At 45.5% G+C, this 121,896-nt stretch overlaps 3 protein-coding genes across 4 annotated transcripts; 2 read left to right on the plus strand and 1 right to left on the minus strand.

Annotated features, from left to right (window-relative positions):
• Positions 1-147: 147 nt before the first annotated feature.
• Positions 148-18,571, minus strand: Gpr161 (G protein-coupled receptor 161). The gene is made up of 5 exons (XM_059280555.1): positions 18,141-18,571; positions 12,616-13,340; positions 5,832-5,936; positions 4,090-4,209; positions 148-2,497 (listed from the first exon to the last, which is right to left on the minus strand). Exons 1-5 carry the CDS (start codon positions 18,533-18,535, stop codon positions 2,232-2,234), a joined length of 1,611 nt encoding a protein of 536 aa, XP_059136538.1. The 5' UTR covers positions 18,536-18,571; the 3' UTR covers positions 148-2,231.
• Positions 18,572-68,797: 50,226 nt separating this feature from the next.
• Positions 68,798-89,769, plus strand: Tiprl (TOR signaling pathway regulator). Its single transcript, XM_059280731.1, has 7 exons — positions 68,798-69,116; positions 77,410-77,589; positions 78,262-78,361; positions 83,722-83,853; positions 84,934-85,029; positions 87,599-87,661; positions 88,779-89,769. Exons 1-7 carry the CDS (start codon positions 69,013-69,015, stop codon positions 88,917-88,919), a joined length of 816 nt encoding a protein of 271 aa, XP_059136714.1. The 5' UTR covers positions 68,798-69,012; the 3' UTR covers positions 88,920-89,769.
• A 13,102-nt stretch (positions 89,770-102,871) lies between these two features.
• Sft2d2 (SFT2 domain containing 2) lies at positions 102,872-117,268 on the plus strand. 2 transcript variants are annotated; one of them, XR_009383197.1, is made up of 9 exons: positions 102,872-102,980; positions 107,409-107,495; positions 107,690-107,775; positions 110,640-110,721; positions 111,971-112,006; positions 112,108-112,166; positions 113,944-113,973; positions 116,692-116,783; positions 117,002-117,268. XR_009383197.1 is itself a non-coding variant. In XM_059280542.1 (8 exons), exons 1-8 carry the CDS (start codon positions 102,918-102,920, stop codon positions 116,729-116,731), a joined length of 483 nt encoding a protein of 160 aa, XP_059136525.1. In that variant the 5' UTR covers positions 102,872-102,917; the 3' UTR covers positions 116,732-117,268. The 2 variants fall into 2 exon arrangements, 1 of the variants encoding a protein (XP_059136525.1); XM_059280542.1 differs by having other exon boundaries at positions 116,692-117,268.
• The last annotated feature ends 4,628 nt before the right edge of the window (positions 117,269-121,896 follow it).

Raw genomic sequence — 121,896 nt, forward strand, 5'->3', positions numbered from 1 at the left:
CTGGCCCAGCCCTAGGACTCTAGCTGGAACACTCAGACCCTCTGGAGCCACAGTCCTGCCATCACTATCTGATGCTCTGAAGCCACAACAGTATTCTCTCTCCCTCCCTCCCTCTCCCTCCGTGTCTCTCTCTCTCTCTCTCTCTCTCTCTCTCTCTCTCTCTCTCTCTCTCTCTCTCTCTCTCTCGGTAAACACTGGTGTTACTGCCCCAGTGCTCAATGAGGTGCTGTATAGGCCTGCATGCTGGGTAGATGAGTAAGCCTCACTCCATTAAAAGGCATGGGTTTCCATTGAAAACACTGAAAATTCAGTTTTCTAGGTCAGTTTAGATGTCTCTCCCTGTATGCCAGTGAATCGGGGATCGGCCAGTAGTACTCGGAGGCCTCAGCGTCCTTTCCATAAAGCCTAGACCAGGGTAATGGAGAAAGACCTCCCTGACCCTTGGTTCTTAAGCCAATCTACTGCACTAACTGGCTGGCAACCCATCCCTAGAGGGCAAGGCCTGTGCCATGTTCCACTTGTGTGCATACTGGTTAATCAGGAATACAGTCCCTCCAGACACCGGACAAGTACTAGAAAAAGATAACAGAAAGAGAACAGAAATGCTGCCAGGAGCGTGAGCAGTACCTGTCCTCGGCCCCCTGCCATTCCATCCAAAACCCTGCCAATCCCCTGCACAGCTCTCTTGGAGTAGACAAGAAGACAAATGTCTTCAGTGAGCTGCAGCCCAGGAGCCACAGGAAAAAGATACTGCCACACCAGGAGCCAGGCAGCCCACAGAACACACTGGAAAAGTAATTCACTCTGGATGTGACATGCAGACATGGCAAAGGCTTTGGAGTCTTCCTTTGCTCTGTGAAGTGAAGAGCCCTGAGCCTAGCTTATCGAAGCACCCAGACTTAAGAGCAGCAGGGAAGGCTGTCTTCCTGACCACCACAGCAAGCACCCAAAGTTATCCCACCTGCTCCCCCACCTTTGCTTCAGCTGTGGCACCCTCTTCATACCCAGGTCTCAGTAGTGGGCATTTAGGACTGCCCTAAACAGCCAAGTGGTACAAAGACACACAGCCAGAGTGTGCAGAGAGCTCTCTGTGTGTTCACTGGGTAAACACTCAAAAGTATACAAATGCTGGTTCATCCACTGGTCATGTTCAGTTTGTTCCCATCTCTTAAATTACAAATTCCGAAGACATCAAAGATCAGAGCTGGAAATTATCTTGGAGATTACTCGTTCCAACTCCTCCCTCCTCGCTCCCATTTCTCCAAATGGCCTAGTGACAGGACAGGATGTTCCGGATGATACGCAAAGACCAAGCTGGGCCAAGAACCCAGGCTGTGAACTCAGCTCCAGTGCCCTTTCTACCTTGTGCCCACCCCAAAGCTGCAGTGACGGTCACAATTGCTCCTGGGAATTGAGGCCAACTACGTTTGTCAGTCACTCAAGCACCTCTCACATCTGTGTGAGGGACTGCCCCCCAGATTCTTCCCTGCTGTACGTGACATCACAGCCCCAGTCTTAGTGATGCGCCCTCATCTCCTGGTTTTTTTAATTTGGGAAATGAAATGCCTGGTACTCACCCTTGTCTTTTATAGTGGTTTCCTCCTCCTTTTCAAATACTAAAACATCTGTCAACAAAGAGGTGGGTGGGCTGGCCCCATCTTGGATGGCCTGTGGCCTGCTCTTACAAGCCAGCAGCAGGTGCCACCAAAGGCCAAATCCTAATTAGGACAGTAGATATGGGGTGTCTGTGTATGGTGCTCTACTCCTGAGTGCTCCCTGGACTGTCTCGTGTTTAGTCTAGTACATGTGGGCCCATGCTGCCTGGACCAACCACACAGAACCCCAGATGGTCTCGCATCCCACGAGGTGCACAGAGTAGGGACTGCTTCTGAGACCACGGGCACTTAGACCAGCAGGGTGCTGGTGAACACATGATCCACATGGTGGCTTCCCTTTCAACCCCTGGTCTCTAGTCCCCCCGAAACAGCAGCCACATCTCCATCTGCTTTTTCAGTGTGCTTTGGAAGCCTCGTTCCATCCCAAGGACCCTGAAGGTGCCCACTTGTGCTTTCACAGCAGACACTGAAGTCAGAACTTTCGGTCCTTCTGGCTGCACACCCCATGTTTCCTTCCCAGCGTCTGGCCCTCCGTGAGGGGTGACGTCTTCCAGGGCCTCGGCACAGACACCGGTACCGGTAGCCCCACGGCGGCCCCAGTTCCCTCGGAGGCCTTCATCTCTGTTCTGCAGCTAAGATGCCCCCTTCCTCAATGCTCTGCAGGGGCAGCCTCTGATTCAAAAGAGTCCTGCTGCCTCGGCGCCCCCCGAAGCTAGCCCCTGGGACGGTCCGAGCTGTGAACAAGACCCCTGGCAAAGCCTCCTCCCCAAATAAGTTGATTTTGGCTTCAGCCTCGATGGCTTTAGCCAAGCTGGCTGCGTAACTGTCCAAGGATTTGTGTACTTCAGCCTTCACATGAAGAACAGAGTTCTTGGCAGCCTCTGTGGGAGAAGGGCAGAAGGGAGGTTAGAACAAGAGCCAGGACCCATGACGATCCCGGGAATACGGCCTCTGTTGGTTCGATGCCCCAGGGATAGGAGACAAGAGATAACATGTATATGGATTTTGATGTCAGATTCCCCAGGCTAAAATTCTGGACTTCCCAATTTACTACCTGAGAAATGCCAGGCATGATTTTCCCCATCTATAAAGAGAAGAAATCTCTTACTTCACATGGTTACTGTGACAAGTCAGTAAGTGAATTCTTCCTAAAATGTTTTAACTTTGATGTCTTCGAAAGAATTCTCTTCCCGCACCTCCCCGGAACAGCCTAACTCGCGGCTGTGAACTTAGAAACCTCAGGTCTCCTCCTGTGCACTCCACTCAGAGCTTCCGTAAGTGTGGGAAGCCTCAGGTTTGGGAGTGATGTCAACAGTTCCACCATCCTATGAGGCATTAGGACCCTGCCCACCCCACCCCACCCCCACTGCCCACCCCCACAGCTGCATTGAAGAGACGAGAGAATGAAGGTGGCTTTTAATTTCCAAACCACAGCAGAGCTATCACGGACACCACTGTCTAGGCTTTCAGGATATTTGGGGGAACTTCTCCTCCTCTTATGTTTTCTGGAGAACATGCAGTTTGTGCCCCACTTTCTACAGGAAAGAAGGCAGTAGGAGAGGACCTTAGCATCCCTATCTTGCTCTCTGTCGTTCCCTGCTAGCACCTTGCTCTCAGACCAGCAGAGGGAGCTTCGAGACCTACCCCACCCCCTGACAGAGGGCAGGCTTGGCTCTGTGTGGGAGGTCTGGGGAGCAGCTGGACTGACTCATTATCCTGCAGGAAGGTAATACAAGCTCTGGAAAGGCTGCTGGCTAGCTCTGTGACTGAATCTCCTTGGCCAGAGAAGTAGACACTTCAGTATCTTCTCCTCTGAGCTCCTCCACCACCTCTCCCCTCCATTTGGATGGAAATGGGGCGGGGTGCAAGGAGGTCAGTAATGGGCCCGTGTTTATTTTCACACTCAGCATTTACACCTTAAAACCCGGGGCTCCAGCAGACTCTTGGCTCCATTATGCCAATGGATATTCACAATCGGTGAGATGCCCACACCCTAGGGCAGCCTGAGCGGCTCGTCTGTCTACTTGTCTACTTGGCGTGTCTGGATGGGAAACTAACCCCAAGTCCCGGAGCCGCACGGATGCTGAGTGTTACAGCAGGAAAGCCCAGTCAACGGGCTCTCGTCCTCGAAGGCTTCAGGTCCACTCATCGGGATGGCAGCTTGGCCTCCACTCACTAGGCCATATTTCTACTGTCCATTGGAGCTCTCACTCTCTCCGCGTATGTGTGTGTGTGTGTGTGTGTGTGTGTGTGTGTGTGTGTGTGTGTGTGTCTACAGCTGCATTTGTCCCACCTTAGATGCTGCGTGCTCTGAGTCAGATGCCTCGGAAGTCAAGTTTCCGGTGACACCAATAGAGCTGCAGTAATCAGAAGGAGGCAGAGGGGACAAAGCCTTGGCGTGTTCTGTGGGAAGGCCGTGGCTAAGATCCCTTCCTGGCCCACATGTTTTACTGAAGCAGTCCCACAAACCAACCTTTGATCTGTTCTACTTCGTCCTCAAATGTCACGGAGCTCCTTCTCTTAGGTGGGCACGTGCAGTGGGGGGCAGGGTTGTCGTCAGAAGCACAGTCTTCCAGCAGCATCACGTCTGTCCCTAAAGCAAAGGACAGACCGCGCATATGTAGCTCCAGACACCAAGGCCTCTTCCTCCCCCCGCCCCCCCCCATCCCTCATGACCCTGACTGCCAGCCCTTCTGTCCCACGAGCGGTTCCACTAACTGTCCTGAAGCAGCTGTCTGAGAGAGAAACAGCCTGTGTGTCACTCATCCCAGGGGTTCAGACAGTAGTGGGGCCGCCACACCATCAGCTGACCAGATAATCTAACCTACTGTCAAAAAAGAAAAAAAAAAAAACAGAATGAAAGAAAGGAAGGAAGAAAGGAAGAAAGGAAGGAAGGAAGGAAGGAAGGAAGGAAGGAAGGAAGGAAGGGAGAAAAAAGTGGGCTGCACCTGAGGAACAACACCCGGGTAACCTGAGGTAGTCCCCTCCACCCATCGCCTTAGGACACTATGTCCTGGAACCCTTGGTGGGAGAGGGTTGGCACCTAGATGAGACCATCCGTCGAGAAAATTCTGTCTTCTCTGAGGCTGTCCCCTTTCTGGCAGCCTGCCCATCACATGGTGTCTCGGAACTGACCTGAATCCCTCTTCTGCGGTTGGAGGGAAAGGCTGGTCTCTGTTACTTCCCCGGCTGTCCCCCCACACTCAGGCAGAAGAGCTCTGGCCCCCGCCATTCACTCACTGAGCCCTACTTGGTCCTGACTTCACTAACTGCTCTTTCTCCACAGCCCAAGGTGACTTTTCCGAAGCTCCCACCAGTGGGGGCTGGAGAGAGGGCTCAGCTCTTAAAGGTTCACAACCAAAAAGACAAAAGCTCCCGGGGTGCAGAGATAGAAGAGCTGGGGTTGAAGGCAGCGCTTGCTGCCTGTTTGGGGACTGGGTACCACTCGCTCCGTGGCCCACAGCATCAACAGGCACCAGCCGCAGATGTGGCCAGGTGTCTCAATTCTCCAACTGAAATCTGTGAACTAAGTGGATGAAGAGACACTTCCAGCCTCTGACCATGTTTGCTCCCACCCAGGGCCACTCAACAAACATGGGATCCAGCTGCCATGGCTCCCACAAGTCCAAGGAGCTGGCCCTAACATCAGGAAGCCAAGGAAGGAGGCCAAGAACCAGGCAGATGGACGCCAGGGCCTGGCCAGTCAGTTATAGGATAAGTACTATAAAAGCATAAGTTCTTCAAATTTTTACTTTCTTTCTTTCTTTCTTTTTTTTTTTTTTTGGTGATGGTGGTTTTTTGAGACAGGATTTCTCTGTGTAGTCCTGGCTGTCCTGGAACTCACTCTGTAGACCAGGCTGGCCTCGAACTCACAGAGATCCGCCTGCCTCTGCCTCCCAAACGCTGGGAATGAAGGCGTGGGCCACCATGCCTGGCTTAAATTTGAACTTTTCAAAGGCTTTCCTGTGCTTCGAACCTCACCAGGACACCACATGGTAGGGAGAGAAGGCACCCAGAGGCCCATTTAGCAGAGGGGAGAACAGAGGCACAGGAAAACTTAAAGACTCAGAGCCGTGTGAGAAACCCAGCTCCCACACCTTACCCCTCCGCCACGCTCTTTCCAGCAATCCTTGGGCAATAATGAGCCTCCCTCCCAGCAGCAAGTAACACAGCCAAGTTACACGGAGTGAGAGGATTTCAGAGCGGAAACGGTACCTGAGTCCTGGGAGTAGCTGAAGCCCGTGTCTCCAGTGCTGCTGCTGTGTCCCAGGGACTGTCCGCCTGCCATGAGAGCCGTGAGGTGTGGGGACAGGCCCAAGTCTGAAAGGCAAAGTGGGCATTGATGAGATAAGCCGTCTGCTCCGGTGCGCCTCGGCTTTGTGCTGGGCAACCGGCTCTCCAGTTTCTGTGCCCCACCGGACCTGGCCTACCTGCTCCGTTCTGGACACCGTCCCTTACAAAACCTCACTCCTGACCCACTGGAAGACAGCCAAGCCCCAGCTGCCTTCCCCTGACTTTGACCCTTGGTCCTTTCCCACTCCAGAGGGACTCACTGGGCTCACCACGGGGAACCTTCCTGACCATGTCAGCCAGCAAGACAGACGGAAGGGAAAGCTAAGGTGAACAGTCACGTGAGGAAGCCTTCCAGGCACACACAGAAAACTTAACTTCCAGGAATTCTACTTGAATAGATTTAAAAACTCTTCCCAAAGGTGGAGTCTGGAGAGGCTGCAAAGCACAAGGATGGAGGAAGACAGAAGAGTGACCTGGGAAAGAGAACTGAGTGACTCCAGACAAAAGAACCAAGGTCGGCTGAGGCCTGGAAAGAGTCTCATTCTCGTGTAGGGCCGCTAAGGCTTGGGAACCACAGGCCCAGGAGACTGTGGGCTCCACAGACAATCTCTGTTGGAGGCAGCTGGACCCCGCCAGGGCTTTTCCCAGCCTCGGAACCCCCTCCCCAGTGTCAGAAGAAGAGAGGGAACGAACCAGGGGCTGTGGCATGGAGACACCAGAGGGAGAGGGTCCCAGTAAGACTGGGGAAGCAAAGAGAAGCCACAAAAGAACTCTTCCCAGCAACACCAGCCAGAAAAGACGTGTGGGCGCTGAGAGCAGGGAGGCCGTGGAATGGCCCGGTTGGACCACCCTACAACGAGGAAATCTGCTGGCCCCATCTCACCAGAGGCTTCCTCGTGTCTTCCTACCAAAGTCGAGGGGATGACGGGGACCGCCACACAGTTAAAGAAAGACCCCAGCATGAGAGAGAGACAGAGACAGAGACAGAGACAGAGAGACAAAGAGAGACAGAGACAGAGAGAGAGACAGAGAGACAAAGAGAGACAGAGACAGAGAGAGAGAGAGAGAGACAGAGAATGAGAGAGAAAGAAAGGAGTAGATCTAATGGGAGACAACAAAGAGATCTTAAAAATCAATAACTGGGTACCTAGTAAAGTTCAAAAAATAAATCCATTGAGAAGAGTTTGGGACTATTGAAAAAATATGAAGATAAAAATCTCTCAGAAATTACAAACAGGCCTAATAGATTTAATGGCCACTATGGTGGAACTTAATCTCTAAGCCAGCAGTGTTGAAAGGTAAGCCTGTTATCACAGAAGGGGGTCAGTTACCTCAAGAGTGGCCATGAGGCTGCAGAGGAAGCCTAGCGGTTAAGAGCACTTGCTACTCTTGCCGAAAATCTAGGTTTGGTTCCCAGCACACATTTCATGGCTCCGAATCTTCTGTAAGCCCAGTGCCAAGGGATCTGACACCCTCATCTAACCTCTGGCAGCATCAGGCAGGAATGTGATACACACACAGGCACGCAGGCAAAACACTCATACTCACAAAATGAAAATCAATAAATGCAAAAGAGGAGGGGAAGGAGAATGGTCTTGGCTTAATAGGGACTTTGGCCCCTCCCGCTCTCTGGTCTTGCCTTAGTCTTCCTAGGGGAAGCGCTCTCCTATCCTGGCGGTTTTGAGAATGCAGGGCGCTAGGACATACTATGCTCTTCCCTTTCTTCCTGAGAGCCACGGAGGGATGGTGAGGGTGCAGTGGTGCACAGGGCCTTTTCACACAAGCAGCTGTCACTTTACTTAGCGGTAGTTACAGGGCTGAAACTGGAGAAGACTCCCCCCGAATCTCCCCTGCACCTGCTTATCCCCTCTGGTACATGGGCTTCTGAGCATGGCTATTATGTTCAATAAAGGCCTGATTCGAGGAGTGGAGCCCCTCGGGGCCGTCTGCCAACCAGGATGGTGGCAGCCACAGTGTATTTGGACACCATCTCTGAGGCTGCGGCAAAAACCAGGAACATGTGTCTTGGTCTCCTTCTAGTGAGAGGGATCGTTTGAGCCAGACCACTGTGGCTCAGCTGAGAAGCAGTCTCCTCCAAAGAGTAGACACAACTACCCCGAGATTCCATGGAACACCACCATATCCCACGGGAACGGGCCACCTCTAACCATCCCAGTGAAAATGCACAGAAGGCCAGGTCCAGGGACCAGGTTTGCTCCACAAGAACATGCACCAGATAAAAGGCGCCTGTGCATTTAAGAAGCTGAAGAGTAGGGTGGGATTCTGAGGTGGAGCAGGGATTGAACTAACCGGGAGACTTCATAATGCCCCACCACCAGGAGAGATGTTTAGAAAAGGAAAGGAGGAAACCTCAATGGCCTCAGTGTTACTTACCTCCAACCCCCAGACCTCCCAAGAAGGCTGACACGTGCCTTCTTCTGAGTGAATGACAGATGGAACCTTCCTTCCCAGGAGATAACTACAGAGCTCTGCCCTCAGTCACCAGGCATCTGCACATCTGGGCAGTGAAGCTTGTCCTTGGGCCCCAGGGCTGGGCTGAGCAAAAGGGCTATTTAGTGCTTGCCCTTTTTCCTATGGTCCTTTTTTTCCTCCCTCTTCCAGGAGCCCCCATCCATTTGTATCACGGTTTAGCGTCTGACTGTAGTGCTCAGCTCACCTTTGGGACTAGGTAGTAACCTCCACTCCATGGCTGCCCTACCCACCATGAGGTAGCACTCCTAACAGCCTCTGGGTGCCCTTGAGGTCTCTATTCCTAGAGGACCACCCCCCTCCCCACCATGGGAATCTGCTAATGAGACCTCACAAGCAAAAGGGCTTGGTGGCTCAGTGACAGCTAGCATCCCAGTGATTATGGGTGAACTGAGCTCTGCACAAAATCACCTTCTGTCACGTGCTTGGGACATTCCAGGCATGTGTGGAATTCTGCTTCTGCCGATGCATGAATTATCAGGACCCCTGATAGTTCCACTTACTGACTTCTTGGGTGACAACTTTTCACGTGCTGCACAAACGTACCATAAAACCATGGCAGGGCCTCCATCTTGCCGGCCATCTTTTGTTCCCCTTGTGAATACCTGGGCACTTGCCTTCCCCACGGGCAGAGAGCAAGCTTGAAAGCAGGTTAATGGCAAGGGAGGTAATCCGGGTTCAGGAATCAGTTGCATTTCAAAGTCCTGGGTGCCGAGGGCAACGACAGGGTCTGGTAAGCCTGGAGGCTCAGGGTTGCCCCTCCTGGTCAGGAAGACAGTGGGTACTGCTGGCATGGACAGCCATAGAGTGTGTCCCTGGGATAGACCCATATTCTGTCTTGCTCCCCAGCCCCTAAGGTATTAATATGGCTGACTGACCTCCTACAGCCAGGCTCTCAGGGAGAAAAGTCATTGCCCACTCCCAGGCCTGGAGAAGCCAAGGACTCAGAACCCACCGGCCACAAGGCTGCTTTTCCCTCAATGAGACTCAGACCACCGATGGCTTGGGGTTTGCCAACCCAACCACAGTCTGGTGTTTTCCGATGGCTCCCACAGCCTGGTAGTCCTTTCCAGGACAGTCAAAAAACAATCCACACAGTAAATCTTGGCCAAGAATCAGATGTTCCTTTTTGTTCCAGCTACCCTTTCCTCTGTCATTCTCTGCCCTCATTCCTTTTCTTCTTCATTCTTAGCTTCAATGGACTAGAAAATATCTACTAATTTTTGCCAAGAAGACAAGTTATTACAAAATCTGAGCCAATAAATTCACCAACAAAATGAAGTCAAGCACTAAATGTACCTTCTGGCTCCCGAGTCACATTTGGGAACATGAGCTTGTAAATGACAAGGGGTAGGCACTTCAGGCTAAAAAATAAAGAACCTTGGAGATCATTTTCCTTCCTATGGTCAAAAGAAAAATCACCAGATTTCCCCTGTCCAGAAATAGCTCTCCACTAGTCCACAAGGTAAATCAGTCCGCATATGTATGTCACTGCCACAAGGACAGGGCATCTTGTCATCTCTGGCCCTGAGTGTTCATAGGTAATAGGAGTCATCTTTTGCCCTGTTGAGGGTGAAGGTAGAGGAGGATCTCTGTTTCCTGAAGAGAAGAGACTAAGTAGGTGTTAGTCATCCAGGAAGAAGTGAGCACTACGGGCTGAGAGAGGAGTGTTGGGATAATCTTTTTGTACACTGTATGAAGATGTATCTCTGTCTCTTCCTCATCTGCCTAAGGCACCTTCTGATTGGCTTAATAAAGAGCTGAATGGCCAATAGCTAGGCAGGAAAGGATAGGCGGGACTTCCAGGGAGAGACAGGAACTCTGGGAAAGAATCTGAGGTGGGAGATTTGCCAGCAAGACTCGGAGGAAGTCAGGCATACAGTATGGAGGAGAGGTATTGAGCTATGTGGATTGAGAACGTAGATTAATATAAATGGGTTAATTTAAATTTTAAGAGTTAGTCAGGAACAAGCTTTAGCTAAGGCCAAGCTTTCATAATTAATAAGAAGTCTCAGTGTCATTGTTCGGGAGCTGATGGTCCAAAGAAAGCTCAGCTATAGAGGCGCTCTTGAAATCTCTTTCCAATAGCTTAGCTGGGTGATGGTCTTCCTCCACGTGGCTCTAAAACCCCAGCTACCTTCACTTCAGAACAACATAACCACACCACAGTGAGCAAGATACACCAGGGCCAGCTAGCATCGGTGGGTGGGAGCAAGAGGAAAACTAGGATTTTCCCAGTCTCAAAGCATCTCTGCCAGCATATGTGCTAATTACAATGGAAACAGTGGAAAAGGCTGACAGAGCACACCTGAAGCAAGAGGGTAACTCAACTAATAATGAGATATACTGGCACACGTGCCCCTAATCTGATGCATGAACAGGATCCCACCACTCCTGCGGCATTCTTGCCCAAAATATACAACATCATTCTGAGCGCCAGGGTGCTTACTCAGGAGCCCTCTACAAAAGACCTGACCAACCCTCTACAGAAGTGCACAGGCAGGGCTGAGATAGAACATGTGTGGGGCTCTAGGGCTGATCTTGTACTGTAGTTATGTAAGTTGATAACACTATGGGAAGTTCTCTGTACTATTTTTCCAACTCTTCTAACCTAAAATTTTATATATATGCTGAAAAACAACATCTACCCTCTGATTAGAGCAATTCCTCAGAGGCTTGTCAAGGGCATTACGACAAATGCTAGTGGTCGTCTACTGGTCGTTGTCGTGGGGTGTATAGGGGGAGGGGTGTCCTCCAGATAGGTTAGCTCCGAGCACTAGACAACGACGCTTTGATGGAAGGTTATGGTTTGGATCTGATTATCACGGCTTCCCCCTTCCCCCATACACACAGACAACAGACTACCCCTCCCCCATACACACAGACAACAGACTACCCCCTCCCCCATACACACAGACGACAACAGACTACCCCCTCCCCCATACACACAGACAACAGAATACCCCCTCCCCCATACACACAGACAACAGAATACCCCCTCCCCCATACACACAGATAACAGAATACCCCCTCCTCCATACACACAGATAACAGACTACCCCCTCCCCCATACACACAGATAACAGAATACCCCCTCCCCCATACACACAGACAACAGACTACCCCTCCCCCATACACACAGACAACAGACTACCCCCTCCCCCATACACACAGATAACAGACTACCCCTCCCCCATACACACAGACAACAGAATACCCCCTCCCCCATACACACAGACAACAGAATACCCCCTCCCCCATACACACAGACAACAGAATACCCCCTCCCCCATACACACAGACAACAGAATACCCCCTCCCCCATACACACAGATAACAGAATACCCCCTCCTCCATACACACAGATAACAGACTACCCCCTCCCCCATACACACAGATAACAGAATACCCCCTCCCCCATACACACAGACAACAGACTACCCCTCCCCCATACACACAGACAACAGACTACCCCCTCCCCCATACACACAGATAACAGACTACCCCTCCCCCATACACACAGACAACAGAATACCCCCTCCCCCATACACACAGACAACAGAATACCCCCTCCCCCATACACACAGACAACAGAATACCCCCTCCCCCATACACACAGACAACAGAATACCCCCTCCCCCATACACACAGACAACAGACTACCCCCTCCCCCATACACACAGACAACAGACTACCAGGGACCATCAGAAGAAACCACTGACCTGGGAGGGAGAGCTCAAGGTGACGTGTCTGAGAGGAGGGACAGGCTAAGTGAGCCACCGAGGCACAGAAAGAGCAGCCAAGGGAGGTGACACAGAAGGAGCAGCATGCTTGCCAGAGGAGAAGGCAGCCTGGCCCAAGGCTCAGATTCTCCCTTCTGCAGTAAAGAAGTGCCTATCCCCTCCAGCCCGTGAGGCCCCGACTAGGGTTCCAGAAAATGGATTTGCAAATCACAATGTCCCCTGTCCCGTTCTCAGGGGAATGTGTACCTCCTCCTCAGCATGCTCCTTCAGCAGCTAAGTGGTGCAAAGCTGCTTGGGAGTCACTGTGGCTACTCTGGGGTGGCCCTTCACAACAGGAAGTCTGTGCCTTGAGCCTTGAGGCCAGGGTCATCCTGAGAACTGCTATACTGCAGACCCTTAGTAACTGAGAAGGAGCCCGGGTGACATCAGCCTGGGGGTGTAGGGATGTTTTTCCTAACAGGTTCCCGAATTACCTGTGATCCTGTTGGAAATGCTGAAGAGCCTGGAGGTCCTCTGTCGCTGCACAAATGGTTCCCGGTAATAACGGTCCCCAAAGCACATGCCCAGGAGCTCCTTACGGACAGTCTTGTTCCAGAGTCCATAGATGAGAGGGTGGCAGATGGCACTGGTAAAGGACAGCCATGTGGCCCAAGTCTCCAGGGTTGGGGAGACATAGTTCTTCCCCCAGAGTGCCTCTGAGGTAATGACAACCATGTAGGGGCCCCAGGTGACCATGAAGGCACCAATGACCACCAGAATGGTGATGAGCGCTTTGCACTGGTTGGCTGAATAGACCACACCTTGAAAGGCATTCCTCCTGCTGCCTGAGGAGGAAGTGGAGGTACTGGAATTCTTCCTCCCACCCCTCTGGGCATCCTCCTCCACAATGACCACCGAGCCACAGTGCACTTTCCGGGCCTTGACCCTGGCCACACGGAAGATGAAACCATAGCATACTAGCATGATGAGAAAGGGGAACAGGGCACACCAGATCTGCCAGAAGACAGTGTAGCCGGGCTCCCGGTGCCACGCAGCCACACACATCCACTTGAACTCATCAAACTCCACGGACGACCAACCAAATAGGGGCGGCAGGCAGCCAATGAGGGAGTGGAGCCAGATGTAGACAAGGGCCATCACAGCCCGGTTCCCTGTGATCTTCATGGGGTACACCATTGGATACAGGACAGCGTAATAGCTAGAAAAAAAAGATGAGGGAGGTGAGAGATGACGAACAGGGAGACAGGATGCCCTACTTTCTTGGGTGGGGACTTTTGTACTTCTGGCAACTAACCGACCCCTTCACCCAACCCTCGCAGACAAGCAACAGGCTACACCATGTCGCCCAGTTGTACGCTAGTAAGGACGTGGTCCTGTGTGCGCGTCAGCACATCAAATCCTTCTTGTGTTTAAGATTTCAGCTATCTTGAGGGACATCCTATTCTGTCTTCAGCTCTCCTCTTCAGGGACTATCCTGGTTGGTTTCTGTTGCTGTGATAAGCACCGTGACCAACTAAAACAACTTGAGGAGGACAGGGCTTATTTGGCTTACACTTCCGCATCACTGTGTACATCTGGAAAACAGAGATTAATAGGGCTGTCTCAAAGGCAAACTCAGCTAAATGTTGACAGCATAATAAATACGTCCGGTTCGTGACAGTCACGTGACATGTGACAGTAAAAATCACGACCCATGCTGTTGTTTTCTATACTGCTTAAAAAAAAAAACAAAAACATTTTAGGCAGGGTCTCTTTATTATGGAGCCCTGGCTGTCGCGGAACGCTGGCCTCGGACTCACAGAGATCCACCTGCCTCTGCATCCAGTGTGCTGAGAGTAAAGGAACGCACTTCCACGTCCAGGTCCATGCATCTTTGATTACTGTATCCTTTTCCCATTCTCTCTCCTCCCTTGTCTCCCCTGTCGCACACTAGCATAAAGATGCAACCTGTTCCGTCAATTCACTTTTTTTTTTTTTTTTTTTTTTTTTTTTTGGTTTTTCGAGACAGGGTTTCTCTGTGTAGCTTTGCGCCTGTCCTGGGACTCACTTGGTAGCCCAGGCTGGCCTCGAACTCACAGAGATCCGCCTGCCTCTGCCTCCCGAGTGCTGGGATTAAAGGCGTGTGCCACCACCGCCCGGCCTCAATTCACATTTTAATCTACACAAGTGTTTCCTAGTAAAGAAAAAAAAAAAAAGGCTCCGCCATTCACGCATCTAAAGAGACTAAATTTTCCTTTCACTCTTGGTTTTAGATTCTTTTATGTACATGAGCGCTTTGTCTGAATATGTGTATGAGCCTGAGGAGGTCAGAGGAGGGAGTCAGAGCCCCTGGAACTGGAGTTACAGACAGTTGTGAGCTGCCATGTGGGTGCTGGGAATCAAACCTGGGTCCTCTGCAAGAGCATCAAGTACTCTTAACCATTGAGTTAATCTCTTCAGCCCCAATTTGTTTTTTTAATGACACAGCTTAGTTATAAAAATCTGGACAAGCCACTGTGAATCTATCATGTGTGGACGGGGGAGATGAGTTATTTCTTTAAGACAACCAGGTCATGGTGACTCACTGTCATCGGAAGGAAGTCCCTTCTCCACTCACAGCTACTCCAGTGAATGACCTTGGGGTCAGGCAGTGAGGACTGAGGCTCTACTGAGGTGAATCTGTGTCCAACCCCGTCACCTGGTCTCTGACTCTCAGATGCTACATCCTTGGCATGCACCCTGGGCACTTCTTCCTTTCATCTTTTCTCTTCCCTGCAAAAAATTCTCACAGCACCTGTAGCTTCTCCATGGTGGAACACTCCACAGTTAATCGACCCCAACTCTATCTCCCATTCAATACTAATTTCACAGCATATTTACCTGCCTTATTCGGCTACGTATCCCCAGTACAAGTGCTCAATAATTGTTTACCAAATGAATAAACACAGCCCATTCCCTTTAAGGGACCACCGCGCTCCTATATACAGATGCAATCCTATTTACTGTTTAGGATGTCACTCAAACACCGCCCCCTCCTTAAGCACTCACTGCCCCGGACCCACCAGCAGCACTGAATTCTGTAGTTGTCTATGGCAGCTGTTGTTTGTTTTTGTTTTCTACAAGAATATCAATACGCATAGCTGAACCTGAGCTGCCAACTGGCAGACAGTTTGACGTTCAGATCATGCCTGTAGCTTACTACCCCAAGACCGTGCCCTGCCTGGGCCTTTAGAAAAGTCCAACACATACCCCCAGCACCAGCACCGGCATAAGGTGAACTGTTGGTGATGTATTTTGACGGTCTGAGGATATGTCATTCTCGCCTTCACTTAACTTGATCCCAGATTTAAGGAAGCAGTTTGCATCTTCCTGGAGCTACTCCTGCAGACCGGTGATGCTATGACCAAGGGCAGACAGTACTGCGATGGGGAGGGGGGAGGGGGGCACAGGGGACCACTTCCATCTACACCTGGGCTGCTTAGCCTCCACCTGCATTCCACAGGACCCAAGAACGGGTATTTAAAAACTGTTATTTTTTAAAACGGAGAGTAAAATGCCAATAAGATCTGATTCTACTGCCAACCAACTTCCAAACTCTTTTTTTTTTCCTGTGTCACGCAATCATCTGTCTAACTGTTGGAAGAGGCCCTTGTCGTTCTCCACCAAGTATCTTGAAACTGTGTTTTACTTTTACTGAAGACATAGCAATCCCACAAATGGACAGGGTCACCTGAGCGCTGGAGGGAGCTGTGTAGAACCACCTAAATCCAGTACTAGGATACTGAAAAATAAGTCAGAGTCCATCCCAGACAGAGTACCACGCGATCCCTAATAGTACATTCTCCAGTTTATCAGAGATGGCAGGAGATGCTCATGATGGCATTGTTAAGCGAGAAAAGCAGAGCCTAGACCCATACGAGCCCTGAGTGACTGCAAAAAAACCCGTCCTGCTGGGCTGGAAAGATAGGCAGCTCTGTGCTTGCTACTCTTGCAAGTAATGAGGGTTCAGTAATGAGGGACAGTGAGGTAGGGGGCCAGGTAAAATTTATTAGAGAATGAAATCAATAAGGTACATTCACGACACAGAACAAGGCAGACACTGCACTCGGAGCTGCTGCTTGCTCCTGCTCTGACTATACAAGAGAGCGAGCGACCCCTTCCCCCACAGCTTTTAAGCTAAGACTAGCCTCAGAGAAGACCACGCCCACAAGGTCGAACCGCTCCATCCAATTGGTCATTGGGCCGAATGGCAGAACTCCCACAACTGTTCGGTTCCTGGCAGCTTTGCTGTGCGACTCACAATCACCTGTAACCCCAGATCCAGAGAATCCAACATCCTCTTTTAGGCACTTGTACCTACAAACACACACATACACACACACACACACCTGTGTGTATGTACATGCAGGCACATGCACACAACACACGCACAAAATTAAAAATAAAATCTTTTTTTTTAAAAAAAAAAAAAAAGATGTACTATAAAGCAGCTGGAAAGATTGCTCGGTGGTTAAGAACACTTGTTCTTGCAAAGGACCTGGGTTTGGTTCGTGGTACCCGACTGGAGACTTACAACTCCAGTTCTAGGGAATCCAACGCCCTCTTCTGGCCACTGCAGGCAAAACACTCATACATATCAAATAAATAAATCTAAAAAGAAAAATATAAAAAATGTACTGCCACAACTAAAAAGCAGTACCGGAGGCAAACACACTGGAAACATGCACTGACATCCCTGGCTGGCTAGACTGTGCTTGTCTATTTCATTCTTTTGATTTATGCTGCTTTTATTACTGGAATAAATAGACATTTGGAGACGCTAACAGATTCATTTGGACTCATTCCTTCTACATTCTCTACAAAGCCATAGGGAAAACAAGAATCCAGCCTTGGGGTCCAGCATCGCTGTGCTCAGGGAAGCCAGTCCAACCCAAATAACCGTGTTCCCAAGAGTCTGGAGACTCTGTGTGTCAGCCTGTGACAGCATCCCTGACTAGACCCCTCTGAATTTCCCTGACCCTCCCCCTAACACTCTTCCCAGTTTCAGGAAAGCACATAAACCTTGATTCCACTCTCTCTGTCTTCAAGAAGTCCAGTTCTGGTGTGTGACGACTGAAGCGACCCAATACATGAGGGTTGGGAACTTCTCCACGAGTCCCGCTGACACGTGTATAGCTAGATCAGCCAGCACTCCCCTGGCCGGACGCTGGGAACCTGAGGCGCAGCTAAGCAGCCTGAGCATCGGTATCTGGCCTCTGCCTCAGTTACACCTCGGGCGGGGCCAATATGGGCTATAAAAGCCTTCTAGGCTTCTCCAGGTACCATTCCCTGGGCTCTCTGCCTTCTCTCTGCTCCCCTAGCCAGTCCTGGCCTGTCTCTACGGAACAAAAGAGTAAAGCGGGCTTTCGTCGGCATCCACCAGTCAAGACGGGACCGAAGCCAAAGGAAGACACATCAAGCTCACAGCGGAGAGGAGCGGCTGAGTCTGAAGACTGGGCTCAGTTCCTACTCTGACATCTCACTCTCCTTGGCTGGCCCTTATTTTATAGGTTAAAACAAGAACGATAGGTTCCTGGGATTTTTGTTTTATTTTTACAGCAACGGACCTTCTTTTTAAAAAACAAAGTAAAGTTACAGTCGTGCATCATTGTATAACAGGGATGCATTCTGAGCCCTGTCATGTGGTGGTTTTGTTATGCAGAAGACGCTATAGAGTACTGATATAAAATTTAGATGTAAGATGTACTGCACACCAGGCTGTATGGTACATACCATCAAATACACAATCTGTCACCTGCCAGAACATCGCATGTGGCCCTTGACTATACACAAAATACAGACAGATGAAATGAGAAAGACTCTGGCTGAGGAGCTAAAGACGAGACAGAACTCAGCTTGCTCACTCTCCTTAGGAAGAACCTCCTCGTGCCCTTCCCAGGAACACAATCATCTGAAGCGGGTGGCCCCGAGACCCCTCATCCCATAGTCCTTCCACTCCCTGAGCCTGAGGCAGACTTACCGGTCGATGGCAATGACCCCGAGGGTGAGCATGCTGGCCGCGCTGATCAGCAGGTAGAGGAGAGCAGAGAAGTTGCACCAGACCACGCCGAAGATCCATTCCCTGCGGATGGAGCTGGTCACCACGAACGGCAGCACCAGCACGGACAGCAGGAAGTTGGACAGGGTCAGGCTGAAGACGAACTTGTTGCTGAGGGTAAGGAGGTAGGACTTCTTGTACAAGGTGACGACAATGACCAAGTTGCCCAGGCAGACGAAGACGGTGATGATGATGATGGCGATGAACTCGGTCACAACACCCCCTTCACCACCCTCGGCGGCGGCGGCGGTGGCGGCGGCGGTAGCAGTGAGGTTGCTCAGCTCCTTCCTGTAGTCGAGGGAGGAGTTGAGGTTCATGGTCAGTGCACCCCGGGATGCGGTGAGCAGAGCATGCTGGACGGCTGTGGAGAGAAGGCAGGAGCAGGGATGGGAAAGACTCATCAGATCCCATGCCCTGCACTTTATGAAGGAGAGAGCCAAGGCTTAGCAGGGCTAAGTCCTGGACCTCATGTTGACCAACTGTTGGGAGTCTCTTGGACAGTCTTTCCCGAGAAACCTCTATAACTTGTTTTTTGGTTTTGTTTTGTTTTGTTTTGTTTTGTTTTTACACATCTTCCTGACTCCATAATCGACTACTGTATCCATGTAACTCCCTATGGTAGCTTGGCTTTGGAATGTCTCCCAAAGACTCATGTATCAAAGCCTTAAGCACTCAGCATGGCACCATAAAGGGGGCTGGGGTGAAGCAGTTAGGATGTGAGGCCTGATGGGAGATTTTAGTTCATTAGGGATATAGTCTTCTGAGAGGATTATGGAACCCTGCCTCTTCCTTTTTCTCTGTTTTGCTTACTGACTGCTCTGAGGGAAGCTGCTCTTCCTTACCGTGTACTTCGCTGTGAGGTGCAGCCTGTCACATGCCCCGAACAGTGCGCCAATCCCCCCCCCCCCCCCCCCGCTCCCATTTGGACTAAAACCTCCCAAACTCTGAAGTAGAACACCGCTCATCTCCCACACCCCTTTAAAAATTTCTCATGCAGTACTGGGCATTGAATCCAGCATCCTGCGTATACAAGCATCTACCACTGAGCTATATAACCAGTCCAAATCTGCACTTTAAACAAGCAGCCAGAGGGACCGGGGGCTTGTCTTACACACGCTCTGTGGGACATTGTGCAGACTGCTGCTTTGGACCCTTGCTCCTCAGGGTAGATTTTCACCTAGCAAAACTGTCATTAGACAGGCAGTCCCAAGGGCTGCTGGCCACCTGCAGTTACAGAATCAAAATCTACACTTTGACGTCCCAGCTGACTGCGAACACATTAAATTTGACCACAAGATTATCCTAATAACAATTCTGAGTTGCTGAGCAGCGTTAATCAATCAGGGTTAATGCTAGAACAATTGCTCTCATTAGACTTGGCGGAGGCAAGGAAGCAAGTAGGGATTGTGGATGGGTTCGGGAAGACGCCATATTGGCCCACACAGACTTCACTGTCTACTAGGTAGGGTCCCTGCTCTCAGGAAACTGGCTCAGGATCTCAGCTAAAATTCAAGGTTGACACATTTTAAGCATAAAATATGTAGACTAATGTTTCTCCAGAACATTCCATCTACTTTAATCAACCAAGGGAAAAAAAAAAAAAACCTCTGCAGATCACTTTTCCCACCGGCTCTCCTTGTCCATGAACAGAAAGCACCAAAAAGAAAGACAGCTTTTTGTGAGGCAGCCAAAGTCCCTGGGGACGAAATTATCCCACACAGCAGGAAGATGATCCTCCAACCCTCTTGGAGGACCTGCCATTTCTGTCCATGAACCTTTGTCACGAGGGCAGGAGGTAAAGAAGCCCTGGAGTTATCTAGCAAGCTCTGTCTGCAAGGATCCCGAGCTCAGCCATGCTGTCTGGAGCAGTCCCCCTGCAGGGAACCCGGGCTCAGCCATGCAGTATGGAGCAGTCCCCCTGCAGGGAACCCGGGCTCAGCCATGCAGTATGGAGCAGTCCCCCTGCAGGGAACCCGGGCTTACCCATGCTGTCTGGAGCAGTCCCCCTGCAGGGAACCCGGGCTTACCCATGCTGTCTGGAGCAGTCCCCCTGCAGGGAACCTGGGCTCAGCCAAGCTGTCTGGAGCAGTCCCCCTGCAGGGAACCCGGGCTCAGCCATGCTGTCTGGAGCAGTCCCCCTGCAGGGAACCCAGCCTCAGCCATGCTATCTGGAGCAGAACCCCTGCAGGAAACCCAGCCTCAGCCAAGCTGTCTGGAGTAGCACCAAGTAGCACAACCATCACCCTTGGGATAGCCTCATCGTCATCTCTTCAGGTCTCAATCATTTGTCACCATGGTGTCTAGAGCCTTTATTAAGACAAGACACCCCCCCCCATCTGCTTTTGCACTGGCTCAAGGATGTCTACAACCACTCTGATCTGTAATTGAATATACCATTCTGTATACAGTCTAGCTAATGTCAAGTGCAAAGTCACTTTTCTTCAGGATCAGGACCAAGGTCCTCGCGGTATTCACTCTAAGAACACATTTTCTTGTAGCAATTATACCACCCTGTTGGGCTTACATAAGTATGTGGTCAACTCATCCTACGCCAAGCTTGTATTGTAGGAAATACTGTGAAGGCAGATGTCCCCAGTCTTGAACATACGGAATTAATGTTTCTAAAGCTAAGTACAACCATCATTTCTACTGAAGTTTGCATTGTGCATGTCAGCTCATATTTCCAAGCTGCTAAAATATTCCAAGTCTTAATCCAGTCATGCATTGTCTTAGTTTCCCAGCACAGTGTCATGAAGATGCTTTGTAGGTGTGCCGAATACAAGCACGGATCTTTGCAAGGTTCTTTCTGGTCGTCACCTTTAGTTGCCGAGTTGTGGATTTTGTTGCCTCTAAGTAAATTATTAGTTGGCATCCCCAAACAAAGCTTTCATATAAGCATATCGTTCTTGAGACAGCTGCAAAAGTTGTAATGCGATCATTAAGAAAAGAGACTTGAGCCGGTCAGTGGTGGCCCACACCTTTAATCCCAGCACTTGGGAGGCAGAGGCAGGTGGATCTCTGTGAATGTGAGGCCAGCCTGGTCTACATAGAAAGTTCCGAGCTAGCCAGGGCTCCATAGTGAGACCACCTTTAATTTTTTTTGTTTGTTTGTTTGTTTTGTTTTGTTTTTCGAGACAGGGTTTCTCTGTGTAGCTTTGCGCCTTTCCTGGAACTCACTTGGTAGCCCAGGCTGGCCTCGAACTCACAGAGATCCGCCTGGCTCTGCCTCCCGAGTGCTGGGATTAAAGGCGTGAGCCACCACCGCCCGGCCACCTTTAATTTTTTTTTTCCTCCTGGCTAACTGAACAGGAAGCCCTTAAAGATGTGACTGGAGTGAAAAAATATTACAAATGATTATGTCCTCAGGACAGAGACTTTGGTCCCATGTCCCAGCACCTGGTCAGGCTCGCTGCTACACAGTGGGCAACTGAATAACTTTGCTGGCGAATGACTTTTAATACTCTGTAAGAGAGTTAACATCATAAAGGTGCCCCCCACCCCCACCCCCAGAGAATAAAAATGGATGCAAAGCTTCCAGCCCAGGAGATGAGACCAAGGGAGTCTCCCCTGGTCCTGTTAGCAAGCCCACCAGTGACTACAAAATGAGGAGCTAGAGCTGGCAAGGGTCCTTGAGGTGTCCCCACCCAACCCTCCCCGGGAGGGTGATGAAGAATGTGGGCCAAAAAGGTGCCCACCCAGGGAAATCCAGATTCCTAGTCTCTGCCAGTAGGTCTGGAGTGGGCAGGCACAAGCCCCAGCAGATCCCTCCCCAAAGGAGCTCTAAAAAGCCTGAGAGAGGATTTGGAAGGCCCCAGCCCTCACAGGCTTCCTGGCTGACAGCCAGTTTACCCAGGGGCCTGACAAGCCAGGGCCCATTGAATAGCAGCACATTCCAGTGTGACTCACACGTCTACTCTCCTAAGCACCCTCTGCTGCCAGGCCCAAAGGTGTTTCTGAGCTCGCACACTGCTCTGACCAACAACTCAATGCTCCTGATGCACAGCTAGATGGGAACATAGGTGGGGTGTCCATGCATGATCAGCACTTGTCCCTGAAAGAGCTAAAGACCCAGGAAGGCTGGCAGCTACGCATCTTTACCTTTAAGGCCACAGATGCAAGGGTAGCTCCCCTCTTTGGGAACTGCCTTTAGTCTAGCCATTTCCAAAGACAGTAAACCATCAGTTGCCTTAGACTCCTGGCAACAGCCTCAAGTCACCCAAAGCCAAGCCTTGTCACTCAAGACAGCGATCAATATCCTTTTTTTTTTTTTTTTTTTTTTTAATTAAAACACAAGGCAGGGCTGGAGAGTACAGAGATGATATCTGTAAATTGTACAAACCTGTTTGTGTGGTGATTCCAGTACAAACACTTCGAGGCTCGAGCCATACGCACAGAATTATCACACTAGCAGCTTCTCTCTCCCATGACTCCTATTCTTCCCTAGAATTCTGATTGTGGCTGGCTTGTACCACATTTCCTACTCCATCATTGCTGCCTCAGTCTGTGAGGATGGCAGGGGTTTAGGAGCTGAGACCACATAGGGACTTCAGCACCAGACCGCCTGGGGTAAACAAAAGCTAGCCTTTCCACTTTAGTTCCGTGGCTAAAGGTAAACGCACTGACTTCTGTTTTTTCTTGCCAATGGAATGACTTTTATCTTCCACATGGAGGAATTGTGAGGATGGAATTTGTTTGTGTCCAGCACCTAAAACAACATCTGGCACAAGCCTGCCTTTGCTGCAACAACAGTTTAACCTCGTTCTACTTAGGAAATGGCCTTTCTTTTATTTCCTCATTGGGGCAAATCCAGCATCACCTCCAGCTCCAGCAGTCCGTGCTTGACCTAGGGTGAATCTGTTCACAGCCGCTGGCTTGGGGATGACAGAACTCCAGGTTCAGGACTTTGGCTGAAAGTGTTAGAGGACAAACCAGTCAACCGAGGGGCTATATCATCTAACACAACAGGACTGTAGCTTTGCATCGGCTGCTCACTCTGACACTATGTAGGAAAGGCTTACCAGGAAAGTGAGAGTGAGTACTGTGGTGCCCTGGGAAGAGAAAGGGACAAGATGCATACTAACTCATCTACAAATGCTCATGGAAGAGCTTGTGATTCTAAAATCTTGTTTTTCTCAGTTACATACACAGACTGTCCCTGCCCCTGACTTATGATAACTTCCATAAGTATCTGTCACTTGAAACTCAGCCCTGACTAATTTCCTAACACATCATGATTTGCATTCAACATGTCAAGATTCTACCTCTTCGCCAAGTTTACACCAACTCCTCTGCCATCTCAGCTGCCTTCTGGAAACTTCCTTATCTTCTTGGACTCATGGCTTGCCCTTTGCATGAAAGTGTAGAAAGGCTGTTCTGCTGCAGAGCGAGGCATCTGTAGGGTCAGAAGATCCGTGTCACAGTCCACATGCACTGGGGCAAAGGTGACTTTCCATGCTGGCTAGTGTGCTGTCCACTTGACACAAGCTGGAATCATTTGGGATGAAAGGACCTCAACTGAGGAGATGTCTTCACCAGGGTGGCCTGTGGGGAAGTCTATACGGCATTTCCTTTATTAATGATGTGGGAGGGCCTAGCCCACTGGAGGTGGTGCCACCATGGACAGGTGGTCCTGGGTGATGTAAGAAAGCAGGCTGAGCAAGCGACGAGCAGCAAGCCAGTAAGCAGTGTTATTCCAAAGCCTTTGCTTCAGTTCCTGCCTCCAGGTGCCTGCCTCCAGGTTCCTGCCTCCAGGTTCCTGCCTCCAGGTTCCTGCCCTGCTTGGGTTTCTGCCCTGACTACTCTCAGTGATGGACTGTTACTTCTCCAAGTTATTTTTGGTCATGGTGTTTTATCACATCAACAGAACCCCTAAAACCCCTCCCTACTTCCAGATAGGACCATCAAAGGACAGCCAGAAGGACTGAAAACAACAGGTACTGATGAAGGAGGCAGGCCTCCTAACACTTCTCTAACAATTGGGCCACTAGACAGGACAAGACGGGGACTGTCTGCTCTGGAGTTTAGCTGTAGAGAAAATAAGTCCATTTTGACAGAAGGTTCTTTTCTGATAACCCTGGGTACCCTGAGTGAGGTCATGGCTCATTTCCTTCTCCTTGCCTTCCTGCAGCTAGTCTCTCCCTCTGAGATGGGACCTTCCCCTTCATATCCTATGACCCATTTCAGGAAGCGCTGACCAGCCTGGAAGGCTAAGACCAAAGATGCCTTCATTTAAGGGAATGGAATGCAAACAGAGAAACACATGAGATGCTCAGCTATCCCCCCAGAGGAGGAGATATTCCAAAGCATCACTTCAAACAAGCCCCAGGGAGGTCACTGTGCTATTTTGATCACACTCCCAGAGGCTCATCATCTGCGCACCTCAAAGCACCTTAGGTACATCAATGTCAGTAGCTGGGGGTGGGTGGAGCTGGGGAGAAGGTTCTAATAACCACCTTGTTTATACTTCAGATAACTGAAATGAGTGTGAAGCCCCACTCCAATCCCACCCACAAACAAGGCCACACAGCTCGACTAGAGCCAGAAAGGGATCACAGGGTCCCCGGTCTCCATACCTATGTGTATACAGAGCTCTCTCCCCAGTCTCCCTTCACCATGCTCTGGCAGTCACATGAAAGTCAGCCTAAAGATAGCAGGTACAGGAAAATGGCCCTCGGTTACCCTGGGCAGGTGTGCCCCCACCGGCCTTCCCAGAGTTAGCTATAGTGTTCAGTGCTTTGCTTTGCTCCCCACCCCACCCCCCTCCCCGCTGGGTCCCACAAAGCCAGAGTCATGTGCTTGTTCAGAACCTCTTGGTGTGTGAATTAGATCTGCGCTCTGGTCTGCTTGGAAAAATACATCAAGGCAAAGAAGAGAAGCAAGCATGGGAACCCACATGGCCTTATGGTCTCTTTCTGAATTCTTAATTTGCTGGGCAGAAACACTGTCAGCAGGCCCTTTGCGGCATCCTTCGGCACTACAGCTGGGAGTCTGTGGTTTAGGGTTCTTTGCTAGCTTCGGCCACTATGACCCTGTCCAGGAAAGCATAAAAAGTGTGCCTGTTCAGCATCTGTCCAGATCCAGGCTCTTGACTTGCTATTTAACCTCTCCGGACATCAGTTTCCATCTGTAAAGTAGAGGAAAAAGGAGTGCCTGTTCTAGAGCTTGTCAATATTTGTACAGTTCCTAAAATAGTGCCTGCGTTCATGTTAAATACCCACTACGGAAAAATAGGAAATGGGCTGAGAGAGGTTAAGTTAAAGGTAATTAAGCTTAGCTCTGCAAGCTGGTTCTGTGGCTGCCAACTGACCTTTAACCCATCCACTCATCACAACCCATGAGTGTCTACATGGTCTAGCCTCATTTCGTCTCACGTCTCACCCACACGTCCACCGCTGCACACATCCAGCAGCTGGGCTCCGTGCTCTTTACTTACAATCTACTCTTGTTGAAGCTTAAAACCTACTAAGAATATCCTCCCTGTTTGTGGAATGAATGGATGAAGAGTTAATAATCTTTAATAAGTCTATTTGTCAAATGACTTTGTCGAAAGAGAAGAAGCAAACTAATACCTGAGAGGGACCAGGGGCTTGGGATAACGCCAGAAATACACGAATTCATGACATTGGACTTGACAATGCTATCATGGACAGGACACCAAAGGTGTAGGCCACAATGAGAGGGAGAGAGCCAGAGACAGACACATTCTATCTGTCTGTCTCTCTCTCCCTCACCCTCTCTCTCTCTCTCTCTCTCTCTCTCTGAAACAGACAGACAGACACAGAGAAATAGACAAATTTGGTTTCCCAAATTTTTTTAAACTGTATGCATTCAAAGATACCCCCACCTCCACTCTACCCCCAAGGTTTCTCTGTGTAACAGCCCTGACTGTCCTGAACTCACTTTGTAGACCAGGCTGGCTTCAAACTCAGAGGGATCCACCTACCTCTGCCTCCCGAGTGCTGGGATTAAAGGTGTGCACCACTATGCCTGGCTAAAATACTCACTTTTTACTCAACAGAATAAAAAGGTATCCCACAGAAGTGGAGAAAGTTATGTATCTGATATAAATATCTGGCATTAATATTCAGAATACATAACAGACACCTAAAACTCCAAGAACAAAAATGCAAACAACCCAATTGGAAAACAGGCAAAAGACCCGAACAATGTTTCTGCAAAGAAAGCAAGCAGCCAAGAGCAAATGCTCAACATCACGAATAAGTCATAGAAACACAAAGAGATCCCTCCACTCATTAACAAACAGAAACGGAGAAACCAAGTGTTGGTGACACTATGATGAAAAAAACTGTCCCTCTCTGGGCATGGTGACACACATTTTTGATTCCAGCACTGGAGAGGCAGAGGCCAGGGGATTTCTATGAGTTCAAGGCTAGCTTGCTCTATATATCGAGGGTGACATAATGAAAGTGTTTCATAATAATAATAACAACAATAATAATAAATTTGTAAAAAAGAAAAACGTGCCTTGCAGACTACTGGTGAGGGGAGTGAAATGGTAGCACCAGTGCAGAAAATAGTTCCTGAAAAAACGTAGTGCAGAGAATTACTGTATGATCCGCAGTCCCACTCTGGGTATGTATTCAAGAGATCTGAAAGCAAGACCTGCAAGATGGATCCATAGGTGAAGACATGTGCACCGCATGTATGAGTTCTATTCTTGGAACCCACATAAAGGCAGAAGGCAAAAACCACATGCTGAGCTCCACATGCACACCATGGTGCCCACGACTAATGATGATGCTAAGAACTGAAAACACAGCCGGGCGGCGGCGGCACACGCCTTTAATCCCAGCACTCGGGAGGCAGAGGCAGGCGGATCTCTGTGAGTTCGAGGCCAGCCTGGGCTACCAAGTGAGTTCCAGGAAAGGCGCAAAACTACACAGAGAAACCCTGTCTCGAAGAAAAAAAAAAAGAACTCAAAACAGAGTCTCTGAGCTATTGGTATACGTGTTCCTTATTCACAACAGCTAAGATATGGAAGCCACCCAAATGCCCACTGACATATTAATAGGTAAGCAAAATATTGTGTGTTACAATATTTTATTCAGGCTTAAAACGAGGAGGGACGTCGTAATGTATGAACCCGAGGACACTATACGTTAGTCACAGGAGTTGGCTATTTTGTGATTCCACTTATATGATGTATGCAGGGTACAGTGACACAGCAGGAGATCGAAAGTTCAAGGCCAGCCTGGGCTACACAGGAAGACTCTGTCTCCAAAAAAAAGGAAAAACAAAATCATGAAAAGGAAGAGCAGCCGGGTGGTGATGGCTCACGCCTTTAATCCCAGCACTCGGGAGGCAGAGGCAGGCGGATCTCTGTGAGTTCGAGGCCAGCCTGGGCTACCAAGTGAGTTCCAGGAAAGGCGCAAAACTACACAGAGAAACCCTGTCTCGAAAAACAAAAAAAAAAGAATCTGTCCATCTTCACCTTAACTTTGCTGTCTCATAGAGTGAGGGAAGTCATAGAGAAATAAAGAAAGCTCGGGGCTGTAAGATGGCTCAGCAGTTCAGAGTAGTGGACTTCTAGAACTCCAAGTTTGGTTCCTAACGTCCACGTCAGGTGCCTCACAACCGCCGTAATTCCAGCTCCAGGGCCCCCGACACCTTCTCCGTGAGTTCAAGACTGAGTCTCTGTATGAAATCATGAAGCACCACCCTGCACCTCAGAGGCTGGAATGAGTTACAAGGTAAAACAAAACTCGACTTTGGGTTAAAAACGTGTTTGCTGTTTCTGCTGTGTCTTGTTGGAAAGTCTAAGGAACACTCAGTCCCACGCAAAGCTGTACTCTCAGAAGGAAATGTTTAGGGGCCCCTCTCCCAGCCTTGGCTAGCAATGGTCATGGCTGCCTTCCAATTGCCCAGGTTTACCAGTCAGTTTACCAGGAGTCTGTCTCAGCCTCCCTTAGACTCACAAACAGGCAGGGGAGGGCGTAAGGAAGACAACGCACTCCGGAGAGTCCTGATGAAATGCTTCGGGGAAACAGAAGGCTCTAGCCACCCGATGGCAGAGAAAGTCTTTACCAGAGTGGCACTCCCAGTTGCCCACCAGCCAAGCATCCTTCTCCTACTGGACATTCCAGCCTGGTCCATGTGATTCCTCTGAGTGGAAGAAGGGCAAGATGCCAGATCTTTCACATGAGGCTCAGGCCATGCCCCCCAGAACAGGAATCCCAGCCAAACCCAAAGGTAAAACTAAGTCAGACCAGATCAGAACTGTCCAAGGTCATCCAAGTCTACCTGATGCTGTTGCCAGGGCCATTCTAAGTCTACCTGATGCTGTTGCCAGGGCCATTCTAAGTCTACCTGATGCTTTTGCCAGAAGTGGCCGTGATGAGTCAACAGGCAATTGGACCAAAATCTGGTTAGGAGCCCCGGCATGGATGGGGAGACACCAATGACATCCCCAGGAGCTGCAGACTCCTGCATCCAGCTGGCCACTCAACATCTCCACTCTCCTGTCACAGGCACTGAAAGCCTAACACGGCCCAAACCACCTGTTCTTCCCATGTTCTTCCTCATCTCGTGTGAGGCACCCCCATCCTTCCCGGTGCTCAGAGTCTCTCATTCTCTCATATCCCAAATCTAGTCCATTTGGGAATCTGGCTCCACATCTGGAATGTACTTAGAATTCAACTGTGTCTTACTATATAGCTCAGCACCCATCCCTTTACTCCAGGCCATGTGTGTCTCTTTGTGGGCTGGAGACATAGTTCAGTCAGTACAGTACTTGACACTGGAGTTGAGTCCCTAGAACCAAATGAAACAGGTGGTGTGGCGGTGCTTCCCTGTAGCCATAGCACAGGGTGGGTGGAAACGAGAAATCCCTAGAACTCACTGGCCAGATAGTATAGCCAGTTGGTAAGTAACAGGTTCAGTGACTATCTCAAAACACAAGATAGAGAGTCGGTGAGATAACTCAGCAGGTAAAGGCATTTGCTGCCACCAAGCCTGACAACCTGAGTTGGATTCCCTGACCACGTGGTAGAAGAGATAATCCACACACAAATAATAAATTACAATTAAAAATACTTAAAAAAAAAAAAAAAAAAAAGAGCTGGGCGGTGGTGGGCACGCCTTTAATCCCAGCACTCGGGAGGCAGAGCCAGGCGGATCTCTGTGAGTTCGAGGCCAGCCTGGACTACCAAGTGAGTTCCAGGAAAGGCGCAAAGCTACACAGAGAAACCCTGTCTTGAAAAACCAAAAAAAAAAAAAAAAAAAAGATAAGGTGGAGCATGATTGAGGAAGACTCCAGATGTTGACCTCTGGCCTCCATTCACTAATTTAAAAGGTACAGATTTAGCGATGGCTTTCATCCCTTTTCCCTTTCTCCTAAGGAAACTCAAACCCAATGCTTAATGAAAGGAGAACCTACTTTTGAGCATGTGGCTGGAAATCCCACACAATGCAGAAAGCTTGAAGCGGCTAAGTTTCCTAAGGAGCTGGGAAGCTGCTGCACCTGGCCACAGCTGGACAACCCCTTCTCGGTAAATTCTCTGTAGGAAAGTTTCCTTGCTGAGAAAAGCAAGCCAACTTCAAACCCGGGTCAAGGGTGGAAAGAGAGATGCCAAGGAAGCTGAACTGCAGTGTGGTTGTTACACAGCAATCCAAGAGCTGGTAAGAACAGCTGCTGTGGGCGGCCACTCATTCCCTCATCCCCTTTTCAACCGTCCTTGTCTCATGATCCTCAACCCCTGGTGCAAAAGCTCCCACCACCTTAACTTGTTCACCCTTCCCCATGGCAACCCTAAACATACAATGTAACCACCGAGGAGTGCACCTCCAGTAGCCATTTCTAAAACTGTACTTAAAGACTAGCTTACCGCTGGGCGGTGGTGGCGCACGCCTTTAATCCCAGCACTTGGGAGGCAGAGGCAGGCGGATCTTTGTGAGTTCGAGGCCAGCCTGGTCTACAGAGCGAGATCCAGGAAAGGTGCAAAGCTACACAGAGAAACCCTGTCTCGAAAAACCTAAAAAAAAAAAAAAAAAAGACTAGCTTACCCCCTGCAACGCTCCATTCTGGACAGCTGAGTTTTCTGAACGAGTAAGATGTTATTAATAACATGTTAACTCTTTCTAGTCAGCCTTTCCGCAGAATACATGAAATCCATCATACTGTCCCAAATGTTTTCTCTTATGTGTACGGATGTTTTGTCTGCATGTGTGTCTGTGCATCATGTGTGTGCCTGGTGCCAGAGTATGCCAGAGAGGGCATCAGAGCCCCTAGAATAATGGGAGTTACGGACCGTGGTGAGCTGCCTTTTGAGTGCCAGCAATTAAGCCTAGGTCCTCTGGAAGAGCAGCCAGAGCTCTTAACCACTGAGCCCTCCTCCAGTTCCCTTTCCTATATTTTAAAACAGAGTACATAAGACACAAATCCCCTCGATACGTGGGCCTTAGGAAGCGATTCCAACGCTATCACTCGGTTTTGAAACCTCCAAGGTTGTTAGCTTCACAACTCATCAGCGGGTGGGTTATGACAGTGGGCCATTGTCACATGAATTCCGCTTCCCCACGACACTGACAGCGGTCATACTACGTCCCTGAACACCAACCATGCCAGTGAGTTTCTGTTGTCAACCTGACACAGCCTACAAGCACTAGGGAAGAAGGAACCTCAGTTGAGGAATTGCTTGTATCAGATTGACCTGTGATCATGTCTGTGAGAGACTGTCTTGATTGATGACTGATATGGCAAGGGTCCATCCCACTGTGGGCTGCACCATCGCTGAGAAGGTGGGCCTGGATTATCATAGAAAGTTAGCTGAGTGTGACTGGGTGAGTGAGCCAGAGAGAGGGTTCCTATCTATGGTTCCTATCCTGATTTCCTTCAAGGATAGACTCTGATTTGGAAGTGTAAGCAAATAAATAACTCTCTCCTCCTCAAGTTGCTTTTGGTGATGGTGTTTGTCATAGCAACAAAGAGCAAACTAGAACTCCCATGGTGACTTGCCTATTCTAGTTTATGCTTTCAATTGGCTCTGCTAACCTTTAGCCCCCCATCTCCCTGTATTCAACCTGCAATTCGCCTGCTGAGTTCACTAGCAGCGTGTGTGAAATAAGAGTTAGTGACTTCCTCAGGGAAGGCTTCCACACAAAGGTCAGTGGTATGCACTTGGTCTCACAGGAGCCACTTCCTCAGTGTCTTTGAGGTGAGCTGATTTTCTCCCGGGCAGGTCCATGATAAATGATGTGGCTCGGGCCAACGGTAGCATGTTCCGGACACATGGGACCCTTGAAAACAGCCAGAGCTTGGAATCTGGCTTTAATAATTTGTAAGTAATATGTAAGAAACTGCTGGATTTGAAAGCAAGGTTGCTGAGTCCCATTGGATTTCACCCACCGGAATGAATTATATTCAATTACACCAACCGGTTGTCCCTGGGCTGTTCCCAAAGGCAAAGTTGGAGAAACCTGAGTTTCCTGCAGAGACCGTAGGGGTCCATGCAGAAGGTCTGAACAGCCTGTTTGAGGAAGAATGTCACTGTTCCTGGCTGCCATACTCCCCTTTATTTACTTTATATAAACTATCCTACCTCACATTCTCTAAGTGGATCATTTGGTGGTGGTCACTGAGAGGGGTCCTCCCAACCAAGTACACCCAAAAAGGGATATTACAGTAAACGTCTTTGTGGTCAAGAAAATTCAAATGCATTTTTCACATGCATTAATTAATTCCCAGTAGCTTTTTGTTCTTAGGCGTGTCCTCCAGTTGAAGAGATAATAAAAGGGCAAGGGAGAATTCACATGGGCTGGGAAAGCCATTCCTGTGCCCCAGGCCACGCGCCTCCCTAGCACCATTTATTCCCACTTATTTGAATAGCATGTAGCTCAAGGCCCGACTAACACTTGAGCTAAACTCTGAAGAAGCCTTTCTGGAACATTCTGCTCCTACCATGGTTGTTACCATCACCATACCTACAGTTTTCCTGTTCCATTTTAGTTATCTTTTCAGACACATGGATCTTTATACAGCACAAGGGGGTTTTTGTTTGTTTTTTAAATGAGGTTGTGTTCCCTTCCAGGTGACTTACAAATAAATGTTTCCTGAATGTCTTCTACGTTATCAATTGCCTTTGAGAAGATAAATATTTTATGTTCTCTCCACACACTTTTTTATGGATTGGATTTGAAGTATCTTCCTAACAGACTCGTGTATTGAAGACATGGCTCCCTCCCAAAGCGACGTTGAGATGTGTGGCTTAAGGAAGTGACTGGATCACACATAAAGGCAATGGCCCGATTCATGGACAAATTCGTTGATGAACTCATAATTTAATGGACTGGTGCAAAGTTGTGGAAAGTGGGGGTGGAGGGAGGCGCCTGATTAGAAGTACCTCACTAGGAGGAGTGCCTTTTGGAGCCCCGCCCCCTTACTTCCCAGCCATCAAGAGATAACCAGATCATTGCATCTTCTCCATCATCAAGCTATTCCTCACGACAGGCTCAGAACCAGTGGAACCAGCATACCATACAGTGGACCCACTTAAGCCATGAGCCAAAATACGTCTTCCCTTGCTTAAGTTGTTTATCTCAGGTATTTGTCACAGGGACCAAAAGCTAACCCACACTAATATCCACTTAGACCTGGTAATCAATAGAAGAACATGGACTTTGGAATCCTCACCCAACCTAGGTCTGGGCTCTAGCAATCTTATCCTTTAACCTCTCTGATCCTCAACTTTTCCAATGAGGAAGAAGAGAGAATTAACTTACTTCATATGATTGCCAAAGGGAGCATCTGAGGAAATACGGGTAAAATGGTTGGCGGGATGGCTACCAAGGTAAACTCTAAAATGCCTATATACATGAAGGCATGAACGATTTAATCCATCCTACCACAAATGTAATCAAAGCCAGCTGATTACTTAGCAAGATGAAATGGACGTAAGGCAGGAGCAGGTGAAATAAAAGCTTCCCAGGCTGCATTAGGGATTCAAGGCCCCAAGACTGAAGCTAAGTACAGAAGAATACTTCCTCCCAGTGGTGAACTGACTTAGCATTTGGTATCCAATCACCTACTCTCCACAGCAAGGCCTGGGTCACACTTGTATCTCTACTTGTGACCATGGGTGCCCATGTCCCGATTCCTTTGCCTCATAAGCCCTTCCCTTCAAAAGAGGACCTCCCCTGTGTAAGCAATAAAGCTCAGAGTGATGTTAGTGAAGAGAATCTGGACGGTTGGGCAACAAGGCTGGTAAATCCAAGCAGACATCTCAGGTAACTGTCCAGCACAACCACTACTCCTACGAGAAGTGATTTTGCGCCCTCTGCAGGGGACACCTGGAACTGCCAGGAGGCATTTGGGGTTGTCACACCAGGGGAGATACTGCCTGCAAATCTTGGCTATGCCGATCAGCTCCTCAACAAAGAACAACTAGTCAAAAATATCAGTCATGTGAGGATGGGAGAATCCTGTCCTGTAGGAGCAATACTTCTTACTGTATATGCTTAAGAAAAGTGAAACAACCCCTTACACACACACACACACACACATACACACACACATTAGGAAGTAGTAAGAAATGAGGGAGGGCTACACTCAGAAGACCAAAACCATTACTTCTATTAAAGGCAAACAATGATTACATGCCAATTAAGTTTTGCCCTCAATTTTATTTTTTTACTGATTATCCTCACTGAGCTAAGCAAACTAATTAAGACCATACTGCTAAAATGACAATATTATTACATTTAACTCAATACATTTATTGATTCCTTGAGAATTTCATACATGTAATAATATAATTGTTATTGTTGTCATTATTATTGAGACAGGGTCTCACTGTATAGTCCCAGCTGGCCAAGAACTCACTATGTAGACTAGGATGGCCTCAAACTCACAGTGGTCCACCTGCCTTTGCCTACTGAGTGCTGAGAATGAAGGTGTATACCACCAAGCCCAGCCTTAGCATTATTATTTTTAAATGGCTCACAGGAATATTTCTTCTGGATGTATTTTCTCCAGCGGCCATATATGAGATAGATACCTAAAGAACACAGGATGTCCCCTCTCTCCTTGCTCGAAGTAGCCGCCCTGCTGCAGGTTTCTGGACACTCCTATAATCATATCCTCCAGTGGGCTTTCTCCTTGTCATTCCTCACTGAGCTGCACAAAAATGGATGTACTGAAGATACTCTCTGCTCGGCTATTCTTTACAGCTGTAATGCAACAGAGGCAAGATATGAGCAAGTTTACAAATGGGGGACGGACCACAAACAGTAAATAGTAAATACGTAAAATAATTCCAGATGTAAGTGCAACAAGGAAAAATGAAACGGGGTCCATTCCTCTGTTTTCTCTTGCTATAGGGAACTATCTCAAACTGCATAATTTCTAAGGAAAACTTGGTTCAGCTCATGGTTTTGGAGGCTAAAACTCAAAGCATCCTCTGACTGCATCCTATCATGGTGGGGGGCATCTGGGAAGGAGTATGTGTGAGAGGCCATGAGAGACCACACGGCAAGGCAGGAAGCCAACATATGGAAGGCACCAGAGCTTACTGGTCTACAACTCACTCCCGAGGGTGCAGGGAAGCAAGTGTGGATCCTCTGGAAGAACAGCAAATGATCTTAACCTCTGGGCCATCTCTCTAGGTCCTTTAGATAATTTTCCTCTCCATACACTCACGCTCTCTCTCTCTCTCTCTCTATAACTTAACCTTTGCTAGTTAACTCTCCATCTTAGCCTAGAGACCAGACTCACATCCACCACCCTTAGATGTTTTTCTCCCATATATAACACATCCAAGCACCTCAGACATGACATATACAAAAAAATAGAATTTACCATCTTGGCTCCTAATGTCCCCGTACACAATTCTTCATATGTTTCTCCACTATGTAGAACAACACTACTCACCCCACCTCTTAAGACAGAAACTTGAGGGCTAGAGATGCACTTGCCTAGCATGAACCCTGGGCTCTGTCCCCAGCACTAAATAAAGCATTTATGGTGACATACACCTGTCACCCCAGCCCTGGGCAAGTGAAGGCAGAAGGATCAAAGCCATTCTGTGTTACACAAGGAGTTCATGCCCATCCTGGGCTAGAGACCCTGTCTGTTTTTAAAAAGCATCGTGTGCTGGAGAGAAGACTCAGCAGTTTGAGATCACATGATGCACTTGAAACGCACCTGAGTTCAGTTCCCAGCACTGAGACCAGGCAACTCACAGTTCCAGGGGATCTAATGCTGTTTTCCGGCCTCTGAGGGCATTTGGACACACATGTAGTGCACAAACATACATGCAAGCATATACGCATACACATACAATTTGAAAATTTAAAAAAAAGACAAAACCAGAAAATTAGGACATTTTCAACTGCTCTTGCCAAATAATCCTGAGAGTGGTACAGCTCTGATTGACACTCAGGCAGTGTGATCCTGGGTCAATTCACGAGCATGTCCAAACCGTAGATGTCCATACAAGGCAAAATAAGATTGTGTGTGTGTGTGTGTGTGTGTGTGTGTCCCCCGTGCATATTGATAAATGTTGATCTGTTCCATTCCCTATGGCAGACATCCTGTGCATCACTAAAGTCTAGCTCCAGACTTCATCCTTACTAACATCACCCATCTCAGAGCACCATCCTCTCCCCCTAGGAATTAGACATTTCCTTCTCTCCTTCTTATCTCTGATCTCACCCCCACTCCAATCTGTCCTTCCCATTCTGCCAGACTGATGGTTCCACACACAGGTCCGGCTGTGCCACGTGATTCCCACACCTGCAGGCTTTACTCATTAGCAGATGTCTCCCACCTCTGCTATCCCAGGTCACTCCCAGCTCTCCAGACACTGCTGCTGTCCAGCTCTGCACCTCAACAGTGTCCTCGTTGCCCAGCACACCCTTGCTCCCGTTCTGCCTGCCCAAGGAAAGCACACCCTTAAGACTTGGTGGGAAGCCGGGCGGTGGTGGCGCACGCCTTTAATCCCAGCACTCGGGAGGCAGAGTCAGGCGGATCTCTGTGAGTTCGAGGCCAGCCTGGGCTACCAAGTGAGTTCCAGGAAAAGGTGCAAAGCTACACAGAGAAACCCTGTCTCGGAAAACCAAAAAAAAAAAAAAAAAAAAAAAAAAAAAGGACTTGGTGGGAAACATCTCTTAAAAAGGCCAAGAAAATAGAGATTGGCTAAAGAGAGTCGGGGACAGATACAGACCCTGACCCCAGAGATCACAGAAGAGAGAGAGAACTGGGGAGGAGAATAGATGCAGTAGTTCTGTGTGTACCCCAATCCCCAGTGCTGGAACCCAGGGTTTCCTACATGCTAGGCTAGCTAAGTGCTCTGCCACTGAGCATGTATGTCTGTCTCCCTGTCTGCGGGGGAAGGGATGGAGGGGGATGATGCATGCTTGTAAATGCAGATACCTAGGGAGACCAGCCTCTCCTGGAGCTGTAGTTTACAGGCAGTTGTGAGCGGCAGACATGAGAGCTGGGAACTGAACTCCAATCCTCTGCAAGAGCAGTATGTGCTCTTAACCCCCGAGTGATCATCGCTCAACCCCTCTCAACATTTTTTTCAATTGAAAAATAATTAAATTCATAAAAAAAAAGACACAATTTAGGAAAGTGTATGTCACCATAAATGCTTTATTTAGTGCTGGGGATGGGGCCCAGGGTTCATGCTAGGCAAGTGCATCTCTAGGCCCTAAGTTTCTGTCTTAAGAGATGGGGTTTGGACAGGGCTTCGGGAAAGCTTAAGAGAAGTTGGACAGGGCTTCAGGAAAACAAAAACAGAAAACAGAGAGCCATAAGAAAGAAACGACACAAACCTAACCTCACGAAAGTTAAACACACACTCAACAAAGAAAGGGCAGAAAGAGAAAACATTTGATTTGCTAACAACAGGTGGACCAAAGTCCAGAATCCAGGCAGGGCTTCTTAAACTGATGAGATTCCAATCCACCAGAAGGGGGGAAATGGCAAAGGAATTGACAGAGGAATCAGAGGAGATACAAGTTGATTTCTTAAATGTTAAGAGTGAATGTAGAAGAATCTATTAGCATTTAAAATGCTCACAACCAATGTTGTTCTCTAAGACTTGGGATAAACTCAAAATGTCATATGCAGAAGTGGGTACAAAGTACGGTGCAGCATTCATTCTGAAGGGAAAAGAAAAAGAAGAAACGATACATATTGTTCCACCTGTGGGTGTATGGATCAGATCTGAAAAACAAAAACTGGCAAAATTGGCTATAAGTCAAAAAGGAAATACAGGGCTGGGAACGGGAGTGGGGTGGAGCTGTTACTTTATATAACTTTTACAATTTGAATGTTGTGATTTTTTTTTTTAAACTACATGACCTAACCCTAAGCAAGCAATCTTACATAAGTACAATAATTAGATCTCCTTTTCAACAGTCTCTCAGACCTCAGTAGACAAAAGGGAACTCTTTAAATAACTCCTTAAGCTGGGTGTGGTGGTGCACGCATTTAATCCTGGCACTCGGGAAGCAGAGGCGGGTGGATCTCTGTGAGTTGTGAGTTCGAGGCCAGCCTGGTCCACATAGTGAATTCTGGGACAGCCAGGGCTTCATAGTGAGACCCTGTCTCAAAAAGAAAAAAAAAAATAGAAATAGAAATAAATAACTGCTTAAAATGTGTATGTTCTTTGACCCAGATTCTACTTCTAGAAATAATTTGTATCCAGGAATATTCTAAATGTGACATAAATAAAGATAGGCAGATAGATAAAGCTGGAACAATCTAAGGGCCCATCAATCGGGAAATGTTTAAATAATAGTAAGTACACTATAAAGTACTATACAGTCATTTAAAAGAATAAAGTTGCAGGGTGTGGTGATACAGTTTTAACTCCAGCACTTGGAGACAGAGGCAGGTGGATCTCTGTAAATTCAAGACTAGCCAAAACTATACATTAAGACCCTGTCTCAAAAAAGAGAGAGAGAGAGAGAAGAATTATTCCTATTACTCCTGAGATTGGATGATTTTTATGTCATATTGTTCAATCAAAACAGTAAATTATGGAAATTATACATATATCCCCATTTATACATTATTTTTTCAAAAGTATATTCAACATATTCAGGTTGGTTCTAAAGTTAGAAATGTAGACAATATTATTTTATGTCTTATACTGTGATGTGAATAAACCATATATTACACATCACCTGTATTTCCAGGCATGGTAATACATAAGCACTGGAAAAGGTCTGGAGTGAGGGGCTGGAGGGACTGTTCCCCAGCAGAGTCCTTGCCTTGGAAACACAAGGACCTGTGTTCACATCCCCAGCACCATGTAAAAGTCTCATTCCCACATCTGTGACTCTGGCACTGGAGTGAGGGGGCAGGAGAATCCCTGGAGCCCATTGGCCAGCCTAGAGGGTTATAAACTCCAGGTTCAAAAGGAGACCCTGTCTCAGAAGAACTGTAAGGGAGACACTTTCTTCAGTACACATAGTCGGCCATGGAAAGTAGCCCATGCTCCAGTAAATAACACCCCCTCGCCCTATGCACATGCAAAGCAACCCTAACCAAATGTCCAAAAATGACATGAAAGCAGAGGGGGCTAGAGGGGGCAGAGGGGGCTCAGTTAGAGAGGGAGGGGGAAAGAGAAGGTAAAGGGGTGAGCATGGTCAAAATCATTATAGACACTGTCAAAGTACAAATAGTAAGATGGAGGAAGGTAATCAAGCCCTGGCTTCCACATGCACATATGTACACACACACACACACACACACACACACTCACGACACACTCATACACACACTCACACTCATACACATGCACACACTCACTCATACACACTCACTCACACTCATACACACTCACACACTCATACACACTCACTCACACTCATACACACTCACATAATCAAGGAGATGTGAAAAGAACTTTAATTTTTCTATATACTCCTATGTTTAAAAAAATCTTTCCTAATAGCCTGTGTTTTTGAAAACTTACTATATACCAGACAAGCTCTGTCTGTATAGCCATGTACCCCAGATCATACACTGTAAGGGGCAGGGCTGGGCAGTACCTTCAGATTATTCCCAGTGTCGCCTATGACTCCAGTATATCACAAACACAAACCAAAACAAACACGCAAATGGACCTCATCAGGATTTAGACTAGACAAACTGAAAACTCCTTCCTTCATGCTCCCAACTTTCCTTGAGTGTATCTGCCATGAGCGCTACCCTCTCCACAGCCAGGCAAAGAAAAAGGACCCCAGAAACAGACCGAAAACTAGTTGAAAGTCTTCTTCTTCGGGACGGTATAGGATCATTGGTAAGATTAGGGTAAGTTGAATGAATGAAGTATTAAATCCTTCCTCAAAACTGCAAAGCACACTGACAGCTAACCTCTCCCCCCCCCCTTGTTAATATTTTGGGGTTTTAAAGACACCACTTCTCCCCTTCAGTCATGCTTTACAATGGTTCAGATAGACTGTGTCTCAAAAGGTCTACTCTAGGCTGCATACTGTCAGTCTGCAGATCACAAAACACCTGGACACACAATTCAATTACTCTGCATATTTAACAAAAATGAGTTTTGAATTAAAAGTCAATTTAAAAAAAAAATGAGATTTTTGCCCCCCACAAAAAGTTACAGTTTCCACAAAGCTCACATCAGACAACAATGTGTTGGGACCTTGTGATAATTATCCACAGCTGGCTGCCTCCTCATGGGGTGTCACTTTGCACATAACCCTACCCAGCCCACCTGCCCAACCTGTACTCTGGCTTCCTGGATAGCATGGTCTATGGAGTGTGTGCCAAGGGACTCTACCTGGATCTGTTGACACTTATGACGGATGAAGTTCAGACTCCAAACAGAGCGCATACACCCTCTGATTTCTCCATACGCCTTGGTTAGAGGACCCCCCACGCAAAGGGCCGCAACACAGATCTGGGGACCCAAGGTCTTGCAGTCAGTACCAAAATATCAAGTACATTTCTTCCTGAGAAGATCTCTATGCTCACTCCCATCTCATTAGGTCTGTAGGACAAAAAGTCCTGAGTCAAATGACCCCCACGTGCAAAGTATTGCTTAGTCAAAAGATCCTAGTTCAGTCGGGAGGCAACCCCGCCCTCCCCCGGCCACATAGTGAGTTTCAGGACAGCAAGGAGTACATAGAGACCCTGTCCCAACAAAACAAAACAAAACAAACAAACAAAAACAGGGCAGAATATTTCACTTTCCTGGCTTTCAGTTTCCTCACCCATCAAAGGGGACAATAATTGCAGTTCCCAGGGCTGCCACGTGAATGGATTTAAAAGGTGAGTATGAAAAGCAGTTGTCAGCGCCTTAAAAGTATAAAATAAGGTGGGTGTAGGGTAGGACGGGAAGAGGGGCTCTGGAAGAAGGTGGGTAGAAAGCCTGGCTACATAACCCGAGGCCTCGCCCCCTCCCCATTCTTCCTAGAGTAGCTGACAAACGCACGTTTTCACCTGCTCCCAAAGTGGCTGAAGAAAGTAAGATGCATTATACAGGCAAACATCATCGATTTGGCAAAGTCGTGGCTCCAAGAAGCTAGGCTGCACCCCGGGATGGCTCTACCCTGAGGAGGCAGATTCTGAGGCTCCAGCAGCCTCCAGCTCCTAAGACAGTCTGATCTATCAGTGTCTCCCCCTGGGCACATCACCGAACCCAGTTCCTTTCCCTCCAAAACTGCAGCTTTCTCCCTACCTAGCAGGGAGGAGGACTAAATGGCCGCTCTTGTAAACACTTTGCAATACGGATGAGAGGTACCATAATGAAAAGACAGAGTTTCAGAGTTGTGCTACCCAAAGGTGCCAACGCCCGGCTGCAGCCGCGGGTAAGCAGGCTGCTCTGAAGCGCGTCGGGCCATCCCAACAGACGTCCTCATGCCACATGCCTTTGTCCACAGGATGCACCCGGGCTTAGCTCTTGGCCCAGTTGGTAAAGTGCTTCTCCCCAGCCCCCAAACCAACCAAATCTCCCTCTCACAGATCTGAGGAGCAAGGGCGCCCATTTGGCACGAGGCGACGTCTGGCTTCACCTCCCACCCAGGCTCTGGCACAGGACACCCTGAGTCCTGACCAGGAGGATGTTACTCACCTGGTCCTCACGGATTCCAGCTGAGGGTCGCAGCCGTTGTGCCCCACACCCCCATTCCTGAGCCGGCCTCAGGGGGCGCGGCCCTCCTCGGCTGAGTCCCGGGCATGCACTGATGCTCTCCCTTCCCAGGGGATGTGCAGAGGGACTCCGGGGACATGGAGCGGGCTGCACTCGGCAGAACCAGGTGGGCTTCTGAAAAAGCCTCTGGCCGATCGGAGGGGCGCGCCCCCCAGGCTCTCCCCACAAAGAGCTCCAAAGCCAGACGCGAAAGCGCCAGCGCCCCAAAAGCAAGGCTCGGTACAGCCGGGAACCAGCCTCAAGAAGACTTGGGAGAAGCAGAACACCGCCGAAAGGGAAGGGGGATCGGGGGAGGGCTGCAGACCCAGCCGGGCCGGCGCCTAGCACAATGCCTTCAGCGCCGCTCCATCCCCGGGCAGCCCGTCCCGCCCCGGCCTGCGCCCCCCACCCCCTCTCCCGCCCGGTGCTCACCGAAGCGCCGCGGCAGCTCGGGGCCCGGCCGCCTCCCCGCCGCTTCCTCCTTGCGAGCCCAGCCGCACCGCGCCCGGGACGCGAGGTTTCGGGTTTCAGCCCGCCGAGCCCCGCTTCGCTCCTCCCGCCGGCAGCACGCGGCCCCCGGGCCCGGAGCAAGGCCGAGGAACTTTGAGGCGCTCGCGCTCCGCCTCCCGCTGCTCGCCCGCCCCCGTCGCCGCCCCGGCCCGCGCCCCGAGCCCCCGATGCCCGGTGTCCCGCGCCCCGCCCCGCTCTCCTCCCTCACGCCCCTTCCTTCGCCGCCTCCCCGCCCGCCCGGCCACTTTTTTCCCCATTTCTTCCCACGACCAGCCTCTGAGCAGCCTCGGCCCGCGGCTCTTTGTCTCGCCCTCACCCTCTCCATTCTCCCACTTTTCCCCCTGGAAACCTTTTTGTGGTTTCTACTCCGGCCTCCTCTCTCCCGGTTCCAGCCTTTAGGGACATCCGTTTCCATTTCTCTCTCCATCCCTCAAGTACTTTCGGATTCTTCCCTCCCCACAATTGCATTCTCCTCCTCCTCTTCCTCCTCCTCCTCCCGTCTCCAGCTGGACTCTGGGCATCCTTTCCCTTACTCACCTTCATCCAACCAGCCACTGAGGGCATCTGTCTAGTACCAGACTCTGTCCTGGACCCTGGCAATGTCACAGTTAATAACCCCGAAGCCAGACTTTAAGGAATGAAAGCAGGTTGGAGTGGAGAGTGGATGTAAACAGACCTTTACAATGCCTCCGTGCCCTCTCTCAACAAAGGGGGAGAAAAAGCAGAGAGAATAAAGACCCGGGCCTGCTTGTGCAGAAGACGAAAGCTCCTTCTTATTCTTTCTTTCCTTCTTCCTCATCCCACATATTTCATACTTCTCTCCAGCCTCCTAGGTTTCTATGCTGCAATCTTAAAAAAACTGAAGCGAACCGTACAACTGCGAAGAAAAAGAAATAATCATAAAGGAAGAGCACATGCGTCAGCATAATAATCAGACACAAAGTAATAACGCCTGTTGTCAAATTCCAGAAAAAAATAAATAAATAAAATACTGATACTGAGCTTAGAGTAGTACTCAAATCCCTCTGAAATCCATCTGCTTGGATAAGTGCATTAATTATTCCCTTGTCTGCCGGTTGACACTATGGGAGCTGCCTCCTTATTATTATTGGGCAGCATTTAGAATAATAATTTACTATCTACCACCTGCTAAACCCCCAACTGCTTTAGGGAACAAGTGGGATAATGAGGGGGAACAGTAAATGGATGGCTTGCTATTCTGTATGATGCGATGCTTTTATTCAGTCAAAAATTAGGAGCTAAGTCCTTTTCAAAGTCTAGGTCATCCAGCCAATTAGATGCTCGGAGTGGCTTAAATCAAGGTGTTCTCGGGAGTATTTTAGATATGTATTCCAAAATCTCTGATTATTAATTTAATTAACATGGACTCAAACACCAACTAAGCCCTGTGACCCTGGGGGAATTAGCTATCCTTTTTGAGTCCCAGCTTACTCATATACAAAATGGGGGTGTGAGTACCTACCTATCTGTGGGAATTAAAAGTTAAATGGAGAATTGAAAAGATGGTTCGGTGGTTCTGAGCACCTACTGCTCTTCCAAGGGACCCAAGTTGAAGTCCCAGGACCCACACCAAGTGGCTTGAAACACCTGTAACTCCAGCTCCAACACCTCTGGCCTCTGTGGGCACCTGAACTCATGTGTACACACACACACACACACACACACACACACACACAGACAGACACCAAGTCTGTCACCAACAGCCATGCGATCTAGACACTAAGCTTTTCTGAAAGTTAGCATTCAGGAAAGATCTGGAACTATTTGTCACAGAGTGCTGCCCCGGAGCGAATGAGAATTCAGAGCAAACGGTTACAGCTTTTTTGGCTCTTGTGCAAAAGGCACCTTCCACTGAGCAAACTTCCCTCAGACTTATTCTTTCATTTTGAATTCTTCAATGGAAAACATTTTTTAGCCTGCTGCTTATTACCTGATATATTATTTATCAGAATTTTTTTTTTTTACCCATAACTCACAGGCTCAGAACTTACTGTACATTTGGGGATAGAAATTGCTGCCAACAAACACATTTTTTGACTGCTATCATAAGATTGTTTTGTGTTTTCCCCCTTCTGGAGCTAATATTGAGCTCTGAGCAGTTTCCAGTCAGAAGAAGAAAAATCAGAAATTATTATTGAGATAATTATTTCTCTCTGTATCACTGTAGGTGACAGCCATGTGCAAAAATTACACTAATTTTGTGCAAGAATATAATTTTTTTCTTGCAAAAAAGAGAAATATGCGCACACACACACACACACACACACACACACAAAAAAAAAATACAAAAACAAAACCTTCCTTGGTTGGTTTTATGAGCCATTCTTTTTTAGGGCCCTCAGAAGACTTCCAAGCTGAGAGGCCTCATCCAAATGAATCCCAAATGCTTCCTGAGGAATTCTCATCTAATGAGGCATTTTTAAGTAAACTATCCTTTCATCCCATCTGTCTACAGAAAGCTAGTAAAAGTAAGATGATGACTTAGACTATCTGTACCACATAGACTGTTACTGTACCACTCTTCCTACCCTCACAGCTAGGCTGAAATGTCTCCTCTTCCAAGAAGCCTTCCCTGGGCAATGTGAAAGACTTTCAAATTCTCTCTGTTACTTTTCCTATATAGAATGTATCTTATGTCCTGCAAGCACTTAAGGGGCAGAGACTGGCAGATCTCTGTGAGCTCCAGGCCAGCATGTTCTACACAGCGAGTTCTAGGGCTACCTAGTGAGACCATGGCTAGAAAAAGGAAAAGAAAAAAAATGCATCTCTACTTATCTGTATTTTTTCTTTTTTATAATTTATTTATTATTTAATTTGAGCTTGTGTGCACGTGTGTGGTGGTGCGGTGGCCAGTTGCGAAGGTCACAGGACAAGCTACAGGAAACATCTCTTTCCTTCCACCTTGTGTGTCTAGGGGGTCAAACTCCAGTGGCCAGAATTGTCAGAGACCCCTCTACCGCTGAGCCTCACCAACTCTCTACTCAGTTCTTCTCAGCATCCACTAGTAAATAGAAACACGCCACAAGAGCAGGTACCTTACGGAGTGAGACAGAGAGGTTTTCTGTTCATCAGTATAAGACCAGGGCTCAGCCTGATAAAACGTTTAAAGCAGATGATAGCTGTAGTGAGAGCTTCGTGGTTAAAGTGCTGGCCCCAAGGCAAGCACAATGGTGAGCGCCTTTAATCGCAGCACTCGGGAGGCAAAGGCAGGTGGATCTCTGGGCGTTTGAAGCCTGGCTGGTCTACATCGTAAGTTATAAGACGGCAAGAGCTATACAGTGAAATCCTATCCCAAACAAATAAACTAAAACACCCCCCCCCCAAAAAAAAAGCTCTAGTCCCTCAGGCAAGCAGGAGGACCAAAGCTTGGATCTCAGAACTGATGTCAGGTGAGTGAGGTGGAGTTGGCCTGTAATTGCAGTCTCAAAAATCAAGGATGGAGCCGGGCGGTGGTGGCGCACGCCTTTAATCCCAGCACTCGGGAGGCAGAGCCAGCCAGGCGCATCTCTGTGAGTTCGAGGCCAGCCTGGTCTACAGAGTGAGTTCCAGGAAAGGCGCAAAGCTACACAAAGAAACCCTGTCTCGAAAAAAAAAAAAAAAAAAAAAAAATCAAGGATGGGAATTCTCAAAGAAGCTGGCTAACTATTAGGTTGGTGAGCTCTGGGTTTGATTGAGAGACCTGTCTCAATGAATAAGCGGAAAATGATTCCCCAAATCAACATGTGGCCTCTACATGCATACACCCGCGTGCATGCGCTCACTCACACACACACACACACACACACACACACACACACACACACACACTACACGTGCACCCACACATTTGTGACTGCCCCCCCACCCCCGTGGAAATGTGTCTCATACACACATGTATAAAAAAGGAAAAGACACCTTTTAAAAACAAACTTATAGCAAAGGTAAATAAAGGATGTTTTCAGGGACCTCTGATTCTGAAACTCCGGCAGAGATATAAAGCCCTTGAAGTATCTCAGATACCACAAACACAAGTGATAAACTAAGTTTGTTATGCTAGAGACTTCATTACAATTAAAAGTTGAATGCCCCCAAAGGACACCATCAGAAAGGGAAAAGACAATTCCTGGAATGGGCCAAAATCTGTGCAAATTACAACCTGACAAAGGCCTAGCATCCAGGTATATCTGAGGAATTCCTGTCTCTCAATACAAAGGTAGCTCATTCTGCAAATGTGCAGAGGTTCTTCTCCAAAGAAGGTAAATATACAGCCAGTGAGACCACAAAGCTCATCGGCATTATTAGTCATTAGGAAAAAAAAAAAAAAAACAAATCAAAACAACAATGGCATTCTGTTTTACACCCACTGGGATGGCTATGATCAGAAAGACAATAACAAGTGTTTCGCAAGCTGTGACGGAACCGGAGCCCTTGTACTTCACAGGTACTTCAGAAAACAGTTTGGCAGCTCTTCAAAAATGTCACATATAAGGTTATCACACAGCCCTGGGATTCCATATCTAGGTGTCTACCCAGGAAAGATGGATGTCAAAAGCATGTACATGAATCTTCTTAGCTGTGTTATCGTAACTTACCAAGAGTAGAAACTTCCCAAGGTCTCTCACTCGAATGCACAAGCAGAATGTGGCAAATCCACACACAGGAACATTACCCAGCCATTGTGGATGAAATCATGCTAATTGAAAGAAGGCAGACATAACACAACACATAGTGTATGATTCTATGTACATGAGAGATCCAGAATGGACAAATCTGTAGAGACAGAAATTAGCTTATGAATTGACTGGGACTAGGAATGGGATAAACATGAAAGATGGCTGACGATGCATACAAGGCCGCTTCTGGAGACGATGAAAACATTCAAAACTTACATTAATGATGATGATCACGACCACGTGAAGCGGAAGACCAATGAGCTGTATACCTTACCACGTGTGAATTGTCTTTCAATAGAGACGTTCAAAACAAAAGGAATCCCCTGAAGAGTTTGTAAAAATGGATCTTGGGCCCCATTCCCAGAGATACCCTGCTTGAGTTCTGAGTAGCTGCTTATCTTTAGTCAGGGTTACTATTTTATAATGAAACACCGTGACCAAAAGCAAGTTGTGGGTGGGGGTGGGAAAGGTTTATTTGGCTTACACTTCCACATCATAGTCCGTCATTAAAGGAAATCTGGTCAGGAACCTGAAGGCAGGAGTTGATGCAGAGGCCATGGAGGGGAGCTGCTTATTGACTTGCTCATGATGGCATGCTCAACCTGCTTTCTTATAGAACCCAGGACCACCAGCCCAGGTATGGCACCATCCACCATGGGCTGGGCTCTCCCCCATCAATAGCTAATTGATCTTATGGAGGCATTTTCTCAATTGAGGTTCCCTCCTTTCAGAGGACTCTAGCTTGTGTCAATTCGACAAACAAACAAACAAACAAACAAACAAAAACCCAGACAGCGCACTGCTGTTTGCTGTTGGATGTCCACATTCCCTTCTGCAGAAAGCGCACCCTCAAAGTTTCATTGGGAAACTATGGCTTCCTCCTGGGCATCGACCATGGGGTTCACATGACCTTGATTTCTCTTCCAGCTCCAGCGTGCACTTTGCTTCTCAGCATCATCCGTTTCTTTTTAGCCACAGGGATTGGTTTACTGGGAGACAGGAGACAGCCCTCTGTTTCAAGTGAAGTCTTGATGTTTTGCTGAGAACACGTGCAACTGAGGCTGAGAGTGTGGCTCAATGGTAGAGCATTTATTTGCCTAGTGTGCCAAAGAACTGGGTTCAATCCCCAGCGCAGAAACACAACAGCAACATAGCAACTAGTTTCTTCCTTCCATGGTCCAAAGTCAGGGAGGTTTTTAGCAGTCATTTTGGGACCACAGGAGGGATCCTCCCTATGTGAAGCCCAAACTTAAGAAAGAGAGCACACAGAGTGCTGGAGAGACAGTTAAGAGTCCTTGCTGCATTTGCAGAGGATGTGGATTCTGTTCTAAATACCCCGTAGTGTCTCATAACATCTGTAACTCCAGTTCCAGGGGACCTGACACCCTCTTCTGACCTCTGCCGGTACTAGACACACAAGCGATTTATATATATATATACACACACACACACACACATGCAGGAAAAAGCTCATACACGTAAAATAAAATAAATAACTAGCCAGATGTGGTGGCGCATGCCTTTAGTCCCAGCGCTTGGGAGGCAGAAGCAGGTAGATCTCTGAGTTCAAAGCCAGCCTGGTCTACAGAGCGAGTTCCAGGACAGCCAGGGCCACACAGAGAAACCCTGCCTAAATAAATAAATTTAAAAGAAACATCACAAAAGAGAGTGAGAAAGAATTTAGGTCCTGGTTGTACCCTTTGACCCTGGATGAAGGTTTTCCCACCAGTGGAGCATTCTACCACTGGTCATTCACAGGAGGCAATATTGTTTTTCCTAACTAATTTTTAAGACTTAGCATATTTTCTAAAATGTCATTTTTATATAGTGTATTGTGACCACATTCACCCCCATCACCCTCTCTCCTTCCCATGCCTGCCAGCCCTTTCTTCACAAATAACCCCCTCCTACATTCATGTCTGTATTGACGTATTTATTTTACCCCACCGAGTTTATTAGGGTTGCTTGTTTGAGAATGGGTAGGGAGTTATTTACCAGAGCATGGGCGATTTACCAATGGCTACATCATTGAAGAAGATGGCATTGCCTCTCCTGGCAACCATTAACTGCTAGTAGCTCCTCATGGAGGGATGGGGCCTACAATCCACCTCTCAATCCATGATACGTTGAAGGGCTCATTTCTCAGCAGGGTGTGTGCAAGCATCCACAGCTGCTATGTATTCCTCATCACAGTGCCCTGGCATCTCCAGAGAATGAGGTTTCTTCCAGATCTAACCTTTGTTCTGCCCTTCTACAGTGTTCCCTGGGCCTTCAGGGAGGTAATAGACATGTCCCGTGTAGGACTGAGAAGTTGACGGTTAAGTCACAGATTTGACGAGTTATGAGTGTCTGTGTTAACGGCTGCCCACTGCAAAAGGAAGCTTCTTTGACCAAGGCCAAGAAGGAGCCAACAACTTTTTAATTAAGTAAGTATGGATTTGGAGTTGTCACAATGATTAGCCAGTGGTGGGAAGACAGAAATAGATCAGGGAGGCTCTTACCTAGGAAGAAGTGGATATAATATGAGTAGAGCTAAGTAGCGCTAGCAACTGATGGTCACCTTGAGAAGAAGAAGCAAATGGTCCCCCACACTGACTTTCCAGAAGCTTCATTCTGCTCTGTTTTGTGTCTACCTTGGAGTGAAGTCATCTATGATTTTATGGGCTGTATGCCTCCCCTAGAGCAGTTTCATCAGCTTGTTCTCTCTCTCTTTCTCCCTCCCTCCCTCATTCCATCCCTCTCCCCCTTTCTGTGTGAGAGTGTGAGTGTGTGTGTGTGTGTGTATGTGTGTGTGTGAGTGTGTGTGTGTGTGTGTGTGTGTAGGAAAAGCAGAAGCGAGAGGAGGAAAATTTGTCTCAAATTATAGGATGTATGGACATTTGAACATTCCTGTCAGAACCTTCGCTCAGAAGTGATGGGTCATCCATGCACAACTGTCAGTTAAACTCGGGCACTTTTCTGCAAAGATGGTCTACAGCACACAGACTCTCAGATCTGTCAAACTTGTATTAGGTCCTTTATATGCCCATTTCATTATTGCAAAAGAGGACAGATAAAATTTGCTCTGCTCAAGGCAGCCAAGAATCAGAGAGGAAAAGAGAGTGGACCAAAGACAAGCACAGCTTCAGAGACACGCTCCTGTGAATACTTACTTCCTCCAACCAACCCGCCCCCTAGTTCCTACCACTTAAAAGAAATATACATTTACCTTTTGATCTATAATAGTGGCACTCCTAGGAATTTGTCCCAAATTATAAAATGTTGTTAGAAGACAGAAATACTTGTAATTTGAGAGGATAGAAACTACCCAGGTGTCTACCAAAAGGAAGTTGGTTAAGTAAGTTAGGATTGAAAGGCACAAAGGAATGAAGAGAGTCTCTATAAAATGTAGTGGCAGCTAAGATGAATTGTTATGTCAAAAACACTTCTGCAAGACACAGAAGTGTCTGTTATGTGTTATGTGAGATAAAGGGAGTATGAACATGCTGGTGTTTGCTTACATTCAAAAGTAGAAGAGCACATCAAACAATGGACCCCAGAGCAGGAGAACGGCTCAGTGATGGGTACTGCTCTTGCAGAGGACTCTAGTTCAGGTCCCAGCATCTGTGTTGAGTGGCACACAACCACCTGTAACTCCAGTTCTAGAGAATCCAACGCCCTGTTCTGGAACTTGCTCTGCCTCCCAAGTGTTGGGCTTAAAGGAGTGTGCCACCACCACCTGGCTCCTGGAATCACCTCTTTTTCAAAGATTTTATTTCGTGTGTGTGTGTGTGTGTGTGTGTGTGTGTGTATTTTGCGCACACGAAATAAAATCCCAACACTTGGGAAGCACAGCAAGTTCCAGGACAGCCAGGGCTACACAAAGAAACCCTGTCTTGAAAAGCAAAAACAAACAAATAAAAAAAGTGATTCCGATAAAGAAAGCAAGATTTCCGAGGAGATCACTTGATGTATGGTTTTTGTTTTGTTTTTTGAGACAGGGTTTCTCTGTGTAGTTCTCTGGAGTCTGTCCTGGATCTCGCTCTGTAGACCAGGCTGGCCTTGAACTCAGAGATCGGCCTGGCTCTGCCTCTCAAGGTAAACGGCTTGCACCACCACCGCCCAGGTGATGTATGGTTTTGAATTTGAAACTTAAGTATACATTTTACAAAACTGGAAAAAAAAAAAAAAAAGCTAACACAAAAAGAACAAAATGACCTCTGAAAATGGAATAAAAGCTAGAGTAAATATCCCTTTGTGGTGGTTTGAATAAGAATAGCCCCATAAGCCATTTTTTTTAATGTTTAGTCACCAGGGAGTAGCACTATTTGAAAGGATTAAAGGGATTAGGAGGTGTGGCCTTGTTGGAGGAAGTGTGTCACTAGGGGTGTGCTTTCAGGGTTGAAAAACTGCATGCCACACGCAGAGTTAGTCTCTCTCTCTCTCTCTCTCTCTCTCTCTCTCTCTGTCTGCCTACATGCCACCATGCTTCCTGCCATGATGGTAATGGACTAAACCTCTGAAACTGTAAGCCAGCCCCCAATTAAATGCTTTCTTTCTTGGGAATGGTGTCTCTTCAAAGCAATAGAACAGAATAGAATTAAGACACCCCTGGAGCAGAAGAACTGTTCACTAGTTTTCCACCAGTGCATGAAAATCACCAACTTAGCAGCTGGAAGCATGACCTTGTGATGTCAGGGTTGGGAGATGTCCAGGTAGGCTCAGCGCTTTCTCCGTTCATGAACTCAGAATCCTAAAGTCAGGGAGTTGGCGAGGCCTAGCACTTACATGGAAGACCTGTGGCCATTTGTTTGCTTCCCGTTCTTCAGTCTAGCAGAATTCTCCTCCTTGCCCTCAGGAGCCTGAGATGTGCGCATTTCCTTTCTGGTTACCAGCAGGCACAGCTCTGCTCCTGTAGGGCACCTTCACGCCTCTTCACAGGGACTCTTGCCTCTCACAGCAAAGGCCTGTGTATCTCTCCCCCTGCCCTCTCTGGAGTCCCATATTCCTCTTTCAGGCAGAGAAAACGTGTTGCTTTTGGCTATTCATGTGATTCGGTCAGGCCTATCTGGGAACTATTTCTATTTATTTAAAGGTCAGCTGTCGTATTTCACAGTGTCGTCACAGGAGCAATAGCTCATGGTAGTCACAGTTTCAGGACATTTTTGCAAATCTGTCACAACAACACAGAGAAAGAATTCCAAGTGCGTTTAGATTGTAGTATTCTAACACTACTTCCCTAGTGGGCTATATCCTAAGGATAGAAAATACCTTTTAAAAATAAACAAATAAGCAAACAAACAAAAACAACTCAACTCTACTTAACATTCAGTTGTCTTATGTTGGTAGTATAAGGACACGTGGATTTCTTGTGGCTGTTTGAAACAACTCCATAAATTGGTTTTGGTTTTTTTTTTTTTTTTTTTTTTTTGGTTTTTCGAGACAGGGTTCCTCTGTGTAGTTTTGCACCTTTCCTGGAACTCACTTGGTAGCCCAGGCTGGCCTCGAACTCACAGAGATCCACCTGCCTCTGCCTCCCGAGTGCTGGGATTAAAGGCGTGAGCCACCACCGCCCAGCGTTTATTTCTTCTTAAGTGAATATGTTAGCCCTATCTGTTTAAAAGGCACGAGGAAATGACAACATAGAAGTCACATGAGCTCAGGCCTTTAATCCCAGCTCTTGGGAGGCAAAGGCACACCTGTGAGAGATCCACCATTTCTGTGAGTTCGGGGCCAGCCTGATCTAAAGGGTGAATTTAAGGACAGCCGGGACCATACAGTGAGACCCTGTCTTAAAACAACACAACACAACACAAAAGGAAGAATGTTTATTTGGCTTACCCCCAGTATGAACTCACAATGCACACCTCTAGTACCAGATGGGTCCAAATGTCATTTCTTACCCACTGTAGCTAAGGTTAGTAAGGAACGGCTTGTTACAGTTCTGGGTCGGAAAGTATAGAAGATGGAGCTAGAGTATCTTTCTGCACCAGAAAAGAGATTTCAAAGACAAAAAGGTCGTTTCAAAAGAGCCGATCTGAGGGGATAATTAAAGCATCCAAAACAACTGTGATTACAGGGAATTGTATGTTACCAATAGAGGGAGATATTTGAAGTTATGCCTTTATAAAAACCTACCGGTCATGTTCCTAATTGCTAGGCAACCAACTCATTCCTCTGAGAAATTAGTAAATACATGGGCAAGCCAAGCATTTGTTTACATTTTCTTATAGAAATTGCATTTCATAATGTAAAAATGGGTAATATCCCTGTTTGAAAGCCATAGAAAAATCATTAAAGAAAAATACTTCTTAATGGAAAAATTACGACACGGCTGGGGATGTAGGTCTGTGGGTAAAGTGCTTGCATGCATGCAGACAGGCATGACACCCCATGTTGCATGAACCTGGTGCAGTGGCACATGCTTGTCATCCCAACATGTGTAGGTGGGGAAGAAGGTTCCAGAAGATAAATGTAGCAGGAAGACTAAGATTTAAAACTCACCACTCACAACCCTTAATGAAATAATGGTTACAGCAACACAGGAGAGGGAGGGCTTCTTTATCCCCATCTTAGTTTTTATGTGGGCTCTTTGGCTAGCTCTAAGAATCCAATTAATACAAGAGCTGGTTTGCAAGAGAAAAACAGGGAAAAAAAGTTTTATTAAATGTATATGTACAGAAGTGTCTTTATAAGAAGGCCAAGGCAGAGATGTCCAAAGTAGGATGCTTTTGTATCTTTTAGACAAAGACCAGTACACTTGGGAAGGAACAGCAAGGCAAATGAGTATCTGGACGAGGGCAGTGTCTTAGTCAAAGTTTCTATCGTTGAAGTGAAGCACCATGACCAAAAAGCAAGTCGGGGAGGAAAGGGTTTATTTGGCTTACACTTCCATATCTCTGTTCATCATCAAAGGAAGTCAGGCTAGGAACTCAAACAGGGTTGGAACCTGGAGGCAGGAGCTAATGCAGAAGTCATGGAGGGGTGCTGCTTACTGGCTTACACATGGCTTGTCAGGCTGCTTTCTTATAGAACCCAGGACCACCTGCCCAGGGATGGCCCCACCCACAATGGGCTGGGCCCTCACCCATCAATCACTAATTAAGAAAATGCCCTACAACCCAATCTTATGGAGGCTTTTTGTCAGCTGAGGTTCCCTCCTTTCAGATAACTCTAGCTGGTGTCAAGTTGACATAAGACTAGCCAGCACAGAAGTAAATTCTAGAGCTGTCATGGTGTAGAGAGAATGTCCAAACAAAAGGAAGAAGACAGCTTCTTCTAAGACTGTGTGGTTCAATTTCGTTGCAGCCCTGATTTATAAGTCTAGTGATCAAGGTGACTTTCCAGCCTTGCTGTGTGAAGACATCTCTCTCCAAAGAGCCTTAGGGTTTGCTATGTGTAAAAATGGCCCCTTCTAAAGTCACAGAAACAAATCAATATAGCAAGTTGTCATATTTTGCCTAAACTTTGGGAAAAATCACCAGTGTGTACCAAAATCATTAGAGGAATGATTGATGCATAACTGGTCAATATTTGTATCATGAAAAAACAAGACACAATAGGAAGACACACAGCAACACCTGGGAAGCATTCTTTTCTTAAATTTTATTTTTAACATTTTGTTTGTGGCACATATCAGCACTTGGGAGGCAAGGGCAGAGAGATCTCTGTAAGTTCGAAGCCAGCCAGGTTTACAGAGGAAGTTCCAGGATAGCCAGGGCTGTTACACAGAGAAGCCCTGTCTCGAAAAAACAAATAAACAAACAATAAACAAAATACTTGTATTGTGGGGGGGGGAGGGAGGGAGAGAGAGAAGAGAGAGAGAGGAAAGAGAACAGTTCCCACAAAATCCAGAAGGTATCCGATCCCTTGGAGCTGAGTTACAGACAGTTGTGAGTTGCTGCACTTAGATCCTCTCCCATACCAGCAAGTATTTAAACCACTGAGCCATCTCTCATTCCCAGTAGGGAGCGGTCCTGTATAAATTTGGTAATAAGAGATAAATGCTGGTTAAAAAAAAAAATCTATTTGAACTTTGCTCTTTGTCTCTAGCATGCCCCCCCATAGGTTTATGTCATAAAGGCTCAGTATCCAGCTTGGCGCTCATATGAGGTGGTGGAAACTTCAAAAGAATGGGGCTTTGAGTCAGGTGCAGTGATGCGTCTCTATAGCCCCAGCTACTGGGGAGACTGAGGAGGGAGGGCTTCTTGAGTCTAAAACTTTGGGACCCCATCTCAAAAACAAATCAAAACATAAAGAAGAGGTATCCAGTGGTGGTGGGGTGTCTTAGGTCCTTGGGGGCTTGACCTCAAAGGAACCTGTGGGACCCAAAGCTCTTCTTCCTTTTGGCTTCTCAGCCACTATGAAATAAATGGCTTCATCCACTGCACGCTCCCACCATGATGTCCTAAAAGACCCCTAGGAGGTGACCAATTGAGTGTGAACCAAAAACTCCAAAACTAAGCACCCAAAGGGACCTCTCTCGTCCAAGTTGATTTATCTTGAGTATTTACCCAACACAAACTTCCAATAATAATTTCTGACTTAGTTTACCACCAGACAAGATGAAAACCCGGTGTAATGGGAGACTAGTCAGGACGACTGTTCTTTTCTAACTACCTCACAGTTTTCCTTGGAGTAGGCTTTCTCTCTATCATTTGTTATTAGGTAGGGCCAATGCTATTGTGGAGTTGTTCTTAGCCATCCATGAAATTGAAGTGCAAGAACACAGAGAGTATCCTCTCAGGTAAAAATAGGAGTTTTTGGAACCAGTACACTACAGGATGGGGAAAAATCATTTTTTTTCCTCTTCAGGATATTGAACTTTTTTACTGTCTCTAGTCATTGTTTATAGAACTGGATTTCATAAGGACATTTCCTATTTTTAAAATACATCCATTATTCATGGTGTTGTGTCACATAAGGACATTTTCATACACGTACATGTTATACATTGACTATATGTCCTCCCATACCCTTACCCCCTCTCCTTTAGTCCTGTTTGTTCTCCAGTTTCACCTCTGATTTCATGTCATAAATACATACATGTAAGAATCCATTTTTTCCAAGGAGGCCCTGAACACCTGAGAAGGTATAAAAATATATTTTTCATAGGCATTGTTCACCTTTAGAACTCTATATCACAATGCAATTAGCATGTTGAATTCAGAATTTCTTTAAATATTTTTAAATAGTTATTTAGTGTGTTTGCATATTTAGAAAGAGGTCAGAGGGGCCAGGCGGTGGTGGCGCACGCCTTTAATCCCAGCACCTGGGAGGCAGAGCCAGGCAGATCTCTGTGAGTTCGAGGCCAGCCTGGGCTACCAAGTGAGTTCCAGGAAAGGCACCAAAACTACACAGAGAAACCCTGTCTCAAAAAACAAAACAAAACAAAAAAACAAAAACAAACAAAAAAACCAATAAATAAAAAAAAAAAAGAAAGAGGTCAGAGGGCAGCTTGCAGAGAGTTGGTTCTTTCCTTGTGCCATGTGGGTTCTGGAGATCAAACTCAGGTTGGCAGGTTTGGTGGCAAGTTCCTTTACTCACTGACCCCAAATTCACAATTCTCTATTATTGCCGTTGACTTCATACACAGCCCTTTACTTTTATCTATTGGTGTGGGTGGGTCTTGCGTGGGCCGTATCTGGCATGTAGAAGTCAAGAAGACAACGTGTACAAGCGGGTTTTCTCTTTCTACCATGTGAATCCTGGTGATTGAAACACAGGCCCTCAGGCTTGGTGTCTATAAGGTCATCAAGAAGGAAAGACGGACAGGGGGTCAAGCAACTCTTCAACAGGCTTTATTCAGGAAAAGCCCCGAGGAGGAGAGTTCTCAGAGCACAACAGGCCTTACAGGGCTCACAGGGTGGAGTACCTACAGAGGAGGGAGGGTAAGGGGTCTGAATTTTTTCCCCCCGATTTTTGGTCCAGTTACGAATAGCTAGGAAAATAAGGTTCCTGGTAGGTAAAATAAAACGTCAGGTGATGGAAAAAAAATATCTTGTTGCTGCCATTAGGGTAATGAGGGCAAGAATCTAGGAAAGCTTTTTACTTTCGTTCAGGAAACCAACCTAGTTTCAGTAATTGCTATGGTTTAACCAAAATGGAAGAACTTTACAAAATGGAGCGAACGTAGCTAACAGCAAAACCCACTTGGACCCGCTAAGCCATCTCACGGCCCTTTAAAGGAGGGGTTGTAGTATAAATGGCAGTCCACACGTCAGAAGCCAGAAGATCTGGATTTGAAACTTGACTCTGCCCCCAACTTCCTACTGTGCAGTGGAGATTAAGACTCAAGACTGGGGGTGGTGGGAGGTGGTGGTGCTGGAGAGACCGCTCAGAGGTTAGAGCACTGGTTAATCTTCCAGAGCACCCGGGGTTCAAGTCCCAGTACCCACATGGCCGCTTACAACTGTACAACTGGCTGTAACCTTAGTTCTGGGGGATCCAGCACCCACACACAGACAAATCATCCATGAGAGAGAAAAAAAGAAAGAATCAAAACCAGCTGGTACTGCCTAAGGAAGGGCTGAAGAAACCACAGCTCTGCCCTCCCCCAGACCCGCTTTTCCCTCCTGGCCAGTGCTGGGAGAAGAGATCAAGGGCGAAGCAGAGGTGGAGGTTGGGGGTAGGCGTGAAAGCGATGGGAGCGACAGAAGAGGGGGTCGTGGAGCAGGTTGGAACCTGGGTCCTGAGGCTACGTCCGAGGGAGAAGAAGATTGAGAAAGGAAGTTCTGAGAGGCAGCGAGTTTCCCGGTTCTCCCATGATGGCCAGAGGACAAGGCTGCAACCGGTCAGCTGTGCCAATCGACACAGTGAACAGTCCTGTCGTCATCTTAAACTCGAAAACCGTGTTGGCTGTTTGGCGGACCTTCTCTTTAGCTCTCTTTATTTGTCCTTGCTTTGGGGGGTTTTGTTGTTGCCTTCCCCCCCCCCCTTCTCTCTTCTCAGGCCAAGGGAGCCGAGGGCCCCTAGCGGCCAAAGCTGGATCTACAGAAACCACATTCTAGAGTTTGGGGACAAGGTGCCTGAGTGAGCAAGAGACTCCCCTGGAACCAGGGCTCTGGGGATGCTGAAGGGAGATGGAGGTGGGTGGGAGCAAAGGCGGGAGACAGAGGCAGCAGAAGAGGAACAGGAAGGGGAAGGGAGAGGAAAGCACAGAAACAGGAAGGAAAACAAACATGCAATGTGGATACAAGTGCATTAAAAAAATACTTCTAAGCCGGGTGGTGGTGGCGCACGCCTTTAATCCCAGCACTCGGGAGGCAGAGCCAGGCGGATCTCTGTGAGTTCGAGGCCAGCCTGGGCTACCAAGTGAGTTCCAGGAAAAAGGCACAAAGCTACACAGAGAAACCCTGTCTCGAAAAAAACAAACAAACAAACAAAAAAAAACCAAAAAAAAAAAATACTTCTAACCTGTCTCAAAAGAAAGGGGGGAGGGGAAAGAATTTTTAAATTTTTTCAGAAAAATAATGTTACTGGAAGAATCATTCAAATTTCAGCTTTGGTGATGGCCCTAGGTCACACATTGGGTATATACTTAACTGAATTTAAAGTGTTCTGTCGATCTCTGCTCTATGACTAAGATCAAATGTAAAGTGCTTAATCATGGGTGGCCACTGTCCATTATATAACTGGGCTAACAACACACTGTGTGAGAAAAGATAATTTTTTTTCGGGGGGGGGGGTGTCTCACTGTGTAGCTTTGGCTGTCCTGGAACTCGCTCTAAAATCCAGGCTGGCCTCAAACTCAGAGATCTGTCGACCTCTGCCTCCTGAGTGCTGGGATTAAAGGCGTGTGCCACCATCACCTGGATAACGTAAATTTTTTTTTTGGATTGATTTCACTTTATGTGTATGAGTGTTTTGCTTGCCTGTATGTGTGTGTGCCCAGTGCTCCCCAAAGTCAGAAGGCGGGGAGGGGTTGAGTTCCCTAGAACTGTGTATCTTCCTCATCTGCAAAATAGACAACAATAACACACAGCTCATAGAGTGGTTGCGTGGAGAGAATGAATGAGCACGTGTCTATATCAATGTCTGTGACTGTCTGCAGTTGACCGATGTTACCATCCCTTTTCTAGCCTAGGGAATGAATAGTTGCAGCTATCTGCCTCTGAATGCGGCAGATTAGCACTTGGGGCGGGGGGGGGGGGGGGACGGGGACGGGGGACACGACACTTCTTTTTTTCCTCCTATGTGATTTGAATCTTGTTTTGCCTTAACACAGATACTGTCCCCTAGACTGTTACCCTTCAGTGTTTCTTGTTCATTACTCAAAACTTTATCATGCCGGGCGGTGGTGGCGCATGCCTTTAATCCCAGCACTTGGGAGGCAGAGCCAGGCAGATCTCTGTGAGTTCGAGGCCAGCCTAGTCTACAAAGCGAGTTCTAGGACAGGCTCCAAAGCTACATGAGAAATCCTGTCTCAAAAAACAAAACAAAACAAAACAAAAAAACTTTATCACACATTTGACCTTCCTCCCTCCCTCCCCTCCCTCCCTCCCTCTCTCTCTCTCTCTTCCTTTCTTCCTTCCTTTCTCTCTCTCTCTCTCTCTCTCTCTCTCTCTCTCTCTCTCTCTCTCTTTCTCTCTTTTGTTTGGCTTTTCAAGACAGGGTTTCTCGGCATAGCATTTGGCTGTCTTGGGACTAGCTCTGTAGACCAGACTGGTCCTGAACTCACAGAGATCTGCCTGCCTCTGCCTCCTGAGTGCTGGGATTAAAGGCTTGCACCCCCACGCCTGACCACATCTGACATTCCTAAGTGGCAGGCACATCGAGGCAGGTGGAGAATTTGCCCTCACAGAGGCAGGCCATAGTGTGGATGGTTCTATGTCTTTTTATACATACATGTCTCCTTTCCTAACAACTACCCTGTCCACTCTCCAATGTCAGAAGTAGTGTCTTTTATGCCACTCAAGCAAGACTCTGAGAATGACCTTGAACTTCTGATCCTCCAGCTGCCACCTTCCAAGTGCTGATATTACAGGCAGGGGCTATCGTGCCTGGTGGTTTGCTTGTTTGTTTGTTTGGTTGGTTGGTTGGTTTTAAACAGAATCTATCATATACTTCTGGCTGTCCTGGAACTCACTATGTAAACCAGGCTGGTCTCCAACTCACAGAGATCCACTTACTTCTGTCTCCTGAGTGCTAGGGCTAAAGGAATGTGCCATCATGCCAGGCTTGCTGCTCTGTTCTTTGAGGCAGGGTTTTACTACAAAGCCTAGACTGGCCTGGAACTCTTCATCCTTCTGCATCAGACTCTTAAATGCCAGATTATAGATATGCACTATCATACCCAGCTTTTACAATAGTATCTGTATTGAGCCAGGCCTGGTGGATCACGCCTTTAATCCCAGCGTTTGTGAGACAGAGGCAGGCAGATCTCTATGAATTTGAGGCCAGTCTGGTCTACACAGCGAATTCCGGACAGATGGGGCTACGTAGAAAGACCTTGTTTCAAACAACAGCAAAAACAATATTGTCTGCATCGATACCTTGAGTACAGAGGGCACATAATGCATGCTGTCCTGGATGAGATGCATTTAACCAGGCTATTCCTTTTTCTTGCCCTGCATTTACCTTTAAGTGCTCCCTATGTAAGAATTTTAAAGTGGCTGCTCGTGGGCATTATGACCCATCTCTCCCATTTCTCTCCTTAATCTAGCACTGACCAGGTTCAAACACCAAGGAACGCCTGGTTCATGTTCAGGAATGTCCAGAACAATATGGTCTTTGCAAGATGGCTGATTGTGAACAGGAGTGTGAACATAAGGACTTCTATATGAAGTGCTCACCTTGGTCACAATTCTTTAGCTGTTCTATTGTTTGAGCTGACCCCCAAGTTACTCTTAAGACTCTATCTAAACAAGGAGCTGAGCTCACAGGGTTTCCAGAGCACTGTTGGAGGGGTCAAGAGTACACTGTCTCTTTTTACTGTTCAATTCATAACCAAGGTGACTACTTTCACTATTCTAATACAGAAGCAAGTTATTTACTTTTTAAAGCCATAACGGGGCAGGTCTACTGACTCAGGCTCTTCTTGTTACCCCACACAGTTTTGTTTTGTTTTGTATAACTGTCCTTGAAATAACCTCAGCTAGCCCTCGGAGATTTTATTAGTGTTCAGGGAGAGAAGAGGCTTATACTCCCTGCCACATCTTGACAGACCTGGTTTGTGGCCAAGCTTGAGTAAGCACCCTTCATTTCCAACACCCTGACAGTTGTTTAGGGAGGAACGGCTTTAGCTTCCAGAGGGCTTAGCACCAGATGTGCTGTTAGGAAGAGAGCAGAGCTATTTCTTAGGGAGATAGTTAATTGGAAAGAGATGGGGAACAACATGATGCTACAGTTGAATTGACTTGCTAATTGTGCCTTTATTAGGAAATGCACATTAAACTGAATTAGAGTTATCCAAAAAAAAATCAATTAGTTCTAGCTCTGTTAGGAAAAGATAATTATTTTCATGTTTATGTAATAATAGAGTCCAATATAATCTGGGCCTATTTTTTGTTCTGCAACTCGAGAGGGCCAATACATTTCCCTGAAGCCACGAGAGTGTCTGAAATGACTGATTGCTCTTTCTGTGTCACTAATGAGTCCATGACAACCAGTGTCACAAGGGACAGTTGGGGATGCTATATTTTTGAAGACAAACTTAGATGAAATCAACTTCTCTTCTCTCAGCTCCTGAAATCCCATGAGCCTTTCTTCCGTATCCTGTTCCTCTAGAACATGTGAGCTGCCTGAATACTGTATGTATATTTGCGTGTTTTGAGACAGAGTCTCACTATGTAGTCCTGGCTGACCTGGATCTCACTATGTAGACCAGGTTGGCCTTAAACTTACAGAGATCTGCCCTTCCCTGTGCCCCTAGCGCTGGAACTAAACACCTGTGTAACCACACCCCGCTTGTATGTGAATATTTGGGACAAAGAGGTTGTGGAAAGGGAAACTCCAGGAGGATTCAAGGGAATTTGTAGACTCTTCCAAGTTTTTCAGACTGAGCCTCAGACTCAGAGGGAGCGAAGTGAGATGGCTGAGCAAGGAAAGGCACTCATTACCGAGCCTGATGGACTGAGTTACATGATAGAAGGGGAGAACTGACTCCATCAAGTTATCCTCTGACCATCTAACACTGAACATGCATGTTCATGTTTTCCACACGCCCCTAGCTAACTAACTAACTAACTAAATCAATGCAAAAAAAAAAAAAAAAAAAGGCACGAAGAACAGAAGCTGAGAATCTCAGCTCAATGTCCAAGTTCTTCCCTTGTTTGCCCCATGACTGCATCTATCTACAGTGATGAATCTGCCTTTTCTCTCTCCACGTCTGATATACTTTGATGCCATCGCTTGCCTGGCATAACCATTTTCTTTGCATGAGGATCTGCCCTCTTTTCCTGCTGCGGAATTAGAGGCCTGCTTCCGGTCCTCAGGTCTGTGACTGTCTCCTGTGGCTGGATGTGTGGCCTGTATTGCTCCCTTTCTCCTTTATATATTGTACTCTTCCCACAAACTAGAGCAGCTAAGCTATTGCTAGACTTCTTCTGAGGGAGTATGTCCCTGTCTCACGAGCTGCCTTGACCCTGTGGGACCTTTTAATCCCTGCCTGTTGAGACACCTTGAATTGTTGGTGAGTGACGGTTATAGAATTCACAGCCCCAAATGAGTTTGGGAACATAATTATAAGTAAGAAAAATGTCTCTGCTGCATTGAAGAGCAGTTTTGGGGGATTCTGACAATAGATTTTTCTTAGTGAAGAATTAGTGGAGAACGAGAATTGGAAGTTGTTTGAAGTTAGGAAAAGGGACCGGGATGTATGTGTCAGTAAATGGACAGGAGGAAGATTCTGGATGCCACACTGAGACAGGCTATGGAAAATCAGCCCTTTGGAGCTGTGGTTTGGTTCTGTGTGGCACATTTGGGAGGGGAAACCATACTGCTAAGATGTAAAGGAAAAGATTTCTCAGTTGTCCTTTATTATGACATGGAAAATCAGATAACATATTTTTAGCTCTGAGTCATCATATCTGTGTTTGTGTCCATCCAGTCCACGTTTTTCTGTATGTGAATTATAGGTAAATGCTCTTTATCCTCATGGAAGCCACTGTCATGGGAATTCTGAGAGAAAAGTCGGGTTCTGATCTTTCCAGACACTTAGAAGGTTGTTAGGGTCATTCCTCCTTCCCACCAGATTTGAATAGGTAAGTTGAATCTAATTTAAAACTCCTTCCAAATTATTTTATTTAAAAGTAAATTAAAAATCATTGTTAGGAACATCATTTCATTATTAAAATTTTGGAATAATTGAGTCTTCAGAAACAGGTATGTTAGAATTGTATGCAAATATTTATTCAAATGATGTTCATCATTCACTATCCACTTACCAATAGTTCAACACACATACATACACACACACACATTCACCTAGCAGAAGAAAATGACTGTACTCACCAACTTGTAGGACTGTCTATTTTATTATAAGTGTCTTGTTCTAGTCTTTGTTGTTTCTGGTGAATGAAGTATGGTAGAAGCCATGTCACATCCAGCAATTAGGGAGACAATATTTGAACCCAGGCAGCCTAACTCTAGTCCCCTTACCTACAGAAGTTCTCCAAGAACCTGTTTGGACCTTCGTCCCATTTCAAGGTAAGTGTTGAAGGGTGCACTTGCTGAAGCCCAGTTCTTCCTGACCTGACTGACCACATCACATGACACCCCTTGGGAGCCTTTCTCTTTTCCTTTTTCTTATTGTTTTCCTCTCCTCTTCTCTTCCTTTCCACATCAGTCATGGAAGTCACACTACAGTGATGGGATTCTACCTCCTGGCTCACATCCAGCCCAGCGTGCCTGGCTTCCTGACTCTCTTTATTGAGGAGAGGCCTGACCCCAGTGGGAACTCACTTGGTTTCAGCCCTCCTTTCTACATCCTCCCTTTCCTAGCCCATCCCTATCTCTACTTGTTAGTCTCCACATTTTAAACCGAAGTTTATGGTTTCAGAATGTTTGTCCCTTCAGGCTCTTTGTTTATAAACTGTCCCCAGTTCCTTCAAGAGCTCCACCCCCACACAGAAAGAAGGAAAAGAAAGAAAACTATTTTGTTTGCGTGGCATCTGGACAGAAGTAGCGTAAATTCCTAGGATTGCTTGTTGGGTTTGGATCTGTGTCCCTGTTAGCTGTTTTATGAAGCCCTGGTTCATGTGCTTCATTGTTATCTTCAGACATCAGCATAGAAACGTTTCCTTGACAATATTCTGCTCAGCTACTGCAGTTTTATAGCTTAGTATTTTCATGATCTGGATTAAAATACACATACAAAAGTCTATGCTTCCGAGGCTATTTCTATAAAAGGCATTTTTAAATACATGTGTTTTACAAGGGATTAAGGCCAGGGATTTTCTCACAAACTCAAAATAACATTTGAATCAGTCTTTTAGGTGTTTATATTTCCCTAAAAGCCCAAATAAATGCCTTATTTTAGTACACTAAAATAAGGCTATTCTCTATAAAGTGTTCCTAGTTGCTTCATTCCCTGACATTAATTATGTCAACAATGATATAGTACAGCTGTTTCTCTGTGTAAATGATTCTAAAATGGGCTATTTACCCAAGTTCCATCAGCCCATTTGCTACTGTTCCAGGCCACAAACTTAAATCTCTCTCCATGTGCACACATACTATACATATGCAACAAAGAACCACAATGTTTACACAGTCAGAATTTAAATGCCAAAAAGTAATAGCAAAGACAAAAAATATCAACACAAAAAATTGGCTGTTGACTGCAGAGGAGATCTCCACAGCAAGTTACCAAGTTCTGGAAGAACCAATCACATCCTGAGCTGGATACAGCTGGTACATCAGGTAACTCCTGCCTCCTGCCACCCAGTAGCTCTCTAGACCAGTGAGAAACGTGAGAACTCACCTGACCATTATAAAGAAAAGAAATGCTGGGCCATGGTGGCGCAAGCTTTTAATCGCAGCACTCAGGAGGCAGAGGCAGGTGATCTCTGTGAGTTTGAGGCCAGCCTTGTCTACAAAGCAAGTTCTAGGACAGCCAGGGCTATACAGAGAAAGTCTGTCTCGAAAAACAAAAGAAGAGAAATAGTGTAACAGCTGCATTAGAAGTAATGAATCTTTTTACTTTTTTAAGATGGGGTTTTACTGTGTAGCTCTGGCTGGCCCAAAACTCATTATGAAGACTATAGACCATACTGGTCTTGAACTCAGGGATCCACCTGCCTCTGAGTGCTGGGATGAAAGGTGTGTGCCACCACATATGGCCAGGAGTAATGACTCTTCTAAGGTAGTGTCTCATAAGCCAAACAAGTGTGCTTTGGGTTATGATGATAGATCCAAGAGATCTAGAAGCTGGTTATATGGAGAAATTCTCTTGCTTTGATTATTTTGTGGCCCTACATATAACAGTTTTAATCTGACTTTGGATTACATCTCTACTGCACCTAGAAGGACATCGATGCTTGTCTTACCCATTGTATTTTGAGTCCTCAAACAGGGTTCTGCTCCTGTATTACATCTGCTTTGGCATGAGTGTGGGCATGCACACACACATTTTTTACACCTGGAAGGTGGGAAGAGGTTAAATTTCCCAACTTATCTTTCAGTTTTTTGCTTCTTATTCTATACTCTTTCTCTGCTCTCTTCCTATCCCCAGGCTTGCCTAGACTAGCAGCACAATAGTAAAATCCTTCCATTCTTTCTCTAATTAGCACAAAGCCCACAATTGTAGATATTGGAGGTAAGGAGCAAGTGCCCATCTCTGAGAACTACTACACCACCAATTCATGGGCTTCTATCAGCAAGGCTAACCTGGTTCCTATTGATTGGGTCTTGATGGACACCTGATTCAAGCTCAGTTGATCAGGTTCTCTCTGCCTAGAATTTCAAATGTAAGCCAGGAGCTGGCTGGCAAGATTATACTTGGAAGGTCTGGGGTAGTACATGAAGAATGCAGAATGAAATGATTGAAGACCAAGAGATAGAGAGAGACAGAGCTGAGAGAGACAGAGACAGAGATGATACAGACAGAGCTAGAGATGATTGGCAGAGAGATAGAAATACAGAGGCAGAGATGATAGAGACAGAGACAGAGAGCCAGCTGAAGGGGATGTTAGAAAGACTGTAGAAACTGACTAGCACTCAAGACTTCCCAGCCCCTGGGTCCTTCCTTCCTTCCTTCCTTCTGTAGCCCTGGCCATTTGGGAACTCTATCTGTAGACCAGGGTGGAGTCCAACTCACAGAGATCTGCCTGCCTCTGCCTCCCAAGTGCTGGGATTAAAGGTGTATGCCACCAGTGCCTGGCCCAAATTCTTGAATACAAACTCCCTCACTAAGGCCAGCTGGAGATGGTTTCTACTGGTCTCAACCAAAAAGTAATTCTATTAAGACACTCCCTTAGAGAGCATATTTTTTGTGCTCATCATCATTACACTGAGGAGTGGTGTGGCCTCTTTTAGGCTTTTGACTCTTGTAGAACTTTCTAGGTCCCTGGTCAATTCCTTGACAACTCCTCAGTCTACAAGAGACCAAGCTCCTCTATCTCTCTGCCTTGCCTTATCACTTCCTCTTTCCACCCATCCTGTTTCCTCCTCCTAAGAGCTAGGATTACAGGTGTGTGCCACCACTGCCTGGCTTCTAGTGGCTAGCTCCGCACCCTGATCTCCAGGCAAGCTTTATTTATGAGAGCACAAACAAAATATCACCACATCCCGCCTCTTGGGAATATGGGCGTTGTGTCTTAAAATTACTTCCTGCTGTATGGGGGTGACAGCATCTTTAGGGGATCCTGAAAAAAAATTGGGATAACTGTCAAGTCCTGGGAGAGCTAGCTGTATCATTTGTTGTCCAGTCTCTGTGTAACGGGAAAGTGCAGGGCTTGTCTCAAGTACTGCTTAGAGTAGTCTGTGAAGCTGGACCATCTCAGCCAGCCACCTTGAAATCGTCCTGAGCAGTTTGTAGTCCAAAGCCAATCTTTATATGGTGTTTGTCAGCTTAGTGGTGTTACTACAGTCCAGGTGAATTGTTGTTGTGGGGCCCCATACTCCTTTGGAGACTTCAAAGGTCTCTATTAGGCATGGTTTTGGTTCACTGCAGAAAACTTAAACAAGACATCATATGCAGCAAATCTCAGAGCGGTTAAAGAACCATAATTTGTTATATATATCCAAAGTACAAAACTTAATTCCTAGTTACCTGACAGAGGTTCAAACACAAAAAGTCATGTTCAGGAAGTTAGATGAAGCCTTTTAGAATTATGAAGCCTTCTAGAATTAGTTCTCTATATGACCATTAATATCATGACAAAAACCTGAAAATATATATTAATATTATAAATTTTGATATAGTATTTATACCTTAAGAAAAGTTTTAAAGAGTCTAAATAAAACCAAAGGATTATGAGATTAGTGGCAATAGAATAGTCCCTTCATTTTCATTTTTCTTCTGTCCCATATCAGGTGGCTCTTCTGACATGATACAGACAGAGTTTTTGGATTTTCCTTTAAACAAGCATGCTTGGGTTTAGAGAAGGAGAAAGACAAGCTCCAACTCCAAAGCCATCTTTAATTTTTAATTGAACTGGGACTACAAAATAAGAGCCAGTTGTCTGCATGGGGGATGTGTGAAAGCAACTTTTTCATGAATTTATGCCCCAAAACTTGGATGCCAGATGAAGCTTAAATCTAATTAATCTTATCAATAAAAACTAGGAGTCAGAGCCGGGCGGTGGTGGCGCACACCTTTAATCCCAGCACTCAGGAGGCAGAGCCAGGTGGATTTCTGTGAGTTCTAGGCCAGCCTGGTCTACAGAGCAAGCTCCAGGACAGCTAGGGCTGCACATAGAAACCCTGTTTCGGGAAAGAAAGAGAAAAGTCACATTATTTTGCCTATTTTCATTGGCACAATTCCAGAAAGCAAGTATGGAAATAAAATACAACATCGCAGGTTCAAAGATGAAGGAATGTTTTGCTATGTAGACTAGACTGGCCTTGAAAATCAGAGATCCTCCACATTTTTCTTGGCTTAATTTAGAAAAATTCAAAGGAAGACATCATATAGTAAGAATGTTGGGATGGAGGAGGGCCTGGTGATATATATATATATATATATATATAAATCACAACACCAGGGAAGCAGCAGAAGGATCAGGGATTCAAAGCCATCCTTAGCTAAAATAGTGAAGGTCGGCCTAGGCTATATGAGACTCTTTCGGAAAAAATGTTGGGATGGATTTTATTACATGTAATTTGCTCATTCACCTCCTTATTAGGTCTTCTAGCAGATCTAGATTTGTGAGGTTTACAATGAAACGGTAGTGAAAGGGCCTGAGCCTCCTCAGGAAGTACTTCAGTAGCTAACCGCTGTAGGCCAGTGATGAAGGTAGACAACCCTCCACTATTCAGAACGATCTTCTTCCTTCCATGGGGATGCTGACATGCCTACTTTCCACAGACAATGCGAATGGAATAACTGTAGCAGGAAGCAAGGACAGAATGCCAACAAAATGAATCAATCCAGAGACCTTAGGCAGGGAAGCTGATGATGGGTTCTTGGGTCAGAAATACCTAAGGAGGAAAAGGGTTTATTTGGCTTACACCTCTAGGAAGTCAGGGCATGAACTGATTCAGAAACCACGGAGGGACGCTGCTTAGTGGCTCCAGAGTCGAGGGGACTTTGAGTGCAAGATGGGTAGGAGTAGGAGGGGGCTGCTGGAACTGAGATGGTAAACAGTTTTGAGAGATGCTCTAACATTAAACCATCTCATTTGGAGGCAGCTGAAGCCTACAATAATTAGCTGTGTTTTGCCCAAAGATGCACACAGTTGCACTGCAAGCGTACACGGAGCACCAGGCTTTCAGCGTTTCTTTCCACTACACCAGTGTGCAGGCAGCAAAGTCTTAGAATATCGTAAGGACAATTCTTCGCGATACTAAGAATTGAACACGGGGCCTGGCGGCTTGGAAAGGTTAAGTAAATGCTCTTCCAGAGACGCGCGGTGGAGCCACGATCAGTCATTGGCTCGAAGGCCACTGATGTATTCTGTTGGTGCTGGGTCTCCTAAACGCTAGGGGCGTTGGGCACGTCCTCATTACCACGACTCATAAACGCACGAGGTGATGACACTGCTCGGAGGCGTCTGCAAGGCAGAGGAGAATGGAGCTCCGGATCCAGAGAGACTCATTCCCCAAACCGCTTTGGGGTGACGTCACCGGAAGAACCTAGGCGGAGCGCTCACGGAAACACCCAGGCGCTCTAAGCCCCGCCCCTCAGCGTCCTCACGTAAAACGTGAGTCACGCAGAGCCAGTGCCTCGTCCCGGAAGCAAAAATCAGTAGGGGCGGAAGAGACGGCGGAAGGGCGGGCCTACGGCGCGGCTGCAGGGGGCGGGGCCGCAATGGTAACGGACAAACCCAGGAGCCGCGCTTCAGGGAGGCCCGCACTGTGACCGCTGCCGCCGGCACTTGCTCCGAGTGGCCCTGCGGCTCCATCTCTGCCATGATGATCCACGGCTTCCAGAGCAGCCACCAGGACTTCTCCTTCGGGCCTTGGAAGCTGACGGCGTCCAAGACCCACATCATGAAGTCTGCGGATGTGGAGAAGTGAGTCTGCGGGGCTGGGCCGGGCCGGGCCGGGCGGGGGGTCGAGCTGGGGGTCGAGCTGGGGGTCGAGCGGGCTCTGTGCACCTTCATGCAGTTCTCGGGACCGCAGGTTCGGCCCCTCTGATCCGACCGTTGATTGACAACTTTAGTAAATGGTTCTGTCCCCAGCTCGCCACCTCTGCTCGCTGAAACTGTCGCTTCGCAGGGCTGAACTGAGCGCGGCTGTTTGGGTAGACTTTCCCCTCGCCCCTCCTACCCTCTGCCTAAGCCTGCGCCACCTTTCAGGGCGTAGATGACCTCTTTCCCTCGGGGCAATGACAGAGATGGAATTTTTGTTTAGCTTCTAGTTTGTGGGGTTCTGTGGTGGGCGCTTGAGATTCAGAACATGAACCAGTAAGTCTCACAGACTTAATAGTTTGTGAGACCGTTACATCGCTGTGTGACTGTTCAGGATGAAGAGGCACACCCGGAGCGATTTCAGTTTTCAATTTTTTTTTTTTTCCTTTTAGCAAATTAGGTGCTGTGATGCACTTAAGATGTGGAAGGTGAATGATAAAGTCCCAAGGAATTCATAGTTTCATGAGAGACCGTTATAATTACTGTGTGGCTGTTTAGGATGAAGATGTATATACACGGGGCGATTTGAGATGTGTGTGTGTGTGTGTGTGTGTGTGTGTGGTCAATGCATTGGGCAGAATCTTTTTTTTTTTTTTCCAAGGCAGGGTTTCTCGGTATGTATAGCCCTGGCTTTCCTGTAACTCGCTCTGTAGACTAGGCCTTGAACTCACAGAGATCCACCTGCCTCAGCCTCCAGAATGGGGAATTTGATTGATTGATTGATTGATAGGTTATTTTGAGACAGGGTTTCTCGGTGTTGTTTTGGTGCTTGTCCTGGATCTCCCTCTGTAGGCCAGGCTGGCCTCGAACCCACAGAGATCCGCCTGGCTCTGCCTCCCAAGTGCTGGGATTAAAGGCCCGGCTTGAGCATAGTCTTGATCAAGTCTGGGGACTGGGTGGACGAGTAAAGCTAGCAGTCATAGAGTGAGCTCTGAGATGTTTGGGGATGCCTGAACTATATTTTGACAAAATTTTGGGGGTGGTCTGGCAGGGTGTGTTTGGAGATTTGCCTCCCTGTCATTGGAGAGTGAGTTCTCCGTTGTACTAAGGAGTTTGGATTTTATCTGATAGCCACCAGGTGTAGTTTTACCCAGAGTCGCTAAGTACAGTATGGTTGTGCCTGAAAGGTTTCCTGGAGGTGTTGTAGAAGATGGATTGAAGGTCTGGAGGGTGGGAAAGGAGACCAGAAAGTGGCAAAGAGATAGATAGTTGAAGGGGCAAAGAGTAAGTGCTTAAGTTTGATGGCCAATTGATGGATAGGCTGTGATGGTAGGATCGTATTTAGATACTTAAAAATTAATATGTAAAAGAATCACTGGTTTTTAACATTTTAAGTTGTTTCAAATTTTTAAGTTCAGAATATGTTTTTAATAGATTTATTTTTATTGTATGTGTATGAGTGTTAGGCGGCATTTTATGTGGGCCTGGTACAGAAAAAGGGGGGTTGGATCCCCTGGAACTGGAGTTAATAGACCGCTGTAAGCCTCCGTAGTGCTGGAAACGGAACCCAGTCCTCCTCTGCAAGAGCAGCAATGCTCTAACCTAGCACCATCTTCCTAGCCCATAAATTTAGAGTATCTTAAACAAGACCCAGACACCTCATTTCTAATGTCACCCTTCACCTTTAGCAAGTAGATACCCCAATTGATAGAGCTGGAAGCCAATAGACAGCATTTGGAGCAACTTACCTAAATAACACTCATTCTTCTACATATGTAACTGGAGTATTTTGTAAGACTACTAGATTTTTTCAGATAAATTGAGTAAAACCCATGGAATTACATTTATTATTTCATATTTGCTATAATTCAAGAAAGTAGTTAAAAACCTATATTTTACAGAGTCTTCTTATGGATATCAATCTTTTTGTATTTAATCTTTTAGGCATTTAATATTTTCCATCCCCTAGTAGTAAAGAATAAATTTTACCTAATTTTATGGTGAAAACATACCGCCTTACTGTTATTAACCATCCTAAAAATGGATACAACTTAGAAACACAGTCACAACAGGTGAAATAGATAGTATGTGCCCAGTTTTTGCATTATATTGTCTTAGGCATTTTCCCACCTTTTCCCTAAATGTTTTTAGTGGTTTTATAATATTTCATCATGTAGTTGCAAGTTTGTATAACCATTTATTGTGGGGTTTTGTTGTTTTTTGAGACAGGATCTCTACATAGTCGTGGCTGTCCTGGGATTCGCTCTGTAGACCAGACTGGCCTCAACACACAGATGTGCTTGCCTCTGCCTCCTGAGTGCTAGAACTAAATATGTGAGCCACCACACCTGGCTTATCTATTGGTAGTTTTGAGACAGGTCTCTCCACATATGGCTACTCTGAAACTCAGAAACCTGCCTGTCTCTGCCAGCGTGAGTGCCGGGATTAAAGCCTTGGGCCACCATGCCTTTATTATTTTTTTCCTTTTATTGAAAGTAGCAGCTGGGCGGTGGTGGTGCATGCCTCTAATCCCAGCACTTGGGAGGCAGAGGCAGGCAAATCCCTGAGTTTGAGGCTAGGCTGGTCTACAGAGTGAGTTCCAGGACAGCCAGGGCTACACAGAGAAACCCTTCCCCACCCCCCCACCCCCCAAAAAAGAAAAAGCTTTTTTCACCTCACATATAACTACTTATTTTTAATTAGACACTCAGTATTCCTTTTTCACTATTATAACAGAAGTTATTAGTATGTATGATCCAATCTCCTTCCTGTACTTGGTTATTTTGTGTTGCTATCTTGAGTCAGAAATTATAAATCTGATTAAGTTCTTAAACTATTTTGCTTGATTGTGGCCCCAGGGTGGGATGTCAGTGTCCTAGAGAATCTAGTAAGCAGGTGTTGTGAGGTGGCCCCAGGGTGGGATGTCAGTGTCCTAGAGAATCTAGTAAGCAGGTGTTGTGAGGTGGCCCCAGGGTGGGATGTCAGTGTCCTAGAGAATCTAGTAAGCAGGTGTTGTGAGGTGGCCCCAGGGTGGGATGTCAGTGTTCTAGAGAATCTAGTAAACAGGTGTTGTGAGGTGGCCCCAGGGTGGGATGTCAGTGTCCTAGAGAATCTAGTAAGCAAGTGTTGGTTTCTCCCCTCCTAGCTGCTTTAGCTCCTTTTTATCAACAATTTTGAAATTGCTAAGAAGTTGAAAATTTTACTGAGTTTTTTTTTCTTACAAGTGACAGGTTCTTCATTATCTTTTCTTCATAGCTATGATTGATATTAGATGTCATGTAAAAACACAAAGTTCAGCAAAATATGGGAGTTGTAGCTCGTTAAGTTATCTCCTAGGTGATATTTAAACTTTTTTTTTTCTTTAACTGTTATGGGCCTTTGATGACCCAGAAATGAGATAGATGTTTCTCATAAGGAGTAGTATTTCTTCCCTCTAAAACCTAACTTATTTTATTTGATCATATAGGTTTTTTTTAATTAATTGATTTTAATATGTACACAAAGACTTGTTTATGTCTAATTGGAAATAAATTTAAAGCTATTGGAAAGATTATAAATGTGCATAGATCTTTTCTTGACTTTATGTAAGACTATATTGTTACATAATGGGTTTCATGATGACATTTTCCAACATGTATATAATGTATTTCAATCACATTCACCTTTCATACTACACTCTTATTCCCCTCTGATTCCTGCTAATCTCCTTTTTATTCCTACCTAGTCCCCCTTCTATTTCTTGTAAGAATATATTCTTTCTTCTTTCTTTCTTTCTTTCTTTTTTTTTTTTTTTTTTTTTTTTTTTTTTTTATGCAGGGTCTCACTGTGCAGACCAGGCTGCCCTTGAACTCACAGAACTGAGATTAAAGGCATGTGCCACCACACTTGGCAAGAATATATTCTCTTATATTATCTTTCCTAATTTGGGCTGTGGTGGTGGACTCCTTTAATCTCAGCACTGGGGAGGCAGAGGCAGGGAGATCTTTGGGAGTTCGAGGCCAGCCTGGTCTATAGATCGATTCCAGGACAGGCTCCAAAGCTACACAGAGAAACCCTGTCTCGAAAAACAACAAAACCAAAAGAAGTGTACTTGTTTGTTTTTCTAGCCTCTAGTAGATTAGGAACCAAATGAAAAGGGGTGAGTGTTGGATCTGGGGTCTTACAATAATGGGGACAGACCACCAAAGTCTATTAAACCAGAAGCAAACTTTATTCCATAAAAATAAAGAATAAAAAAAAATATCATGGGGCACAAAAGCTTATCAGCTAGCTGAGACCACAGCCAATGTTGGAATTCTGAGGCTGTGGCAATGGAGTACTGGCTCCCATTTATAGTATCAGGCACAGGGTGCATGCTAGGACTCATGTAGAAACATCAGGCATGGGATGCATGCTAGAAGTTGTGTAGAAACAACTATTAAAAGTTAACTTTGGTCCAGGCAGTTGTTGGCTGTAAGGGTCAAGGGAGTTAAAAGTTAACCCCTGGCTGTTGACAGAGGGGCTGGCTGTAAAGCAGACAGCCATTGCTAGCAGTTAACCTTTAGAGTTGATGATTGTCTGTTTTTATCTCTTAAGCTTATAATTTTATATTTCTATATTCCTGGACCCTTCATGAGGATAATTGAAGAGTGGAGCCCTTCATTCTGGAGCAGCTGTAGGTTTATACACTATTGAACTTGACACAGCCCCATATGTTGTTAAGTGTGATAATCATTGCCAAGAAATGGTAAAATAAGATAGATGTTTCTTGCTTAAGGACACAGAAGAGTCAACAATTAAAATTGGAAAGTCTCTAAGCAGCCATATCAGAAGGCTTATCTTTATCTATACTTATGTAGATCTAAGTTCATCTGCGGAGTTCCCAAAAGGAAAAATTTTATCTTTTCTAATCATCTCCCTGCCCAGATGGAGACACTGGATGAATCCTGGTGTGTTTAAATTAGCAACTCATACACTTAGTTAAATATGTACTTTAAAGCCTCTCGTGAAACTTTCTTCATAAAACCATCCAAACAAAAAAATTCTATGTTAAGAATGACAGTAGTTGATGATTCTCCTGGAAACCTAGTTGGATGGTTAGAAGGTATTGGCTCAGGAAGCCTGTCTGGGAGCAGAAACATTAGGACCTACTGGCATAGGTGAATGAACAAGCTTTTGTAATTTAAACAACTAATCTGTATGTACTTTCTTTTACTCTCTCTTCCTATATCAGTCTTTTGTTTTCCTGGTTCAGCAAAAGCCAGGAAAATCAACAAAATAATAAGCAAAATGTTATCCAATTTGTACACTGCATACTTTATTATAAATTCTGGTATAAAAACTGGTCAATAAATAAAAAACCCCACAAATCTATGGAACATTTTAAAAAGTTTCTAAAATCAGTAAGATTTGGTTCATAAGGTCTCTGGAAAATGTACTTGCTTAGAACCTTTGTGTTAGTTCTGTTTTCTGACTGTGAAATATAGAGACCTGCAGGTTTTGTCTATCTGTCTGTTTGATTTTAGACGAGATCTCACTTTATTCCTAATTGGCCCAGAACTCACTGTGTAGATCAGGCTAGCCCAAAGTCACAGAGATCTGCCTGCCTATGCCTTCTGAGTGCTGGGATTAAAGGTGTGCACTACCAAGCCCGGATTCAGGGTGTTGTTTTTGTTTTGAGAAAGGGTGTAAATTGCAGCTCTGGTTGGTCTAAAACTCATTATGTAGACCAGGCTTTCACAGAGATCTGCTCTACCTCTACCTCTACCTCTTGAGTGCTAGGACTAAAGGTGTGCACCACCACACTTAGGTGAGACTTGTTGTCTTTTGAAGTGGTAAGAATATAATTATTATATATATTACATATATAATATATATTAAATGTATTTCTTATATACGTATACTGTGTATTTATTTGTGATAAAAAACAAGGCAAAGTAACTGGGTGGGAGACATTGTTTTAGGTGGGATGATACGAGATCAGTTCTGAAACAGTGGAATATGCATATTCGTCTACTGTATAAAACCTGTCCATCTGTCTAAAAGAACTTGGAGTTTCTGTGCAAGGCTTTACTATTTTTCCCTTTACTTCTCTTTGACTTGCTTCCTTTCCTGCTCCTCTTTCTATTACTTAGCATTTTCACTCTTCCATTCATGCCTCCTGACTTGTGTTTCATGCTGTGTCTCTTAAACAGTGCTGCCTGTGACTGTTCACTCAGATTTTGGAATGGAGAGAATTACAGTAGTAATTGGTCATTGTTCAACCCAGGATAAGCATATTGGGCCAAGTTTCCAGGGTTTCTAGCCAGCCCATGGGTTTGGCCTTTGGTTGAGATGTTGAACTTTCATCCCTGAATTGGAAGTTCAGGTTGTAACCAAGGTGATTAGGTCATAAAGTGTGGCAGTCCATGTACTTACAGCTTTGTTTTTCCAAACATGAATAACTAATTGTCACTTAGTTTTACAGAAGCTAGGGTTGCAGCTAGGTGATATGTGCCCAGCCTGTGCAAGGTCCTGAGTTCAATTTCAGGCATCAAAAAGCAAAAAGAAATCTTTTAACTGGGACTATAAACTCAGCTTTTAAAAACATTAATTTTTTTTTATTTATTGAATGTTATTCTAATCTTAAATGGTCTTATAATAAACTCAGAGTCAGATATTGGGGTGAAAGCTAAAGATCAGAGAAGCAGAGGAAGCCACAGCCACTACCTATTACCTCACCAACTCCACAAATCCTCTGACTGAAAAAGCCTCTGAGTCCTCACCCGAAAGGGTCTCAGCTGAACTGCTTTAGTTCCTGTGTTCTTATATACCTTTCTCCGCCCTGCTGGTACTTCCTGGGATTAAAGGTGTGTGGCATCACTGGCTGGCTGTTTCCAGTGTGGTCTTGAACTCACAGAGATCCAGACAGATCTCTGCCTCCTGAGTGATAGGATTAAGGGTGTATGCAACCACTGTCTGGCCTCTATGTCTAATCTAGTGGCTGGCTCTAAAGCAGTTCAGCCGAGACCCTTTCGGGTGAGGACTCAGAGGCTTTCAGTCTGAGGATTCATGGAAAGAGGATGGGCTGAGGAGTTGGTGAGGTAATAGGTGGTGGCTGTGACTTGCTCTGCTTCTCTGATCTTTCAGCTTTCACCCCGATATCTGGCTATGAGTTTTTTATTATAAGGACATTAAGATTCTAACAACAATTAAAGCTAACTATCATTACATCATGTTCCCCCTTCTCTTTGGCCAACCCTTCCTATGTAATTCTCGGCTTGCTCTCTCAAATTCATGACCTCTTTATTTAATTATTGTTGTTGGTGGTGGTATGTGTGTATGTATCATAGGAATCATGCTGGCTTAGTAAAGTAGCGGTGGTTGTAGGTTCTCTCTAAGAACCATAGCCTCGCTAGTCCCGGGTAGTTGGCAAGATTTCTAGTCCCTGGTATGATTTCCTCTTGAGTGGCCGATTAGAGCTGGTGGTTACCACCAGGATGCATGTGCCACTGTTGTGTCCTTGCATTTGTTCGCATTTATTGTTCCATGTTAGTTGTTGTAGTTCACAGTTGTTAAACCCAGTTTTCTTAAGGACCAAAGGACCAGTGAACTGGACAGCTGCTGACCCAGCTTAGAGGCTGGCAACTCGTACTTAGCATCAACCAGGTGCTGCTGTATAACAAAGCAGGCCATGTGTTATTAGGCCAATTTTTAAACCAGAAGTCACAATTTACACAACAATAACAACAACAAAAATCTCAGTTTCTCTTGACAACTTTTCAAGTAGGAAAACAATACCATTCATACTAGCAAACACATCTGTGTGTTACTGATTTGTGATGCTGACTGACTTATCTTCTAATGAAGTTGCCCGTCTGAGGCACGTGTAAAGCATATGGCCTAGCATGTTGGATAAAGGCCTGGTATTATACTAGCAAGAGTACTAGCATACTCTTGAACTTTCTGGGCGTTTCTTGGCTCACAGAATGGTTTTGAGGATCAAATTTTACAAGTAGTGACATTGGAATTGATACTGGTTATCTTAAAATCCTCACTTTGTTTTTTTTTATTTTCTCACATATCACTTACTGTTCTCTTACCTAGGTTAGCACCGTAAATACTTGATGTACAAATAGGTGATGAGCCTTTCATAGATTCTTTTTAAACGTCATGCTCTATTGAACGCGGTCTGTGAAGTCAGAGTTGGGTTGGGGTGAGAAGGAAACCGTGATGACAGTGAAGATAATGAGCTGCCCTGGTCTCTGCCTCTGTGCAGGCTAGCTGATGAACTGCATATGCCATCCCTCCCTGAAATGATGTTCGGAGACAACGTTCTAAGGATCCAGCATGGCTCTGGCTTTGGAATCGAGTTCAATGCTACAGATGCACTCAGATGTGTGAACAACTACCAAGGAATGCTTAAAGTAGCCTGTGCTGAAGAGTGGCAGGAAAGTAGGTGAGAATTGGGGTGGTTACAGGCTAAACATAGGGAAGAAGTGGTCAGCAAGGATATGTGGGTTTTATCAGAATTAAACTGTAAAACTGTTTATTCTAAAGCTCATTCTTCTGAGCCATAGACCGAAGGTTAATTTTTACCCTGGCTTGAATATTTGTTAAGTTGATACATTTGAGCTGAGCTGTATAGGTATCCTTTCTCCAGACTGTCAGTGTCCTTAAGTCCAGTCAGTCCATTATATTTTAATGTCCCTGTTTTTGAAGAAAAACATTTTCTTGTAATTTTCAATGAATATCTGTAGAGTATTAAAACTAAAAAAAAGCTTAGTTTTTTTTTTTTTTTTTTTTTGCTAGTTAAATCAGCAATTATTTACTGTATACTGGGTGTTTTGGAGGATAGAAAGAAATGTAAGCTTTAAGTCATGTCTTAGGCAGTGTAAGACGACCTAGCAAGACTGTACCAGCACTGACAAATTAAGTAACAGCTAAATGTTCAGAAAACAGTAAAAAGTTTTATGCTAGTGAATGGCAGTGTATGCCTTTAATAGGATGATTTACATTGTATGTGTATTGTAGGGTATTTTATATTACATATACAATGTGTAATTTGGTGTACATATGAATACTGATAATATATGTTCTAAATCTCATCTTTTTTGCTTTGGTATTTGAGGACGGAGGGTGAACACTCCAAAGAAGTTATTAAACCATATGATTGGACCTATACAACAGATTATAAAGGAACGTTACTTGGAGAATCTCTTAAGTTAAAGGTAAATTTGAATTTTTTGTTTTTATGAATCATCAATTTTCTTGGATAATTTCAGCACTAGATCTTTTACTTATGGTTATTATTTTTCCCCACTGCTTTCATCCTACTTATTTTTGGTTGTGGCAGGCTTTAGAACCTAATATGAGGGAATTTAGTTCAATTAATTAATTAATTAATTAATCTATTAGTGGAAAATAAAAGAAAGATATAGGCAGTTTCCTTTTTTGTTTTTCTTTCCTCTCTCTTTTTTTTTTTGAGATGGAGTCTTATGAAGCTGATATTGAACTTTTGGGCTCAGGTACCCTTCCTGCCTGGGCCTCCTGAGTATCTGGGACTATCGGTATGCACAAGTACCTGCCTAGGAACAATGTTCTTTAAAACCTTACTTTGTCTTGGTGTTAGCAGTGTCACAGTTAGGAAGCATCTGTCCTTGATAATGTGTTATTAGGTGGTTTAGATAGAAATGGCTAGCTAGTAGCTTAGAGTTTTACACTCTAAACAGAACAAACAGAACTGTTGAACAGAAAACTTATATCCTGCTTGCACTGAGTATAAAATTGGTATGATTTTAGATGAGTTACGTTTTTCTTTCCTTTTGAATGGCCAGGAGCTTTCTGTGTAGTCCAGTTTGGCTTTGAACTCAGAGATTCGCCTGCCTTTGCTACCCCGGTACTACTAGGATCAAAGTCGTGCACCATCACACCTGGCCCTTTAGGTGACATACTTAATCAAGACACCTTGTCACCAGTAAGTTGAGAAAACAGTAATGCTTATCCATCACAGAATTCTTATATAAATAGCTCACAAGCACATCTAATTACCTTGTAACATGTTGTGTTAGCGCTGAGCTGCTCTGTATAATCCCTGCTTGAGAACGTCACTTGATGGGAGGGGCACTGGGAATGTGGAATTGGAAGGTCTCTATCTACTAGCTACATTTAAGAGCTACAGTGACATGGAAGTGGAACAAGTGGCCCTTAGGTTGTCTGTCTGTATGTCAGGCATAAGGAACAAGATTGTTTCAGTGTAAACTATCTTCCTTAACAGTTATTTTAGGGCTGGTGAGATGGCTCAGTGAATAAAGGCACTTGCTGCCAAGGTTGATGACCTGTGCTTGATCCCTGGAACTTAATGTGGTGGCAAGACAGAGCCAGCACCTACAAGTTGTCCTCTGACCTCCACACACACATACACATGCCACACAGAACTAAATTTTGTTAAAGTAAAAGTTATTGGAGGCTGTATCATAAGTTGATGTTAGCTGGACATGTGAGAGCATGTATGAAATCCTTGTGTACAATTTTTTAGTTTCATGAGATAGAAACTAATTCTTTTGGTGTGTGTGTGTTGCGGGGGGAGGGTGTTTTTGTTTGTTTGTTTGATTTTTTTTTTTTTTTTTTTTTTTTTTTTGAGACAGGTTCCTCTGTGTAGTCCTGGCTCTCCTGGAACTCTCCCTGTGTACAATTTTTTAGTTTCATGAGATAGAAACTAATTCTTTTGGTGTGTGTGTGTTGCGGGGGGAGGGTGTTTTTGTTTGTTTGTTTGATTTTTTTTTTTTTTTTTTTTTTTTTTGAGACAGGTTCCTCTGTGTAGTCCTGGCTCTCCTGGAACTCTCCCTGTAAACCCAGGCTGGTAGAAATCAGCTTGCATTTTCCTCTCAAGTGCTGAGATTAAAGGTGTTTACCATCACGCCAGCTGAAACTAATTCTTAGTTTCTCCTCCTCCAAACTTTCCTGTGTGTCCTTCCAGTAGAGAAACAAATTTGAGAAAATAAGACGTTCACTCATTTATTCATTTTATCAGATATATCTTAAACTTTTGCTTTGTGCCATTGTATAGTCCAGTGAGAGAGTGGGGTGACTTTATTCTCTTGAGAGCTTTACAGACTGTAGTCTCTGTCTGAGCTTCTGATTGAAGAAGTTTGCAGAGAGCTTAGGTCATTTGATATTTTGTTGCTGTGAATGAGGAAATTGGATTTTTTCAAACCTCATGCAATAGTGATGATGATTGCTTTATGGATTCACTTAGGAAAAGCTGCATTAGCTGTAAGTATAGCATCTGGAGCAAGAACCAAGGCAATAGAGATGGAGTCTGTATAGGAGATAAAACTATGTGTTTGGTATTCTCTTACCAGCACTTTCACTATAATATAATTTCTTCTAGGTGTTGCTGATGTCAGCGTGATCTCCCACTCCAGTAGTGATGAATGATGTCCTCAGGCTTTGTCAGAATATAGGCTTTGGTTCAAATCAGCATCGTTTACCAGCTTGGCAAAGCAATTTGCGCGCTCTCTCTCTCTCTCTCTCTCTCTCTCTCTCTCTCTCTCTCTCTCTCTCTCTCTCTGTGTGTGTGTGTGTGTGTTAGGGGTATACATATGCCACAGTGTGTGTAGGTTAAGACATCCTTGGGTGTGGATTCTTGTCTTCCATCTTGTTTGAGACAGGGTTTCTGCTGTTTTTTCTGATGTGTCCAGCAAGCTTCTGGGGATTCTCCTGTCTTCACCCCTAGGAGCACCACTATTGCACACATGCACTATTGTGTCTGGTTTTCTGTTGATTTGGGGTTCTTCAAAGTCAGACCTTGCCCATCCAGTCATCTCCCCACAGTTTGATCTTTTGCAAAGTCTTGTTTTGATAAATGGACAATATCAGTTGTGAAGCAGATTCCATGTGTAAAATATTTAGTGCAGTGTCTGTTATGCAGAGAAGACCTCAGCAGATGGTCTCAAATAGCAGGGGACTGTGTTTATTGAAACAGTGGGAATGACAGAAGATGCTCTATGGTCTAAAGTTGATGAATGTGGTTTTCTGTTGTTGTTGTTGTTGTTGTTGTTGTTTTAATGGAATGACTGAGGCTGTAAGTTAAGAGTACTTCCTGCTCTTGCAGAGGACCCAGGTTCAGTTCCCAACACCCACATGGTGGCTCACAACCATCTGTAACTCTAGTTCCAAGAGATCTGATGTCCTGATACGGATGGGCACCAGGAATGCATGTGGTGTACATATATACATGCAGGCCAAACACTCATTCACATAAAGTAAATAAACCTTTAATTACGTGCAAAGATTTTCAGGTAAATTATTAGAATTTTGTTCTTTAGTGATCAAAATAACCTTGCAAGGTAGGTCTAGTTATCCTCATTTTGTAGATGAAGTATAGGGTCCATATCTTAAATTATGATTTTGGATAACACACTGCCCATAACCTAGTGTTTTGCACATTTGTTATATGTAGATCAATTCCACAGGAATTTATGAAGGGCTTCTTTGTTATTTTTATTTTGTGGGGTGGTGGGGGTGTATGTGTTCCAAGACAGTTTCTCTGTGTTGCCCTGGCTGTCCTGGTTCTCTCTCTGTAGATCAGATTGGCCTCAAACTCACAGAGCTCCTCCTACCCCTGCCTTCTGAGTGTTGGGATTAAAGGTGTGCACCACCACCACCGCCCAGCCTTTGCTGTTATTTTTAAAATTTGTATGTATAATATTGGTTGAGATTTTAAATTCTGAAGTCTTCCTTATACCACTTTTCAAAGGCTGGAGAGATGGCTCAGTGGTTAAGAGTCCTTGTTCTTGCAGAGGACCAGGTTTGGCTTCTAGCACCCACATGGTGGCTCACAACCATCTATACACTTAAGTTCCTGGAGGTACCTGATGTCCTCTTCTGGCCTCCAAGGGCACCACATATGTGTGCGTACACACCCACACCCACACCCACACAAATCTTAAAAAAAAAAAAAACAAATATTCAGAATCCCTGTGTATGTAGGAAGTGTATGTCAGTAAAAGGTATTTTCGGTAGAGAGTCAACGTTTCAGAACATGTGGCATTAGAACAGAGCCTGTTCCTTGCCTTCAAGTCCTTGTTTTTTTAGTTGCTGGAGGCACTTATGTGTATGTGGGTGTGTATTTTATTGTTGTCTCATTTTTGGTTGCTTAATTTTTATTTGAGCTGTAGTATGGTATAAGAAAAAGCCACTCACAAAGTTGGGCTAACACTAACCTGACTAGATTCATGTCCAGCTTTGAACTTATTAGCTGGCCCGAAGATGATGATATGAGAATATGATTAATTAAAAAATTTAAATGTCCAGTATGTGCCTGACCCATAGTGATATACCCATAGATGGCTGTTTTCTTCTTGTTTAAATAAGTAAATAGATTCTGTAGGACAGGAGCTGTAGAAAACTGCTTCTTCTAGTTGCACTGGATCCTTTTAATAAAATATGCTTTGTGTCCATGCATTTTTTATAAAAGATTTTTAAAAGCACATTGCAATAGTTGTCCATGCACTGACTTAATATCTTAGCTTTAAAATTTACCAGTTTAGCCGGTGGTGGTGGAGTATGCCTTTAATCCCAGCACTCGGGAGGCAGAGCCAGGCGGATCTCTGTGAGTTCGAGGCCAGCCTGGTCTACAGAGTGAGTTTCAGGACAGGCCCCAAAACTACATGGAGAAACCCTGTCTTGAAAAAAACCAAAAAGGAAGAAAAAAAATTTTACCAGCTTAGCAATTTCTATGTATGTATTTTCTTTGTTTTTGTTGTTGTTTTTGTTTTGTTTGTTTTAATTAATGCTTTTTTTAAATTTCTTTTTAAATTTTCTTTTGTGGGGGGTGGTGCTACAAGTGTGAGGAGCAGATATAGAGGGACTGGGAAATGAACGGGATTGGGGTACATGATGTGAAGTTCCCAAAGAATCAATAAACAAATTGTTAAAAATGTTTGGGTGACTGTCAACATGGTGTCATCGTGTGTGCCCCACCTAACACATTAGTGCTTTTACAATAACAGACAAACCAGACAGTTTCTAAGTCCATATAGTTGAGAAGGGTTACACATATTAGCATCGTTGTGTAACAGTCTCCCCAGGGCTGGCCTTGCACGCAGGAGCCTCCACACTGGCTTTTCTGTGGATCCTGGGGATTGAACACAGGCTGTCATGCTTTTGCTTCAGGAACTGCATTTCCCGCCCCTAAGATAGGTGCCATTTTAGCCGAAGAAAGTATTTTTCCGGTTCCAGATGAGTATGTATATATACAGATGCACTGTGATAGCAGGTAACCACACTTACCTTTATGGTAGCAGTAGCTTATCATGTGGATTTTCAGTTGATAATTTTCTCATCTTCACAACAGAATATTTAATTATATTATGAAAGATGGTCCATTTGTACTCTGATAGGAAGTCGGAGCACCAGTTATCTATAGTGTTGTCAGAATGGAGGCAAAGTCTAATCTCTCAGTGTCTACTAATTACATCTAAATTTAGAACTGTATGCTGTTGCTATGCAGAGAAAATAATAAAAGCTTTCTTGCAACTCTAGTGCTTTATATTAAAACTCCCCCATTTAAAATTGTGTATTTCAGGTTGTACCTACAACAGATCATATAGATACAGAGAAATTGAAAGCCAGAGAACAGATTAAATTTTTTGAAGAAGTTCTCCTGTTTGAGGATGAATTACATGATCATGGAGTTTCCAGTCTGAGTGTGAAAATTGTGAGTATTATGATTGTTAAATTGATATTATTCTTTTGTTCTTTTTTTGTTTTTGTTTTTTTCAAGACAGGGTTTCTCTGTGTAGTTTTTGGTGCCTGTCCTAGATCTCATTCTATAGCCCAGGCTGGCCTCAGACTCACAGAGATCCGCCTGGCTCTGCCTCCTGAGTGCTGGGATTAAAGGCGTGGGCCACCGCCACCTGGCTTATTCTTCCGTTCTTAACATTGGCTAACATGATGCCATGTAAAATTTCTTTTGTGTCTAGAGCACATCTTAGTGAATAGCCTTTATGAAATTTATGAAAAACATAAATATATTAGTCTTTTTTAAAATATACTTAGCTGGCTACTTTGTAGGTTATTTGCTTATTATTGAACTTGAATAAATGAAAACGGTGGCTTACTTCTCATGTTTTGAATTAGAAATGGTATTTTTAGGGTCTACAAGTAGCCTATTAGATTTTTTTATATGTGTGAATGTTCTGCTCTCATGCACTGCCTGCTTGCCTGGTGCCCTTGGAGATCAGAAAGGGCATTGCGTCCCCTGGAACTGGAGTTACAGATGGTTGTGCATTTAGGAGACTAAAACCATGTTAAATGACCTGCTAAGGGCTGTGAGGCTGGTTGGAGCTAGGCCAGAGAACCTCTATCTAGTTGGTCCCTGATTTGGAATGCTTCAGCTTATCATTATTTTGTTTGTATGTTGGTGTGGAAGTGATAAGCGTTCATTCTTAACTATATTTTGGATTTTGAATTTTGTCTTTCCCATGTTATCAGTGTGTGGTTTGATACTCTTGATGCTGGGCAGTGAACTGCAGTGCCTGGTCAGCAGTGTGCCTGGAAATGCCTGGTACTCTGTGTCCTTGCATTGCTGAGCTATGATATCAAACAGGTCAGATCGTTAAGAGCATCTTAGGTAGGGATTTTCAGTGTGATGGGCTTTTAGGATGTATCCATAAACCAGAGAGCATCTTTACTGTGGATTGACCTTTCTTCAGTGCTTCTCTTTTTTTTCTTTTCATAGAGAAATAAGGTATTCAGTTTTCATTAACATTTTAATGTACTGTTTTTATCTCCCTAGAGAGTAATGCCTTCCAGCTTTTTTCTGCTATTGCGGTTTTTCTTGAGAATTGATGGGGTGCTTATCAGAATGAATGACACAAGGCTTTACCATGAGGTACTGGAACTCATGTTATGAATATGCTAATTGATACGGAGCCTGCTTACGTTGTTTATTGTCACTCAGGTTTTGAGATTAAGTAATGATTCTTGTTAAATGATTCATCATCTATTAACGCGTTTTAAGTTTACTGACTACACGCTTTTCAAAGATCTAGTAATCAAAAATGTTTTATAAAAAACACTTCCTGGTTATGAGTGATGCCTTGACTAAAAATTTTGTATATATTTAACCTGTGTTTAAGGAAAACTGTTCCTTAGCTTGTAACTTTTATGGATAGTGTTACTATAGACTGTCCTGATGTTAGCAATCCCACTTAAAAAATAAAAAACTGCCTCCTAGAGCTTGTATCACATGCTCACTTGGTAGTTTAGTCATTCTAAAGGTGGACGGCGCTGCCTTCTGTCTGAAGGAACTTAGGCAGGTTTAAACAAGTGTAAAAGGAGGATGGGTGAGTTAAAGTGAGTCATAACAGTTTTCCAGTAGCTTGAGAACAGCGTGTCTTTTCTAGATATTTAAGTCAGAATTGGCATCACACAGGATGGAATTAGACATTTTGTTTTCCCTTTGAAGCAACAGTGAGTGTGATTGGCCTCTTTCTTCTCTCTCTCTCCTTCTCCCTCTTCCTCCTCCTCTATTACTTAGCCCTGGCTATTGTAGAACTCAGTATGTATATCAGGCTGGTCTCAGAACCGCCTGCCTCTGCTGGGATCAAAGGCATGTGTTACCACATCTGATGGATGGCCTTTTCCCTTCCTATAAGTAAAGCCAAAATACTACATTTTTCTCACAGTGAAGTCTAAATCTCAAAAACACTTATGTTTAAACTTATTTTATAAAGTTATCCTAAAAGGTTCTATTACACAGTAATTTATAAATATTTATCATGTATTTGATCAGAGTTGTATATACTTGAACATTCACAGGAACATGAAGGAACTTAATAAATTTGACTAAACTGTTTATATCCATACAGTAGTAGCAGAAAAATAAATACCCATCAACATTGATGGTAAAGAACTAAATTGAGCTACTTTGGAAAGGTGCCCATCTCAGTGAATTTTTAAAGTTCAGTGTGAACTATTTAAAATTTTGTGTTCAGACTTTGAAATAGGAAAGGCTGTGTTATCAGAAGTAGCTATGATTGATATTTTATTTCTTATTTGTACTTTTATATTACTGATTTTTTTTATGGTGAACATTAATTTTCTTGTTTCTTATTGATATAAAAGATTGAAACCTTAAAGGAGTATAATTTTGTAGATTATTCTGTGTTGAAAGTTTTTATCCTAAAAGCAAATTATAATAAATTTTCAATTCATTCTTAGTTTCTTTCTTTTTCTTTTTTTATTTTTTTTTAGACAGGGTCTCTCTCTATATCTCTGACTGTCCTAGAACTTATTATTTCTATTTAGACCAGGCTGTCCTCAAACTCAGAGATATCTCCCTGCCTCTGCCTTTCTAGTGCTGGGATTAAAGGTATTTACCACCATGCCTGGCAAAATGCAGTTCTTTAACCTAACCATAAAAGTCTTAAATGAGAGAAACTGAGTACAAAAGAGTGGATCTCTATTTATTTATATTAATTGATTGATGGATTGATTAATTAATTAATTAAATTTTGGGTTTTTTTGAGACCTGGTTGTCCTGGAACTCACTCTATAGACCAGGCTGGCCCCAAACTCACAGAGATTCGCCTGCCTCTGCCTCCCAAATACTGGGATTATAGACATGTGCCACCAGACTTGGCTTCCCCCTAGACTCACCCACTGTTTTACTGTATAGCTCAGGCTGGCCTTAAACTTCTGGGGTTCTTCTGCCTAAGACTTCCAAGTACTGTGAATACAGGCACACACTACCATACGTAACTGTCCTCCAGTGCTTTCTTGACACACTACCAGCTGTACAACTTAGTCTGTTTTGGTGTCTTGTTTTTTGAGTCAGGGTTTTTCACTATGTAATTGTTGGCTCTGAGACTTGCTATGAAGACCAGGCTGGCCTTGAACTCACAGAGGTCTACCTGCCTCTGGTAAAGTAAGGAATTTGGCAAGATATTTGTGGGAATAGGAAAAAAAAAAAAAAAGAAAGAAAGAAAAATTAAACATTTTTTTTGGAACAAAAGGAGCCAGTGAAAAAATAATAAGATAGCTTACAAAAAAGATTTCATTTAAAACTCCAAGCCTATAAATATCTCTGTATTTTTATTGTACATAGATACATCCCATCAAAGTACAGCCTTTGTGTGTGTGTGTGTGTGTGTGTGTGCGCGCGCGCGCGCGCATGCAAGTTTATGTGAGTGTATGTCAACATGGTAATAATCAAGTCTGCTTGCTTGTGTGTGTCTGGAGTTACTTCTGGAGTTACTGTGTTTATAGGGATAGAAAATAGTATTTCAGAATTCTTGTTGATAATTAAAAACATTTCTCAATGTAGAGCCAACTATTTTCATCACAATTCATGCTTCCCTTACAACCTGACCTAAAATGTAGACAGTCTGTTTTATAGGAAGGATTTTTGTAATATCAATATAAAAATATATTGTAATTTTTTTTATTTTTAAACATAGGCTGACAAGACCTACATGTTACGAGAATATACATCACGAGAGAGCAAAATTGCTAATTTAATGGTAAATACTTGAATTTTAATGATTCATTTTAAATCTGTTATCTGACTAATCCCATTCCTCTAAATTGACATTGTAAGTGTGCTCATCCTCAGGGCCCTGCAGAGTGATCTGTTGAGTGCATCTCTTCTGAGCTTGTCTCAAGCACCAGGGCATCAGCAGTTGTTCAGTATCTTAGCTGCCATTCATCTTATTTCCACTGTTGGTTCTGAAGAAACTGAGACCTAGAGTCATGCCATGATCTGAGTCCCATAGCTGCAGCTGGTACCACTGGATGTTCGTCTAACTTAGTACCTGGCCACTCTAGAATTATTTTTAAATAATTTTTTTCATTTTTTGAGATTATACTATATAGTTCCATAAATTTTTCGTTTCTTTCCTCCCATGAACCTCCCTCCCCTTACTCTCTCTCTTTCAAATTCATGGTCTCTTTTCTTTCCAGTAGTTGTTGTTGAATGTGTGTGTTTCTTAAATACATAAATACAACCTGCTCAGTCTGTGTAATGTTATTTGTGTGTATATATTTTTACACATTCCTTTTTCTTCCAAAAACTATGGTCATTCTGTGCCCTGACCTGTGTATTCTGGCATAGTTTTCCTGTATATTTTGCTCATTGGAATTTGTGAAGCTCTTTCTTAGTACTTGGATTTTGCAGAGTGGCTTAGAAGGTGGTACCTTTCTACAAACTTAGTATTTTTTTTTTTTAACCTGTGTACTTATGTCTATCTGAATATAGAGTGCACTTGAGTTAGAATAGTTGCTCAGTTTCTGTCATAGAATATGAGCTGGGCACTAACTCAAGACTTGTCTTTCAAGTTACTCAAGGAACAGGAACCAGGGAGGGATTTGATCAAAATGTGTGAAAGTCTTTCAGCACTTAAGGTAGCACTGTAAATTACTTGACCCTGAGTTCCTTAAAGGTCATTCAACAACACAGTTGAATGACTCAGTCGTGACAAATACCTTTCATTTGGGAGAGCACTTAATGATGCTCCTTATAGTGTGTGGTGTCCCTGTTTTGAAATTGGCATCCTTTGTGAATGTTTGAACTAGAAGATCTCAGAAATTGTTCAGGCCATAACTTAAGTATTTACTAATACGATTTTGTGTTTTCCCTAGCATGTTCCACCTTCCCTCTTCACGGAACCTAACGAAATATCACAATATTTACCAATCAAGGAGGCAGTTTGTGAGAAGCTAGTATTTCCAGAAAGGATTGATCCTAAGCCTGCGGACTCACAAAATACACCCTCGGAATAGAATGTGACACAGCACACTCTCTACGTGGAACCTGACGGACACCTTGGCTATCTGTAGGGATAGTTTTATTATGAGAATTAATTTCCTTGCTTATGCTCAGATTTTCTGTAGCCTTAAAGGAAAATAAAAGATCGTTGCAGGCAGGTTCCACTCAACTCCCATTTATACTGTCTGTCTTCAAATTTCTACTGGAGATAAATGCTCTGGAGCTAAATTTGGATTCCTAAATTATCACAGATTGTGACCTCAGCAGCAGTGATGTGTATGTGTCTCAGGAGGGGGACATGATCTGCATCCATCATGAAGCGTCGTCTTCTCCTGTGAAGAGGCTGAATTGTAAATTCCATCACTGAGTCCTGATGCCTGTGACTTTCATAGGATTCTGACTGCATGTTGATGTACTGTATTGGCTCTTGGCTTTGGGCTTTCTGGTGTTTATTCACACTTCCGGAGAGTTGTGACGTGTCACCTAGGAAATTAATCTTGTATTATTCATTAGTTTGAGTTTCTGGGCAACATCATATTGTGTGTGTTTGTACACACATGTATTTTTAAAACTCTTCATTTAAATGTCTTTGTCTCTGAGTAGTATTAGATACTTATTTTGATAATTCATTGTTAAAATTGTGGAGAATTAAAAGAATTGACTTTTTTTTTTTTAAAGAAACAAAAAAGTGGGTGGTGGGAAAGATGAATGTACTTCTGAAGATTTTATTTTAGTGTATTCTGGTGAGGAATACCAAGAAAATGTGTCTTTGGCCATTTCTAAATATGACATATACCATTTTATATTTATTTGTCCAAGTGTCTTTTGTAAGAGGAGAATAAATAATAAGGAATTACGGATTCATATTTTGCTATTTATTTCAGCTTTCCTTGAGCTTAATTGAAGTGTGGCTTAGGATCTCTTTTCATTCACTCCTTATGTTTTGAGCCTGTGATAGTGCAGATTACAAATGGAAATTGGTAGGCAGTTATGGACACGATCCCCTAGTTTACCTCTGAGCTCTTACCCCTCTTTTCTCTCTGTTCTTTACATTCTGTGGGCAGTTTAAGTAGTCAGAAAACTTACATACCATGTATAGCATCCCATTCAATTCTGAGTGCTGTGTTGTCTGATGTGGTATAGGGAATACATAATGAAGACATACAACACAGTTGGTCCTTTATACCTGTGGGTGCTACATATGTGGATTCAACTAGCTACTCATGAAAAGATTTGAAAAAATATTCCCATCTATATTGACCATGCACAGATTTTTGCCATTATTCCCTGAGTAACAGTTTAACAACCGTTTATGAGGTATTAACAACTGTATGAGGTATTACAGATAATCTAGGGGAGATTTAAAGTGTGAGAGGATTTAGTGGCTTATTTTACGTTTTGGTCTTTGTGTGAATGTAAACCAAATCTCCTATGACGACTGAGACAGCTTTTCATGGGGCCAAGGTCTACCAGAGAATACAAAAATAACTACAGGTTTTAGAAAAACAGTGATGGAATAATAAGGAGGATAATGGAAGGATCAACTTTAAAAATCAGTTCTGATTTAAAAGAAACTGTAGCGGGCCTTGACATTGTCCTTATCAATTTAACAAGGAACAAAAAGCTGGGTGATCTATAAATTACCACTTTTGGTGAGATTACAAGGCAAACAAACTGAATTCCAAGGAATGTAAGCCCCAAGGAGAAAAAGGACACAGACCTCTTTGTCTTCAGAACACAAGAGCAAGGCAGCCTCCATCGCCACAGCATAAAGAAACAGTAGCAGACATCATGTTACAAATTCCTCCTTTTTAACTATTTATTTATTTATTATTTATTTATTTATTCTTTTTTTAAGACAAGGTTTCTCTGTGTAGCCTTGGCTGTCCTGGACCTCATTCTGTAGACCAGGCTGGCCTCAAACTCAGAGATCCACCTGCCTCTGCCTATTGAATGCTGGGATTAAAAAGTGTGTGCCACCACTGCCTTTTATTTTTTTAAGATTATAATATAATTACATCATTTCCCCTTAGCTTTCCTCCCCTCAACCTTCCATATATTCCTCTTGGCTCTTTTTTCAAATTTATGGTCTCTTTTTCGTTGTTACATATATGTGCTTGGTGTGTGTGTGTGTCTGTGTCCTAAATATGTAAGTACAATCTACTCAGTTGTGTAATACTTGTATGTATGTCCATTTGGCGTTGGATAACTAATGGGTGTGCTCTTCCCTGGGGAACATTTTTTACTCGCTTTCAGCATTCCTTAGTTTTCTGTAGTTCTCTGTGTAGGTCATTCTACAAATTCTTTTTTTTTTTTTTTTTTTTTTTGGTTTTTCGAGACAGGGTTTCTCTGTGTAGCTTTGCGCCTTTCCTGGGACTCACTTGGTAGCCCAGGCTGGCCTCGAACTCACAGAGATCCGCCTGGCTCTGCCTCCCGAGTGCTGGGATTAAAGGCGTGCGCCACCACCGCCCGGCTTCTACAAATTCTTAAAGGCTGTGTGTGGACTAGTGTGTCTTTGGGGTAGGTGGAAGTCTCAGTTAAACTTATTAACGTTCTTTGGTTAAGGATGTCCCTCTTAGAGCTAAAGGCCTACACGTGGGAAAGAGCGGAGAAAAGCACCTGCAAGTCCTGGGAAGAGTTCAGGCGTGCAGGACCTGACGGGACAGATACATAACTGCCTACTTACCCCAGGCCTTCCTTTTGAAGGCCATAAATGCTGTAGGGTGCTGTGGGGGAAAAGCTGCAAACTGTTTTTCACCCTTCTTACATCTGACAAAGCCTCCCTCCCCCAGGAAGAGGAGTGGAGATTTCTTTCAGGACAGACAAAGAATGATTCCTACCAAAAGAAAGAGTAGAAGCCAAACTTGGCTGACCTGGATGAAGGGACTGAAATGCCGTATGGACTAGGGCTCCATATGTGCACCACTAGAGGACTGCTGCCGGGTGGGGGGCGGCGCATGGAATTCTTCCTCACATGAGACCACTGATTTAGGGTAGTTTCCTGATTATTGCAGAATGAGGCGGGAATGTTGAGAAAGCCACACCCTGCCTAACCAGGTGCAAAGCCTGCCCAAGACAGGGTAGTCAAGGTCAACAGAGAAAACTTTCCTGTTCCCACTGTGAGCCTAGTGGTCACTAGTTAACAAGGAAACTAGTCTATTGCTAAAGGAATAACGAGCGTGAATGCAGATCTCTGAATGGAGTAGGCATTTGGGGATCCCTTAAAGTTGAGGAAAGGGATAAGCATTACTTTAAAACAAGTAGGCTTGCTGGAAAGCTAGGAAGCTGAGACAGGGGGATCATTAGCTTAAGACCAACATGGGATGCAGAGTTCTTAAAGGATAGCTTGAACTACATGGTGAGACCCTTTCTGAAGAAACTCAAGGGCTGGAGATGCTGCTCTGTGTTGAGTGTGAACATGCGTATGGGCATAAGTTTAATTCCCAGGACTGCAAAAGCAAAAATGGGCTGTTAGCTGGGGCTTGTGGGAACAGTCATGCCCATGGGAACACCTTGTAATCATTTTGGTGATTTGAGAAGGAGAATACTCACTAACACAACAAGGCAAGCTGGAGCTTTCTATTGGTCACTTCTCACAGTTATAAATGTATTATGAATAGCAAAAGTGTTCCTGATAATGCTTATTCTAGGAACTAGAGATATGCTGGTTTCTTTTTACTGAATTCTTTTTCTTTTGTTATTGTTTGAGAATATTACACTTGTATACAGTGTGTTTTGATCATATTCACTACCTACTTAATGCCCTCTGGGATTCACTCCTTCACAATTCATGTCTTTTTTTTTTTAAACCCACTTGGTCCAATTAGTGCTACCAGGGCCACACCCTCAAAACTGACTCTCCCCTAGCAGTCATCAGTTGTTGACGGCTCCTCTGCTAGGGGTGGGAGCTTGTGAGTCTCTCCCACCTTCATGCTGGAATGCTGCCTGGCTTGATCGTGTGCAGGCAGCCATAACCACAGTGAGTCCATGAGTCCCATCATGGCCAGAAGACACTGTGACCCTGCCTGGTGAACTTCTAACATGCCTAACGTAGCTTCTGTCCGTGGTTCATAAAACACCCAAATCTTTGCAGCTCTTTCCTCTGGGTGTGCACATAAGTTAAACAAGTATTTGCCGTATAGCTTAGGAGGGCAGGCGGGACTTGGGGGAAATCAGCCTATTCTGGTACCATTTTGAGGAAAACTATTGGGAGGTTTGTTTTGGTCCATGTGAATTTGAAGGCTGGGCTAGTGTTACAGTGACAGGGCTCTGTGGGTATGGCATGGGCACTGAGTGTCCCAGACCAAACCCCATTTCTTGGCTTGGGTCTCCAAAGCTGACTCAGAAAAGCAGGAAGAGGCTGGTAATTTGAAAAGTGAAGGACAGTAGAGAGTAGAGAGAAATAAGGGAGAAAAGAACAAATGTGTAATGAATGAGTAAGTTCCTTGCTGTGATCCAGTGGAGCTTAATCTTGCCAGTCTTCTGAGATGCTGGAACACACGTAGGTTGCTTCACCAAAGGAGGGGAAGCTGGGAAGCTGGGCCACTTACATTCCTATCCTGTAGCTGGCATGGGATCCAGAGTGAAGGTTCTGTTTTGCCAATGCCCATCACCTACCTACATGACACATGCATGCATGCTTGTGCACGCCTGGAAGAGAGAAGCTGTCCCCATTCCAGGATGTCCACTCATAATGCAGGAGGAGACAAGGATAGATGAGGAGGCTGAGATGGGTACCGACAGCCCTTGCTTGCTACAAACCCTAAAAGTTCATGTATTGTAAAGCAGTTGCCTTGCGATGCTAATTGGAAGAGTCTGTTCTTACACTTCCCAGGTTTATCTATGCATTTCTGAACTTAGCTTATTTTATCCCCATGTACACAGTTGTCCCTTTACAAGACCTCGCTTCTAGTGGGTGCTGGCGTGGGTGCTGGCGTGTGTCTGTCTGGCTCCAGCCTCCGCCTCTGTTGTCACCTTGCTGTGTCCTGTCTCTGCTCTTTCCTGCCTTTAGCACTGAGCTAAATATGAGACTCATCTCTAGTTCCAGTTATTTAAAGCACTTACGTGGGCATAGTCCTTTTTTAGCCATCTACGGTAACATTCACAGCTCCCAGGGGTTAGGGTATGGACACCTTTGGGGGCCATTTTTCAGTTTAACCACACTATGAGAAGATTTATTTATTTAGTGTGCATGGTGTATGTGTGTGTACATGGTGTACTAGTGTGCGTGCGTGCGGAGGCCAGAGGTTGATATTGGGTATTTACTCCTCCTCATCTTATTTTCTTTTAAAGCAAACTCTTTTTTTTTTTTTTTTTAAGATTTTTTTAAAATTTATTTATTATGTATACAGTGTTCTGCCTGCGTGTACGCCTGCAAGCCAGAAGAGGGCACCAGATCTCATTATAGATGGTTGTGAGCCACCATGTTGCTGGGAATTGAACTCAGGACCTCTGGAAGAACAGCCAGTGCTCTTAACCTCTGAGCTATCTTCTGAGGCAGGGTTTTTCACTGAGCTGGAGCTCATTAATTTGCTAGGTCCCCAGGCTTGTGTGGCAGATACTTTAACAACAACCGAGTCATCCAGCTCCCGGGTTCCAGTTTTGTTTGTTTGTTTGTGACAAGGTCTCCCTGTAGCAGAAACTGGTGAGGAACTTGCGATCCTCTTGCCTCCGCCTCCTGTGTGCTGGGCTTGTCAGCATGCACCACCAGGCCCAGCGGCGATGAGATCGTAAGCAGGGCAAGCACTCAGTCGGACTTAGAGTTTCCAGAGTCTTTCGGGACATGGTGTGGCACAGTCAGAGCGAACGCCCCTGAGCCACTGTTAACCTAGGTTGAAATAGGGCAGGAAGAACAGTGGATCAGTGACCCTCCGTCAGGAGGGCAGCTTGGAAGCTTGTTAGGACAGGGCCCCAGAGCCTCAGAAAACCAGAGGTGGGTATTTAACCCTCCTTCCACCACCCTCGTGTTTTGTTTTTGTTTCTGTTTTTGTTTTTGTTTTTTTGTTTTTGTTTTTTTTTTTTTAGACAGTATCTCTGTGTAGTCCTGGCTGGAACTCTGTATGTAGATAGAGAGTTGGTCTCTAACTCACAGTGATCCATCTGCCTCTGCCTCTGCCTCTGCCACTACACCTGGCTCCACTTCTGAGCTTTCGAACCCCTCCTTCCCGTACACAAACAGAACATTTTTATTTTAGAGGCCATCACCCTATTTCCCTTCTTGCTGCCCAAAACCACATGGCTGGGGTCTGAGGAGTGGCACCTGTACCTCCTCCTGTGTGTGCTTGGAAAGCATTATTTGGTTTGGGAGCTTTTTGACGAATAAAAACAATACCACCATTGACAAAACAGTGGTATATGTTTCGTTTTATTATTCAGGGAGGTGAGTTAGGAAGAAGTTAGAAAGAAGCAGTGGCCGGGCGTTGGTGGCGCACGCCTTTAATCCCAGCACTCGGGAGGCAGAGCCAGGTGGATCTCTGTGAGTTCGAGGCCAGCCTGGGCTACCAAGTGAGTTCCAGGAAAAGGTGCAAAGCTACACAGAGAAACCCTGTCTCGAAAAACCAAAAAAAAAAAAAAAAAAAAAAAAAAGAAAGAAGCAGTGGAAACCCAGAGGGAAGTAGTCCACCTATAGGCATGTCCGACCTCTTGACATTGAGACAGGACATTGCCATCTATAGAGTTCATGATCCAGAACTGTGTCCAGTAACTCTGGACATTAGTTACTGCCAAATTGCAAATGTTTACCGTTTTGAGTTTGATCGAATTCACAGTTGTCCTTGGCTACATCCAGCCTGCTAACTGTGTGTGGGGGATTCTGAGAGAAGAATGTTAAGATGATGGGTGTTTGGTTTAAGATCATCTGTAGGTGCATTAGGACCCTGGTGTTGTTGGGGTTAGACTTGGACACATTTAGGGAAAGGAAAGAATAGACCCCTGTTACATTATGCAAGAATAATTATTCATGGGTTGAGGAAATGTGGTCACTATGCCAAGCACTTAAAAAGTGGCATTACAGACTGGGGAGCTGGCTCACTTGGTAAAGTGCTTCCTACATAAGCATGGGGACCTGAGCTCAATCCCCAGCCATTACGTAAAAACCCTCACACATCGGTAATCCCAGAGGTAGAGACAGGGGGATCCCTAGTCAGTGTAGCTGAATCAGTGAGCTCCAGGTTCAGTGAGAGACTTTGTCTCAAAAAATAAGGTAGAGAGGAACAAAGACACCTGACCACTATGGGATACACATGCGCATACATCCATGAACACACACAACTCCAAAACAAGAATGGCTCTATTATAGTAGCAATGATCTTCCTTACAATAAAAGTATACAATTTAGTGATTCTTAGTAGTTATGTATACAACCATTACCACCACTTAATTTAACATTTTAATCATCCCATTAGTCACTCATTACCCCTCCCTCCATCCCAGCTCTACTAGGCAGCCACTGATCCACTCATGGATCATGTTTTCATGGATTTGTCTACTTGGGACATTCACATAAATGGACATAAACATGTACTCTTTTGTTACGGCAGTGCCATCTAAAGCAAAAGAAACTAACCCGTGGTGTCATTTGCCCAAGAGTGAGCCTGATGCGTTTGTTCTGAAGAGGCCGTCCTCTCTATTCGTTGAACAGCAAATGTGGCATAGACAATGAATGGGGAACTCTTGGCAGACTTTTGTAGGAGTCTCACAAGAGACAAAATTGTTCTTCTGACCCTTTGACTCAGAACGGCACACAAAGCTACACATAGATGTTCTCAACCTATGCTCACACGTTGTTTTCAACATTTTAAAGGGGAGGAGGTGTTGTTTTCAACTCTTTGCTGTCTAATTACTACATCTTACTCACACATATACTTACATGTCAGGGGCATGCATGGGCGATGAAGGGAAGAGAGGGAGCATGGTATAAGATCAAAACTATGCTGTCAGCTAAGCTTGCAAGAGTTAATTATGTTGGGAGTATAGACTGTGATAAGACAGATTCCATAGCTTTTTTTAAAGGGCAGTTGATTTTGATCAGGCTGAGCACACAGTATGTAAACACAATGAGCACGTGGTTCTAAGTGACCTCAAAGCAAATTACTAACTTGATCACAGGCTGGGCCAAAGTCTGGTTTGCAAAAATGCAAGCCACAGAGGCATTTCTCAGAAAAATCATCCCTGTGTTTGCTTACTGGCTTCTTTCTCTTACTATGATTTCAAGGTTCATCCATGGTGCATGGATGAGCATTCCCTTCCTATTATGGAATAAGACTCTATCACGTGGATATATTACCTTTTATTTGTCCATCATTTATGGGCCATTGTACTATTTATACTTTTTGTCTATCATTAATAAAGCTTCTATGAACATTTGTGCACTTTAAAAAATGGGCTAATAGTTTTGCTGTCCTTGGTAGAAATCTGAGAGTAGAATTGTAGGGTCATATGTATTTCTATTTTTTAACTATTGGGGAACAGCCATTTTGGTTTCCCACGTGGCTTTCCCATTTAATATTTTTACAAGCAGTATGTGAGGGGCTCAAGTCTGCCACACCTTCAGTAGCATGTGTTCTGTTTCTCTACCACAGCTAATCTTGGGCCAGGGAGCTCCCTCGTTGTGTTTTGGCTTGGCTTCCTGTAATGACTAAATGGTGCGGTCACCTTTTCATGTGTTTACCGGATGGTTGTGCATCCTCTCAGAAAATGTGTCTATTCAGAGTCTTTGACTATTTTAAAAATTGGTTGTCTTTTGTTATTGAAGTAGAGAGTTCTTCCACATTCTAGACACAAGTCCTGTGAGTTGTTCTCACTTTATGTGTGTGTGTGTGTGTGTGTGTGTGTGTGTGTGTGTCCTTTGAGTACACACAGAGGCTTTTAATTTCTATGAAGTTTGTTGCATTCTCTCACAGAGATCCATCTGCCTCTGCCTCCTGAGTGCTGGGATTAGATTGTACTACCACCCCAGGCTTCGTGCTTGTGCTTTAAGTATTTTATCTAAAACAGCATTGTTGCCCAAACCAAGGTCAATATTTATTCTTATACAAGATCATAACTGTTTTATGACCATTAGCTCTTACATTAGGTCTATGATCCATTTTGGCTTAGGTTTTGTTTGTGGTATAAGGAAAGAGTCCAGCTGCATTCTTTTGCATATGGACATCTAATTGTCTTAACATCATTTATTGAAACGATATGCCAGGCATTTGACGCCATCTACCTCCTTTTCACCCCATAAAGCCCTATGGGTAACCTGGCGTGGTGGTTTAATCCCAGTACTTGGGAGGCAAAGGCAGGTGGATCTCTGAGTTCTAGGGCTGCCTGGTCTACAGAGTGAGTTCCAGGACAGACAGGGCTACACAGAAAAAAAAAAAAAAAAACCTGTCTCCAAAAACAAAAACAAACAAATAACACCACCAACAACCAACCAACCAACCAACCAACCAAAAAAACCCTATGGGCAGGTATTATTCCCTCGTCACCAATGAAGACACCAAATCTTAGAAAGATCAAATAATCTGCCTGTGGCTATATGACTGATGAATGCAGGAATCTATATTTGAATTCATGTTCTTCTGACTCCAGACACTATGTTATGTTTTAAAAGCATTTTATAAACTATAAAGCAACAGTGTAAAGATGCCTTGTTGAAACCCTGAAGAGATGGGGAATGTTTAAAGAGAGAGAGAGCTGACAGCCCAGTGCTGAGAAAAAGAAGAAACAGAGGCAGCGGACTGCTTGTATCTGTGGGTTCATAAGAACAGTGGTTCTCGGATGTTTCTATTTTATATACACGCTTTTCAACTAGGACAACTGCTATCTTGACTTTGTGACTATTGTATATGTGATCCACATAAAACTCCCCATTAAGGCACCCAGAGCACAGAATTGAGGAAGAATACCAACATTTGGTCTCGGTAAGTGCCTACTTTCTTTAGCATCATGTTAGAAAAGCACTAGTGATCGAAAGACCCTTCCCAAGAAGTGTGTAAACCAATACATCCAATTATACAAATTATCATGTGCCATGCATTAGATACTGTCCAAGCATCTACGGTTTTCATGTTGATACCGTTTTGTTCTCTCCTCATTTCCCTGAAATGGTCCAAAATCTCATCACAGGATTGCCATTTGTAACTTTATCTACTTTGAGAGTGGGAACTGCATATTCCCTTAACAGCACATAGCTCTCAGATGTTTTTCAATGAATAATCGAATAATATAAAGCATGAATCAGCAATCCTGTGAACAGTGGGGTGGAAGGTTAGTTTTAAGACATTTACGTAGGATTGTCCTAGAATATTAGATGACTATTTCAACAATGGCACAGAGTTACACCGGGCTCTAGCGAAAATGTTCCCATTCAGCCTGTCTCCTTTAAAGCAGGCTCTGCAGTCAGCTGTCAATGCTTCCCCTTTCTAGCGTGGGGCAGCTTGGTTTCAGGAATTCCACTCAGGGAAGGATTTTCTGAAGTAAGAGCTATGTACGTCAATCCTGTGGCTTGATAGGAACTTCTTCCTCCTGCTTCAGGCTGGAATTCTGCATTCTGAACCTTGTGTTGGGTGGCTGACCAGGCCACAGGGTTTTTCATCTGTTGCCGGCCCTTCAGCATCGCCTGAACACAAAGACCGAGCACACGTACATTGACAGGAAGCTTGTTTTCCTTGTTTTGAAACAGAAAGTTCTTGTCCTCTTAATATCTTGAACAGATTTGTGTTTCCTGTGGGATAACTTGGTGTCCTTTGCCTGGGTCACTTAGAGTGAATCATAGCCCTAAGATTTTCAGGGCCTGGAAGCCCATATGCCATCTTTAAGTATTTAAAAATTAAAAAAGTATCTAGCTATATAATCATTAAATTATGTTTCATCCTCCACCATCAACAAACATGCATAAAGTAATGGCTTTAATGTGATCGAAAATTGGCAAAATATCAGAGATGGTTGAATTCGATCAGTATCAGTACAATTTTAGAATATATTACAGTAGTGATGAATTCCATTTCAAAATAAAGTAATTTTTTTTTATATTTTAAGAAAATTTCCTAGCATATTCCAAATTCCCTGTGGAAGATAAAGGTAACAAATAGAGCATATTTAACATATGCTAATAAGTTAAATTGCTACGCAGAGCTGAACATTTTTGACTCTTTGTAACAGTAATTTTGTTAGCTTTTTGACACGGATGCTGTTTGTGATTCAGTTTCGTGTTCAATGCTTTAGACTCAGTGTCATGAGTCTTGTGAGTTATGTCTGAACCTACGCGTATACACATTTAAGAACAATGTCACAAAATCAAATATCCTTGACCTCTGTGTGAACTGTTGGGGACACTGCACTAATCTGAGAGTACTTCTGGAACTTTAAATGTCAGTGTGATGAGAGACAAGGGAACAAACGCTCAGCCCTCCTGGGAAGTGCAATACTGCTGTGCAAGAATCTACTACATTCAAGGAATCTGAGAGGAGGGACCTGCCAAGGTAGCTAGACTTTTACCTGAGCAGTCTCACACACTGGGATCTGAGACAGGAGATGTAAAGACTCACTTGTTGGGGCAAGTTATTCATAGAAGGTTGTATCATGTTATGCTGTGGGATGTATGGCAAATGTGTTGCTAATTAATCAATAAAACACTGATTGGCCGTTGGCTAGGCAGGAAGTATAGGCGGGGCAAGGAGGAGAATAAAGCTGGGAAGTGGAAGGCTGAGTCAGAGAGACACTGCCAGCCACCACGATGAGGAACAGCTTGTGAAGATGCCGGTAAGCCACGAGCCATGTGGCAAGGCATAGATTAATGGAAATGGATTAATTTAAGCTATAGGAACAGTTAGCAAGAAGCCTGCCACGGCCATACAGTTTGAAACCAATATAAGTCTCTGTGTTTACTTGGTCGGGTCTGAGAGGCTGTGGGACTGGCAGGTGAAAGAGATATATCCTGACTGTGGGCCAGGCAGGAAAACTTAAGCTACAATGTTAGGAGCTTGAGTGTGAGATCTCAAGTAAGAGGTGTGCTCATGTGTCCATTAAAATATTTGTGTGTATGTGTTTGCAATTTGCAAGTCCCCAAAAGCATTGCCCAAGAGAACAACCCTGTCCCTCTCTGCTCTAAGGGCACTGGTGATCCTAGGCCATGGAGTGAGGTTAAAGAGATGATTTTTCTATCCAAACTCTTATTTCAGTGACTACAGCAATAGGGATGGGAGAGGAGCATGGTCACTCAGCTAACACAAACAAGCCTTGCCTGCTGCCTTGTCATGGTCCTCTGAAGGGCCGTTCCGCTCACTGGCTGTTCATTTTTAGGCATGCAGAAGATAGAATGAAGTTTTCCATTCATTTCTTCAGTCATCAAGTGTTTGTCAAGCATCCCGTTTTCCAGATGTTATTTGTGAAGATCTCACAATGTAGAGGACACGGACTTGAACATGTATGATAATATTGTGAGCTAGGCATGTAGATGTGCTTACAAGTGCTACTGGGGCATAGAGGAAAGAACAGTTGCCCATGCCAGTGTTGGGTGGCTTGGAAAAGCTTCAGAGGTGTTAGAATAAGGACAGCTTCCACTAAATTCTAAGTGCCCAACTCCAGTGCCCTCTTTACTCCAGACCTGTCTATCTAGTTATGTTTAGTTCCCATAGTCACTTGTGGAAATCATTATGCTTGCTTTACATTACAGAAGTAAACAGCCAGGGATCAGAAAGGCTAATTAGCTACTTGTTCAAGGCCACACAGGTGGTAAATGATAGTTAGAGCTGCAGTTCCCAGATCCTCCTGACTCCAGCGGATGGATGGACTGCACTGTGTTCTGATGTTTGACCTCTCCAAAGATGTATAAGAACTTCACTGGAGAGCATGGGAGGTAAGGTCATCGGGCAAAAGCAGTAGCAATTGATCTCAAAGGTCTACCTTACGCATTTACGCAAGAAGCACGCTGAAAAGCATTCTCACAAGGACGAGGGCACAGAGGCGGTGAAGCAGGAGTGCCCTGATGGTGTGAATGGGGGGTCTGTGAATAACCCTTTGCTTAGTTACTAGTCATATCCCCTAACCTCTTGGTTAGAATGTGGATTCTCCCGTCAGCATTCTTACTCTCCAGCAATTGTTGGAGGGAGTATGGAGGAGGTTATGAGAAATCTTTTAGTGGGTGTTTCTGTAGTTCTCTCTATGGCCTCCTTTCCCTTTTTGGGAAGCAGGGACAGTGCTGGGAACTGAACCCAAAGTCTTGCACATGCTAGGCAGTCTCTCACTGAGCTACACTTCGGTCTCGGTGTTTTTCTGAGCCAATTTAATCTTAATATAGGTTTTCCAGATTTCCTCAGCAACCAGTGTTCTAGGTGAGCAAACTTCTGTCTAGCCTGGAAGATTCCATGAGTTCATTTGGATTCTGTTTCATAGCCTCAGTAATGATTCAGCCTGATTAGAAGTAAAGCATTCACGAAACACAAAACTATCTCATTCTCCTCAGCCAATTTGTCATCTGTTCGTAGGCGTTGTCCAAGTCATATCTCCCGAGCCATTTCCCCTAGGAATTAGGGAGGAATTGCTGCTTTCCCTGATACACACATTCACACTGCCACAGCCTGTGGCACATTGATTTGTTCCAGGCAGCCTGTTTTGTTTGTTCGTCTATTTATTTATTTTTTGAAGATCTTCTGCGGTGTATACAGAACCACCAGCGGATTAACTTCAGCATCTATGGGTAAGTCTGCCCAAGGCCTCCCCTGCGTTCTTCCGGGCCCTGGCACGTGGTGGTGGTGCTCGGCGCTGGAACGAAAGCGTGAAGCCCGGGCGCGCAGCCAGTTTGGTGTTGTGTATCTGACTTCACCCCAACTCTCCAAGTCCGCCCCGGGTGACCCCTAGGAGCTGGTGTAGGGGGCGTGTCTGGCGCGGGGCATGCCGGGCTGGCAGGTGGGCAGGTGCCTGGGCGGGGCGCGCCGTGGTTGGAGGCGGGCGGGCGGAGGGGCGGGGGCCATGCACCCGGAAGAGCGGCCCGCGGAGCTAAGGCGACAGGCGGCGGCTGGGGGCCCGACATGGACAAGCTGAAGAAGGTGCTGAGCGGCCAGGACACCGAGGACCGCAGCGGTCTGTCCGAGGTGAGCGCAGCCCCGGCAGCCAGGATTTCTTGGCCGGCTGCCCTGCTCCCCTCCCACTCGCGGCGCCGAACTCAGCCGGGACAGTGCCACAGGTGGCAGCGCGGGGACTTTGCAGAGGGCGTGGCTCCCGATCCCTTCCCAACTTCCCCTCGGGAGGACAGGGGCTCTGGTGCGAGACCCGAGAAATCTTTGCGAGTGGAAGTGTGGGTCCCGGGGCCTCCTGGGTCCCTGGACCTGAACCCCGGCTCCTTCCCCCGCCACTGCAGCTGGACCGGCCAGGGCTCTCCCTCTGGAGCCGGGCGAGTCCGGCGGCCTTGGTGGAAGGAGCCCCTCCTGGATCACCGGCTGGCTGGCTTTGGTTGTGGGTTATGAGTTCCAGACCCGCCCTTATTCATACTGCATAAGTAGTAGCGAAACTCCGTGAATGTCTGGTTAACAGGGACCTACGAGGTCTCTGAGATTCCAAGGTTCATTCCTAGACTATAGATTCCCAAGCACCCCCGGAGACTGCCAGGGTGTTTGTTTTATTAGGGCTTTGATGGCTCGGAAACCTGCCCAATAAGGCCCTGTGCTCCAGAGCCACTGAGAATGTCTTATTTTAGGTGCTTTGGGAGTTTGTTTACATTTTCCTTTCTCAAAGACAGAGTTAACATTTTACTTCATGTATCCTTAGCCCCAGTTTCCCCTTCTGTGAAACAGGGGTGTTGAACAAGATGATACGACCTTTTCTCCTTGGAAACTGAGTTCCTCTCTAATATTTACTTGTGTTTCTCGTGGTTTTCCCAACATTCTGCTCTCACTTTTGTGGTTGATTTTGTTCTGAGTTTAGTCTTTGCAAAAACACAACCGCACTTCAACGGGAATAAGAGTTTATTTTGAAGCCAAATAGAGCGACCATGGCCTCGGGGCAGATTCCATTACTGCAAATTCAGTGTTCCAACATAACATTTGGATACATTTCTATAGTAACAAAGTAATAAATCAAGGAACTTGCTAAGTGTATCAGTGGCAACACTAAGTAGGTGGTTACGGCAAAGTGGCAGAATCTCAGTTGTAGGATCTCCCTAGGCTTCTCTAAAACCCATGGATTGTGGAAGCTTGGGTTTCATTAAGTTAAATTCCAAGATGTCTTCACCTGTTATCACAGGTGCGCACGATATGACTGTTTAGGGGGAGCTAAAGAGAGCCGGAGGTTAGTTGCGATCAGACTCTGAACCTGCAACTTTCCAACCTATCCACAATCATTAGGATTAGAATCAGTACTTTGTATGTTTTAAAAAAATTTCATTTTTTATCTCTGGCTTCTTGTGAACTTTCGTCTGAGATGAAGCCTAAAAAAGCCCCAGGACTTAGCTGACCCTCATTGTCATGTAAAGATAAACTTCATAGAAGTCCACAAGCTGTTGTACAAAGTTGGGGCTGAAGCGGAGACTGGGCGTAGTGTTGGCAGTGAGTGTTCTTCATCTGTAGCAGTGGGTGGGCCTTCGGGAGTGAATAGTGTAGCGCCATTTGAAAACAAATGCAAAGTTTCCCCCCCAAATCGTGAGTGCCTGTGTGGAAACAGTGAAGGGCTTTACCCTCCTCTTAAGCCCAGGCACTTATTACATCTATTTTTAAAAGAGTGTTGGCTTCACTCTTGTTGGAAAACATTGTCAGTTTCCTCTTTCCTAGTAAGATTCCTGTTGATGTGCGTCATTCTGTGGCATTTCCAGGTCTTGAACTCCAGGAACTGTTCTGTAGCCAATAGGGTTCGTTGTCAGGGATGTTTTGGCTTCGTGATCACTTACTAGGTCCAGCCTCCTTTTAAGTACTAACTAATGTGGGCACACTTTCCATGGTTTTGAGCCTGGAGAAACTGGAGGATTCTGTGGTGAAATTCCTGTTTGTGTGGTTAGTTGGATGATGTTGCCTTCAAGTCTTTTCAGTTATATAACCCGAAGAGGTTGCCAGAGACGTTCGAAAACATTTTATAATGTATTTTAATGCCAACTGTAACAGTATGTTTTGTTTCTTCTGTCCTTCCTAGGTAGCTATAAGGTTGGTAGAACTCTTACTCACAGTCTATGCTAAGTCTTCTAATTGATACGCTGTCATCATAAACACCCTTAAGTCCTGGTTTCAGTGAGTCCTTTCTGAAAGAATAGGCTTTGTGTTTTCTGGAAAGGGTTCTTGGGGCAAGGAAGGTCTGAAGGGTGTCTGATCATAATATGCAGGAATACAACAGCGTTCCTTTCTCACCTCCTGGTTGCCAGCCCCACCTTCCTGGATAATCCTTAGCTCTGGCCCTTGGCAAGAACCCCCCTGCCTTCTCCATCCTGGAGTCAAAGGGACCTTTGTGCGTGCCTGCCAGTCAGACAGCTTGTGATTCCCCACATTCCCTACACAGTCTACCCAGGTACTGTTTTAACTCTTTTGATTTTGGAAACAAACTCTGTGCTGGCAGAGTTTCCAGAAACTCCAGCTTAGAGAGAGATTTTCCATCAACTGAATTTGCCTTCATAAAATGGCGAAAAGTATTTTCCTTTCACTGAATCTGTTTAGAAGAAGCTGAGCAAAAGCTTCCTCCTCTTTCCTTGACCAAGTGACAGAACACACATCTAGTGGGAAACATGGTGAATTATCCCTGCTCCCACTCTATGTTCCCCTCCCTGCTAAAGAAAACCAATCGGCAGAGCCAGGTCAGCATCTGCACACCCGAGCTCCCCTTCCGTAGGCAGCACAGCCTCGCAGAGTGAGGAAGGCTGCCTCCTACACTGTCACCCAACAGATGGAGGAAGGCAGGGGAGCAGGACCACTCCCTCGGCCCTGACTGGCCCCGGTTCAATGACGTGTTTCTAACCTGTCAAACCAGAAGCTGGAAGAGAAGACCACGAGGCTCCCTAGGTGTGACAAGTACTGTGCAGAAAGGTCCGTTCCCCACCCAGAAGAAAGGAATTTGGGTCCTCAAAAAGGCTCTCTCCCCACTTCCATAGCGTCGCTATGACATTGTAATGTCACACATACGGACACACAGAGCACCTGCAGAAACCTGGCACAGAGAATGACCCTGAAGAGAAGGCACAGTTAGGGCTGGGCTGGGCTAGGGGTGTAGCTCAGAGGTACAGTACTTGCCTAGCATGAGGGAGACTTTGGGTTCCTTCTCCAGCACCTCAAAAAGGGGGCATACAGCAACTACATTCCAAATATTTGTCCTTATACCCACAGGTAAGTGTAGTCCTCAGTTTGATCTCTCAGTGGCAGCTTCCTGTGTCCATCTGTGGGCAGTGAGCCCCCTTGCATCTTAAGGACAGTCTAGGAAGGCCTGTGGTACAGTGGTTTGTCGTCTCTGACATGGGAAAGGGCCATGGAGATCTGCTCTCCAGCTTTTCCGTTTTAGTAGTTTTCCAGGAAATTTCGGCTTCCCTTGGACTTAACCTGGAAGAAGCATTAGTCATGCCAAGGATGGTAGAGAGTCGAGATGAGCGGGTAGTGATTGATTAGCTAAGATCTGGCTGACTGTGGCTGACTTGGCTGTTGCTAGCACGATGTAAGTAAGAATAAGTAGCAGGGATGCATCCTCAGAAGTTTGAGGGCCTTCTCCCTTTGAGGTGCCGGAAGTGTTGCAGCAACTTCTGCGGGTGGTCGGAGAGATAAGAGAACAAGGCCAGTGGGCCAAACTGCCTTAGAGGCCGGTCCTTGTCTTCTCCCGTGACCCAGGCCCTATCCTGTGACCCAGGCCCTGTCCTGTGACCCAGGCCCTGTCCTGTGACCCAGGTCTTGTCCTGTGACCCAGGACCTATCTGGCAGAACCCTGCCCTTCCATTCTGCCTGGGCTGCAGTAAGGCTTTGGGCTGTGCTAAGGTTAGCTTCCCTGCCTGTGTTTGAAGCAGGAGATGCAGCAAACTTCTCTAAGCTGCTGGAGGCAAGAGTCAGGTCTATAGGAGTTCACAGCTCTACTAAGAGCTGGATGTGATGGTTAGCTGTGAATGTGTAAGCTTCCATGTTTCTTTCCTACCCCAGAGAGTGTTGACACCCTCCCTCCCTCCCTCCCTCCCTCCCTCCCTCCCTCCCTCCATTCTTTCCTCCCTCCTTCCCTCCCTCCCTCCTTCCCTCTTCTCCTCTCTCCCTCCCTCTCCCTTCCTCTCTCCCTCCCTCCTTCTTGATTTATTTGGTGTGTGTGTGTGTGTGTGTGTGTGTAAGTGCAGGTGGGCAGCACTTGTGTGGAAGCCAGGGGTCAGCCCGCAGGACTCCTCTCCTGCTTCCTTTCTGTGGTTTCCGGTGATGGAACGTAAGTCCTCAGGTCTGCACTCCAGACCCCTTTGCCTGCTGAGCCATGTCGCCAGCTCTAAGTACCATTTCTCTTGGTCCTTAAGGCCATTTCCTAGTTAATTGTGAGTCTTCTTCATTTTCCGCAAATGTGTGTATGCAATTGTTGTTCTGAAACCGCAGGTTGTGGAGGCGTCGTCCTTAAGCTGGGGCACCAGAATAAAAGGCTTCATCGCATGTTTTGCCGTAGGAATCCTCTGCTCATTGCTGGTAAGAGTTCCTTCCACCCTTCCTGATTCTCGGCTCTATTCTTTTCCTTTTGCCTGCTTTTCTCTTTGCTGCTTCATGAAATTGAATGGTTGGGTGGGGGGGGGGGCGGGGAGATCCGAGGCCGGGAGGGCAGCTGTGTGGCTCTGGTGGGCGTGGCATTGCTGTGCTCACGTGTCCTGTGCTTCCCCTTCTAGGGTACTTTCCTGCTGTGGGTGCCCAGGAAAGGACTGACCCTCTTTGCGGTGTTTTACACCTTGGGGAACATGGCATCAATTGGGAGGTAACCTTTTCCTTTTCTCCTTTTCCCAACCTTGCTGTTTATTGGATGATAAAATGTCCATCATATTTGAGGGAGGGAGAAGAAGGATGCTTCGTACCTTTAAGGAGTTGGGAAGAAGGAGGAGTTTTGGCATGTATCACGTTCATATCCTCTTATTGCAAAACATCCTGTGTCTTAGTTTATCTTTCGCCCCTGGGAGAGGGCCAGAAAACGGGTCACCACTTCTTCACCTGTGAGGGAACCACAGCACAAAGCATGGGGATGGTTTCCCCGGGGCACACAGTACGGCCAACCCTCCTGTGTTGGATTCCCTGCCCTCAGAGACTGGCTGCTTCTGCTGCTTCTGACAGCCACCAGACGGGCGAGGGACTGTGCACCTGGGACCTGGTTGCTGTGTAGTGCCGGACCATCCTGGGCTTGAGGACCAGGCTCCTGTGTCAGGGCATCTGATGGGTGCCCTCCAGGGGAGGTTAGCCGTTCTGCTCGCTTCAAGTGCACAGGAGTTGACCACCTCCACCTGATGCTTCAGGCACACCTGTGCAGACAATGCCAGGCCTGCCTCTGGTGGGAAATGCTCGCCTGGCCCTATCAGAATGGACTTCAGGAACCTGACAGGGCCATCTTTCCTTCCCTGTCCCTCTCCCCCGCCATGTTTCTGTAAATGACTTCAGAGTCCTGTGGGGAAAGGGTCCAGGAGTACAAGTTTTCCGCTGTTAACTCAGCCATAATAACTCAGTTGCTCTTGTCTTTTTTTTTTTAATATTTTCAAATATTTTTCTTTTTTTGTATATGAGTCTTTTGCCTGCATGTGTATCTGTTTGCCACACATATGCCTGGAGCCTGCGGAGGTCAGAAGAGGGCACCAGATCCTCTGGAACTGGATTTAGATACAGTTGTGAGCCACCATGTGGATGCTGGGAATTGAACCTTGGTCCTCTGCCAGAGCAGCCAGTGCTCTTAACCACTGAGCCCTCTCTCCAGCCCCACTGTTGTCTGTTTTACTTGGTTTTCTTCCCCATCCCTGTGGCCATTTATCCCCACTGATTGATTTTGGAGTCATTGGATAAGTCCTGTCGCTTCTGCTGGACTCAGAGACTACAAAAGACAGGCACACTGGATCTCTGTCACCAGCGAGGCAGTGAGACATGGACCAGTGTCACAGCAGATAATGTGCAGAGAGGCTCTGCGAGGGCTGGCCTGACAGCGGGTCGGGGACGGCTTCCTAGCAAAGGTGGTACCTGGACTGCTCTCAGCTCTTGTCCATCTCCTCCTGCCTCAGCTACTCCATCATATTCTGTTGGGTTTCCACACCCCCTTTTTGCCCCCCTCCAGGCTCCTTTCTTCTGAGCTATGGGACCTTCGTGTGAGCCCCCCATGTGGCTCCCTGCCCCCTCTCTGCAGGTGGAATCCAGACTTGGTGCTTCTTCCCAGGCCAGTCTCTCTGTCTGTGGTCCTGCCCATCTCTGCTCCCCACTTGTCATTTGTTAAATCCTGCCTCTAATGTCACCTCGTGTATGAAACTCTGCTGATCACCACCTCCTTCCCGGGACTGGTGACCTTCTCCTCCAGGGTTCCTCCTGTCCCATTTATATTTACGTGCCAGCATGGGTAGCAGTGACTGATGTTGCCCTTGAAGCTTTCTCAGGTACTAGCTTTTGTGGGTTTGCCTTGGGGTCCCCAGTGTGGGTTCAGTGTACAGAGTGAGCGTAATTACACAGATCTGTTGCTTACTCCAAAAGAACTCTTTAGCAGTTCTTAGTGGGACAGACTCCATAGCACAGCAGCGGGAAACAGTGGAGGGCACATTGTTATTTCGTGGTGTTACTAGGAGTTTCTGACTTCACACAGATTTATACACGTGTGCCTTGAATCTGCTGCTTACTCTGTTTGGTGGAGAACCTCTGAGCTTGGAGACTTGAGCTCAGAAAACAGCTTAACTTCAAAGAGGGGCAGACATATTGTCAACAACAAAAAACAAAACAAAAAACTGCGCCTTTCATTGAGTGTTGGTAGTTAATGACATCTGCTGTCACTTGTATTGAGTGCCAACTGTAAGGAGCTCCCACTGTTTGTCACTTGGGGTGCACTTCCTCGCGATCCAGAGAGCGTGGCGAAAACCTGGTGCCTGTACTTGATGTGGTTGGTAGGTGTGTGTATCCGCTCACTTGTCATTACTCCCCTTAGCCGGCCTCCAGTTTCCTTCATACAGATTCACTCTAAGGGTGCCTTTAGGACAGATGGGTTAAGTACTGGCTCTTCGGATCCCGAGCTGTGTGGTCTCAAATAGGTAAGCTCATCTCTCCCTTTCAAAGCTCTGAAATAGGAACAGTGACAGCCATCTCAGAGTCGTTGAGGGGCCGAGTGAGTGCTGTATGTACACCTGACATTTAGCAAGCATCCACCTCTAGTAGATGCTGCTCTTACCATCATTAAAATTCCTGGAGAGTATGAAAGCAGAGAAGTGTTTGTGTTTTTTGTTTCATAAATCCGAGCTCTTGGTTTGTTTCTGTGGGTAGGTAGTCAAGGAAGCAGAGTCACCCCACCCAGAGAGAGGGTGATGTGAATGACTCCACAGTCAGACCCACGTGCACTTACGGCCCTGCTCTTCTATTAGTGGGGTGACCTTGGTTATGTAACCCCTTGGGCTTTTTCCTCCTCTCTAAAATGAATGTACTAATTGTCCCTACTTCATAGGTCCTTGATGGATTAAATGAGGACAGTGCACAAAAGGCCTGCAAGGCCAGTGCCTGGCAAGAGCCGCGCGTACTAATGCTGTTCCTGTTTTCGTCACAGGAGCTCTTGGGGAGGTGGCTGGTGCGCCTCTGCTCTGCCCCCAATGGCTCCTGTGTGTGTTTGCCTCTTAGTACCATCTTCCTCATGGGGCCAGTGAAGCAGCTGAAGCGCATGTTTGAGCCTACGCGTCTCATCGCCACCATCCTGGTGCTGGTAAGGACAGGCGGCTTGGGAGGTGGGAGCCTGGCCTCCCTTTCCCTTTTTAATCCTGGGGATTAAACATGCTCTCAGGCATACGGGGCTTCGTAAGTTGTCCAGGCTGGCCTTGAGTCTACTGTCTGCTTGCCTCACTCTCCTGAGTGCTGAGATTGCAGGCATGAACTGCTGTGTACGGCTGAAAGGTTTTCTCTCTCTCTTTTCTTTCTTTCTTTCCTTCCTTCCTTCCTTCTTTCCTTCCTCCCTCCCTCCCTCTCTCTCTCTTTCTTTCTTTCTTTCTTTCTTTTTCCTTCTTTCCTTCCTTCCTTCCTTCCTTCCTTCCTTCCTTCCTTCCTTCCTTCCTTCCTTCCTTCCTTCCTTCTTGCTTTTCTCTGTGTAGCCCTGGCTGTCCTGGAACTCACTCTGTAGGCCAGGCTGGCATTGAACTCACAGAGATCTGCCTGCCTCTGTCTCCAGAGTGCTGGGATTGAAGGTGTGTACCACCACCACCTGGTTTTATTTCTGTCCCATCAACACAGACTATCTCTTTCTTTTTTTGACCCAGTTATCCATGTAGCTGTCAAAATCTTTCCAGACCCCATTCTCATAATTATCAGTATTGTGAGGTTTGAACTTGATTGGCATACTTCTAATTTTAGTTTAGTTTGTGGGTCTCCCATTCATTCACACAAGAATGTTCTCTACGGCCATGACTGTGTTTGCTATTTATTTACATCCTTTCAGATGTCAGCGTAGTGCTGGACACAGAGTGTTTAGGTCACACTGATTAAGGGATGATAGAGGAGTATGAAGAAAGGTATGGAAGGTGGCGGGAGCAACCACTGTTTTTTCCAGCTTCAGATGTAGATGGCCTGACAGCTCTGTAGTGGAAAGACTTTCTAGAAAGGACACAGGGCAGTGTCAGGTGACAGGTAAACAGATAGGCTTCCTGGCTGTGCAACTGACATCTCATGGTGACCTTTGTTCTCACGCACCTTTTCTACTCCAGAGCTAGGTCACAGAGAGGTTGGTGACCCGCTTACTTTTGTGTCTTGAATGCAAAGATTGATGAGTGAATGACTGGTCCAGAAAGGTGCTTTCATTTGCCAACATTTAGGGAGAACTTAAAATAGAAGCACGGCTTTCCCTTTCCAGTCTGCATGTGTTTTTATATTGTTGCGTTGGATTTCTTCTCCTGACACAGTCGTTCAGGTGGGTTAAATGCTTTGAACCACATTGTATTAATTAGTGTTTCCTCTTCTTCTAGCTGTGTTTTGCACTTACCCTGTGCTCTGCCTTTTGGGTAAGTGTGAACTCTAGTCTTCTGTGACCTTTTTGGTTTAGATCCCTTGTCACACTTCCCAGTAACTGTGTCCTTTTTTTTTTTTTTTTTTTTTTTTTTAGTGGCATAAAAAGGGGCTCGCGCTCATCTTCTGCATCTTGCAGTCCTTGGCCTTGACCTGGTAAGCAGCATCAGTGTCCCTCCCCCACCCCCAGCCCTGCCTTTGGCTTGTGGAGGGAAAGGAGAGAAAACCCGTGTGTTGTGTGGGTGGAAAGGTTAGGAGGACACAGACGCTCTTGAGTTGAAGGTTTTTCAGTAAAGCAGCAGAAGTCAAGCTTCAGAAGCCAGCCAGTTGACTCGGCCCACCGCCAATAGATGCCATTAGCGGTCTTGAGTGGTCCCCAGAGGCCTCGGGCCACAGCGTTTTTGCTGAGCTCACAGTCAGTTGTGAAATGTACACATATTGCTCAGCTCCTCATGTCCGGTAAGAGCGAGGACAATGAAGGTATTATAAAGGCTGGTAAAAAGAGGCCAGGACTCAAATAGACACATCCAGAGAAGGATGCTGCTGAGAAAAGCAGTGATTGTGATGGGGTGACCATTCCGTAGAAAGATGAAGAGGGCATTGTCAGCTGAGCTGAGGGAGCAGTCGCTAAGGAAATGAAAACCCGCGTGGATGTGGGCTCAGCATCCTCACTGGAGGTGGGCCGGCTTTGGGGAATTTCAGGTGAAGGTTAGGAAATTGTAACTCAGAGGCCAAGTATAGTAAAAGGGTGGCCACAGACACGGCCTTTTAAAACCATGAATGGAACTGTAGATTCTTGGTTATTTAAACCTGTGTTTAACATCCAAGGGAGAGGTGCTGTGGAATGTATCTAATCCGAGGCATTTCCGTGTGACTTTGAAAGTTACACGAGTTAGGATGTCTGGCAGAATGGTTTCAGTACAGTGTGACTAGTCTATTTGGGATAAAAATGTCTGCCAGGATACAGAGAAAAGGGAGGCTGTGGGCATTTAAATAGACTTCTCCTGGCCAGTGAACAGCTAGTTAGTAGAAGTGGGTCTTGGGAATGTAAGCTGGATGCCTCCTTCCTTTTGGAACTTTGACCTTTTGAAGAAATACTGTTGTCAAACTGCCTCAGACTTGACCATGCTCACAAGTTAAGCATGGGTGCGTGGAAAGTGGAAGGTATGGAGGAGAATGGTGGCCTGGTTTCAGTGAGACACATTTTGCCAGTAGATACTACAAGGGCCTGGCTTGATGGCTTGTGTTTCTGGTGTGGCCTTCTTCTGGGTGCAGAAATTGGTACCTTCATACACACAGCTCTTTTGCAAGCCTCCAAGGAGTCAGCGTTCCTCTGGCTCAGGAAAATGGTGGCTCCCTTTGAACTGATGCTGCCCTTTGCTTCTCTTAAGTCTGACTGACTTACACTAGGGCAGGTGCCTCTCCCCTGCATAGTTTCTGTTATAGGCGGTATGGCTTGGGTTCTTGAAGCATTGCACCACGGTGCATTCTCATCTATAGAACGGTAGGTAGTGGCTTTTTTTCTTTTAATTAGTGGGAGCAGATAGAAAATTGATGTCACCTGGGTTGAAGTGAAATTCTCCTGAGAACTTACAAAGCATTAGATCACAACTGATGAGGATTTTATTTGCAGTTTCTGCACGTAGGACTCTGATGTCTGGGCTTCTGGAATCTGCCTGTTTTAGTGGTCCCTGCGGGCTCATGTGGTTAAGGAGTACCACAAGCAAGGCTGGGGTCAGAGGGGTTATTGTTATACAGGCCTTTTGCAGTCCTCTCTGCCATGTAGCTACTTACAGGGCCGAGTGTTTATGAGATGTGTGAGTACATACGGGTCGGGATAAATCACTGGGTGCTCTTCTAGCCTCAGGGGCTTCCTGCTGGGGAATTTTCCACTCCTCCATTCAATTTGATCTTGCTGTTCTTTTCTTTGTAGGTATAGCCTTTCCTTCATACCATATGCAAGGTAAGACAAACTATATACTTAGAAATAGAGATTCTTTGATTTGTGAACCATGATGTGTTTATATAGGACTTTTAATTCTTAAAAGATCTATTTATTCTTATTTTAATGTGTATTTTACCTGCATGTATATTTATCTACCATGTGTGTGCATTTCTTGTGCAGGTTAGAAGAGGGTGTTGAATCCCCTGGAACGGAATTAATAGACGGTTGTTAGCTGCTGTGTGGGTGTTGGGAATTGAACCTGGTTCCTCTGGAAGAGCAGCAAATGCTCTTAACCACTGAGCCATCTCTCTAGCTCCTGCATATGGGCTTTAGTTTGGAGATTTTAGTTTGGTTGCAGGAAGCACATGTTATTTTATTTATCAGTACTAAAATTCTTTGAGCTAGTTAGGCACAGGTCATGGATCTACTTTATAGATTACTGTGATAAGATTGGTTCTCCTGATCTCATTATTCAACTAGTGATGTGTTGGCCAGACTGTAAGTTTCTGGTGTTTGGGGCATCTACTCTAATAGAAAGTGCAATGATACTCATTAGTATTCCTTTAATTTGTAGCTTTGAGGTGATGGGGGTCCTTAGTGCATGCCTGTTTTCTTACAGGGGCTCACTCAGGGAAAATTTCAGAAGGGTCTAGAGGGAAAGCAGGGCCAGGACTCCCGAGGACCAGCGCTTCCTAGTCAGCAGTGTGAGGTTGGTGACTTTATCGACCACCAAGACCTCAGATGAGACTTTGATAAGTGGAGTGGGTATGGCTTGCTTATCTCCAGTGGCTGGGAGTTTGTTAATTAACCACTTTTGATGGTGGACTTTTCCCAGTTAGTCACAGGACCTCTGCCTCTGATTCCATTCTAGCGAAGCTACTTAACTTTATTCTTCTCGGTCATCTACTAAATAAAAATATTTAGTAGATCAGATCTCCTGCTGACAGTGATTTGAATGTATTGGGGAGTGAGCCAATAAGCCCAGAAAGCGTACCTTTTTGTGCATGGGATATAACAGGAGTATAACAGCTGTGAATATTGCCTTTGGGGCAGGAAGGAACTTAACCTGAGAAAAATATGGGCAGGGATTTCCCCAGGAGCTAGCTTGCTATACGAAATAAGCCAAGGTCTGCTATATTTGAGCATCTACTGAAGTATTTATCTCTTTGACAATAGTTTGACCATGTTTGTAGGTCTCTAAACTACCTACATAATTTACTGGGCCCAGCACAAGATGCAAATGTGGGTTCCTCCTTTTAAAGTGATTAACAATTTCAAGATTACAGCACTACAGAGATGGCTCAGTGGTTAAAAGCACTGGCTGTTCTTCCAGAGGACCTGGGTTCAATTCCCAGCACCCACATGGTGGCTCACAAGTGTAACTCCAGTTCCAGGGGATCTGATACCTTCACACCAATGCACGTAAAATAAAATTAAATAAATTATTTTTGAGAAGAATTTCGAGATAGTGACATTAAGGTATTAGACTAGAGTGGACCTTTCTAAGAGCCTCAGGTAGCCGCAGTTACCCAGGAAACTGGACTCGGGTCCAAATTGATCAGGATGGGTGTGGACGAGTGATGGAAACATTGTAATTCTTTTTGAACCAGTGAGTTTTTGTGTTGAGCAGATGGGTCTTTCCTCTAGTAGGGAGGGAATCACAGAGTGAGTTCTGAGTCTGGCTTCTAGAATAGCTTTCTCTAGTTTCCACAGAACAGATTATACAGCTGAAAAGGTTTTAAGACCAAGTGAGTTTGTAAACTAGGTTAAGCAAAATGAGGTGGGCTCTGGCCAGCGTTCTAGGTCCCTCAGTGTGCTGTGTGGCCTGTCAGGAGGGGACCGATTTTGGCAGTAAACCCCCTTACCTTACTTTCAGAGTACTCCTAGGACTTCAGCATGCAGCAGACCTGGACAAATCCTTCACTAGAGTCTTTTTAAATTAAAAAAAAAAAAAAAAAAAGACACATTCTCTTATGTAGCCCATGTATGCCACAAATGTACAGTCCTTTGCCTCAGCTCCCCGAGTGCTGGCATTACAGGCATGTATCAACCATGCATGGCTCCTTGATGGCTTTTGATGCTCAGTTCATTGCCTGCTCAGGTACTTGGGTTCACTCACCTCATGTGACCCTCGAGTCCTTAGTACCTGAACACCGAGAACACAGTATCAAACCTGGAATGAGGCAAGGGTGAGAGCTTCGGGGTTCCTTCCTACAGACAGGTGTAGTGTGGGAGAAAAGAGGTCTGCTTGGACAGATAAGCTATCTGCTGAGCACCCACTCAGTGCTTCCCTGAGCTACACTGAGTCCCAGGCCCTAAGTGAGCCTGTTAGTAATGCTCAGTGCCTGTACCCAGCTCCCTGTGCCAGGGAGCTCCCGGAGGTATTCCTTCACAGTCTTCTGCTGCTTCCTGGTGCTGTGGCCCTCGTGACCACACCTGAATGATGTCAGTGTGTTCTGTGATTGGCTGATGATGTAAAAATGCAGCAACATGTACTAGTCCCCAGGACCAGTCTGCCTTTGACTGATGAGGAATTTAAAACTCCAACATGACCAGTAATGTGCCCAGGAGAAAACTGCTAAGATACATTGGCACTGCTGTTTGATGACTGGTTCTGACCTCGCCCTTTTCGCCTTCAGCAGCGTGGTACCCTGGGAAATGCTCAAGGAAGGTCTTTGCCATTGGGAGCCCTTGGAGTGATAACGTACCATTCATCTCCGTGTTTTTCCTTCCTAGGGATGCTGTGAAGAAGTGCTTTGCTGTGTGTCTTGCATAGTACACTGCCAGTCTGTAGAGAGCACCGTGGACTGAAGCTGGTGGACAGTTTTGTAAATACCCTCTCAACTCTGTCTCACAGACATGTGCCTTTAACTTGCAGCAATGTGTTGCTTGCAATTTGGACATTTTTGAGGGTTGCCGTGGGAGCAGTCATGAATCCTAAACCCTAATGTCTGTAGCACAATGTGGGGTTCTGTGGCTAGTGTGGGGGACTCTTCCTCATGACCATTTTCCTCTCTGGATGGTTTCAATCTTTGTTTAATCATAGCAGCAGATAAGACCCAGGAGCCACTGCTTCCCAGGCCACAGCAGGAAGGTCTACAGAGATTATAGGAATGCAACAGGACGTGCAGAATTTTGTTGAAGATTTGCCCCTCACCAAGGAAACCGTTGTCACTGCCTCACAGAGCGTCTTCCCTGGTGTTTGAGAACAAGTGATCTCCTAAGCCCCTGGAGATCCTGCCCTAGATACATTGTTCCTTCCTATGGATGCGCCATCTTGCTGTTCTCAATCACAACTGCCTATGGAATATGTTTTCTGGTATTCAGTGTGGATTCTTTCTCTTGTCCTCACCCTCCCATGTCTCTTGTCTTGTGACCTTGGGCCACTGCTTGATTGAGAGTGAAGTAGTGGCCTAAAGTACTCTTTCCTTCTGGATAAGAGCCACCAGAAAGTGAAAAACCTTCATGTTCCCTGCTCTGTTTATTTTTCTTCATTATTTATAAATGTTTACTTTTATTGATTTTATTTTCCGTTCTTCGCTGGAGTTGGGCCAAAGAAACTGCATGGGAAGACCGATCCCTTGTGGGGCCAGCAGGAAGTAGGTAGGCATGCCTGCCAAGCAACTTCTCAGTGCTCCAGCATTGGCACTCAGCCTGTGCTAGACACTGGAAAGACACCAGCCTGCAGGTGGTCATGTCTCAGCCTGATGCCTAACCACACACACAGTGTTCTTGTGTTGTTGATCTTCTCTGGTCCTCATGAGAGCCCTGCGAGGAAGCAGGATTGTTGTCTCACTGTGTAGTCAAGGGATCGAAGCTCAGATGGGTTTCCATGTCACCTGAGGCTACAGCGGTGCCAGGGTCAAGCCAGAGTCTGGATGCCTCACTTCCAGTCTCCGTCATGATGACACAGCTCTGGTTAGACCGGCCATCATCTCTCATAAACCTTTCCTTGTTTCCATCACCCTAGCCTGTACCTTTTCAGGTTTCAGCGTCTATGTTACCCGTGTCCTCTTCTACCTGCTCCCCCATCTCAGTTTTCACAAGCTTCCCTCTGCAGCTGAGTATGGTCATCCCATACTGAAAGGGAACCATCCCGTGTTCCCTTTCAACTGCTCTGTGCTTCCCGGGCATCATCAGAGTTCCTGGTAATCTAGGTTTACCCTCCGCTCTTTGTGCAAGGCCAGATCTACTCTGGGCCCTGCCTTGCCACCTCCAGACCAAAGGCAGTGAGAGCTCATCTCTTTGGTTGTGGCCAGTTGCTGAACTGTGGCTAATAACTCTGCCTTTTCTTCTGAGATGGAGAAGAATGGATAGACTTATTAGGGAAAGGGCAGCTCAGTCAGTCCAGATTCTTTCCGTGCTGTTGAAGGCACCTGTGAGGTCTTCCACCTGTCTTCAGTCAGAAAGGAAAATCATATGCTGTCCTCTGGCTTTGTGAGGCACGATCATATCCGAGGAGCTTTGGGAATCAGTTCAGGTCTCAAAAGTGCTCAGTGTCAGAAGGGGCATGGAGAGTTTAGGGGTGCACATGGTTTCTTGCTGACCCAAGGCTAGGCTAGTTGCTTCAAGTTCCAACTATCCTGGAGTCATGCACGTAAATGAGGCTGACCCCTCCATGTCCTTTTCAGTGACTTGGACTTGAGTCCAAGATGTTAGAAGGGCTGAACAGCATAGCTGTGTGAATGTGGGCTTAGAAAACAAGCAGGTCTGGGTATGAGCTGTGGTCCAGTCACATGTTGGTTGAGTCTTTTGACGTTGCCTAATGTTTGGTTCCTCAATTTCTCTATTTCAAAATAGTGGGCTGACAAATGGTGCTGGGTTGTTGGAGGATGCCAGTGAAAGATGACTGGATCAAGTGCTTGGCTAAATGTGACAGGATGAGTGTTTGGCCATTAATTTGTCTAGCGTACTTAATACTGTGTGTATTGCTGTAGACTCTACCATACATTATCTCATTCAATGATCACAGGGACTGCCAGGCAAGAGATACTGCCTTTATCATCATGAAGTAGTAGCTGCTTCAGATGCTGTCACCAGCAGGGATCAGTGAGGAGGCTCTAGGTGGGGGATGACATCTTGGATAAAAGGCTTTGGGGCCTAATTCCTACAGCCCGTGGCCAGTTTGTCTCAAAAGCTTGACTCTGGACACATTTAAGCATCTTTTGGATGGCTGTCCTCCAGTATCTTCCAGACTCCCAGATTATTTCTTCAGCTGTCTTATCCTTTGGTTATTTCCTTTCCTGCTTTTACTGGACTGTGGAAGGAAGAAATCCACTTCAAATCTGCTTAAGTCTCGTACCAAGCCAATAGCATCGATTAGAAGCAACTTAGTGAGGGAGGCTTTAGTGGAGAATTAGGGCCTCTGTTGGTGGTGTCTGTTTCCTCTCCTGTGCTTTACACTCCCTAGTTCACTGCCTGGTGAGGAGACACCACTGTTTTGGGGGAGTAATGGAAACTCTTGAGTAACCTTTGTAGAGGGGAGTGTGGTACTCAGTCGGGGTGTCTTTCTAGGTTTGGGGAGCCTCTGGCCTGAGTGCTGCCTTCCCTGGGCTGTGATCTGTGGAGTGCGACACTCAGAGGGCCACTGTGCCTTCTGGACCAGGAGAGTAGCTTAGGGTCCCCTTGGACCCCCTCTACTCCAGGTTGACTGTTGGGACACTGAGGGTGGGTCCCTGCTCACTGAGTTCTGTCTCTCACAGCTGACAGGCTTTCCCTTTCACAGACTAATCCCCGAGGAAGCTTTTTTCTCTCCTGCTCTCAGTATGGCTGCTGCTCAGACCCCAGCTCCAGGCATCCTGTCTTGGGGAAGGGTGAAATACCATTCCCAGCTCAGCATTTTCACCGTGGAGATTGTCTCAGTGCTGGGGTGTCTGTGTTACTCTCATGGTGACTTTGTGGATTATGTCTTAAGTGCCACCACCTTCCTTCCACATAGTCACTGTAGGCTGAGAGAGCAAGAAATGAAATCAAGAAATGCGTTCCATATGAAAATTACTTTTTAATACTCCATTGGAATAGATAGTTATCTGGGAAGCATCTGAAGCAGATGTGGAGGGCCGCACTGGTTTATCTTGATAACCCCGTGAGTGATAAGTGCTGCTGTATATGGGATGAGGCTTGGTGAAATGAATTGGGCAGCCAAGGTACACCTCAGGACTGTGGATTTCCTTTCCTGTGGGCACCTTATGCCCACCCTTGTGTTTACTCTTCCTCCGGTAACTTCTCGTTAGAGTCAGTTACACACACTTTGAATTCACAACCAAGCCTAAAACTTATTTTCAGCTAGTTAAGAAAAAAGAAAGATCAGTGTTTAAAACAGTATAAAGATGTTTGCTAGGCCTTGTGGCAGTTTTTTGTTTTGTTTTAATGTCCAAGTTCTTTTTTTTTTTCATAAGTTTAATATGAGCTATAGTTTACAGATAACATCCTTTTTAAAAGTGAATGAACCTTAGCCGAAATTCAGTGTAAATGCACATCTGTGTAACTGAAGTTTGACTGAAAAGGTTGCTGAGGAGGTGATCTTGAAGTACCTGCCGATTCATAATTCTATGATGTTTTGAGATCTTGTGTATGGGTATGCTAGTGAAGGGGGAAGTGAAGTAGGGTTTGTTTGATCCCAGCTCACTCAGGGTGTGGGTGGGGGGATAGTTCTACTTGGAGTATTTCCAGGCCTGCTGTGACGGACGGTGACACTTGAAGGGAGCAACTGCGTAAGCTTTGTTACCAGTTTGTCAGGTTTCCGTTGCAGTGTGGCAAACGGTAAGCGGCAGAGTCTTCAGTGTTGCGCTGACAACATACAGTGATGCCCGTTCTAGCAGGAGCTAGTAACTGACAGCTAGGCTTGGAGGTGTGCAAAGTGAGTTTCTGCAGGTTGGCTGATCTGAAGCCGAAGAGAGAAATTCGATTCAAGATGGGAGAGGTCAGCCCATGGCATCCTAACAAACAATAATCTGTGCTTTGTACTGAGAATAATGCCACTACATGGCATAGAGTGCTTGCCTAGCATGCATGGAGCCTTGAGTTCAGTCTCTGGAAATGCGTTCATTGGCTATGGTGGTACATGCCTGTAATCCCAGCACTTGGGAGGCGGAGGCAGGAGGATCTGGAGCATATTAGACCATATCTTTAAAAATAAGAAAAATCACTGGGTGGTGGTGGTGCATGCCTTTAATCCCAGCACTTGGGAGGCAGAGGCAGGCGGATCTCTGTGAGTTTAAGGCCAGCCTGGGCTACGGAATGAGTTCCAGGAAAGGCGCAAAGCTACACAGAGAAACCCTGTCTCGAAAAACCAAAAAAAGAAAAAGAAAAATCAAATGAAGTCTCATGTTGGGGCCCATGCACATGGCTCTTGTCTATTAAATGTCCAACTTTTTTTTCTGGCCTTTTCCATTGTGTTTGCTTAACTTGAATAAGGAAAGGAAAAAAAAAATAGCCCCTGAACTCTGTCCTGTGCAGTTCTGTTGTGAAGTTGATAGTGAGGCTGTGCAGAAGCCTGTGATGAAGGCACACCTATCCTTGTGGCTTTGGGCACCTGGGCACGCTCCCCCAGCAGTGAAACCAAATCCAAAATGCCTATGGTGGATTTGTATGCCTTCAGAACATTGTACCTGTTCGAATACAGTGAACTTTCATGAAACAATTTTTATAATTGCATAGGTGTAGTTGATTTTGAATGTTACTGATTGCATAACTGAATTTTTATATCCAAAAATACATTCTTGAGTACTGCCTTTTCTGTCTTGATCTATTTCTTACAATGTTTTCTTTTTACTAACTTATTTCAAAGAGAAAGAGTGTTGCTAGAGAGAGCTCTCTCTTTCTTTCACAGTTATTTTTTTTTTCCTTTTTCTTTTCTCAAATAAATGGTAGGAGCATCATGGTCTTTAACAAATCTAGTATTGTCTTTTATTTGTGTCTGCTTCTCTGGGACTCACTGAA

The sequence above is a fragment of the Peromyscus eremicus genome, chromosome 15, assembly GCF_949786415.1.
Source record: "Peromyscus eremicus chromosome 15, PerEre_H2_v1, whole genome shotgun sequence".
NCBI classification, from domain to species: Eukaryota; Metazoa; Chordata; class Mammalia; order Rodentia; family Cricetidae; genus Peromyscus; species Peromyscus eremicus.

What these genes read in the sequence shown, in the direction of transcription:
- Sft2d2 (XM_059280542.1), top strand. Translation starts at nt 102,918, where the DNA reads ATGGACAAGCTGAAGAAGGTGCTGAGCGGCCAGGACACCGAGGACCGC. An exon ending in GAATCCTCTGCTCATTGCTG is followed by an intron (nt 107,496 to 107,689) that starts GTAAGAGTTCCT and finishes TTCCCCTTCTAG; the next exon opens with GGTACTTTCCTGCTGTGGGT. An exon ending in CAGTCCTTGGCCTTGACCTG is followed by an intron (nt 112,167 to 113,943) that starts GTAAGCAGCATC and finishes TTTTCTTTGTAG; the next exon opens with GTATAGCCTTTCCTTCATAC.
- Tiprl (XM_059280731.1), top strand. Translation starts at nt 69,013, where the DNA reads ATGATGATCCACGGCTTCCAGAGCAGCCACCAGGACTTCTCCTTCGGG. An exon ending in GAAGAGTGGCAGGAAAGTAG is followed by an intron (nt 77,590 to 78,261) that starts GTGAGAATTGGG and finishes TTGGTATTTGAG; the next exon opens with GACGGAGGGTGAACACTCCA. An exon ending in CCAGTCTGAGTGTGAAAATT is followed by an intron (nt 83,854 to 84,933) that starts GTGAGTATTATG and finishes TTATCTCCCTAG; the next exon opens with AGAGTAATGCCTTCCAGCTT.
- Gpr161 (XM_059280555.1), bottom strand. Translation starts at nt 18,535, where the DNA reads ATGAACCTCAACTCCTCCCTCGACTACAGGAAGGAGCTGAGCAACCTC. An exon ending in GGGGTCATTGCCATCGACCG is followed by an intron (nt 13,341 to 18,140) that starts GTAAGTCTGCCT and finishes TTTTTTTTCTAG; the next exon opens with CTATTACGCTGTCCTGTATC. An exon ending in CATTTCCAACAGGATCACAG is followed by an intron (nt 5,937 to 12,615) that starts GTAATTCGGGAA and finishes TTTGCCTTTCAG; the next exon opens with ACTTGGGCCTGTCCCCACAC.